Below are 139,484 nucleotides of genomic sequence, written 5' to 3'. Positions count from 1 at the left end.
TTTGTTTTTAACAAGGTTATCAGTGTTTTATGATCTAAATTGCAGATTTGACAAGTTAATCTAAGTTAATTTGAGTAAATTCGAGTTGATCTAATATGTTGTCATCTTAATATTTTTTAAAAAATATATCTTCTTGAGTTTCTTTAGCCAAAATATATTTTTATTTATCATTTGGGTTGTCTTTGGACTTGCAAACTCAACCATGTCATATAACATCTACCTCCACATAATTTATTTATTTTCCTATTAGATAACATATTAACAAAATCTGAATATTTTTTTAACATTTAACAAAATTTTGATTTGACTCCAAGCATAGCGCGGAAAATTACCTAATGCTTTACTAAAAGATATTGTATTTATTGTATTTTTTTACTAAAGAAACTCGTTTATACAAGTTGATCCAAGTCAACCCGTAAAAACTCAAAAAAATATTTAAAGTTTTAATATCTCACATAAAAGAGTTAAAAAAATCCATATATATTGAAACAATAAATTTTAATATCCTTCTATCAAAGTTCATATTGTTTTTTTTTTTTTTAATTTAACCCTCTAATTTAAAATTTTTGAAACGCTAATTATAGGGGCAAATTGAAAAAATATAAAACATGTAAGACCCATTCATGCTCTGATAGTTGTGTTGATGCTATAGTGCAAGGCTGGTTGTGATCGAAACATCAGTAATCAATTATTGCAATCGGATACATTTATTTCAAGCTCTCAACTCGCTTCAACTAAACATGCAATACCCATGTTATCACCTTTACTTCTAATAAAGACTCAAGAAAGCACCAAATTAATTAGCTGAAACCAGATTGAGACAGAGACATGCCAGGTCAACCTTCGGATGCACCAGATCAATGGCGTTTTTTCCCAGTAGCTACTTCCCAACCTTGTAAAAACGTGTCTTATAGCCCAGCGGGCAGGACATTGTTACGCTATCGGCGAGGCCTCGAATTCGAACCCTACTATTTTAACCATTTGGGTGGTGGCCCAGTGGTAAGAGCTTGAGACCAAGAGGTTTGCTCCCTTTGTGGTCTCAAGTTCGAGCTCTAGGTTGCTCATATGATGGCCACTGGAGGCTTACATGGTCGTTAACTTCAGGGCCCGTGGGATTAGTTGAAGTGCACGCAAGCTGGCCCGGACACCCACGTTAAACTAAAAAAAAATGTAGTTCACAATTTCCTCCATGCCAAGTCCATGATTCACCTGCAGGTACATTATGAACAGCAAAGGAAATAAGCGCAACCTTAAGAGAAGGGTTATAGACATGATTTGTCTCACTGTATACAGAGCAGCTCACAGCCTGGCAGACCAAAGAATTAAATCGTTCAAGAACCAAAACTATGAGAAGATGAGATGTCCACAAGCATTAGTGTTAACAAGCATTGAATAGTTGGATAGGGCAGGGTCTCTGTAACTAAAGGATAGCCTAAACACGAGCCATACTCGGAAGAGAGAATTGTGAAACAACCATCATAAGAGAAAAAAGGCTAGATTCCATGAACAACAGCAGAAGAAAGGAAAGAATATCTTATTGAGGCAGAGCTATTTGTTTCACTAAACATGCCATGACCAATCGGAAGTGGAATGTCCAGCTGTACACCAGGATGAAAATATATGGATTATGTATATTTCCAAACAAACCAGTAAAATAGATCAATTCATTGTGCAGAAATCTGCAAAACATTTCTTGTAAGCCCACATGTTATACGACAATTGTGATTCACCTATTATGTTGTGTGCGCGCATGAGTGTGTAGACTAGACTTAAAGAACCAAAAAGGCACCATTATAGACCCTCTTTTGACTGTGTAGATGTCATTCTTTATGAGTAGAAGCGGTGAGGCAGTGTTATGTGCTAGTGATGCTGCATTGTAGGAAGCAACAGAGAGAGGCATGGGGGGAGGAGCGGACAATCTGGACAGGGGATAACATGGTGAAGGGTGAAGACATGAGCATTGTATAGGGTGGCAACCCTAATTCATTCTGGGGTGCTCCATGAATACTCTAGAGACATGCCCCGATCAGATGGCAGCACACGCAATCCCTCAGCATTGGAGAGACTTGGTGATAGTACCCTCCACCATTGCTCAAGTTGACCCCTGCCGCAATGTTCTCAGCTGTCAACACTGTTTACACCATCTCTAACTCTCTCTATTGCATTCTTTCCTGTACTACAACATCACAAGCATACAACAATGCCTCCCTGCTTCTAATTGGAAAGAACCCGTATCGCAAGCAGTGTGGTCTGGCACTTCAAACACGAACTGGGTTGGTGAAATTTGGCGTGTTCTTAAGATTCTATCCATTTGTATTGTTTCATTTCTTTTCTTTTCTTAGGATTGATCTCCTAATTCATATCTTTTCTTTTCTTAAAATTGATCTCCTATTCTATCTTGTATCTTCCAAAGCTTTAGACAACAAATTACAAGATTGTCGCGAGCTCGCCATAAACAAATGCAATCAAACATGAGAAAGAGGGTGCTATACTGACCTGAGCAAAAAAAAATGGCCCTCCATCCGGCATTCTAAGTGCATCACGCTCCATCACAAGCTGACTGTGCAAGAGTCTTGTTGATAACCTACGCACAATTAACTCGGACTTCTGTAATTTCATTTCCAAACTTGGCCAACCTGAGAGATAACAGAAGAAGCAGCTATGAGAATGAGAAAACATACAAGGAGATCAGCATGGGTGATGCCTGGGCCACCTTTCCGAGGAATTTTATCACCGCCAGATACATCTATTATATAGATGATATTAGTCAGCCAGTTCCCTGCTGAACACCAAATAGCACCATTTCAAGTGTAATCGATACAGTGTATATTATGTAAGGGCAACTCTTCTTATCAAGTCAGTTAGATAGAACTGCCAGTGCCAACAGGGCAAAAATTAACTTTGACAGAGACAATTTACAGTTTAACAAATATGTGGTGTGGTAAAATCGCTCCACCAGATTTCATTGAAATCCCTCGATAATGAGGATTGGTTTGCACGGATCCTCTCCTCAGTGCTCTCCAAGAACTCACCAGCATTTGTTAGAGAATGCCGATTGGAGAGTTATACGGGCCCATATTTTCTTCTGAAATGTTAGTCTAGTGCTGGTCATTTGCATCATGGCTATGGTACACCCTCCCGTGGTCCTGATGGTGGTGGTCGTGTGTATAGTGATCTAGGGAAGCCATTGACTGAAGTCTGCTAAAGACTTCCCCGTGGTGACTTGTGAGTGTACAACAAGAAAATATAAAATAAACTTGAACACTGAAACAAATTATAAAATTATAAATATTTGTTTTCCATACATTGTCTAAGTAAAAAATTATATATAATTTAAGTAACTTAAAAATATAATACAATTATTTATTTCCATGTTAATGGAATTCTATCCACACTTGAAAGTATTCAAACAATTAAGATTATATATCTCTCATTCTGTTAGCTAAAACCCAATGGTCCATTCACTTAATAGGAAACAATTAAAACACAGAATACATTTCAGGCTGATGATTATCAACACAAACAAGTTCTCTAAAAAGTTAGGGTTCGTGTTGATTTTCATCGACTTCCAATAAACCTGCCAACCAGTGCAGAGACCCTCTTAGATTCTGGTGAGAATGTCTTCCCAACTTGTGTTTAAAAAAACATATAGGAAGTCAGACAAGCACAATCTCAAGTTCTCTCACAGAAAACTCTTGCACGTCCTCTCCTCTGTTGTCTCTCTCACAGCAATTTTTAATAGTTAAGTATCAACTTCTGAGATTGCATCTAACTCAAGCAGTCTACATTAACTTCAGAATCTTTCCCTTCTCTTGCTTTCTTTAAAATCAATGTACATTACAGACAAAATGCTTAATAATGGAACTTTTTTTGTTGAGCAGAATCTGCAGATGCACACACAAAAATGGTATCACATGCTAACAGATTATGGACATGAATATAGGATACAAAGAGAGCAATTCCCATCAAAAATCAGGTTTCTTCTTCTGAAACCGAGTCACCTCAACTGATCCAAGAAGGTTTCGAAGCTTCTTTGCGTGGCTAGTCATCCCCTTTATGGAATAAGCTTTAATCATTGTTCTATATGTAACTTTATCAGGCTTACACCCTTTCTCCTCCATCAACTCAAGCACCTCTTTCATCTCTGCAAAGCATTCCAGCCTACCATATGCATCCACTAAACAATTAAAAAACACAGTATCCAAAGTTACATCTGAATTCTCAATGAAACGAAGAACACTCCCGATTTTCTCAGGTTTCCCAGCTTCCCGATAAGCTCGCACTAGAGAGCAAAGTGTAACACAACTTGGCTTGATCCTCTCTGACCGCATTAGCCTAAACAAATACTCCATCTGTTTTAAATCCCCTGCTCGTCCAAATGCATCTATCACCACATTGTAGGTAACAATGGTCCACGAGAAGTGGTATCTTTGCATGTATTCCATGACTGCACTCATTTTCTGGTAGTTTCCAGCTTTTCCATAGGAATCCAAGAGAATGTTGAATGTTTTAATATTGGGTTCAATCCCAGCACTCTGAAACTTCTCATAACAATTCTCCATCATTTCCATTTGTCCGCTGCCACCAAAGGCTCTGATTGTTGAGTTCATGGTCCAAACATCAGGTTCACAATCCTGCTGACTCAACATCTCCATTAGTGTTCCTTCCATCTCTGCAAACCTTTTAGAAAGTAGAAATAATGAGTTGCATCTCCACAATGGAGTAGTAATATCACGCTCCATCTGGTTGCCAAAAACACCAAAACCAATTGCTTCCCATATGGATTAGGTGACAAATGCATGAAAGATAAACAAAACCTGCGAAAAATGGCAGCAAAGGAAGCGTTGAATCAGAATTGCGAAAGAGGGTGCAATAGAGAGCTGGAGACAATGGGTAACAACCGTTCAATTATCAGATGCACAGTGACTGCCTTTCTCCTCCCATCTAAAGGAACTGAAATATCCTGAAAAAGTGAGGCAATATTTTTTCCCTGCACTTTGCTTTGATGCTTTCAGTGGACTAGCTCGTGGGAAGTTAAGATCAATACTCTTTTCCCATTGCATTCTTGGCAACCAGATGGAGCATCAAAAAACTTAAAGGTACCAAACAGAGTAGCTGAGTTACATTTTTGCTTTGCCATAGGCATCGATGAGAGTATTGTACGTGACTGTGTTGGGTCTGATTCCCAAAGATTCCATGTCAGAAAGCAGCACCTGCACTTTGTCAAAGGCAAAAACTTGGAGGCATGATTTTATGAGGATTGAATAAGTGTGGACGTCAGGTCGGCAATCAGGAGTGTTTTTCATTTCCTCCATAATAGAAAATGCTTTGTCAAAGTGACCACTTCTTCCATAGGCAGACAAAAGAGCCGTGTAGGATTCATGAGTCACAGTACAGCCTTCATCAATCATAGCTTGAAATAGTTGGTGGGCCTTGTCTGGTTGTTTACACTTTCCGAGCATGACGATGAGTTTGACATACATACCAGCATAAGGCCTGTACCATAGCTGCTCTCGAAGTAGTTCAAAAACCTGACCATAATCATCAAGTCCTCTACTTTACTGTGATTGTAGTTCAAATACTAAGAGCAAATATGTTCAACTGGACAAATCACTTTGAAAATAGTTCCATCCCCAAGCACACTTATATTATACAAGAAGGGAAATGAAGGATCAAAAATACAGTTTGGATGGCAATGTAATAAATTCCATGAAACATACAAGCTAAATAAAATTCTCTATGACAAGAAAAAGCATGGCCTAGCGGGCGGTTGTGTACCCAGTAAAATTTCCTTGAGTGAAGCAGGTTCCAGCCTCAGTGACTCCAGTTTATTAGTGACTCAATGGACCTCCCAAGACCAAAAAAATCTCAATAAATAAACAAAGGCAGAAGACCACAAAATAAATAAATAAACTGAAAGGATAGACCCACCAACCTCGAGAGCAGAAGCCCAGCGCAATGCGGTGATTCTTTCATGAAGAGCTTCAAGGACAGTTTGCGGAAGCAATTTCTTTGAATTAGTAGGACCTCTTTTCTTCTCAATTACAGCTTTAGTAGCCTCTCTTCGCAGAATCACAGATATCGCCTTCTGTGACGCAATTTTCCTGTTAACCTCTTCTTTTCTCTCTTTCTCTTCTTTCTTCTTCAGCTTTTCCCACTCTATTTCCCTTCTCGTCATCTCTCCTCTCTCGCTCCTACCTATAGCAACATTATTGTTTGTGGAAGAGGAAGGGAAATTGGATTTGGTTTCGGGCCTGGATGCACAACTTGGTGTCACTCTCGACTTTGTTTGCAGCTTCCGGTTAAATGGTTGCTGGAACAAATTTGTGGAAGGGGACAGAGAAGCCATAGTTTTTTTTTCTTTTCTGGGACCATATCACAGCAGCAGCGACAACAGAGAAAGTGAGATTGTAAAAGCATAACGAAAGACATCTATATCAGAAAGGTAATGTGACAAAAGCTATCAAACATCAGCATCTCATCACAACAAATTAAGATGTCTTAATATTATATATTCCACCGTTGTTCCAGAAGCTCGATGAGCTTCGGAGGCAGAGTATGACATCAACATGCTTGTGTCCATGAACTGACCCCGTAAATAAGTACAGCATACAAGAAAATATGCAGGAAAAGAAATTTAAGCAGCAGCTTTAAAATTATTTCTCCAAAATAGAAAAAGAATTCAGAGAACATGCTTTTAGATCAATTTTACAGCAGCTTCAAAATTATTTCTTCAAAATAGAAAAAAGGAACAAAAGAACTTGCATTTAGAGCAACTTAACAGCAATGCATCACACCATGGAAACATGAGTGCTGAAAAACCATGCTAGACAAAGGTGTAAAACTGAGAAGACATTTAATCAAAACACGGAACAAAAAAGATTGCCCCGAACAAACAAACCCTAATTTCGCTTCAATCACGCATGATTTTCAAAAATTCAACATTACACCCCAATTCTAGGGTTTCTAAAGTAGAAGCGAAGTTACTGAAAAGGTAAAGCAATAATCACCTGAATTACGAAATTGAGAGGCTAGGGCACAATTTTGAGACAACTAGTGACGTCCTGGCCGCACACTTTATCTCTCCGAGTTTTTTTTTTTTTTTTTTTAATTTTTGCAAATCACAAAATCAAAACGAAATGAAATTTGCCATGGAAGTTAACAACTCATTGGAAATGTTGACCATGACAGCATGCTATTCTGCTTCAATAATCTCCCTGTCTACGAATTATCTTCTCTCTGCTATTTTTTATTTCGATAAAAATTTTGGTTACTGAACATGAATGAGTAAAATATACGGGGATACTACAGGACACATCTCTCATGTAAAAAGTATAAAAAACTCTTATCCTTTTATCATTTGTTTTTAGATAATAACGAAAAGATACTTTTATAACCCAATTCTGTGTTCTCAAAAAAACAATTATAAAAAATACAAGCAATTTTGTTGGCAAATAGATTGACGAGTGATTTAAATGCATACATTTGAGATGGAAGAATTAAGCTGAATCTTTGATAAAATTAGAAACTTAATTGAGATACTCTTGAAGAACCTGAATGTAATTTAAATATATACGCGTCTGGGGTCTAAAGTGTTGCTTCGTTATTATAGCAGGATCTAATATCATAGTGTTGAGTCCTGCTTATACTAGAATTCAATCGCATGGGGTCTTGTTAGATCCATTAAAGTTGGGTTTTGCCCCAACGAATATCTATGATTTTTTTTTTCTTTCATTCGGTACAAAGCATATAAATAGATAAGAATTTTTTTTACATTATATAAAAATTAGGTAGTGATTTTTTTTATTTGAGATTAGATTGAATTTTCTTATTAAAATATGTTTATTTTTATTTTTTTAAAATTAATAATAAAAATTAATTTTTTTCTTTACTTTAAATTAAGATTTTTTTTCTCTTAATTTTTTTTTTCAAAAAAATTATAATTCTAATATTCTCATATATTAAAGATGATGGAGCTCTAAATAAATTTTTTTTTCATATATATATACTTTATATATTTATATTATATATGAGAATTTCTTAACAATAGATTCTTTTTTACTTTAAATTAAATATTTTTATTTTTTTATCTCTTGATTTTTTTTTCAAATTAAAAAGCATTCGAAAAAAATTATAAATTTAATATTGTCATATTAAAATTGATGGAGCTCTAAGTAAATTTTTTATTCATAGAGAATTTTTTAAACAATAATTTTTTTTACTTCAAATTAAGATCCAAGTTTATTGGTTCTAACACTACTGCCAGACCTAATAATAGTGGGTCTGGGTACACACCGAGACCCAACAACTATTTGACTTAATGATATTATAATTCTAATATTTTTTAATTTTTTTATATAAAATATTAAAATTTTAATTTTATTTTTTAAATTTTCATAATTTAACTCAAGTCAACTCGTGTAACTCAGGATCTGTCCCTTGATCGAGTCAATCCCTAGATCGGGTTTAATAACTATAATTGTCATTAAAATATATTTTTAATTTGTTATATTTTTTCAACTATTAAAATATGTTGAAAAAATCTATATAAATATTTTTTTTATAAAAAATAAAAATATTTAACATGCGGCGAAAAGCAGGTCACATAACTAGTACTGCCTTGAAACAATGAGATAAAAGGTCATGCTGCATGGCACCATGCTCTGATAGTTGTATCGATGCTATAATACAAGGCTTGTTGTGATCGATACATAAAGTAATCAATTATTGCAATCTCATACACTTATTTCATGCTCTCAAATCCCTTCAACTAAACATGCAATACCCATATTATCACCTTTACTTCTAATAAAGACTCAAGAAAGCACCAAATTAAGAAGTCACTGAAACCAGATTGAGACAGAGACATGCCAGGTCAACCATCTGATGCATCAGGTTAATGGCGCTTTTTCCCAGTAGCCACTTCCCAACCTTGTAAAATGTGGTTCACAATTTCCTCTATGCCAAGTCCATGCTTCACCTGCAGGTACATTATGAACAGCAAAGGAAATAAGAGCAACTTCAAGAGAAAGGTTATAGACATAGGTTGTCTCACTGTATACAGAGCAGCTTACGGCCTGGCAGACTAAAGAATTAAATCGTTCAAGAACCAAAAATATGAGAAGATGACATGTCCAAAAGCATTGGTGTTAACAAGCATTGAATAGTTGGATAGGGCAGGGTGTCTGTAACTAAAGGATAACCAAAACATGAGCCGTACTCGGAAGAGAGAAATGTGAAGCAACCATCTACTATAATCTCAAAAAGGCTAGATTCCATAAACAACAGCAGAAGAAAGAAAAGAATATCTTCTTGAGGTAGAGCTATTTGTTTCACTAAATATGCCATGGCCAATCAGAAGTGGAATGTCCAGCTGTACACCTGGACGAAAATATACGGATTATGTATATTTCCAAACAAACCAGTAAAATAGATCAATTCATTGTTCAGAAATCTGCATAGCATTTCTTGTAAGCCCACATGTTATACAGCAATTGTGATTCACCTATTATGTTTTGTGTGCGCGCATGAGTGTGTAGACTGAACTTAAAGACCTTAAAAGGCACCTATAGACCCTCTTTTGACTGTGTAGATATCATTCTTTACTAGTGATGCTGCATTGTAGGAAGCAACAGAGAAAGATATGGGAGGAGGAGCGGACAATCTGGACAGGGGATAACATGGTGAAGGGTGAAGACTTGAGCATTGTATAGCGTGGCAACCCTAATTCATTCTGGGGTGCTCCATGAATACTCTAGAGACATGCCCCGATCAGATGGCAGCACACGCAATCCCTCAGCATTGGAGAGAGTACCCTCCACCATTGCTCAAGTTGACCCCTGCCACAATGTTCTCAGCTGTCAACACTGTTTACACCATCTCTAACTCTCTCTATTGCATTCTTTCCTGTACTACAACATCACAAGCATACAACAATGCCTCCCTGCTTCTACTTAGAAAGAACCCGTATCGCAAGCAGTGTGGTCTGGCACTTCAAACACAAACTGGGTTGGTGAAATTTGGCGTGTGCTTAAGATTCCATTTGTATTGTTTCATTTCTTTTCTTTTCTTAGGATTGATCTCCTAATTCATATCTTTTATTTTCTTAAAATTGATCTCCTATTCTATCTCGTATCTTCCAAAGCTTTAGACAACAAATTACAAGATTGTCGCGAGCTCGCCATAAACAAATGCAATCAAACATGAGAAAGAGTGCTAAACTGACCTGAGCAAAAACAAATGGCCCTCCATCCCGCATTCTAAGTGCATCACGCTCCATCACAACTAAGTCAGCTCCAACTGCTGGTGCAAGGTCAGTCTTGTTGATAACCTACGATTGTACACAATTAACTCAACTTCCTGGTAATTTTACATTTCTAAACTTGGCCAACAAGATTGAATCTGAGAGATTGGGAACAGAAGAAGCAGCTATGAGAATGAGAAAACATACAAGGAGATCAGCTTGGGTGATGCCTGGGCCACCTTTCCGAGGAATTTTATCACCGCCAGATACATCTATTATATAGATGATATAGTCAGCCAGTTCCCTGCTGAAGTTGGCAGCCAAATTATCTGCACCATACAAGTTCAAGTAGATGTTTTCCTTTGCTAATCGATACATAAGTGTATACAAATAAATTTGTAAGGTAGCAGTACTCTTATTACTAAAACTCATCTGTCAACATGTTAGAAATAGAACTGCCAAAATTCTTCATCACTATCTAACTTCTGATATCCTAACATGAATAAAAACCACTTGCCTGGAGTAATATACAATAAAATTAACTTTGATGTGCAGCGATCATCAATTTAATGTCAGTTTACAGCCAATTAAATATGTATGGTGGTATTCAGTATTGAGTTACCTCCACCAGATTCACAAAGAAGAAGGTCTGCTTTGAACAAGTTAGAAAGCTCCTCCAGAGGGCCAAGGTTAATGCTGATATCTTCACGAATTGCAGCGTGGGGGCAGCCTCCAGTTTCAACAGCACGGATCCTCTCCTCAGGAAGTGCTCCATGCTTAATCAAGAACTCGCCATCCTCTTTTGTGAATATGTCATTTGTTACCTAAAATAACAGTATAACTCGTCAGCAATTAATCAATCTCTCAATCTACATGACCATGCATTAAAACAATTGACAATAGAAGAGAACACAAATTATGCCTCGTCTGAAATTTTAGGCGAAAAGCTCGTAGCCTAGCAACTTTGAGGCACAGGTATGAGGATCATTTGCAAAGATTAATAGCTATTTATGAATTAATGTTCTACATATCACCATAAACAAAAGAACAACGAACTCCTTTCAGGGCTGGGCTGCAGCTGCTAATTTGCTGCTTGAGATAAAACTGGGTTCATTGAGCTGGAACGTTTACGTTTAACAAGTTTGACGTTCATAATAATCAATAACTTCAAAATCAAATTCAACAAAAAATAAATCTCAAGAAGAACAATTAGCAAAAAAAAATCTCAAAATCCCATCTTAGATTATTACTCACAGCAGCAAGACTGTACTTGTCCCGCAACAATTTACACAAAGACAGCATCAAAGCTGTTTTCCTGACCAGTACAAAACATAACATTCAATCAGCGATTAACACCTAGAATTAAGTGTAAAAAGAATTAGAAGGGAAAATAGAGAGATACCCGGTACCAACAGGACCACCAATACCAACAGTGAAAGCTCTTTCATTGAAATCCCTTGTGAGGATTGGTTGTGCTCTCCTGCTAAAGAAGCCAGGAGAGTATATGGGCTCGTGTGAATGTGGTGCTAGTCCATCATGGCTATGGTACACCCTCCCATCTGGGCCTACACTTGATGATGTTTTCCTGCTCCATTATCAAGAATCACACTTGTATAAATATATATTTCAAACCATGAAAACAACAAGAACAAATGGAATGAATTGGAGATAAGAATCTTACTCATCATGGGTATGGTCATGCTGATGGTGCTGATGATCGTGGTCATGATGGTGGTGGTCGTGGGTATGGTGATCTTGTGAAGCCATTGACTGAGGTCTGCTAAAGAGTTCACCGCGGTGATTTGTGATGGTACAATATGTAAACCAAGAACGCAGGAAATGAACCTCGGTGCTGACGACTGAGGCACATGGAGGAGGGTGGGTGACAGTGCTATAGTGTTCAAAAATGCTTTACAAAATTATCACAATCTCATTATCAGTATCTCGATAACAACTTGACTCAAATTTTTTTAAAAAAAAATTAATTAATTTCTGTTTTTATTTTATATTCAATTAATTAAAAGTTAGGTCATATAATTTATTTTAAATGAGTCTATTTATATATTTATATTTTATGACTCGAGTCATGAATTTGATGAACTTGAATTTATTATATTTTTTTTTCTTTTTATAATTTATTTTTAAATTTTAATTTTATCTTTCAATGTTAAATTTATTGGAGATTAACCTTCATAATTTTTTTCTATTTACTTTTTATGAAATTATCTTAGTCTAGTTACTCGACTGCGGGTTTAACGGATTAACTCGGTTGCTTGATTATTTTTTTAAATGATTTTTTTTTTAATTTTATTCTTTAACATTGGGTTAATTGGGAATTATAATTTAATTTATTTTTTTGAATTTATTTTTTAAATGTCATCTATGTCTCATGATCGGATCATGAGTTTAGTGAGTTAATCCGAGTTAACTTTAACCTTTTTTTATTTTTTTTTAATCAATTTTTCAATTTCAATTCCATCATTCAATATTAAGGTTTTATTGGGATTGAGCTTCATAATTTTTCTTAGTTCTCTTTTTATAAGGTTATTTCAATCAATGACCCGTACCGCGGGTTTGACGAGTTAACTCGATTGCCTTGATTTCTTCTCCTTTTTTATTTTTATTTTAATTTCATCATTTAACATTTATTTGATTAGTAATTAGACTTCGTGATTTTCTTATGAGGTTATTTTTGTCTAATAACTCGGATCATGGGTTTGACGGGTTAACTCAAATTGACTCAAGTTAAGACCTAAGTTATTTTTTTTGTGTCCTTTATTAATTATTTCTCAATTTCAAGTATATCCATCAACATTAGATTTGTTTGGGATAAAGTTTCATAATTTTATTTTCAAATTATTTTTATGAAGTTATCACATTCATATGACCTAAATTACAAATTTGACGAATTAACTTGGCTGACTTGATTTTTTCTCCTATTTGTAATTGACTTTAATTTTTTCTAAAGTTCAACCGTAATATTGAGTATATTGAAAATTGAGTTTCATGATTTATTTTTGTTTGTTTTCTATGAAATTATTTTCATCTTATTACTCGGGTCATATGTTTAGTAGGTTAATCCAGGTTGATTCAAATCGTTCTGGATGTCTTTTCCTAGCCAATTTCCTTTTCAATTTAATACTTCAATACTAGATCAACTGAGAATTGAGCTTTAAAATTTATTTAAATTTGTTTTTTATTCAGCTTTCCCAGTCTCGTGACCTAGATTGCAGGTTTAGCAAGTTGACTTAGGTCGTTTTTTTTTTAATTTTTTCCTTCAACATCATGTTTATTAGAAAATAGGTTCATAATTTGTTTTAATTACCTTTTATGGACTTATCATGGTCTTATGACCCGACATGTGAATTGATAGATTGACCCAAATCAATATATTATGTTGTCATTTTAGTATTTATAAAAAAAATATCATCTTAAATATTTATTTTGAGTCAAAAGATGTTTTTATTGTCATTCATATTGTATTTGAATTCTCCAAGACAATCGAATTACATCAAGTCAATTCTCACATGGATTAAAAAAAATACTAAAAAAATATTAACAATGCCCATGCATATTTTTACATTAAAGTTTTTTTTATCCAACCTGCAGTATATTGCGGATCAATGATCTAGTAAAAAACTAAAAGTAAATGGTGTTTTACTGTAGCAATTCCAACATTTATTTTATTTTTCTATTATTTTAAAAGTTAATTTTAGATCTTACTTGTCTTTATCAACACATATATTCTTCATTTTATTTTATTATATATAAGCATTAGTCTTTTGATTCACAATTATATTTTATACTTGATGTCAAGAAACACATTAATAATACCTACACATTTATATTTTTTTGCACTTTAAAAAAAATATTTGATCCACAACGAGTCCAGTTGAATATAAATTTTAACATTTTCTTTTCATTTATTACCCATATGGTTCTTGATTTTTTTTTTAATTAAATGCATGTTTATGTTTTTTTATTTATAATTAGGATATTATTTTGTAAAAAAATTGAAAAAGCCTACATATTCAATTTGTTTTCAAAAAAAACTATTAGATCGCGGGTCAAATAGCTAATATTTATTAAACTCAATTTTATTCAGTAAATTGATCTGTGAAATTCGAATGAAGCTTAAGTTTCTAGTTGAATTGGAAAGGTTAAATTTTCAATACCTTATTTTTAGATGAGGAATGTCTTATTTAAGGAGTTGACACCTGATATTATGATCACTAGGAATCCTAACTAGTCAATAAAGATATTATGGTGCATGACTGACTACGCAAAAAGAAAAATATTATCACTCCTTAAGAATCTCACTTGAGATAGGTTGAATAATTGATTTTGTTTTAAATTACTAAGAGTTTGCTGGAATATGTTATCGATGCTCTACTTTCAATATTTCTGATTTTGACGTCGGTGAATATTCGACTAAGGATACTTCAAACTCTAGTGTTGATAAATATTACATAGCAAATATATATAGATGTGTGTGGGGGGGTGGGGCGCGCGCGCCCACACATATATGGAAAAAAAAGATAGGTATGTATCGCATACCAGATTCATATTTCACAATAAAAATCTGCATATCAAATATACAATGAAATCATTGAAAATAAGATGCGAGGAACTCATAAATAAATTAAAGAAGATTCCAAATTTTTTATGGAGTTTTTTGATATCTAGAAAAGCTTATTTGGCTAGATATCAAAATAAAATAGAGTGGAATAAAAGAGATAAAGTATAACGGTGTGTTTTGCCAAACACAATCTTGACCCAATACAAATTGGGCCTACTGGGCTGAGGCCTAAACCTAGTATCCACTATTTTCTATTTTTTTGGGGGCTGGCCCATCTGGTCCAATTTTGTCATCGGCTGGGCAGCAGTGCACGCACAGCCACCTTAGATAGTGTTTGGGAACGCAGTTAAAACTATGTTCTCAAAAAATTTAAAAGTTTTTTTTTTTGCTAAAATTTAATACGATTTGTACTTTTTAAATCGTTTTGATGTGCTGATATCAGAAATAATTTTTAAAAAATAAAAAAATATTATTGACATTATTTTAATATGAAAAGTTATTTGAAAATAAACTGCTGCCGTACGGTTAAATACGCTTTAAACTTGCATATAAACAGTACAATTACAATTTTTAAGGAGAGGGAAATAAAGAACTTACCTGGTCGCTGATGACGAAGTCGAAGACGATGGCGATGAAGGCGTGAGGTTACTGGTTGAAAAGTAACTCTCTCCTCTGCTTCTTCTTGTTTTTCACTTTCTCGGGTCGCCTGTTCTCTCTCTGTATTCGTCTCTCTGTTTTTTTTGTTCACTTCTCCTCTGTCCAGTCTCTCTGTTCTCTCTGTGCTGTTCTTCTTCTTCTTTTTTCTGTGTTTTCGTGTGATCTTTCTTGATCCCATGTTCTCTACTTGTGTGTTTTTTGGTTTCCTGGTCTTTCTCTCTGTGTTCGTTCGTCTGGTTTTCTCCCCTGTTTCCCTCTGGTTTTTCTGCTCGTCCGTCCTGTCTTTCTTTTTTTACCCCCTTGTCATGGCCTTTCTCTGGCTTTTATAAATCCAGAGAATACCATGCGTTCATGCCTTGGTAACGGCATGCATCGTGGGGCAGCTGGCAGGCGAATCGTTTCTTCATCTTCCTGCTGAATCGGTTTTCTCTGGGGTCATGAAGATGGTGATGAACAGTGGTTTTAGAAACGGCGCCGTTGTGTTCCTCAACTGATATGGCTAATTTCAATTTCTGAAATATATCAATTGGACCCTTATTCATGGAAAATCTCTCTTTTTTTTAATTTTGCCCCTGGATTAATTGCATTTGGACCTTTGTATTTTAGCACCATTTACAAAACAGTCCTTAGTTTCTAAATTATTCAATGCAATCCTTAATTAAATTAATTTCAAGTTAAATTAAGTCCTCAAACTTATCAATTATTCAATCAAGCTCTTGATTTCATTAATTAAACCATTTCAAAGTTTAATTAAGTCTCCAAGCTTATCAATTATTTTAATTTCTAAAATTGACTTTTAAATTTGTAGTTACCTCCTTATTAGTCCTTAAACTTTTAATTTGTATTGTTTTGACCCAATTCTCAAATTATTTTTGATTCATTCATTTATTATTGTTTATTTATTTATTTATTTAATTTAAAAATTAGGTTACGACAAACAAATATAATCTTCACTCTGTTTTATTATATGCAAGCATTGATCTTTTGATTCACAATTATATTTTATACTTAATATTAAGAAACATGTTAATAATACCTACATATTTATTTTTTTACGTTACAAGAAAAATTATTAGATCTATAGTGAGTCAAGTCAGATGAAAGCGTTAATATTATTTTTTTCATTTATTACCCACATGACTCTTGATTTTTTTAATTAAATACATTTATATGTTTTTTTTATTTATAATTATGACATTACTTTGTAAAAAAGATTGAAAAAAACTTGTATATTCATTTTTTTTACCAAAAAAAACTATCAAATTGTGGGTCAAATAGCTAATTTTTATTAAACTCGGTTTAATTTAGTAAATTGATCTAGAAAATTCAAGGTTTAAAATCTGAATCAAGCTTAAGTTTCTAGTTGAATTGGAGAAGATATTTATTCAACTAAAGTTATTTGGCCCACTCAAGTTTTTAGCAACTTGGTCGACTTAATCAAAAACGACTAGGTCAATATCTTATAAAAAACAAAACACCATTATTTTAATAAAAATAATTGATGTAAATTGATTCGATAACCGGTAAATAGATCAAATCTTTTAGTTGAAGGGTCAACCAAGATTTATTTTAATTTTCATTAAAGAATAAAAACGACATTGTTTTGACAAAAAAAAAAGTAAAATAGTTGAGGATCAAGTTTTACCTCAAGTCAATTTGGTTTCTTATTCGAATTATTGGTTCAATTCCTTAACTTGTTTTTTTAGCCTCGATTATTTCAATCCCGTATCAATCAAGTTCCAAATCAACTAGCCCAGTCAATTTCATCTTCATTAGGGACAATCCAACAACTCGGACTCTTCTTCTTCTCAATCACCAAATTAGTTCTAATAACTATTTTATTAACTAGCAAATGAGGTTGCAATGGACAAAGCCACACACATAAAATTAGAAGAACGAAAAGAAGCCAAATGGAATTGAAAGGGTGACCCAAATAGATTAGAGAATTGTGCTTCGCTGGTCAATCGTGTTTCCCTGGTTTTGGCTTTGGCTTTGATGATGACAGAGAGTGCTTAAATAATGAACTCCCCATTTCCTTTTTAGGCCTTTTGCTCCTCCTGAAGCTTCGTTTCTTGTTGTTGTCGTTACCATTTTAAATTCATCGGTGGGAATTTACTTGGACATAGGCCTGGAGACAGAAATTTTCTGTAGAGGGCTGCGATTAGGAAAATTTATATAGAGGGGCTAAACTTAAATTTTACTAATTTTAAATTTTAAATTTTAAATTGTTTGAGAGTAGCTATAACCTATTATATTGTATGTTTGGAGTGACTTTCGACCATAGTTATTAAAAACGGTTTAGGAGTTGAACTGGCTAAGAAGTTGGTCTCAAGTTATATAAGTTAATTTGGATTAACTTAAAAAAAATAAAAATAAAAAATATATTTGAGATTTTTAATATTTTACATGAAAAAATTTTTGAAACAATACATATGGATATAAACTATAAAAAAACAAAATGTGAGATGTATAATATAGTTATCACATATCAAAATATCAAGGAACAATCCATGTAAATATAAACTATATAAAAAATTGAAGTGTAGTATATTTATTTCACATAAAAATTTAAATAGCCAAGTATAATTATGCTAAGTTGATAAATTAAAAAACAATATATGTGAATGTAAACTATATATATTTATCTTACATTAAAAAAAAAATCAACTTTTATGGATGTAGATTATATAAAAAAAAATGTAAGCCTATGAATTAATTTTATATTTTTTAAATTTATTAAACAAATGTTAAAAAATAGATCTTGTCCAAGTTTAACCGAGCCAATTACAAGCCTAGATTTTACTTATTTAAAACCTAGCCAAGATTTCAAGTCACCCGGGTCAACATTTTTGAGTGGGCCAAGCATAACTATGCTTTTGACACAAATCAATTTTAATAGATTATGATTTTTAATTATGATCTCTTTCTTGTAACTAAAAGACAACTCATATTAGTGTTACACTTTTTTATTGGAAAAAATATTAATTTTTATTTTTTACATTTTGAATATTTATCACTTTACACTCGATCTATTTATATCTTTATTTTTGTTTGTTTTTTTTATAATTTTTTTTTTATATATTTTTTTTGAAAGATTATTTTACCATAGTTTTTGAAAGATTATTTTCCTACAAAGATCAAGAAAATAATATTTTATTGTAGCACTTACAATATTTTTTATATTTTTGCTACTTTAAAAATTAGCTTGAGATCTTGTATGTTTTTATTGACGCATATAATTTTTACTATGTTTTTATTATATATAAGTATTGACTTTGATTCATGGTTATATTTTTTATTCGATATCAAAAAACACGCTAATAATATCTACACATTAATTCTTTTGAGTTAGAAAAAAATTATTCGACTTACAGCGAGATGAAATGAATAGACACATTAATAATTTTTTTTTTTGTATTTATTGTTACTAATGATTATCAATATATTTAATTAAATACATGTATAAACTTTTTGATTTATAATTAGAATTAAAAAAAAAACACATTTGAAAAGCTTGCATATTTATTTTTTTGCTAAAAATATTATCTTACCTCAAATAACTAGTTTATATACTAAAAAAATGATATTTTTTTTTTATAGAAATAGTATAATTATAATTTTTTTTCAATTGTTTTTATTGTAGCGGTACTATAGCAATTAAATTATTGCGTACTGCTGGATCTACATTGATGGCATGGTCGTGCTTTCACAGCTGGAAGCAAGCCTTTTACAGTCAATGTCAGTTCCGAATCGAGGACGGAATTGAAAAATAATCTAAGTCGCTGCATTATCGAATCAACATATGTGGATTGTTAAATTAAGTATTTTTTATTAAATGGCTCAACCAAATTATTAAAACCCTGTTCATGTCAATTGGGTTTAATCAAATTAATATTTTTTTTTTCAATTTAACTGAAAAATTTATGTTAAATCAAGTTTTATATACTAAAATTTTACGAACTGATTTTATCGAGTTTGATCAAATTTAATTAATTTTTAAGTTTTAATTTAATTTGATATATTAAATATATATTGAATTATAAAATTATAAGATTTAAGATTCAACTCGTTTATTTAAAAATATTGATCCGTACTGTAGCCTGATAACCATCATCAAACAGATGGAGGCAAACCAAACATATTAATGGAGCATTGGGCCACTGGGCCCAGGATGATAATTTGGTCCGATTTGCCAGAGAAAAAAACAAACCCGATTTTTATCATACCTGGCTACTGGCTAGGACACGCCAGGGTAGTCTCATTTTCTAGACTAGCAATAAACATTTTTTTTTTTAAAAAAAGAAAATTACCAGTGCAATTAACTAAAATTAATAAATATTTATTATATGACAATAATAAATGATAAGGCGGTGATATACTTTCAATATCATTAAAATTCTCAAGGAGACAACAAACACATGAATAATATTTTCTTAAAAATCCCATATTATTAAGGAAATAAAAATTATGACTTTCAAGAGTCGCTTTCTCATAAATTACTTACGGGTACAGTGACCCTACCACTGTCTTATGCTGATTTTTCGAAAAAATTAATGAGTTAAAAGAATAGAGTGGTAGGACTCAAACTTGCATAAATGGGCTGTTATCTTTGTGTTAGTTTTTTAAAATAATTAATTAGAAAAACGAGGGGGTAGGATTTGAACTTCCATAGATCTTTTGCCGCTTTATATACCTTTTTTTTTTTAATTAATTAAAAGAATAAAGTAATACAATTCAAACTCATAAATATTTATTTATTAAGACTTTAATATCATATAAAAATATCTTAACTCAAAAATCTAAACTCTTAATGAGTTTTTAATAATAATTTTTTATATTAATTTTTAGCAATTATAATATTATTTCTCTTATATAGAAAAATCAGTCAATCGATGACAATGACACTTTAATGTATAATAATAAATATTTAAAACAAATGTTTTAAAAATGAAATAAAAAGAATTCAATCAATAATATCTTCTCTTGCAGTCCATGGTGTTTTCCGATTATTTTTTTATAGTGATTGTAATAAACATATTAAAAAAAAAGGATTCTCACATCTCCAAATAAATTTAATTAGTGTGTTTGAACATCATCATTCAAACACCTAATCTAAGCCTACTTCATAATAGAATATAGCTAAAAATCGCAAGCTAGAAGCAAGGTCATGGAGAGGGAGGTGACCCGGTCCGTTTGGCCATGCTGATAGCTATCCTAACATGAGAAAAAAAGAAAAGAAAAAAAAGGGGTGGTCCATGGAGTCATTTAAACGACACTGGACTGGCCCTACATGTGAGAGATCATCAATCGATGCCAGCAACGCGTACCAATAATGAGGTTCCTGTGTTTTTCTACTTGAACCGACAAAAAGTTTCGAGACAGCCAGGCCGGCGAACCTGTGTTTTTGTTATGACGTACTTTTAAATTCAAAGCTCCAAATTCCCACCAAGCACAACTGCTTCGGCCGCTCGGCCACCACCGGAAGCTCAACCACCCAACCACCAATGTCCTAAATAACATCGGTCATAATTTAAAGGGGAAAGGACAAATATAGAAACCAACTATTTAGAGCTTTCTCCGTTTTGTGTCCTAGTCTCTGTTCCAAAACCGGCTTGTTATTATATAGTTTGTTTGTTTTTGTGTTTTAAAAAATATATTTTTAAAATATTTAATTTTTTTTATTTTTTTTATTTACTTCAAATTAATATTTTTTAGTGTTTTTAAATTATTTTGATGTGCTGATCTAAAAATATATAGTTTGTTTTGTTTCTGTATTTTAAAAATATTTTTTTAAATTTTTTTATTTACTTCAAATTAATATGTTTTTAGTATTTTTAAATTATTTTGATGTGCTGATATAAAAAATAATTTTTTTAAAAATAAAAAAAACTTCATTGACAAGCATTTTAGCACGAAAAGTTATTTGAAAAACAACCACAACCATACTGCCAAACAAGCTAATGATGTGTGATTTCAAATTTTGGATTAAAAAAATTAATTATTTCTTATTAAAAAGTAAAATCATTTTATATTTTTTATATTTAACTGATTAAACTCTCAAACCAGATGTAAAAGCTATAATCCTAATAAATATTTTCCAATTAAGGTTTTCCCATAATGACACGTTAACGAATTTATCCCCTCGTACATTTAAATGTTTCCTAAAAATCATTGGTTTGTGCCTCTAATATATGAATTTGAATTTGAATTTGAATTTGACCAAACTTGTAAATGTGACCAAGCTATAATCCTACATTGCTTCATAATACCAAATATACATTTAGAATCAATAGATTAAAATTAATCAATCGGTTAAGAGGTCATGTAGAACAGTATAAATCCGATTCTTTTTTAAAAAAGAGTACAAACATCACAAATAAATAAACATGTCTTTTCCATGATGAATGATAAAGTCCAAAAATGCATTGGATCCTGAATATTATATGGTCTTATCTAGTTTTAATTTGCGAGGTAAAAGCCTCATTAATGATTGGAGGCTCGTGATTATGGGCGGAGACTACTTTAATCCTTGCAATCAATGTATATCGCAAACCTTTATAATCATAAAACTTTCCAAGTGGAGCTAACTCATTATTTTGCCTTTGACATGATGTACGAAGTTCTTCCGACAGAAACCCAAGTTATTCGACTCAGTGGATTTATAACCCGGTTTAAGATTTGTTTTATAAATTAAACAGGTTAATTCAAGTAATTTATTAATTTTAAAAAATAATTTTTTTGTCAAAAAAAGATTTTGATTCATCTCTTGAGTTGGTTTAATTAAATTGGGTAGACTTCATGTTAATTTTAAGTCTGTTTGGGAGTGTGACTGCGATCGTTTTTCAAAGTATTTTTCATGCTGAAATGCATCAAAATGATTTTTTTTTATTTTTAAAAAATTATTTTTAAAATCAGCGCATCAAAACGATCTAAAATATATAAAAAAATAATTTAAATAAAAAATTTAAATTTATATAAAACATAATTTGCACTATATTTTGGAATAAATTTTTTATTTTAAAAATTGAGTCAAACTAGAAGCAATAGAATCTTACAGGTATGAACATAATCACCCATACAATGTTGAAATTGCGAGGTCAACTAAGAAAGATATTTGCAATTGTTATAATGTATCTTGTTTATAAAGCAACAATACAACAGTGTCAAGAAATGTGATAACAATTATTTTTAAATTTTTTTAATTAAAAATATATTGAAATAATATTTTTTATTTATAAAAAATAAATTTTGATTTATTTTTTAATTTCTTTTATAAAATATAATTGAAAACGCAACTTCAAGCTACACCCAAATTACACATCTATAATCACAAGAAAAGAGGAAAAAAAATCTAAATTAAAAGAAGTAGGGTCATGCTGTATAACAAATTACGTGGCGATGCTAGTGACGTGTCAATAATGAATCCTAATTGTATTTTCATCCATATGATTACGACAGCATCTTTCGTTAAATACATGTATATCGAAGTCAATACTGCTTCCAGCTAAATTTGTCTTCATATAATTTTTAATTTTCAATTATAATAACATTTTGAAACTTTTCTATTTTCTTATCATCTATTATTTAATTTTTTTTTAAATAAAAAAATATTTTTATTTTTTTATTTTTTTAATATGTTAATATTAAAAATTAAAAAATATATATATTAAAAATTATTTTTAATATCAAAATTTAAATACAAAATGGTTGCACCGCCCGGCTAAACTCTCCTTTAATCACAAAATACAGTTATAGTCACATCTCCCCGTTCTCTAAGCCAAGCCAATGAATACGACAAGCTAAACGGGACGAGAATTTGGTAAAAAACGACAGAAGAGAGGGAAATCAGAAAGGGCAAAACAGTAAAGTGACCACACACTCCAAGCCAGCCACAAAATCTCCCCCCAAACAAAGGGGATCCCACCACAAGATCCTACGTATCCTCTCCACCACGAGACTCGCTCTCCTTCTCTTCCCAGCTCTCCTTCTCCTCCCACCCCCACCCCCACCCCACCCCCACCCCCACCGTCTCTCTTTTTCTCTCTTTCAGACATTTTCACACAAATTAAAATTAAAAAGAGAGAAAAAGCGACAGAAAAATGATTTAAAAAATAAATAAAATCGAGAAAGTGAAATCTCACATGGCAACAGACAGAGAAAGAAAGAAAGGAAAGAGAGAAGGGCCATTGTTTTAGACTTTTCTGCGCTGGTGTGTGTGATCTTATCTGTTTCCTTATTTTTTATTTTTATGAGAAATATATTTTTTGTCTTAAATGCTGGAATCATTGAAACTCTCTTTTTTGCAGCAAACTGCTTCTTCTGCTTCATCGTATATCAGAGATCGACGGCCATAACCCAACGTATGTAAGGTATCCAATGCTGTTCCAGTTTCCTTCTTTATAATAATAAATTAATAATAATAATAATAATGTATAAATCCCAGTCTTGCTAAAAGAATTTATGATGTTCAAGCACGAATTATCAATGTTTACGGCATAAAAAAAATCGATTAAGAAAAAATTATTTATCCTTGTAAGAGAGATTATTAGGAAGAGAGAAAATCACATTCTGAGTGCTAAGAATCTTTTTATTTAATTCATCCATTTCCCTTCTAAATTATATATATTAATATTGATATGACAACTTAAATATTATAAATTTTTTATAAATATTAATAATTATAATTTTAGTACCATATAAATTCGTATGAGTTTAAACTTTTTTTCATTTTGATTTTCTATCCGTATGTATTATCATTGTTATTAAATACGATTTAGGCTAGCAATTTAATTTGATTATTATTTTTAATTTAAATTAAATTAATTGAAAACTACTTTATCATAATAAATTTACTTGTGATGTAATCACATAAAACTCATCTAGGTTTAAAAAAATAAAATAAAGCATGACTAAAAGTCTTAAGCCATGACACGAGCCGGACTAGATGAACTTTACTTGAAGCACGGTACATCACATCACAGGAAAACACATAAAATATATGTATGTTTTTGATTTAGAAAAAATATTAAGAGGGTGTTTAATATTGCAGTAATAATTATTTTTTAAATTAATTTTTGTTTTAGTATATATTAAAATAATATATTTTTATATTTTTTAAAATTTACTTTTGATACCAAAATATTAAAATAATTTAAAAATATAAAAGAATTAATTATTTTTATAAAAAACGCTACCACCATAAAAACAAACATAAATTAAATTAATATTCTTTAGTATTTTTTTTATAATTTTAATAAATTAGTATAACAAATAAATAAAAATATCCATTTTTTTAATCTTAAAGCTATTTTAAAAATTATTACGTGTCACGGTCTCAATCACCTCTGCAAAACTTCTTTATTCTATCATTCCCGATAAATCGTGCACAGAAACCAAAACAAAAGATGTTTCTAATCCTTGAATTCTTCTTTAAAGGAACTACACTATAATTTATACTATGTTTTTTTTTTTTTTTTTAATTCAGTCAAACACTGCTCCTGCACATACACGGATTGGGGTATTTTTCTTGATTTAATTGTCTCAGGAGCTGTTCTTGTTTGTCATTTCTAGTATCCTTAAAATTTGTAACTGATTTTTGATGGAGGGTAGGTGCAGCAATGGCGGCGGCGGCGGCGATGACGGCAGTCGCAAGAGAATAACGCTGTTGGATGCAATTGAAAATAGTAGAGATAGAAGGACCCTTGAGACAATATTTAGCATGGAAAAACAGCCGGGTCAGGCAAATCGGACACTACTGGATATAATCCGAGATGAAGAGAGCGGGTCGTTATTTGGACACAAAGACAAAAAGAGCTGGAAAGCTTTCAGAGACAAGCTCCGTTTGAAGCGTGCCGGTTCTGCTTGGACATCTTCGGTCCATACGCCTGCTTCGGATATCCCCATCCCAGTGGAAAACAGGTTTCGCAATTCTAATATTAATAACGCTTCCTCCAGGACTTTGATGACACGCCGTAATTCGGTGCGTTTCACCACCGTCTCGTCTGTTATATCGTCTGAGTTGGAGGGATCGGATGATAACTCGGGGATGGGTCCGAGCTCGAGGCCGCAAATGACTCGCCGGAGCTCAACTCGGTTTGGTTCAGCTATGCTGCAGGTTCAGTCCGAGTCAACTCATTCTGGTGACCCAGATGTGAACATTCACGCGGTGGAAGATGGCCCACCTTCTCGGGGTTTTAGACCGCAAATCTCGCGGCACAATTCGACTCGGTTCCCGGTTGTCGATTCAACCCAGTCGGATGAGAATGATCTAGATCCGTCGGCACGTGAGGGCACGACACGCCTGGGTACTGCATTGGCAGAGGAGAGACTGTTGTCGGCGAGGGAGGCAGTGGCAGCACAGGAGGCTGCCGAAGCAGCTGCACAGGAGGAAGCTGCAGCTACGGCAGCAGCCGAACAAGAGGCCGAGGAAGGGGCAATGCCCATGCCCGGGAGTACGGAGACGCAGGAGCCGGTGAGGATGTCATTGATGGATTTGTTAGAGGAGACAGATAGGCAGATGGGGTTTGAGGGTTCTAGATATACAATGGGGGATCTTGAGGCATGTGATGATGATGATGATGAAGATGAGGAGGAGGAGGACGGTGGTGTAGAGGGTGACGGTGTTGCTGGTATGGAGTATACTTGCTGCGTGTGCATGGTTAGGCATAAAGGTGCAGCCTTTATTCCTTGTGGGCATACATTTTGCAGGCTGTGTTCAAGAGAGCTTTGGGTTCAAAGGGGTAATTGCCCTCTATGCAACGGTTTCATCTTGGAAATTCTTGATATATTTTGAGGACTCAAGACACATTCATGTAAACATCTTTGCACTTGTCTTGTTGAGTTTGAAATGGGAAGTGAAATACTATATGATTGGTGCTCTCTCGGGTTTCAACAGAAGATTGGAAAACGAGTTGCTGCCATCTTTGGCATTTTGCCCATTTAAGTGTTTTTATATTTTGCAGAAAATAAAAGAAAGATAGAGAAATACAGTCACAGGTTTATGCTGAATTTTTGTGTAAATGGTACTTGTTAGTGTAATCTCTGTTTAACCATAGACACGCATAACAGGATTGAGCTTTGATAATCATCACATTCAAGTAATTAAAGAGTCATTGTCCTTCTCCTTCTCCTTTCTTTCTTTCTTTTTTAAAGTTCTTTCAATTTTTCATATAATTGAAGAGTTCGAGCATCCATAACATTTCCCAGAACGCAACCACCGCAGACAAGCAAGTGCCGCATCTCATAAAGCTTCAAATTGATGCCATCCAAATGTTTAGATTACTTGTAAACTTATTTTATGATTCTCATAAAGCAATGTGGAACAGTCACTTATTTTATGTATTTGTTCATGGAATCTTGCAACTAGATTTCTGGAATGTGTTCATGATCTCTCACTGTTTCTTGCAGATAAAACACAGTTATAAACTTCAGATCACCAAAAAACCCACAGATAAATCCACTTGAGTTGTGGACAGCTTTGGCTTGTTTCATTGCAGCGCAGTGCCATGGCCGTCCTTTGTTTAAGTGAATCTAATGCACCAGAAGAACAGGACTCTGTCCAAAGTCTGTCGATGTGCTCATTCAAAGACGCGTGACTATTGGTTTATTCCAATCATATGAAACAAGACACAACGGCAAAGAAACATAAGCAAAAGATCATAAGATATGATAAATACCATTGATCATGCATTAGATAACGACTTGAAGAAAATACGAAATAGAACCATTCCAAGAATTTAACTACATTAAAATTTTATGTTCATGACATAGGCAGGCGAGCGAAATGGGAGCAGCCTAAACCATAAAAACAGGGTTGTAGGAGAACATACAGGCCTCGTCGTGCTGCTAGACGATGTAATATGATGAGAATTTAGGCGTTATACACATAGGTACCCAGTATAAATTATCACAGCAAGCCTTTCCTCTTCAACGTGAGCTTACAAGTTACAGGACAACAAATAGGTGAGCAATTTTACACCAAGTAATGACTTTTCTAGTATACTTATTTAGTGTTTGTGTGTAAGCAATCACTAGAACAACAAGATGCTTCTTATCCCATGTATCATATTTCTCCAGAAATAATTGTTAGGAAGTCATTTGTTCTTCTTAGTTCATCCCACTATATTGCAGAGGGTTTGCAGAAGGTAAAGAAATTGCAATGCTTTCACCAACATTTGAAAGCAGTCAATTTATAACCAAAGCTGCTCAAATGGATGCAAACCAACGTTCAGTTTGTTTGTACCGGACAGGGCATTTATCAGGTTGCCTCACTATGTAAATTTGATCCCCAACTGTACTGCGAGAGTCCTGGTTCCGGTGCCATGTCCATAAAGCCCAGGTCTGATTCTTCACCTGCAATTAACATTCAAGTCTGAGACCCTTGTGAAAGATTGCAGTACCGCGTATGAGGTAATGAGATTGGGAAGTAGGATTTCTCAGATTCACTGTGGTCGAGATGTATCCTGTATAAGAGCTATCAAATGGTCTTGAAAGTCATTGGTACAAGGAGAACATGGCAGGACATGTTTTTTCTGCACATGTTTTTCATCTTTCTCGATGGTATCAGAGCTAAAAACTATGGGATTTGAATCAACCACAAGAAACTTCCTGGAGGAACATCATTTTTTATGCATTCAGTTTATCAATAAACTTGCCTGCAGTCACATCTACTGGCAAGTGACTGGTCAAGCAGGGAGAGAGAGGGGTACCTCTAGAATTCCGTGGCCAAAACTACTTTCCCGGAAAGCACTATAATCAGGCTGTCTGTCCCAGCAAAACTGACCGGCTGCAGGGCCAGTTGTAAAGTTTAAGGCACAAAAACCACCAATGTGTTGATCAGGAGTGGTTGCGGGATCTGGACAGTTACCAGGTTCATCAGCATGCCCAACAGCCATCTTTTCTCGGTTGCCTCCATCTCCAACAACAATATGCACAGGACCACATGGATCTAATGTGTAATTATAAACTCGATTTGACCTCTCGTAGGCATGAACCTGGTCATGATCAGTGCGCAGATAGAAGTTCAGAAAGGTAAATGACCTTAATACATCAAATACAAGACTAGTTTCGAAATCTTATGCAGGGAAACAAGCTAGGCACAGGAAAAAGACTCAGAAGGAAAAATGCAGAGATTCCAATTTATCCAGCTGAAACTTTTTAAGAATTTTTTCTCATAGCATTTCAAATGAGTCAAATCAATCCAGTTTATATGTTGAATCCTTCATTTTCTTTTGTAGTTCGGGGATAATTCATTTGAAAATCAGAAAAAAAGCAGCCCTCGTCACTTACATGTCCATTGAAGACTATATCAACAGCATATGAGTAAAGCAATTCTTCCATGGCCGCCATCATACACTCTGCCTCTCTGTAATGGGCGTTGTAAGAACTATACCAAGGTGGATGCCATACTGCTACCAGCCATGGAGTAACAAATCGATCAACATTAGCCAAGTCTCTCTCCAGCCACCTGTACTGATCAGCTGTAAGAAGAAACCAAACCATACAGATAAAATAACAAGACGAACACTTTAAACCAAGATACCAAAACCATGCAGCTTGTTCAATTACTTGTACAAATCGAAACTCAAAATTTTCCAAGTGTGTTTCTCAATGACTTGAGTTGCAGAAGCAGAACACCAGATAACTAAATCATCATAGTATCGAGTATAAAAGAAAATCCACAATACGTACATGATTTATGATAAGCAATGTATGCTCCAAGCATGACAAAATGTATGCCTCCTGCGTTGAAGGAGTAGTAGAATGCAGATGAAGATCCACTTTCTTTAGCTGGGAACGCAAAACGAGAACTGTAAGCCACAAATGTTTGGTTCCCAACTTGTTTTTCTATTTCATGGTTTCCTTCCACCACCATTAATGGAACCTTAGAAACTAAAGGTTGCATGAACCTGTAAAAATTTACAAATTAAAACATTAACAATACAATCCCCACTAGCAGATTGCGATAACAATGAAATCAAACTACATGCATACCTTCCCCAGTAATCCCAACGAGGCTGGTAAGTCTCGTGGACGGGGGAGTTAGGAAAGGAGCAAGAATAGCAGTCACAGCCAGTTCCATTTGTAAGATACAAGTTTGCATAAGTTACATCCCCAACCAATAAAGCAAGTTGAGGTTTATTACTAATAACATGACTGATTGTGGTACTTGTGTTGTATGTAAGACCAAGATCCCCCATGATAGCTATTCTTTTTGGATAGTTTTTTGGACTTGAAACTGGCATTGTTTTGAAACTATAAACATCACTCAATGCACCTATTGAAGGATCTCCACATCGATAATAGTATAATTTGTCAGGTTTTAACCCTGTAAACACCAACAAAAAAAGACGCAAAGAAATTAAACAAGAATTTACACCATGTTTCGCCAATGGAATAGCAGATAATATATCTACCTGTGAGGCGAGCATGATGGATGATGCCAGAAGTGTAGTTCTGAAGACCTTCAAAAGGATAAAGCTGACTGTAAACAAGGGAATAGCCCTTTGCTTCATGATTTAATGGATTCCTCAATTTCCCATATCGAACAACGCTTGCAACACTTTTCGGGTCTAATGGTGTTATGTTCTTATTATGGTTACTCATTTGAAATTCTCCTGTAAAAAACATGGAAAAAAACACCTGATCGCAGCGTCAAACGGGTCCTAAATGATAGTATCAATTACAAATTAAAGAAATTAAGACAGACAGGAATATTTCATAATTCATAATTACCTGTGATCCATGAAATCCAAACAGAGTCATAAGTGGCAGAGAGAGACAGAGAAATTTGCTCAGGCTGGAAACCTTTGACCCGGCGGCGAACTCGGGGATCGGCGTCGGGCAAATCTACGGCGTTGCCGCGCAAACTGACGTCAAAAGGGACGGTACGGGGCTCAAATGGGCCATCCAAAGTTGACGGAATGACATTACTCCTAATGTTGTTGCCATAAACAACAAAAGATACAAAAGAACAATAAGATATGAACACCACCACCACCACTTGTAAACTGAAATTAAAGAATCCCATGATCACTAGTCATCAGAAATCTGATCCATCGCAACCAGGTTTAAAAGCTTAAGATGGAGATGGAGAGAAAGAGTGATAGAGAACAATCAGTAAAGGTTGGCTTAGAAAAAGTGAAGTTGCAGGGAGGGAAGATCCAGACAATCTGATGTTGATGAGGGTGATCGTCTTTTTTTCTTTGTTTTCGGACAGTTAGAAAGCCGTTATGGAGAAGAAAGACATGTTGCCTGTCCTGGGCGTGTGGCTTCTCTAGACTGTGAGTGAATGAATGATTAACCTTTTTGGCAGGGCATGAGCATTACATACAGTTTCTGTCTCGAAGCTCGAATGATGCCATGCCAGGTGTGACGTCATCTATATTCTAGGTTTCTAGCCTAGTTTTGCTATCACGAGAGCATCTTTTACGTAATATTCTCGTCATTCCATCCTATCCCCTACCATGTCTATCATCGACAAAACCTACCTCGAAAAATTGGGATTACTATCAATATCCGCATAGAAGACTTAATCATATTTTTCAAACATAATTTAATATTAAAATATCAAATTTAAACCCTATTTCTTTGCTGTAAAGTAATTTATTTTTAAAAAATAAATTCTGAAAAAGTGAATAATTTTTCAATGTTTGATAATATAATGAAAAATAAGTTGAAAAATATTTTCTAGTATTTGATCATGTCATGAAAAAATAAGTTGGAAAATAAAAAACAGATCTTACAAATTAAAAATTTAAATGAGAATGAAATTGAAAAAAAAATATAATTTTATAAATTATCTCAAATAAAATAAAATAAGTAATAATCAATAGAACGAGGGCCAGATTTAATAGATAAAAAATTTTAATTAAAAAATGATAAAGTAAAAGCAAATAACAATCATAAAAATGAAAATCAAAGTTAATGTAAAAATTAAATTCTAAGGGATGAAAATTGAAAAATAAATATTCAAAACAAAATATATATATAACAATCAAAAGTTTAAGAACCAAATTTGATATAATCAACAAATAATATGATATTTATAAATTATTCATAACTTTCAAAAAGTATTTTCATCTAAAATAAAAAGAAAAACACTTTTTCTGGAAATCAAGCCAAATTTTTCTTTGACTGAAAAATGTTTTCTATTGGTTAACTTTTCTAATAACAAATAAATACAAAAAATTTGTAAAGTGATTTTTCAAAAATTATTTTTTCTAGAAACAAACACACCTTAATAAACAAAACTTGAATTATATATAATATATATATATAATATATATATATAGTATATATATATCAAAACATATTATTTTAATAAATTTTTTAAATTGAATTCATCTAAGCCCGAGTCAGTCAAATACCACATCAACCCGCTATGCCAATTCAAATTTCAAAATTATGGTTGAAATAACTTATTCTCCAATATTGAGGAACCAATCACAAAAGAATAAAAAAAATAACACCCCAAGTCTTTTGACTCTTGCACTAATTTTTGGGTGCCACGGCACATCATCAACATTGAAAGTACATGTAAACTAATCACTATGCATGATATTTATATTAGCAATAAGGTTTTTCATTAAAAAATATCATTCTTTCATTAAAAAAAAACACTTCAAGTCCAGTTTTAATCAAAAAATCATTTTCCTAAATAAAATGGATGAATTTTTTTTATTTATTTAGGAGGCCACAACATAAAATTATCAATCTAACATAAATTAGATGCGATTAATAATTAATTATCTCTAGCAAGTTGGTGGTTGATTAATTTCAAGTGAACCTTACAAGCACGCAACAAGTACAATTTTTAAAATAGTTGTGGGGACAAAAAAGGTGGAATTCTAAACAGAAATTGTTTGTTTTTATAATAATTTTAAAATTCAGCCCAGCTTAGTATCTGACCGACATGTAATTTAACCGACTTTAAGCTGGAACTAGGTCAGATTAAATAAAAAATAAGAGAAGAAAAAATCCATTATGACCTGATAACTTAATTGATCCGGTAAAATCCAGTCAAAAATCTGATTACAATTCGTCAACTTTTGTTTTTGTTTTTTACTAAAACAATGTCATTTTGATTTTTTTTTTAAAAAAATTAACTCGAGCGAACTCAGTGACCTGATCAAAAACTTGAAACCCGAGTCTTAGACCGGGCCAGATCTTAAAAACTATGGTTTCTATATTTGTAATTGCATGTAAAAATATGTTTAATTTGAAAAAAAAACATTATATTTATATTTTTTTAGTAATTTTGATATGTTGATATAAAATATTCAAAATCTAAAAAATAAAAATTTTCATATATTTTAATTTTTTTAAAAAAAAACACTACTAATTACAGCATCAAACAACACTTAATATATTTGCTATATTCATATTTTTATGTTACTTTTAAAAAAAGCATGTTATTTAACAGATAAAAAGTGATTAATATATGTTAAAACTATATAAAAAAAATCATCCAAAAAGACATTAAATTAATGACTATCCAACTTAGATACACTTTGATATAAAAATATTCAAATCACATGGCTGAACATACAATTAATTTAATATTTCCCAAGGAATGAAGAAAGAACAGTACCGTAAAAGAGTGCCCGTGATTCCACATGATCACATCAATTTCAGGCAGTCTTCTGAACTTTGTCTGCCCACAAGGGGCGCTGAGAATGTGCCTCCTTCCCTTTGTCTTTCTTCCTTTTTCTTTTTCTTTTTCCTTTTTCTTTTTCTCATCTCCCTCAGAACATTTTCTCCGCAGCCATGCGTGGAAATTGGAACCTCTCCTCCCTCGCCTGTTCCTCCTTTCCAGGAGACCATTGGTCTCTGCAGTTCTCCTAGGGATTAAAAAAGCTCCAAGAATAATAATAATCAATGTCATGTTTTCCAGTGTCTGACTACTCCTTAAAATTAAAATTAAAATAAACTTAAAAACATGTGGGAATAAAAGCTGTGTATTTTTTTTTTTTTTTTTTCATTTTGCGCCTCTCGACGTAAAATTTAGCATTGAGATGGGGGTATTTTTATATTTTAACAAACAAAATGTTTTCCAGCTCTCTTCTGTTATGTTTTGTTTTTTTTTTTTTAAATAATGGTATTACTAAAAGAACCTCTTATATAAAAAAAAGCTTTTTGTGCGGGGCTGTGTTGTAATTTCCTTTTTACACTTATTTTGCCCCCCCAACTCATTTGTTCTTCTTATTTTTTTTAGCACGTGATTACGTGGCCTAGACTATCACAGACTTATTTTTTTATTTTAGTTAATACTATTTTTTATAATGTTTTTTTAAATAATTTTAAAACTTATATTTTAGTTAATATCCCTTTTTTTTTTAGTTTAACGTGAGTGTTCGGGTCAGTTTGTGCGCACCTCGATTAATCCCACGGGCCCTGAAGTTAACGACCATGTAAGCCTCCAGTGATCATCATATGAGTAACCTAGAGCTCGAACCTGAGACCACAGATGGAGCAAACCTCTTGATCCCAAGCTCTTACCACTGGGCCATCATCTAGATGATTAATATCTCTTTTTTATTCTTATGAGTCTTTACTTTGTTTATTTATGATGCAGAATATTTGGCAAAGAAATTTAAAGCACAACCTAATAGGTACATAGTAAAGACGAAAAAGTAATGGCTATTGCACGCCAAAATTTAAATAGCATTGAATAGGTATCATTAATCATGCAAGTTAGGTATCATTAATCATGCAAGTTACAAGTAGAATAAATAAGCAATGTAAGAATTGCTTTATGATCAATCAACTTTTGTATTCTAGAATATTCAAAATAATCTTTAAGACTTCTCTCATTTTCTGGTGGATTCCAGATGAACCTTTGAGCGTGAATGCGAGGATCCCTTTGTGTATCTTCTCGTTGCGTCAATTTAGCCTGTTTTGAATTGAGTTTTATATATATATATATATATATTGTATGTGTTTATTATTTGAAGATATTATTCTGAGTTATTTATAATTTTTATATATATTTTATATAAACAAACTTAATTTTAAAAAATAAAAAATATTTTAATATATATATAGACTTGCATTATATTTTATTCAATTAGTTTCATATTTATATCTATTTTAACGGTTGTTTGATTGGATAAAAAAATATTTTAATAAATAAATTTAGTAAATAAAACAAACTAAATGTCTTTTATTACAATATCTAATACCTTTATTTATATTTATTTCCTGAGTTTTCTATTTTAATTTTAATCATAATTTTATTAACAGTAATCTCCGCTCACAATTTACTATCATCTGTTCCAAAATATTTTTGATTTCTAAAATTTCTTTACAAATAGCAATCTCCACTCATAATTTTTTCAACCACCACAGCCATCTCAATCATCATTATCGTTATTACCACCCAACACCACTGCTCCACCCCTTCAGGACCACCACCACCACCACCACCTCGTTCTAGTAAATATTGCTCATTGAAAAACACTTTACGGAAACAAAGGCACCTTCAAAAAAATAAAACAAAAAAACAACATAGAAACTTTTCACGGGGAACCGGGCCTCTGTTATATACACAAAAATTTAAGAAAATGATTTTTCTCAACTTATCCCATATTCTCATGCTTCCACATTTTATTCTATTTATTAACAAATTGAAAATATTAAAATAATATTATTTTAAAAAAAATTAAAATTTTAAATATTTTTAAAACGTAAAAACTAACCGTGTCCAAGTGTTAATATTATTGATGCCAGATTTATTAATCCAAAATCAACCACAATCTGTCAGGATCAATAAAAATCTGCGACAAATCTGGAAATGTTGTGTATTTGGAATTCAGAATTCCTACTATCTTCACAAAACATGGATGAAGACCAAGGAAAAAATAACATGCCTTCTGACATAGATTAACAAGTTGACGATGTTTTCAAAAATATTTTTTAAAAAAAATTAATTTTCCTTAATTTTTTATTTTAAATTAATTTTTTGATGTTTTTCTAATTGATTTAATATAATAATATTAATTTTTTTAAAAAAATATTAAAAAAATATTATTTTAATAAATTTCCACACAAAAATAACTTTTCTTTTAAAACAATAATCATTACCATTCTTCCACCCACCATAAACAAATTGAATTGTCCAGAAGGACCACAACATTAGTGAATCAAAGATATTGGTACCTAGGAAAACTTTAATGTAGCTGTCTGATTTCCATAAAGCACGCCACATTTTTGCCGCACAAAACAGCCTTTAAATCATCTATAGATAACACAGTACATCCTGGAAGAATGTTCTCAATCAGAAAACCTTGCGGCAGTGCAATCGATGACTCTAATCTCCTTGTAGTAAAAATCAAACTGTTTATGTGAAAATTGCATCCAGATTAACTAAAAATCAGACAAATGGTGGTGCTTTCACTCCATATTTAATACAACTTCCATCTCTGATACATAAATCCAGAACCAAAGCTTTGCACAACAAAAGAAATTCGGTGAAAGCACTTACAGGGCAGTTCTGAAGCTGAGAGAACATTCAGAAATAAGCCAAAAGTTTTTCTGTCATCTTAATACCATGCAACTATGTATAGAACAGCAGCCATGGACACCTAAAATGCTATCCGGAAACACAAACACTTTGAGGTGGTGATTTATGAGTTCGAAGAACAGCTTGAACGAAAGAAGAGAAAAACACTATGAACTTCTGTACTTGAAGGTCGAGAATAATATAGCAAAAAATTCAACCTTTGAACACATCAGGGGACTCAGGCTGCTGCAACATGCAAAGTTTGGAAATACACTTTGTCTAATCAGCCCTTGGTTCTCATTATTGTAATACTTCCTTTCCCTCCCTCTGTGCGAATTTTAGTTTTGCCAACAACAGGCTTCCCAGAGAAAGCAGACATGGGGTAAACAACAGGATCTTCATCCTTTTGCTTTGATTTTGATGGTGGTGGAGTACGGATCCGCTGGTTTATTTCATTCAGAGTAACATCTCCATGCACGCCGCAGGGTTTGATGAAAGCAAATGGATAGGCAACAGAAGTAGCTAACTTAGTGGGTGTCTGGATGAAGGACTTTGTACCTGAGGATATATAAAGGCACAGTTACTTTCTAATTTTTTTTTTATATATAAAAAAATCTCCAACAAAAGCAGGAAAGTATAATCCAGATATCTCCAAAGATACAAATAACATTCTGAATAACACCAGGAATGTTATAGCGGTATGGTACTTCTATGCTTCGTCTGGCTCCCTCTCATGAAATGGTATAACATATTAAGCTTTTAGTAGATACAGGCAAGAAAAGGAATGATTGATAACAGAAAGACACCTTTAAAAACAACATTTCGAGGTGTTCGAGTAACACATTTTTGAACCGTACTAGCTTCAAACTCAGGCGGGTCATTGCAGAAATCTACAGCAACAAAATAATATTAGACACTTTACAAAATACATACGAAGAAAAAGAAAGCTTAATAAAGATGGACTTGGACACTTTCTGAACTAGAAAGTTCATGTCATACCTGAAATATCAATTTGAATATCGGATGCTCCAGGGAAATTCCTGAGTGTCACATGACAAAACAATCAGATTGTAGTTGAATAGTAATGAGGTGTAGAAGTCTTAAAGTTAAAACTAGCATACATATCATTGGGACTGAAATGCATCCCCGAGTCATTAATACAGTCTGCAATCCAATGCTCAGATGACTGATCCAGACCATTGTAACAGGAGGCTGACATATCTACAAAAACATGCTGAACCACAATTAGAAAACCTAGCGTGCAGATTCAAGTTCATATCTGTTTTAGCACAGAACTTTGCAAGAGATAAACCTTGATACCCAGAATCCCACTGTGATGCTTGAGGGAAAACTTCTTCAAGTGACTCTTCTGTCTCCTAAAGATAGAACCAAAAACATAAATAGTGGGAATCTCCAATAAGGGGGAAATCCATTCTCTAAAGTAAATAGAGTGCACATTTTTACTCCACCATGAATAATATGAAGTCAGAGAAAGAAAAGATGTTCAATTAGCTCAATCCTAGATTTCCGACAAATCTAAAAACTGCACTGCAGGCAATGTTCTCAAAGCTCCACACCCATTTCATTAGATAACTAAGAGTAACCACCATAGCTCCCACAAATGGTTTGCATGTGGATGCAAATTATATGATTTTCATAATTAACAACGTAAAACTTGTATTAGTATAAAATTCAAATTTCACATTCTTCTATCATCAGTCAGGTCACAATTTTCCCAAGGAGAATCCTAGAGCTTGAATATCAACTTGGAGGTCTTGAATTCAAATTTCAAAGGTTTGGAGGCAGAGGGTTAATGAGATAGAGAAGGACTACATCTTATGTAGTAACAGAGGCCCGTTGATCGCCAAATGTACAACCACCAAATTAAAATAAGAACATGCTTTAGTCATGATAGATAGATAAGCAACACTTACATTTGATTTTAAAAATACAGAAGTTAAATCTTCATCACAAAAGGGAGAATCTGCTAAATGAGTGTCAAACTGTAGCCGACGTCTTTTAAATTGGAAACAAGTCTCCCTCCGTTCTTCTGGTTCCTTGTTCATGTTATCTGACATCCACTCTTTCAAATTAAAAAGATAACTGACAACTAGCAATTTTTTTATAAAAAAAAAACTGCAAGGAGACTAACACCATACCATTATGATTAGCATGGTAAGCCAACTCCCCACAAGCCTTAACCGGAGTTGTTTCATCAAGCATGTAGGAAAGATCCTCGCCATTCAGAGTCACTTCATTCCATAAACGTTGAGGAGCGTCTATTCAAAATAACAAGAGCAACTAAACATCAGCAACTTCATTTATTTTTGTTGTTTCATCCTAAGGCTAGGTGCAGCAATGTATCATCTCTTAAGAGCATATTAGGAGGCACAGAAGCAGCAACTTACCAACACCAGCATCTTTTTGGAAACAGTAATCCTCACCTTGCCAACCCCAATGTTCACCACTTCCACTTCACAACGCAAAGACGAACACAGATTAAGGATTATGCATATACATTTCTAAGATCTTAACAAGAAGCATAAGCAAATAGGGTCAACGATTGGTAAAATATAGTACAGGTTACGAAGAACAGCAAAAGCAGTAAAAGTAAAGCATAATCACAAACCACACCAAGCAAAATCAAACCCAAAATGGAAAACACACACCAGCAAGATAAAAACAAAACAACAAACAGTAGCAGATAGCATACTGTAAAGAAACAGAAATGGTAAAAATAAAATTGCAGCAATTGGATCAAATTGTAGTGCAGGATCAAGGAACATAACCCTCGCTTGGATCTCTTAGCCCAGATGATAACATTCTATCATAATCTTTTTTAGGTATATCTGCTTGTCAACATAAATTTAGCATAACACGATAATCAAAAAGCAAAAAAAAAAAAAAAGACCCACCAAAACATTCAGAGCCCACATCCCTTATCATCATCACTCAAAATGTTACAAGATAAATCTAGCAAATCCAAAAGCTAATAAAAAATAAAACAATGTAGCAAATCAAATCAAATCTTTTTTCTTCTTCTTTTCCAACACAACTAAAAACACGAAAAGCAAAAAAAATTATCAAATAAAAATGAAAGTCCATGAAAACCCATCTCACAAAACCAGCATTTAATCACTCAAAAACAAAAAATAATATTAAAACTAAAAGAAAGGGGAAAAAAATTGCATTTTGAACTAAACCCAGAAAACGAAAACAAGTAAAAAAGATAGAAATTTACTTGTCATTGTTATAATCCATCGCCTTCTCTTCTCTTCTCTTTTCTCACTTACAACTACCATAAAAAGTAGCCGTTGCACAGAAATAGATCGACAGAAAACTAAATAAATAAATATTTTCAACTACTTGAGTAGTAGTAACAGTATGTTCTTGTTCTCTGCTTGAGATGTGTGCTATCTTTTTCTATCTTTCTCTCTCCCTGTCTCATCTTTCGACTCTCTTCCTTGTATTTATTGCATCGAACGAAGTCACGAAGGAAGTAGGAGTCCTTTGCATCTGGTCTCTCACACTCGCTCAATGTAAGGAGAATCTCACGGTTTTTATTCTTATTTAAAAATAAAATAAAACAGGGAGAAAGACATGGACCACGGCAGGACGGGACGGAACCCTCCCACTAAAGTAAGTCCGTTGCTCCCGGGATTATCTTTGATTATTTCCTTATAATAGTTATCAATAACAATCCAGATTTCTTGCCAAAATTAAAAATTCATGGGCCCTTTGCTATCTTTTTGGACCCTCATTTATTATTTGCTATAGAGTATAGCAATTAATAGATTAACATTGTGATTTATCAATTAACTTGAAGTTTTAATTCAAGATTTGAAGATTGATCTGGTTAAAATTAATAATACAGAGAATCAACCTTTATTTAGATTAAACTTGTCAATATTTTCATAGTTTTTATCTAAATAAAATTATTTTATTTTTATTATTTTATTAACATTTTTTTTAATCTAATGAACCTAGATTAATTCATAGATTTATAGGTTAACTTGCTCAATACATGATCAAAATAAGATTTTATAATCATATTCTCGATAACAATCTTAGATCTTAAGCACCCAATATCAAGTTTAAGGTAATTGAAGTTGGATAAAAACTAAATTCAAACGTGTCGAAATTAATAAAACTTAAAATTGAGTTGGAATAGAGTAATATACCATTTAGAAATGTGATGCAAACCACGTTCCTTAAAAATTATAATTTTTTTGTTAATAATTATTATTTTTATGTTTTGAAGCGCTGATCTCAAAAATATTTTTTTAAAATAAAAAAAATATTATTTTAATGTATTTTCGATATAAAAAGTATTTTGAAATGTATTTCACAATTACTCTTTTAAATAGACTCTAAAATAAAATAAAAGAAAGAACAAAATCTCCAACTCAAATAAGATATAATTATTTTATTTTATTAAAATTAACAAAAACAAATGTAAAAAAAAAAAAAAAAACACATGTATGGTAGGCAAAATGTCCTTAATAAAAATGGTGTCTGTGTTCTGTATTATGCACGGGGTTTTCCCTATGTTTTCACCACGTGAATAGTTTAGCGCGTGAGTAAAAATTTGTTCAATTTTAGCGTAGCGACGCGCCACCACAAGCACGAGATTTTCGTTTTTAAAACGGTTGGAAACGTTCCTAAAATCATAAATATCAATTTTAAAACTGATTAAATTCACCTAATTCGGATCAATTTAAATTAAATAAAAATAAAAAAAATTTCAACCAACTGTGTCAAAAACCTGTATAAACTCTCTAACCTGCTGAACTCGGGTTTCACTCGATTAAAACTTAACTTTAATTTTTTTTCAAAATAATAATAATATATATTTTTTTTACATGGACGTTCCCTTCCCAGGATTTTGACCTTACTCCAATATGGGTTTTACAAGTATACCTAAAAATATAAGATAGGGTGCGCTGTGGGCTTGGATAAGGCGCGTGGGTTTGCTATGTGAAAAGGAGAGTGGGGTATGGTGGTCTTAATTAGGAACTTGACATTACCTTTTTAAGCTGTGACCTGGTGATGGTGGTGGGGACGAAAAAAGTTGACAATGCAATAAAAACAAATTAGCTAAATTATAAAACAGCGAAAAAATATCTTTGCCTTTTCACCTTAAATAATGTTTTCATTGAGAAATCATGGAAAATTCTCTCAAATTCTCTATTTTTTATTAAAAAAATCAAAGAAAGTCTCATGACCCATATAAGAAATCAAAACTGAAAATCCTAATTATGTTTATTCCTAAAATCTCCAATTCTAGAAAAAAAAAATACCAAAAATAACTTTATATTTTTTTACTATTAGTGTTGTTGTTAGCATTATTATCGTTTTTAATAATAATAGTGATAATACTAGTGAAAAAAGCTATGTATAATTCAATATTTTATATTTCTTTTTTATAGACATAATTTGAAAGAAATATTTTGAATTTTTATAAGTTGAGTTTCGATCAATAATTTTATACAGAGAAATTTTATAATACTTAGAGCGTGTTTGGCAGTGTGGTAGCGGTTGCTTTTCAAATAGCTTTTCGTGCCGAAATACATGCAAATGATGTTTTTTTATTTTTTAAAAATTATTTTGATATCAGCACATCAAAACGATCCAAAAAATACAATCGTAACTCAATTTTAGCAAAAAAAAAAAAAATTTGAATTTTGTCATTTGGCAAATGCCAAACAGGCTCTTAAACAACAACTAGTGATTTTTTATAAGTTACTGTTTGAGCATAAACTAAAATTTTATGTGATTAATCCATGTCAAAAAATATAAAAAAATCAATTATGCTAAAAAATTAAATGAAAAAAATCATTTTCCTAAATAGTTAAATTAATGTAATTATTGTGAGTAGTCTTTTAATATGCTTTGTAACTTTAATCGGGCACATTATCATATTTATATAATGATTAATGCATTATTAATATGAGAAGATTAGAAGAGACTTTTTGAGTGGTGAAAATAATGGATTGAAATGATATCTTGAGTTTGATTATAAGGTTATTTTTTCCATGATTTTAAAGTGATTATTATTTTTTTATATCAAATTTATTTTGTTTCATATTACGTAACATAAATATTATTTTTTAAAAGTAAATTAATCATAATGATCACCCGATTATTACTATATAATAAGAAATAAAAGATAAAACTCCTACTTTATTGCTAATTCCTTGATTTTCTTAATGCATCGATTTTTATTTTCCTTCTCGTGAGGAGATAATATTTTAATATGAAATAACTTGGATTAATCATATTTTGGGTTTGAAATTTATATTGAAAAAAAAAGACTTAATTGACAAATTCTTTTAAAACCAACATCATTGTTAATCCTTAGCAAAAATAAATAATTACATTAATTTATCTCTTTATGAAGGTGATTGTTTCCATTTTATTTTTCATATTAATAGCTGTTCTATATAAAAAGTTAGATATAATTAATGAATTTTTAGATTTGTTGACATGGACTGATGATATTTAATAACATAATATATTATTTAATGAATCGGATTATAACTTTATATGATTCTGTTGATTATTATAAAAAAATTTATTTGAAGTATGAATCAAATATCAATTTTTATTTTTATTTTTGGATTTAGTTTGATTTTTTTATTTGTTAGTCATTGTTGGCAATGATATTCAAGTAAAAATAAAGAGATTTGAATATTTTTTTTAATAACTTTTTTTTATTTCCATTATAAGTGAAAGTGAGTGTGATTACAAAGTTATTTTATGTTTATTTTCAACATTTTATCGGTAGAATTATGATAAAAAAAATTAAAAATCATATTATTTAGGATGAAAAATCATAATTTTTTTATTTAGCATTTTTTTTTCTTTTCAAGGAGGCATTTTTACAATTTGGTCATAGAAATTTTGGACATGGGATTTCCCTTAAAAGGGCTCGACTATTTTGGAAGGTTGCTAATATTTTTATTATTTTTCTTTAAAAAAATATACATTCAATTAACAGCATTAAAGGTGTAAACCTTTTTGTCATTAATAATCACTATATTGTCTCATTTATTTTTTAAAGAAATAAAATTGAAGATGAATGGGAATTTAGCTTGAAGACACATCACGTAATTCGATGCTAACCTATGAGTATCCCCCTGTTTTTGCTATAGTGGTTATAGTTTATTGAGAGTATAATTGTGATTGTTTTTTTTAATTATTTTTTTATATTGAAATGAATTAAAATGATATATATTTTTTATTTTAAAAAAAATTATTTTTAAAATCAATGTATCAAAACGATCCAAAACATAAAAAAAATTATTTTTTTAGCAAATTTTTTTTTTTTTTTGAAAACACGGGTTGACTTGCATTTTCAAACGCTCTCCACCCTCAACGGGCAATGTTAAGTTTACGAGTCACGATAATTAAATTAGATTAATCTAAATTTATATTATTTTTTATTTTTAAACTACTAAAATGATATCATTTTAGTATTTTTAAAATAAAAAAAACAAACAAGTTGAGGTCAATTTTTGACTAGATTAACATATCAACTTTATTATTTTAGGATTAAAACAACAATAACAATACATAGGGAGGATAAATAAGATGTTCCACTAATATAAACAAATAATACAATTTAACTCAGTTGAATATAATAAACACAATAACCAACAATATAATTAAAATGCTTAAAATATAACAAATTGATTTGACTTACGTCTACACCTCAAACACTAAATTGGTTTTAAATATTTTAATTTTTCACTAGTCCAAGTTCAAGATTATAATTGTTACTTATGAATCAACACCAAGCTTTTTACAACACTTGGAGATATTCTCTCTTCAAGATTTTTCTCTCATTTGAAGATATGCACTTTTCATTATTTTTTCTTGGTGATAATACCTCACCGATGTTAAGAGTCCCCCCCCCAAACTCTTAAGGTTTTACAAATATGATTTGTTATCACAGAATTACTCTTAATAGAATGAATTTTACAATTGAGAATCTAAGTATCTTTGTATTTCACTAGATAACAATTAAGGAATTTAAAAGTATTTAAATATTGTGAGAATGAGAATCTACACTCTTATGCAACATTATAAATGTTTGATCACATAAATATAAGTATGACTAAGGATTGATGATTTTGAAGTTGTTCTAGTCTTCAAATAACTTGTATAACATATAAGTTTGGATTCCTTTCTTGGTTTTACAATTGGCAAGCTATATATTTTCTTAGCAAAAACTAGTTGCTTATAGTCGTTACAGTTTCTCTGGCAGCGAAAATGATCGATTGGTTCATGCAGAATTTTCAAGTGTTTATCACAAATAAATATACGATCGACTGATTTATTTGGTATACCTAAACGGTCAACCGGTTCATGTAGACTCCAGATTTACTAGTTTTAATTTTGATTGAATTTTTAGAATTTTTGTATCAATCCTTTTAAAATGTATGTAAAGTTAAGTGTATGCATTCATTTTAGTTTGTGCTATTAAGTAAGATAGAAAGATTTAGTACTAACAATGAATACTTAAACTAAGTTTTTATTTTGCTTCTTTCTTCAACTTCCATCATGTTTATTAATATGTCCTTAGTAGAAAACATGTTTAAAGTTTATTTTTAACCAATATTCATGAAGAAACCCAGAATATATTTCCTTTAGACTCCACCACTTGGTCTATATATCTCCGTTCATGTGAAATCCAATAACAATAGACTAATCAAAATCACTGTGTTTATTCAGTAATGTGTGAAGCCACTGAATAAAGAATAAAGAATCCAAGAAAATTCCACCATCAGATTACCATTAATGTAAGGAATTCCTGCTTCTTTTTTAGAAGATCTTCTTGTTGTTGTCTCAGGCAGAAGAAGATACACAGATATATAAAAGACATGAACGAGTCTAATTAAAAAGATAAGAAAATAAATAAATATGTTTATATAATAATTTTAGAGTAAATTTCTACATTTTCAAATAAAAAACATAAAAAAAGCATGTTTTCTTTGTTTATATGGTCTCTGGCGATCTCTTTTTATCCAGAAATGCTATTATTACTTGTGATTTAGATTAGTATAGTAAGTTTTAGAGGCGGTTTGGCACTGCGGTCCAACCTGTTTTTTGTAAAATTTCAATTTTTTTTTTGTTAAAATTGAGTGCGGTTTGTACTTTCTGGATCGTTTTGATGTGCTGATTTCAAATTGACATGCTTTTCGGCACAAAAAACTATTTAAAAAGCAACCGCTACCACACTCTCAAACACCTTCTTATTGTCATCGAACTTTTGCCTTTCACTTTTGCTTGTCTGTAAAGAATTTTATTTCGCAGAGATAAATAAGAAAAGCACGTCGCAAACTGATCAGATTGAAGCAGACAAAACACTGACTAGCACCACCAGCTTTTACTTGCATTCGGCTTGAAAGACGAGTGGCATGTAAAAGGACGAAGGAAGCTGTGGACGAGGGTCACAAAGGAGTCTTAAGTATGGGCCTATGGCCTGTAATCAACCGATTGGCACTTGCCATTTTCATTGTGGAAAAAGCTCGTCGGTATAATGTGATTCTTTAACTTTTATTTTCTATAATTTAACTTTTTTGAACCCAAATTAATACTTAATATTTTTTTTTTGGAGGGGTGATTGAATTTAAAAATAGAAAACTGAAGTGAAAAAAGTGTTTAAAAAAAGGTAGTGGCTTTGTAATTTGTCTTAAAAATTCATTTTCATCCTTATTTTTTTTTTTTTAGATGACTGATCTTTTAAATTTTTTAAATATAAATTTGATATTAAACTTTATTTTTTTATTTTTCAGTTTTTTTGGGATAGAAGAAGAGAGAAAGACTCGTTAGATTCTAGCATAGAAAGAGAAAATTATTGTTTGCGATGATTTCAACTACTAAAATGATCGATTTTTGTGTTCAATAATTTTATATAAAGAGAGGAGTTCGAACTAGGTGTTTTGTTTTACCTTGAAAATGCCTAAAAAAAAGATATGAGCTTTAGAAGATTTTTAGATTTAGGTTGATTTTCAGGTTTTGAGGTGTTTTTTAAGCCATGAATTGTTTAACAAGGTTCCTAGAGTATTTTCTAGGTATTTTGAGTAAAAAAATGAGTTAAAATGGGTTTTTAAGATGAAAAAAACATGAACGTCGGTTTTTCAACTATCACAATGGATGGAATTTAGGAATTCAGATGATATCGTTTGTTTTTTTTTTTTCAAAAAACATTGTATGCCCTATTAACTTAAAAAAAAAAAAAAAAGTTCCCCGCGCTGGCCATTTCTTAATGGGCCAGGCCTAATAACATCTAACCTCATTTTTTTTCTTTTTGATTTTTTAATTAATACCTTTTTATATATTTTTTAATTTTATGTTTTATTAATACCTCATCTATGTGATATTTTTGGCTTATTTAACATTTTTTAAATGACAATAATTTTTTAATTATATCGAATGTATTTAATGTTTTAGAAAGCTAGAATGGTTCATTTGTAATTTTTATTTTTTATTTTTTATATAGATTAAATTTACTTTAACTTTTTTTTTTTAATTTAATGATATTTTTAATATGTACAATCTTGCATAGTATTTTTTTTCCTTTCCTTTTATTTAATAAATCTTGTGTATGCATCGATTTCTGTTGCAAATTAATTTTAATAAATAAAATCAGTAAACACAACTTAGGTAAATAATCTGTGTTGTGATATTAAATATCTTGATCCATACCTATCTCTTAATTTTTCTAGTTTTTTTATCTTCAATTTTTTTTCTATTAAATTATTCTGATTTCATGACTTAGAACACACGATAAACATTTAATTTGAATATATCTCATATTTAGGTCATGGGTTTCACGTATTAGCCCAGCTTTATCTAGGATAATATTTTTTTTTATTTGTTGTTGTTTCTTTATTTTTTATTGTATTATTAAATTAATCAAGATTTAACTTGGTTATTAATTTTTTTTATTTTTAAAAGATATAATCGTATTTTAATTTTTTTGAATTAGAAAAACTTTTGATCCCGCCCATGGCATCTCGCATGCCACCAATCTCGTTATTGCTAATTCAATAATGAAAGCTGAGCTAATTACTTTAGCTTCAACATATGAAGAAACGAAATGATTAAGAGATCTTTTTTTTATTTAGGTTAATTTTTTTTAAAGTATTTGATTGCTATTAATCATGAAACCCTAATTTAATTTCCCGTTTCTTATTTTTGTATTTTTTTTTTAAATTGGTTAATATGATATTAGAGTTAAGTTTTATAAAACTAGACTTAATATTAAACATAATTTTTATAGATTCAACTTTTTTTCTATGATCTCTCAAGTTTTGTTTGAGATTGTAAAATTTATTTTTACGTTGATCTATACATATTTATAAGTCTATAAAGTTACCAGATTTTATATATTCTTGTTATTCTTTATTATTATTTTTTTTAGTTTTTATTCATTATTTCTCAGAAATCTCTTCCTATAAAAATAGAATTCTTGATCCTTTTTTGATAACAAGTTATAAATGAAGAATTTTATATTTTATATAAAATAGATATTTGAGATTTAATTCCTTTATCTATAACTATAATTCCAAACACCATCTAATATATAAAAAGCTAAATGTCCTTTCAAAAAAACGAGATATCTATACCTTGATCTAAGTACATTGTATACTAAAACATATAAATAATATTTCTTCCATAAAATTTATTATACAAATATCACCGAGAAATAACCTTTTTATATATATATATATATATATATATATATATATATATATATGCAAGTCGTTATGGTGGGGGCCAGCCAACACCTTCCGGTTGAATAAATACGTGTAGGACAACACAAGCTCTAGCCGTGATGTAAAGCCCATCATTGAAAAGATACTGTGTTTGATGGCATCAGATACATGACCGCTTAGCCACCCTTTTTTTTTTCTAATTAAACGATATATATTTTATAGAGACAGTTATGATTTTTCAAACTCGCATGTATAAAAAAAATAAAATAAATTTAGCTATATAATAATTTTGAAGTAAATGACATATATTCTAACATAATATATATAAATATATATATATATATATATATATATATATATATATATATATAAACTTATCTTTTCTATTACTATTATCTTTTTTTTTTTCTTTCTAAAACAGTAATTTATAGCTACAAGCTTTGACTAGTGTTGTAGTGTACAGGTAGGAAACTACTTCCTTTCGCACAATTTTGAGCCTTTTAAATTACAATTGTTTCAATACATGTATCTATACTACTCTATGGATAATTTTAGATACATAATAGAATAACAACATTATTAATATTTATACATGCACTTAGAAAATACATGTATTTATACTAATCTATGAATAATTGTAGATACATAAACATAATAGGATAACAATATTATTAATACTTATACATGCACTTTGAAGAACTAAATAGAGATATTAAATTTAGACTTTAACAATATATATATAGATAGCATTTATTTATTTTTTTCATGAAACAAGGTTTTTTTTTTCAAGTCAAAAGACTAATCCTTAGTGTGGCTCGACAGTGCAACCTATAACAAGCACTATTACCATACAAGAAGCTTTGAACTGTGTTCTTTATCGCTAGCCCCCTACTGCTAGATCTCAATCTCTAATGATATTTAGTTGAATATTTTAGAATAAAAAAAAAAATCAAAGATAGAGAAGAGATTTTTTTTTATACTTCAAAAACATATTTGTTTTATTTATGCTTTGAATCAAACATGTTTTTATCTTTTATATATCTATAATTTTCTATTCTCGGAAAATAACCAAACAAAAAGGATTACTTGTAAAGCAAATTGAAGCAAAAAGATACCAGACTTTTGAGATAATCGGCCAGTCTTTTCCACATATAATTAATCGATAGAACAACGTGCTTTAAATGGCAGTCATCTTGCTTTAAGTTGCTTCCAAATAAAAAGGACTACAATGATGGGCTGTGTGCATGAACAAGTCACTAGCGTGTGGAGAAGTCGAAAATTGATAACTCCCACACACAGCTTTTCGCTTTTTTCAGAGTTCTTGGAGACAGCTGAGGGAAGCGGCCATATTTCTCATACGTGTGTTGTGTGTATAAATATGGACTCCTCAACACAAGCTTGATCAGCAAATACAGGGGCTTGCTAGCTAGCAATGAGTTGCAGAGTTCTAGCTACAATGGAGTTTTGTCTCCCTTGTTTTCTTGCGTTTCTCCTCATGGGAGGGGTGCTTGCAAGGAGAAATGGAGGTGATGCTAGCTTTTATCAGAATTACGATATTACCTGGGGATATGATCATGTCAAATCCCTTGATGGAGGAAGACAGATTCAGCTCTCGTTAGATAATGCTTCTGGTCTCCTTTCTCCTCCTCCTTGAAAGCTACTAGCTATGAAATATTTATCATCAAAATACGAAACCATGTCGTTTCTTGACTACTGTTTCCATACACATATATATACAAGCTTTACCTAGCTGAGAATTATTTATTTTTAATGTAAAATTCTCGTTTTTCTAATATGATTATTTTCCTCTTATTTTAAGGCTTAATTATTTCTCATATATATATATATATATATATATATATATACACAACTCCATCTCGTTTTCATAAATGAGGAATATGTAAAGGAGCGATTTTAATTGCTTGATACTTTATGGAGGCTTCACATTCATGGCCATCCTTGCATGAACATGGAAACAATTCATTCAAAATAAGAGGCTTAAATCCGAACTGAATATAATATATTTATTTCCTACCGTTCAATATATATATATATATGATTTATTTTAATCATGTATTTAATTTGATTTGTTGTGGGGATGCATAGGTGCTGGATTTGGTTCCAAGCTAAGCTTTGGTTCAGGATTCATTAACATGAGGATAAAGCTACCAGGAAAGGATTCTGCAGGAGTTGTCACGGCATTCTATGTCAGTACATACACTCAATAATTTTATCGATTTTCTTATCATATATCATCTCAACTTAATAACTTAAACTATTAGATGAGCATATAATTTATATTATTCTCAACTTCCTCAAATGAAAGCCTTTTGAGTTTGAAATTTGCTATTAGACCTTGAATTTTTATCAAATAAATAGGAGTGGTGAGATTCGAACTCTTGAATTTGATATCATTGATATATATATTCTCTAATAACTAATGATGATGATCATATGAAAGGATGTATAATTTAATAATCTATAATTAATGGTCGTTCTGTCAGCTAACTTCACACAGTAATAATCACGACGAGCTCGACTTTGAGTTCCTGGGCAACAGGGAAGGGAAGCCTATCACACTACAGACAAATGTGTTTGCAAATGGTCAAGGGAATAGAGAGCAAAGGATGCATCTCTGGTTCGACCCAGCTGCTGACTTCCACTCTTACAAAATCTTGTGGAACCAATATCAGATTGTGTACGTAACAGTGCTGGGATCTCTTGATTAGTTTCTAATCCGTATGATTAACATCTCTGGTTCCAAATACATAGCGATATATTTTACTGATATCTGTGCATATATCAGATTTTATGTGGATGATACTCCCATAAGAGTGTTCAAGAACCACAAGAACATTGGAGTCAGCTACCCTTCACAGCCAATGCAGATCGAGGCAAGCTTGTGGAATGGAGATAGCTGGGCAACAGACGGAGGCCAGACAAAGATTAATTGGAGCCATGCACCATTTCAAGCTCATTTCCAAGGATTTGACATTAATGGCTGCTCAGATCATCGAGAACCGAACGCTCCGCCATGTTATTCGACCAGCTACTGGTGGAATACCCGAAAGTACCGGACACTGGACGCTGCCCAACAAAGGGCATATGAGAATGTCAGGAAGAAGTATTTGACTTATGACTATTGTTCTGATAGGGTCAGGCACCCTACACCTCCCCCAGAGTGCCCTCAATAAGAACACAACGTTTGGTGACGATTAATTAATTTGTCATATTTATGTATAAGCTGCAAAAATAAATAAATAAAGAAATTTAAATCCTGAATATGTGAGGAGGCTTCAATTGAAGTTCTCTCATATATTGTATAATTTTCAATTATCAATTTCATGGCAGATACTTGTGTGATTTATTATATATATATAATTACTTTTTTTTATTGTGATGTTATATGAGGCAGTTTAATGTGTCTAAAAATAGAATTCTTCAAGCTCTAATCTTTTGAAAAAAGTAAGTGGTTAAATAATCTCATGAAAAATAACACAATAATTATTTATATAGAGATTAAAACTAATGATAGAATTACCGACGAAATAAATTTTACAAATACTTCCGTCTCTAATTTTGTCCAATAAAAAATGCATACCAACCGTAAATAAAAAATGGTGTGGTAACAGACGATACCGACTTCAACCAAGGAAAATAATCATAACAAAATCTAAATCTAGATAATTAATTTTTAATCTAATTTGTAAGTCTTTCAAATCTTACAAGCTAGAATCATTCAACAAAATTTAAACTTGATTCAATGCGAATATAAAATTATAATTGTTTTTTACGAGAGAACCATTGTGCTAAGCACACAATGTAGATTGACTTGTGTATATGTTACATTTGTTTTGTTTTATAACAAAGGAGAGTGTGAGAAAATCTCTTGATGAGGGGAAATACTTAGTTGTTAGGAAAATACGAGTGAATCGATAGAGAGAAAACTGAGTCTAGCAGGGACTGGGTTATCGTATATAGAAGCTCTAAAATTTTGACGAGAAAAATCCAACCATGTGACAATTGGTATCAAAATGAGCATAGCACACAAGATGGACATTGTGTATTACTTTTGTTAAGAGTTGATAAAAGGTTGGGAGTTTTCCTATAATCTATTGTGTTTGATTTTGTGCATTTTATTGTTTATATTTATTTGTGTATTCCACTTACTTACAACATTGAAAGAGTGTAAGAAGCCTCTTGAGTTTGTTGGACAAATTAGTTGTAAGCAAATACAAGTAAATTGGTGAAGGAAAAGACTAAGTCTAGCAAAGCAAGACTGTTGCATCAGAGTTGAAAATTTTGACAAGAAAATAGACCTTGTAACAATTGGTATCACACAAGATATAGTCTCGAGCTCTAAATTTATAGTCGTTTGAAAAAAGTACATGGTTCAATAATCTCATGAAAAAATAAAAAGAACAATTAAAAGAATTTGAAGCTAAGTAGAAAAATAAATAAAATATAAAACTAACCAAGAAAATAATTTAACATTTTTAGATCTAATTTGAAAGTTTTCAGAACTTGTTAGCTAGAATCATTTAATAAAATTTGAGCTTGGTAGAATATAAAATTACGATTGTTTTTGTTAAATTGTGTGTTTAATATGTCTGAACTTCTTAATAGATTTTGTCTTATTTATCTAGTCCATAATATATTTCATTTACTAAACTAAATAGAAAAAAGAAAAAATATTTTCCTAAACTAAATATATTTTTTTCTAAAAATCCTCATGCATCATTGACCCATACTCGCAAATTCAACCAAGCTGGTCTTTAAGTTCAATTTTTGGGAGGAAAGTCGGTGGAATATGTGTTCTAGCTAGGTCTAGTAATGTTTATCTTCAGGTTGAGAGGGGTCTAGTTGCTGAACTGAAGAAAAAAGAAAATTATGGAGCTGACTATGTTGACCTCAGGAGGGTTTGGCGGTGAAGCCAGCTTTGACTTGTCAGTAAATCCCTATATACGGTACTCAAATGAAGAAAATAGTAGGGTTGATTATCATTCTCTCCAGTTTTTGTGGAAAAGATACATGTTTTGCCTTCCAAAGACATGATATCTCCTGGTACGATGGAGATGGTTCTGAAGCTTCCTTGTTGTGTGTAACAGCAGCTTTGCATTAGAGTTCAATAAGATAGGCTTAGCACTTCGATGCTTTCAAGTTTGAGTTGGGACATTAGAGTGAATCAGAGAATGAATTCAGGTGTAATAAAATGTTATAACATCCTCAGAAACCAACCTGTGGAAACAGTGGCAAACGGCAAATAGATTATAATTTCCCGTCTGCAATGTTACTCTCAGCTTTTGCATAATTAGCTTGAAATGTTGTAAATGCCTTGCTTGGATATCGTTTCTTAGTTAAGCTGCAAGTTGCAATTTAATTCACAGAGGAAGATACTAAAAGTCTAGTGGAATGGAAGAACATGCTGTCATTAATAACAACATGCACAGCAGCACAGGTACAGGACATAATGTTTCTTATACAGCCAAACTGTGATTCTCATCTGCTGTGTACGATATGTCGACAGGGTTTTTTGCACGTAGCTGAATACCCTCCAGATGCTAATCAAGGACCTGATATTCCGTCAGCTGCAACAAGCTTTCCCAGCTTCGACGCAACCATGTTTTTCCCTAGCGATGACTGTGGGGAAAGTCACCCTTGCTGTCTAAGTTTCAGGTGATATGATCTCTAAATTCTCATTTCTCAATGCGCTTGATGACAATCCAAGCTATTTGATTGATTATGGATCTGTGATGCAGGAAAAGAATCATGCTCTCTCTTACACTAAAGTATTACCTGTGCCTCTTACAACCCCTGATTTTAGCATGCCGACAATGTCATCACAATCACTTGCACGGTGTTTGCACTGTATGAGATGAATGGGAGAGAAGGAAAGGTTTCTTAACAGTAAAGGTAACCTTATCTTGGATCGTCTTCGTTGTATGTTCACTGGACTATGGTCCATAGATATGGTCTACGAATGGCTCTCTCTCATGAATTGATTCGATTCCTACAATCTAAATGTTGCTGAATCAACAAGAATTCTAAATTGCTGGATCGGATGTCAATTATGCGATGATATCCACGCATTAAAATATGTCTGTAGCATCCGAGACATCTCTCTGTTTTGAGCTAATCATTTTCAAGACCTAGAAAGTGACACCATCTTTCATTCTTTAACATGTTCCCATTGGTTTGACTTGCTCATTTACTCGACTCCTGATCTTTGTTTTTCGTTTGTCCAGTTGCAGCTGCTGTAAAAACTGTTCCCCGTCTGAGCTTTCAGATTCATCACCATTGATGAATTCTAAGTCAGTACTTAAAACTCTTGTTAGTGGCTGCATTCGCCGTTGTTTGGCAATAGTAAGTTCGAGACCTCCAATGTGTAATAGATGCAAAAAGAAACATGCTTCGATAGCACCCAGTGCAATAGTGAAGAATCATAGTGTAAGTACAACCTCTTGTATTTTTAACCCACACCTTGCGTGGTAAATGTCGTATTGACAGACTTTTCCCTGTGATTTAATTTGGCTATTGAGAGTAGCTGCTCACTAATTAGTGGCCTCCATGAGTGTATCCATAATATAAAAAAAATGCTTAGGAATGTGTAGAATGATCTTTTCTACCATTAAATCACATATTGTAGCCAGTTTTTTGTATCATTGTCCTTTTTGTCATACATTTTTTAGGTTCTATATTAAATGGTATTTTTGAAATCTGTCTTATATCATGTGGGTGAGCAAATCATCCCCATATGCATCATCACCAATCTTGATTGATACTTTCATCCTGCGTTGAAAGTTTCATATGTACCTCTTCCAAGTTAATGATTTTAAAAAACTAAGGTCAGGAGGTTTTCAGAAGTTGCAGAGTGCAGTGCAACCAGTATCACAAATGAAAAGACTGATCAAACAGTCCATAAATTTTAATTTCTCCTATTACACACACACACACTCATTTACCACATTCTCATTTTAGTGAAAATTACCAAAAAGAAGAAGAAGAAGAAACAGAACATGAAAGTCTCATCTTGTTCTCTTGCAAGGAGCAGCCAGAATCAGATCACCTTTTCTCATCCGTTTCAAATTGCCACTCATGCAACTGAATTCAATGGCTGACTGTATTGAAGTTTGAAAGACCAAAAAGCCGGAATAAGAAAGGGCGATAACAACAGCACTAGTGTTGAGATGATCATTTCATATGTTCATAAAAGCCTCATAAATCCAGGGTGCAGGATGAAACTGACAGGATATCACCTCTGAAGTCTGGACATGTACCTGAGTTGGCTCCATTTATTTTCAACTTCTTGAGCAAGTTGACATGATGTTCTATCGACCACTTCCTCTTGAAGCCAAGGCCATTCCATTTTGGCATCTGATAACTTTCATCACATCCTGAAGACACAAATTTTTAATAATGTTAGTGCCACAGCTACTCCTTTCAGTTTCTTGTTTTCTAAATCAAATTGATATTTTCCATTATCAGGGATTTGGCAAAATAGAGGCAATCTTGAAATAGGCACTTCTAAATCTTTCAATAAAAATCATCACCATGCACAAAGGCCAGATGTTTTGCTTACCCGAGTTGCTTTCCTTCATCCTTTTATTCATGAGTGAGTCGATATCTTGACGCTGTTGTCTGCTATTATTACTCACACCAATACCCTCAACTTCAGCTCTGTAGTTACTCCTACTTGAAGCGCTTTGGGGGTCATGTGCCCCTGAGAACAAACAATTCCAACAAAATAAGCATTTAGTACAATGTTATAGTCAAAACACACAAGTTTAATCACGAAATACACATTTGAGATACCACTTTTGATTATCAAAAACATCTAATATTAACAAAAATTTAGAACGCATACAGATGCTGCATAGCCACCGATTCCTTAACCTTATTTTTGCTCATCCAGGCAATCCCAAAAGCTCAGAACCAATGAAAAATACTACGTAAATATGTAAACTAGAGACTTTTCTGAATGCACAGGCCAATATCAATTCGATGCTGGAGAAGCCCTATTAAGATTGTTCAAAGAAGGAATTTAATCTCCATTGACGCACAAGCTGGTACGAGGATACCTTGCCCTCTAAAAAATATAGTTTAACAAGAAACCAATTTCTCCTGATAGAAAAAAGTACCAATCAAGTTTCAATTTTTCTTTCTCCCCAGAATTTCTCAGCAGCTACTAATTAGAATTCGAAACAATCTTACTCATAACAGACTCAGTGTTTTCTTTACAATCAGATTAGACATGTAATTCACTACTCACAGTTCTTGAAAATATATTGTAAGCAAATAAAGAATCATTGCAAAGAGCTTACTCTTACTCCCAACTTTGGAGAGCTTGCCATCTACAATAAGAGCTTCCTTATCATCTTTACCAGTAGACAAACCCTTTGCAGAGAAAAAACTAAGAAGCGATCGCCATGTAACAGAGGAGGAGATAAGATCAGCCCCTCTACTTATAAAGTAACCATTCAGCTTCAACGTTGAAGGGTCTAAGCCAAAAGTCCTGGCAATAGACCCCAAGTCCAGTCTCTGCTCGTCCCATGCAAAGAAGGACGCTTTGCTGGACACAGAAGGGCACCGTAACTTCACCGTTCTTGGTTTGTTGCTGCTTCCTGATGATGACATTAGTTTCTTGCTGATTAGTCTGTTTCTCAATAGAATCAAGCTTCTTGTTTGAGCATCAATGCTTCTCTCGCCAACTCCTCAATTCTGTCTGTGTGGGCAGCTTCTTTTTTTTCTAACGATTTCTTTCTGGAAGTGTCTGAAAGTTGTTTCTAGAGGGACTCTGCGTTGGGGTGTCGGTCTACCCACAGTTATATAAGATCCGGTCTGATCTACAACCCTGTTTAAGAATCTGTTTACCAATTGCAGGTTAACACGTATCAATTGAGTTTATTTTAATGAAACAAAAGTTATTTTAGATTAAAAAATAATTGGAACAAGACAAGGTTTTTTTTTTTTTTTTTTTTTAAAAAAAAACAATTGCTGACTAAATGTTACTTGGATTTTGACCTCTTGGACCCTAATATGTTTGATAAATATTATTATTATTTTTAAAGTATGTGTGATGTTTGCGAGGTAGTTTTTAAAATTAATTTTTATTTAATTTTATTATAATAAAAATATATTTGTAAGAAAAAATAATTTAAATTATAAAAAATATATTTTATTAGATATTTTTATTTTTTTTATTAATTTATTTTATGTTTCTATAAAATTATATCTTTTTTATTGGCATCATGTTTTTATTAAAAAATATTATTTAAATATTAATAAGAATCTCAATCATTATCAAGAAGGGAAAATTATTTTGATGAAATTTTTATTTCAATCAAAATTCTCTTTCCTTGTCTATTTATTTCATTTTTTTATAAAAATATATTTTTTATATGGGAATTATTGTTTTGTAAATAGAAATTTATCAAAAAGCTAGGTTCAATTTTAAAAAATCAAGACCGGATAATTTATACTTGATAAAAAAAAATAAGAGAAGTAATCTATAAAAACAATGTACATAAAAATTTACAATGAAAAGATAAATATTAAATTTTTAATTAATATTTGTTATTTGTTTATAAATTTTGCATATTCATATATAATAATTCATAAAATAATTATTACTATCATTATAAGAAAATATAATCTTATATGAAAACTATGGAAAAACTAGACAATATTTTTATTATTTTTATTCATAATGAGTTTTATTCAAAAGAAAAAAAATATGAAGGATAAGAGGCGAGACCCTAGAGAATTGGGTTGCACACCTAGCCTAAAAAAATAAAGCCTAGGTGTCCTTGTCCTGATTTTTTTAAAAAATAATAGATAAATAATATATAAAATCAAATTAAAGCGATTAATCAAATTAAATTTAAAAAAATTCATCCAACAAGCTTTAATATTATTATTTTTTAATTTTTTTTTTTCTAAAATAACATTATTTTAAATTGATTTAGATTGAATTGACAAACCCACAACTTAAATTTTGAATCAAGTTTAATAAGCATGGTTGAATATCAAATTTAGATAAAGGATTAAGTGTTTTTTTCAATTTTCGATTCATCTCATGTATAATTTATTAGAAAAAACTTAATAATAGAAACACGAAATCAAGGTAGAAAAATGGATATAGAATTGAACTTGTATAGAATATTTCCTTGAGCAATAATCTCAATGCAAAGATATTTTAAGAAGATTATGGTATTTTCTAATTGTGTAACTAACTCTCCGGCTCAAATTTTAAAAACAATGTTAATTCTTTTTCTAATTGTACAAATCCTTTTTTCTCTCTTTATATATTAAAAGTTTATTTAATAGTATGGTTTTGGTTGTTTTTTAAATAATTTTTTGTGCTAAAATACATGTCAATAATATTTTTTTATTTTTTTTAAAATTATTTTTAACATCAGCACATTAAAATATTTAAAATATATTAATTTAAAATTAATAAAAAATAAAAAAAATTAAATAACTTTAAAAATATTTTAAAATACATAAATAATAAACAAGCCCTAAATGTTGGATGTTAGAGAGGGTTCAGTTGGGCTAAGAAAGACGGTAAGGTTTGAGCTAGGCTTAGAAAGGATTGAATTGGGTTTGGCTGGACTTGGCCCGGAGAAAGCTCAGCTACTTCCTTGAAGGGTTCGGCTAAGAGAAAGAAGGGAGAGGTTCGGTTGGGCATTTGACCGGAGTCAGGGTGGTTTACCGATTGTTGGTTTTTGGACTAGGAGGAGAGGGTTAGATTGAGCTTGGGATTATGGATTTTGGTCGAAGAAAGCTCGCACGAACACACGGGCTTCAGAATCTCCGGGGGACGGAAAAAAGGAGAGGGACAGAGCGAGACATTCGTTCAATAAAGCGGCGGAAAGGTTTGCGAGTCGAAGGGGTTCTTTTCTTGACAGGGAAGTAGAGGAAAAGGGTAGTAAGAGGAAGAGTGAACATGCTAGATTCATCAAAAAAGAGAGAACATGCTAGCGTTTTGCTTTCCTTTCCATGGTTGGAATCCAAAAAAGCTATCCAATCAATCTCTTTACAATGCGTGGGTGGGAAGGCTTCTCTCACGTACGTCTGAGTTCTAAACGAAACCAGCTAGCTACAAGCCATTTACAACAACACTTGGCTAGCTACCTCTCTAATTCTCTTTCTACAACATCACCTGCTTATTGATCACTCCATTAAAGGCACCTCCTTAATTCAATGGAGTCTCTACAGGGTACGATGCACACCGTGATTCATAATGATTAAGATTTTTCTTCTCTTTATACAAATCTATCAATCTTTCATGTTTCAGAGCTTCTAAAACATCTTGATCATATGTTGTAACTGGAGCCATCCTTCCTAGCTAGGATGCCGAATATATCTCGTATAATATTATTTGCTAATTCTTGCTACACTTGATCATACATAATAATCGAATATATATAATTCTCTACATGTAGCTTGCTCTTGAGTTCCGTATGTTCTTCTTTCTCATCTCTCATGCAGAATTGAATGTCTTGGAAGCAAACCAGCGATTGCTTAAGGAACTTGAAGACATGGGTTTCCCACGGATCCAAGCTGCGAAGGCACTTCATTGTTCTGGTGACCTTTTTTGAATACACTGTTGGCATTTTTTCGATGTGTGCTTAGAGCTACGTTTGTATATGAAGTTGAAAATATAATTTCTTCTTCAGGCAATACTGACATTGAAGCTGCCGTAAATTGGATCGTTGATCACGAGAATGAACCAAGCATCGATCCAATGCCCCTGGTATGATTCTTTCTTTTCTTTTCTTTTCAAATCTTGGTGAATATCGGTTCTTCCTTCTACCATATTTAGTGTCTAGAATTTGCTTCCAGATAGCAGTGAACATTGATATCGACTCTCCTCAGCCAATTCAAACTACGGAAGAAATGCAAATAAAAGCACAAGAATTAAGGTTTGTTTAATGATTTATCATATATACTAATTATATAATAATAATTTTCTTTATTTTTTTCAAGTCATAAATCCTATCTTATTACTAAAAGAATATGGTTGATTGTATTTCAAATCTTATTATTGATTTTGAATTTAATGATTTGGATTAAGTGAGAAGAATAAAATAATAAGTTAATTTATTGTTATATTTTTTTTAATTAAACATTTATTGTTATATTTATGATCATATATACCAATCATGACCATTCAGTTTATATTCCGTAATTTAGATTTAATAAACATAACGGTGATGTTCCTTAAAGAATATGAAGGGATTCCAATTCAATGAGTGGAATTTTGAAAACCAAAGTATGATTTATTGTAAAATAATATGAGATTTTTTGTTTAGTAAAATGTTCAGACACCAGCAATGTTGAAGTATATAAAAATTACCTTACATTCAGCGAACATATGTAAATAATTTAATATGATATCTGAATTTCCATTTTGTTTTTTTTTTTATTTCATTTAAAAAAAAATATTATGGATTCAGGAATCAAGCTCGGAAGGAGAAGGAAGATGAAGAAAAGAGATTGGAACGAGAAAGGGAGAAGGTACAGTGCATTTATCCTGCTTGTCACCAGGATCTTGCTTCGACTATATGTCCACCATGCTTGCAGTAAATATTAATTGCTTAGCTCTTTGCAGCAAAGCTGTTTCTCTTCGTATTTCTTTTCCCTGTTGATCTGTGAATTCATGTGTGCTCCACATGGTGTGATTCGCTATATAGATTTTAGATTTATATGGGGCCTTTTCATTTGCGAAATCTAGCTGCTAAATGTGTTACAGGAAAGGATTCGAGCTGGTAAGGAAATCCATGAGGCAAAGCGAATTGCTGAGGATAATGAAAGAAAACGGTGTGTTCTTAACCTGTGGCTGCTTTGTGTATTGAAGTGTATGCTGGTTTGTCCCTTCTCTGTCGTGCGGCGTCTGAACCTTTGAATGCATTTGTTTTTATCAGTTATTTAGCCTTGAGGAAAGCAGAGAAAGAGGAAGAGAAAAGAGCAAGGGAGAAAGTTCGCCAGAAACTTGAAGCTGATAAGGTTTCCGTTGCCACATCGAAGAAATATTTCTGTTACTCAATGTATATGAGACAAGGTTATGCATGATCAGTTGCTATCATATTGTTTTTGGTTAGTGTCGTGGTATAGAAGAGACGGGTATAAAAGGGACAGGAACCTTGGTTAGAAGGATATTGGAACAGTTTTGAAGTGCGTTTCTGTCATTTCAAAACAAAAAAGACAGTTGGACATGTTCCCTGTCCCCTCTGTCCTAGCTATCCTCGTCTCATAACAGTATTGTCTTTGCCAGACTTTGAAAAGGAGGAAGGAAAAAGGAAAGGAAAGAAAGACATAAAATTATAGGTATATCGTAATTAGAAGCAGAATAGGGACACCTGGTTATTAAGTTCGTCTGCTATGTGAGAAAGCAAGTGATGATCCCTGAATAGTTAAGAGAATTCCAGGTTTATTAGCACTGATTTAAGAAGTCATCCCTTTGGATTAGTATTGTAAACTGTCATGAAGAATGTTGCATCATCTATCTTATGATTCATTTTGATCCTCATTGTATAGATTCAGTCCAGAATTAAGCTGTTCTCCTGACTCGTGAACATTTTCTTGTTATTGGGCCTTGAAAGCTTTCTGCTTTTCTTCACAGGACGAACGAAGGCGGATGCTTGGATTGCCATCAGTAAGCCACACAGCTACAAAACTTTCTAGACCTTCCACAGATGATAAAAAGGTGTGGTGTTAAGACATTTGATTACTTCCACAGAGCGGACATGTCCCGCTGTACCTCTTGTTTTAAAAGAAAATCTGATACATATATATAGTCTCCTCATGATAACATTTAAATTGCAGAACTATGTCAGCGTTGCCTCTGTCTCAAAAGTAGAGAAGTTAAGAGAATGTTTACGGTCTCTCAAGCGCAGTCACAAGGTAAATGACTTCTGTTCTTTAACGTATACACAAATGGTAAAAAGGCAAAAGAGATGCCAATCCTAGATTTTAATCAAGGTCTTTGTGTTTGGTTCACAGGACTGAACTTTTTTCTTGGTGTAGGATGACGATGCCAGAGTCAAAAGGGCCTTTCAAACTCTTCTTGTATATGTTGGGAATGTTGCACAGAATCCTGACAAGGAAAAATTCAGGAAAATTCGCATTGGTAATCCATTATTCCAGGTCAGACACTTACTTGATTGATGATGTTGAGACCATTTATATCCCCCAGAAGAATTTAATTTTTCCATTAATTTGGGCTGAACCATTGGGATGGATTGTCACCGCAACTCTGGGCATACGGAATAATCCATCGGCTAACAGCATCAAACACAGTTTGAGCACATCCTCTTGCTCATGACCAAGAACTTTGCATCCCATGTCATATTCACATTGAGCACTGATTGTGAAGGCATTTAACTGTTGTGAAAACTTCACATTGTACCTCTTGGTAGCCTTCACATACTTTTTGTTAGAAAATAATATAAATCATATTCTAGGATCTTACCTAACAGCTTAAATTTCTAGATTGAAATGGTTCTTTGACATGGTATCAGGCCTTACTAATCAAGTGATCACGAGTTCAAATCTCACTATCCCTATTTATTTGATAAAAATTAAGCACATGGTAAAATGAACATGTACAAGTTTCAAGCGTAAAGAACTTTCACTTAAAAGAATGTGTTAGAGAATAATATAAATCATATCCTACAACCTCACCTAACAACTTAAATTTTTAAGTTGAAATGATTCTTTAATAGTTTTTAGCTTCAGATTCACATTAAAGAAAGCTCAAATATATCCAAATTTTCTTTCTAGAGTAGATGATTGAACTTGCATGTTGTTCTATTAACACTACTGTGTGATGAAGTGCTCTATTTTTCTATCAGTAACTATGATGTTTTGGTAAAAACAAATCTGGTTGGGAGTAAAATCCTGCGCGAGACAAGTTCTGGGTTAACAGGTCACCGGTTTGACATACTAAGTTGAATCGAGTCTTATAACCATGATGAGTAACCCTTGCTTATATTTTTCTAATAATTTTCCCCTCATATGGTGGCAGAATAGGGTTGGAAGATTGATAGGAGGCATTGAGTTTCTTGAACTATGTGGGTTTGAAAGAATCGAAGAGGACAAATTCTTGTTTCTTCCTCGTGATAAGGTTGACTTGGCTGTTCTAAACTCAGCAGGACTGGAGATAAAGTCTGCAATGTCGAATCCTTTCTTTGGACTTCTCTCCCGTGCGTAAGATATCATAATCGGTGTTATAGCAGGTTACTTCCTCGATTCTTAATCAAGTTGTAAACTTGGAGATAATCGAAACGAGAAGAAAATATACAAGACATTGGTGTGTGTGTGTGTGTGAATCTTACAGTCTAATGCAGCGCAGCTCTCCTTCTAATCATTTTTATTGATTTACCACAAATTAAGCTACTGCAAGCGTAGCTACAACTTGAAATTGCTAGCCAAGTACTGTATGAATTTCGTAACTATTCCATCAATAATCTGTGGAACTCGTCCACTTGATCATCAGGCAGGTCCAGGCAAATATTAAGGCCTCCATCACCTTCTAGTCCAGGCAACAGGAAGACCAAACCAGGTTTTAACACAACTGGAGTAGCGTATTTAAGTTTCCCCCAAGAAAATACATCTTCCTCTAGCCCCAGCCTAAACCATGCCACTAATGAGAAGCTATTCTCATTGCAAGGTCTCCCTCTGTGAACCTCTAACCAGTCTATCCCAGACCTCACATACTCATCATCGAATCTCTCTACCCCTTCTTGCACTTTCCTTACAATGTAGGAATCCTCTTTGTCCTTGAGTTCTCTCACACTTGCTCGTGCAAATCCGGGAACCAAAGCATTCCCAGCAAATCCAATTGGAACTGGTGGCACCACAATTCTTCTCACGTCAACTGGAAACAACATTGTGCTACATACCTCATCATGAATCTTTGTTGCAATGCTCCTTGCCTTCCATACCTTTGCAGCTATGGCGTGGAAAGTGGTGCACTTTTTCAATTTCCCATCCTTGAGGGCTGCCATTTTGAGGCTGGCAATGCGTTGAGGGGGGATATGGATCAAATGAGTCGTATTATGTGAAGTCCTAGAGTGCATGACATTAGTGCACCTTTTGCCACCAACTGAGAAAAGGTTTTCTCTGATTTCACTGGGTCTGGAGTACTCATGGTGTGGGTGACTAATTCTTGGTGGGTTCCTAGCTTTGAAGATTGTTCGATCAGGATTTGGAACTATGACCAAATCATCACCTCGAGTGAATGCAGCCAAGTTTTTCTCAAAATCCCTGGCAGCAGCCCCGTCCAAGACACAGTGATTGTACCGGGAGGCAAGCGCTAAACTTCCACATCCGAACTGTGTCAACTATCAAAACAGAAGATTAAGCTTTTGAATCAGAACAAAATGTCTCCTAGAAATCAATTCTGTAAGACGGAAAAGGGAAAGGAAAAGCAAAGCTAACAAGTAATGATAGTAGTTGAACCTGTATATAAAGAAGGGGCTTGTCTTTGAACTCCATTTCATCCTCTCCCTCTTCACGCAAGAAGGCCACCAGGTGTTTGAGATCTGGTTTGGGTGCAAAGAGCCCACCAAGCTGGCTCAATCTGGTGTCAGTTCTAGCTGCAGCAACAACAATACCAGCACCATTACAGTCAATCTCCAACCTACTGTTATCTTCCAAAGCCGGCACAAGCCGTCCGGCAAAAAAGTCGTAAGGCACTAGCAAAGAACGGAGGGCACGGTATAGGGTATTGTAAGATTCAGAGAAGCTGATTTTGTTCTCTGGAGGATCATAAAAGGAAACGGATTCTTGATATGCAACAAGAGGCAAGTCTAAGTTTGATAAGAAAATTCGCCTTCGATTTGTGGGCATCTCTGGAACAATCACAACTTTCTCCACCAACTTCACCCCCTCCATTTTTTCGTTGAGTTTTCTCACCTTGCCTTCCCTTCTTCATTTTGTGCTCGCTTAAATATCGAACCTTCATTTCCTCACCATTTATGATATATAGAAATGTAACTGCGCGTAGTTTCTGTATTAAATGAAAGAGTAGTTTCTTAAGTCAACATGAATGAACATAAAGAAGAGAAACGTAAAATGTGTAGACTTAAATATCCATGATATTAATTAGATGTTTTTTTTTTTTTTTTTTTGAGGATTTCACATCTTAATCATGGCTAAATAAAATAATAAACTTTTGATAAAAAATCATGAATATAACTGATTGATTTAGCTCTATTTCCTGAAGTGAATGCTACAAGATATGATAATAATTATAGTTGGTCATGATAAAGATTGCAGGCATGGACATGATTGAAGATAAATCAATTTCCTGACTACTATAATGGCTATAATTCTAACAAACCTTTACAAAACGAGGAGAAACAAGAAAAAATATATATAAAAGAGATGCCGATGGGATTAAAAAAATACTTGTTATAAATGTGGGATGAAAGGATATTGGTCACTCACCTATTCTACTACGACCAAATATCTTGTTGATTTACATTAGTCCTCATTGAAAGGAAATAAGAATGACATAAAAATAAATTTTGCTCACCCATATCAAAATAAAAATGATATTTATTTTGATCCCTTAAATATAAAATACTTTGATGTTGTTGATTTTTTCTAGAAAACTAGTGAGAAAGTTAGTAACTCTAGTAATGATAATAATTAGTTAATTAAATACAAAAATATCATAATTTAAAATTTTGTTAATATGTGTGTTTCTTTTATGCTAGTATATTTTGGTATGTTCCTTTTATGTTGGTTTATTTAATTTAAATAATTATGTTATAATAATTGTCATATGCAATTTTAAAAAACTATGTCTTCTTATAAACTTATTATATATTTATTCCTTTTTATAAAGAAAACATGAACTTGTATCGTACTGTAAATGAGCCCAATATTAATGGTGAAAATATATCCTTAAGAGATAGTACAATGACACATATCATTTACATGCATAAATAATGTGTTTTAAATTTGAAAATGATGAAAGCAAAAATGAATATAATATCAGGTTCAAGAAACTTGATTGAAAGCTTTTAGAAGAGAAAATATAATGCTTCCTAAGAGAACAAAATTTATATTGATAATGTTTTGTTATTTACTAAATCAAGGAGAAATTTGCTAAGTTTCAAAAATTTATATCGTAACAGGTATCGTGACTACTAGTGATAGTGACAATGGTATATAATATTTTCCATTCGTATCAAATGTCTCTAGTAAATTATTGTTGTGTATATTGATGATTTAAATATTATTGGAATTTCTGGAAAAATATCAAATATAGTAAATTATTTAAGAAAATAGATTGAGATGAAAGATTTAGGAAAAACAAAATTTTATTTTGGCCTGCATATCGAGTATTTAATAAATGAAATTCTCATTCATTGGTGATCTTACACAGACAAGGTTTTTAAAAGATTTTATATGGATAAAGCATATCCATTGAGTATCACAATGATTGTTTGATCACTTGATGCAAAAAAAAATTCTTTGCCCTAAAAAAAAGATAAAGAAGAATTATTTGGTCCTAAAGTACCATACCTTAATACAATTAGTGTGTCAATATATCTTTCTAATAATACACAACCTGATATAAATATTCTATATGAATTTTCTAAAAAGATATAGTTCTTCACCTACTCAGAGTTATTGACATAAAGTTAAACATATTTTTCATTACATACGAGGAACTATGAATATAGGTTTATTTTATTCAAATAATATTAATCATGAATTAGTATTGTATGTCGATGCGGGAAATTTACCTGATTCATATAAAGATCGATCTCAAATATGTTATCTCTTTACATGTGATAATATTGTTATACCATGGAGATCCACAAAGCAAATATTAGTTTGATCATGCTGGAATACCTATAATTCATGGAGCAAGTCGAGAATGTGTGTGGTTGAAACCAATGACCCAACATATTCGAGGAACATCTGGTTATCCTCCAACATAGAAACTTCAACCATATTATATGAAGACAATGTTGCATATATAGCTCAGTCAAATAAAAGATACATAAGAGGAGATAAAACTAAACATTTCTCACTGAAATTCTTTTTTTTTTTTAGATTAACATGGGTGTCCGGACTAGTTTGCGCACACCTTGACTAATTTCACGAGCCCTGAAGTTAAAGATCATGTAAGCTTCCAGTGCCTCTGAGATTTGCGAGATTCGAACTGGTGAGCTCTGTAGAGCAAACCTAGAGACTGACCAATTGAGCTACACTCCTTAAGGTTATCTTATTAAAATTCTTTTTCACACATGACCTTGATAAATATGGTGATATTGATGTTTGATAAATTCACTTGAAAGATAATCTAGTAGATTTGTTCACTAAAACGCTACCAACTACAATTTTTGAAAGATTATGATGCAATATTAAAATGTAACAATTTAAAGATTTAATGTGATCTATTCATGAGAGAGAGTTAATGCTGAGTTAATAAGCATTGTGCTTTTTTTTTTTCTTAACCAAGTTTTTTTTTTTCTAGTTAATGTTTTTAACATAGCAGTTTCCAATGTGTAAGACCTTACAAAAGACATCCAGAGAGTATTATAAAATTATATATCATATGTGAATGTCTATTTGCCTTCTTTCACGTTATTGAGTTCATCTATCATCTTAAAGTTTATATAAATTCTATATTTTCTTATGATCTTTAAACTTACAAGTACTATAAAATAATACCCCCTCCCTTTCTTGATCTGAATTATTCTTAATTATCCTGTGTACTGTTGAGTATATTATATATCTGCCATAAAAGTAAAAAAGGATATTTGGGCTTAATTAATCCGTATTAAAACTGGTATTAAAGGCTTTAAATTGCGTGGGCCTTAGTGATTTTATTAGGCTATCAGCTTCAGACCCATATATGCTTTAAAGAAATTGCTTTGGCACTTGCTAGAAAACACTGGCCCACGTTAGACTTGCTGAAGCACTAAACTTCGGTTGTTTAAACAAATCAGACTTTTCTAGCAACAAACCGTGGGCCAGCGCTCAGGCCTTCTTTATTTTAATTTTGTCACCAAATAATTTTTTTTTTGTAATGATTTTACTCAATCTCTAGAAATATTACCTAAAAAATTTATCTATTTTAAAATGCGTACATCCATATTATCCAAATTGAAATTTTGTAAATAAGTTATTTTGAGACTAAAATTGATACAATTGTATAAAATAATTGGGGTTTATAATTTATACTATTTCAAAAGTATAAATATCTATTTCATATTCCCTTTTTATTTTTATAACTATAGTTACACTCGATGATTAAAGCCCATTTAAAATTATAATTGTGATTACTTTTTAAAATATTTTTTATGTTAAAATACATTAAAATAATATTTTTTATTTTTTAAAAAATTATTATTAAAATTAGCATATTAAAACGATCCAATATATATATATATATATATATATATTTAATAAAATAAATAAATTTTCATGGAACACAACGACCACACTTGCCTACATTAAGTTTCACTTCTTTCTATAACTTTTTAACCAAAATGATGATAGTTTAAGTTTTTTTATTTATTAAAAGAACCATGAAATAACATTGTTCGAGTGATTTTTTAAAATTTACAATTTAAGTTGAATCGTCCAAATCACTATTCAAGCTCCAAGCTGAGACCAAATTCCTACCACCATATGAAGTGATGTTTATACTTATAAAACCTTAGTTAGCTTGGTGCGTCTACTTAAAACCTGCGTGATCTTTAAACTAAATTAGTTCAAATTAAAAAAAAAAAAAATTAGAAGATATTGACCCATTCTTGACCTGTTCAAAAAACATCGACTACTTATGATATAATCAATTCGGGTAAAATTAGAGCAAACACTCATTAATTATTTTTTATATTGTTTAGATCATTTAAAAAAAAATGAACTAACCAAATTAATCTTCTTAACCCATAACACGTCCTTATTATGATTTAACTTTTAAATTATATTTTAAAACAACAAGTACAAAAAAAAAAAAAAAAAAAAAGAGTGAAAGCATAAAATATTAGAGGAAATTGACCAGCCTTGACTTGTTAAAAAACCTCGATAGCTTATGATATAATTGATTCGGGTAAAACTAGACAAAAATCTTGTTGATTTTTTTTTTATTAAAATAATATTATTTTATTTTTAAAAAAAAATAACCAAGGACACTAACCTTACCATCATTCACCTCCTAAATCAAAGTTATAAAGTCTTAGCACTTGAGGTCTTGGCCTAGCGGTTGAAAGGGCTTGTTCTCTTCCTTTGCATCCTGGGTTCAAATCTCATTGTGCACGCCTGTCATCCCTGCGGTGCCTTACATGATTTCTGGGTTTGCAGGATGTTCAGTGAGTCGTGGGATTAGTCGTGGTGCGCGCAAGTTGGCCCGGACACCAACGTAAATAAATAAAAAAAAAAGGTTATAAAGTTTTAAAAACAATGGGTACGGGCCGTACGACACCAAATAACACAAGGGGCGAAAGCATAAATTTCCATTACAGTCCCTTCTTCCCTTTCCACGTCTTTAATTAGCATTCAGCAGTAACATTTATTTATTTTCTCACAAAAAAGTAAACTAAATCTCAGTTCCTTTTATTTATTTATTTTCCGAGAATTCAAAATCCCACCTTCCCCGATAACAAAGAAGCGACTGTTTTTGATAGGGTTTGCTTCTCTCTCTTCGGGCACAAAATCACATTCTAAAATCCTGCAATTCGCCAAATTAGGGTTAGGGTTTTAACTATGTATGCTGATCGCGTAGACGCTGCAGCGAAGACTTCAATAAAGGATCGCCTTAACGGCAATTCCATCGGCGACTCCGCTCGCCTCCGTCATATTACTGGCAAAAGGTTTTGTTTCCCCTTCTCTACTGTTTCACCTTACTTGAATTTTAATTTATGTTAGATTTTAATGATTTATTAAGGAGAATTTAGGGTTTGTGGAGGTGTTTTTGGGTTAAAAAAGTTAATATTTACAGTGAGAATCTGTATTTTAGCACTGGAAGAAAAACAATTGAGCTAAGCGTTTAGCTTCGTCCACATTGTAAAATAAAAATGAGAATCGGCGCTTCGCTAGGGAATTATGTTGGGAATTGCCTCAAAGAGAGTTTTATTAGTTTATGGTCATACATGTAGAGATTAAAGACCCGGGAGCTTGGTATTCGATTCTCACTTTGTGTTATGATAGTCTTGTTTTAACTGTTGATTTTGGCTACTTGTTTCTGTGTGAGAAGATTGAATGTTTGCGGATGAAGACACGCCTGTTCGTTTGATGCCTAAAATATGAATAAGCGTCTTGGGAGTTGCATATTTTTTTGGGAAAAGTGTGGGAGTTTCTGGACATGTAGATTCACTTTCCATGCTGTACGTGAGAGATTGAGATAGTTTATCAGAGTAGAGCAATTGGTTATATCAATTATAGGCTCTGTATGGGTGAACTGATTTTTCAGTCAAGTGAAAAGCTGCAATTGGTTATATCAATTATAGGCTCTGCAACAAAAGGACTTGTGATAATCTGCTTTCTATATTTGGGTTCCATTCGGTATGGCTTTTAGTAAATGATTCAAGTTGTTTTGTAACTTTTGACTCGAAGAAAAGTTATAAACATGTTTGGTTAGAAATGATTTTGGACTTAGATCTAATAAATGTTGTAAAATTGAGTCAAAAGTTTGCTTTAGTGACAAGTTAAAGTTTTTAACTTTTAAGTTTCTTGATTCTTAGATTAGCTATTTAAACGAAAAAATTGTTTTGAGTCATTTGTTGCCAAACATGCTTCTATCTGAACTCTTTTTTATCATAAGTTATTTATGTAAAATGACTTTTGATTGATGACTCGAAGTTAATAGTTACTTTTCATTGGTCAAACCTAACAGACTCGTGTTTTTTTTCCCTTCCAAATCAAGTCATTGGTTACTTGGGTTATGCCTTATGAGAGTACATGTCTTTTGCTACTAGACTCTATTTTTTCTTCTTGTTCTTTTTTTATCCATTGTAAATTGAATGAATCTCTTTTATGATGATGCTCTTATACAATTGTTATCCTGGTTGTTTTCATATTGTTCTCGAGTGTCCTAATATCCAAAACAGTATCACTGAGTTCATATCACATTATTTGCAGGCAGAGGCAAGATGATAAATGGGAACATGATCTCTATGATGATGGTGGACCACGTGTTTCAAGTATGGATTGACTATGACAGAATTACTGGACCTAAAAATTGCTGCTATTGTTGGATGCAACTAAATCAACTATATTTTCTCATGACTTTTTCTTAATGACTTGTGAAGATCACAAAATTGATGCTCGAGATCTTCGGTTAAAGCTCCAAAGGAAAAGTTTCCAGCAAGCATCTCCCCGTTCAGGTGTGCGGGATCTGCGTGAAAAACTATCGGGGACGATGAATTCACAGCCAGCCAATGTTGATCCACCCAAACCAAAAATAGCTGTTGCTAAACCAGCCAGGAGAAGTGTTGCTGTTGAAGCTCCTGAACCAGAGATTAAAAAAACTGCCAATGTGGTTTCTAGAAAAGGATATCAGCAGAAGGCATAAATCTTATCTTATTCTCTCATCAAGTGTTTGCACTGCTTCTGTTTTCTTGATGTTTTCCATTAATGCTGAGGCCTAAATTTTCTGATTTATTGATATTTAGAAATTATTGTTCAGGTTACCTTTTTAGCTTGGGTTTATGTCATTCAGTCATATGCATGTTTCACTGTGCCTTGTTTCGAAGAACTTTCTCAATTTTGAATGAAGTTTTGGAGAGTTGTGAGCTTGTAATATCGTGTCTGAATAATTATGAACCTGAGGTATTAAGCTCGCTGTCAATTTGAATTGTACTAAACTTCAGCATTAGTAAATGTTTAGGTATGCATTCCATGACAATTAGATACCACGAAGTTCTTGTAGACATGTCATTGTAGGATCACTTAGTTGTGTTATGTTTTCTGCATTGTGTATTTATTTCCAAACAGTTCATTGATTGGCAGTTAATCATGATGCTTAGTGTTTTTTATTGATCCTTTAGGGTGATAAGGCAAATCCTTCTATTAATTTTAAGGTGAAAGAAAAAAAAGGTGGTTCACACAAGAAGAGCATTTTGGGATGGCTCTACTATACTGTTAGTGCCTAAAATTCGAAGTCGGGTTATAACATGTCAATTAGAATTAAGAAACCTCTGTTTGCCTGTAAAATCATTACTGCAGACCTGTTTTGCTATTTCTAACTCTTTAATCTTTTTTGCAGACGGATTCATCTGTGGATGGCTTTTTGCAGTCATTGGGTCTTGAGAAATATCTCATTACTTTTCAAGCTGAGGAGGTACAATTTTTTGTTTTTATACTTAAAATATGTGCCCTTGCATATCATCTTCAGGAGTTTTCTCTTGATTATTAACATGCTCCAATATATACAGGTGGACATGACAGCTCTTGTACACATGAATGATGAAGACTTGAAGGCTTTAGGGATACCAATGGTAAACTCAAGCTTGATCTCTTGGCCAGGATATGCTTAAATCATGGCTGATTTTTTCTATTGAAAGTCTGTGGTTCTTGATCATTAGGATTCAGATAGAGAGATCATCTCAGAGATCAGTTACTCAGGCAACTGTCTAATGTCCAGTTTCCGTCTTCTTTTTAAGACTTATCCTAACTTGCTGTCATCATTTTAAGCATTCTGTTTTCAACAAGTATAGTAGCTGGGTGCATAAAAAAAAGAAACTTTTAATCTGGATCAAAGTTGCTAAGTTAGGATGAAAGGGTTTTCTTTAAAATGTTCTAAAATCCTTGGATCCTTTTGAGTGAAGAGATTTGCTGGGATGAGAGAATTTTGACCATAATCTGCCTTCTCAATCACCTGCTCACTTCCTCACAATCACTATTCCCTTATTCCCTTCAACCCTACGTGCAAAAAAAAAAAAAAAAAAAAAAAAAAAACCCAAACAAACAAGAATAATTATACTTGTGCTGTTTTCAACTATTGGAATGATGTCTTTGTTTTTTAAACAATTTGCATGATATGCTGTGCTATTAGACCAGGATTCTGCTGTGTTTTTATGATTGACTGTTATTATTATGTGATCTTCTTTCATCAATTCATTTGACAAATAGAAATCTCATTTTTTGATCTCAACTTGAAGGCAATTACTTCTGGGATGAGGCATTCACTTGTCATAACATTATGATCTTACTTTTCTCCCTTTTTTGCCCTTCACAAATTGCATGGATTTAATATATCTTTGATATATAACAGTCTGTTGTCATTTTAGTTCGAAGATGTCGTCCAAAGCTCTGGTTATGCCTGTCTTGCATGATAAAAGCATGAATGCTAGAAACTGGAAGGCCTCACGTGCACCATGATACTTCACAATAATGTGATATGCCTTGTTTGTACACTCTACTAGGCACCCACCTGTCTTCTTAGCTCTTCTCTCCCTACGACTTTCTGTATGTTGTTTACAATTCGAAATGCTCTGATGGTCTGCTTCCACTTTTTGATTCCTGATCAGATGCTTGATTCATTTTGGTGGTTTCAGGGCCCAAGGAAGAAAATACTCTTAGCGTTAGAATCAAGGGCCTGAGATTTAGGAGACGATGTATTATTGGTCTGTCACCCCGGTTGGTACACAGGCCTTTATGTAACATCTTCCCCTTGTTTTCCCTAGTACTGCTACAGTGTCTTTTTCTGGTTAATTATTGTGAAACCAGTATGAGTGGCTAACTCTCGACAAAGGTAGAAGCTCTTTTCGTCTTGGTTCCTTTGGATTTTATGGATATTAGATGATAGTAGGTACAACCTTAAATTGGTGCAATCTTTGTGCTTCGTTTAGCTTTTTTTGCTGTTCTGCATATGTTTTTATATGTTTTTGGGCTGTTTCTGTTTTTCATGCTCTTAAAATTCAAACCTCTCGCCACTTGGGAGCATGGAAATTTATTAATTAATTAAGATGATTGAACAAAAATATAATTTTATTAGGTAGTGTGTTCCTCTCTTGATGACAGTACATCAAAGAACTGTATGAAAATTCGTTCATTAATTAAAATATTATTTAATTTTAAATTTTAAATAGAAACCAAACAAAATATTTAATCAATGTTCCTCATTTGATGAAATTAATTGAGATATTATTTAATTAAGATGTTATTCAAATTTTAAATTTAAATTGAAACTAAACAAAAACATTATACAGAGGTCGATTCAAAAGTATTATAAAAAAATTTGATTTTTTTTTAATTTTTTTTTATTATTTTTTTGTTTTCAAATTGTATTTTATATGATGATATAGAAAATAATTATTTTAATATATTTTTTTTAAAAAAAAAAAAACAAATTAAGAAGTAACCATCCTGGCTTGAGACTAAGTTCCTGACTTGGTGACAAAATATCAAAGAACCTTCTAAATTTATTTAGAAGTTTTCTATTTTACAGTACACTTTTCCTTGCGAGAATCAATTTTGTGCAATTGAACTGTGCTATGAATTACCGGGTGCTTACCATAAAAGCTGGCTTTCCATCAAGAGTTGTAAAGAAAAATGAGTCTGCCACCATTTAGTTGCCTCTATAGTGTGTTTGTCTTGCATTTTAAAGTGTTTTTGGAAATACATTTCACTAAAAAAAAAAAAAAAAAAAACTTGATTTAATTACCTAATTATAATAAACAAAAAAAAATAAAAAAATACTTGAGCTTCTTCACTAAACAAGCCTCTAATAAACACAGCAGCCCCAAGAAAATTCTCAGGAAACAATCGATTCCTCCATTATCACAGAAAATAGAAAATAGAAAATAGAAAGCCTCTAATAAGCCTTCACTGGGTCAAATGGATTCAAAGATTGCTTGTATTATGAACAGTTTTCTTCCTTGGGTGTTTGGTATTTTTTGGCATTTGTGATGGGGTTTAAAATCTTTGGAAGGAACTAGGACGTCGCCTGTAAGTATTAGCAAATGATTAGATACACGCAGCAACCAAACTGGAAGATAAATACCCAAAGTGCAGCCTCTTGGTCACTAAATTGCCTCTGCGATGTCATCTGGAACCCTTTTCTCCGGCAGATGGGGCCTTGTTCATGAAAAATCACTTCCACGGCTAGGAACTAAGATGCCACCTTTTCTTTAGCCTTCCATAGCAAGTACTTTGCCTTTTCTTGCTTGTATCTTCTCCATTCTCTTAATGCAGCAAGGAGGACATGCATTGAAACTGGCAAGAAGAATGGCTGTGCAAATAGTACCAAAACCACATGTAAGAATAAATCTGGGCAATTAAAAAACTTGACAGTGGTATTCTACAGAAAAATGTTAGTATTGGAAACTCAAATAGGATAAAGAACAAAAAAATAGCTCTCAGAAACATACCGAGTACACTGCAAAACAGTGCTCAAACGAGTAGTAGCTGACAGACATGATTGATGGGTGGAAGAAGGCATCCTCTGCCAAAGATCTTGCTTGTCTTGAGGACACTGAGACAACAAGATTAAACTCATATTTAGGCTCCCCTTGATGATTCAAAGTTTTGACAGGAAATCCTCATCTGAAGGAACAAGAATGGAGCTGCAAAGTAGTGCAAAGGAACATACCAGCTGAAGCATCGTAAAATCCAAGAGAGGCGTTAACTCGAGCTAATTTTGCTGCTTCAAGGGAAAATTTTACCTGTACAAAGAGATGAAATATCACGACAAGTGACAACTTGAGCAAGACAAGATTCAAAGTATAATAAGCAATGGCAATTGTAAATTCAAGGAAAAAAAATCATTAGGTAAATTTGGAATACAAAGATTAACAAGCCTTGGGAATGAAATGGCCAAGACTCATATTGAATATATATACTCTGTAATCTAGCATGAGAAAGAACTCTGTGATTACATGTTGCAGTAACAGAGTTGGTCCCACGTTCCTGCTAATGTATCTGGAAATTAAGATGCACTGTTTGTATCGGGAGGAACCTTCTAGGAATAGGAATTGATTTTGTTTTAAAAGAAATAAACTTTTCCATAAAAGAGACTTTGATTGAAAATTACAGAGACCATTTGTGGCCAAAAAACAAAAAGAACAGATATTTAGATACCAAATAATTCTTTGATAAAATTAAATAATTTTAAAAAGACTTCGAAAAAGGAAATTATTTTATAAAATCCAAAAAAGGTCATAACAAGTCCTGGCTCAAAAATAGAAAATATTTACTATATCCTCATTTTATTAGGACCCAAAAATAAATGCTTAAGGAAATACTCAAGGAGATTTACAAGTCATGATATTGTCAGAAAGCAGCCCAATTGATACTCTTCTGAATTCTCATTTTTTACAGTAAAATACAAAATAAAATTTTCAAAACATAAATTACTGATTGATACCAAATGAAATTTTGAATATGTATTCTCTTTAAAAATCTGGAACGCATTTCGGAAAGCAAAACAAACAGGTTCCTTATCCTCTAAACTCACAGAGCATAAATAAATTAATCCACTAGCAATTAAGGATGCGGTTCTCATGGGAAAAAAAATAACAGAAACAAGCATTCATCTGACAACTGACCTGCTTTCCTATCTCATCCATAATAATCATCCTAGGCAATGATTGAACCTGCACGAAATATCTTGTCATAATCTTAGCAGAGAATCTAGTCAAATCATGGTGGTGAGGTAATTAATGCTTGAACAAACCAATTTTGAAAGAGATCCCAGCGTTGTGGCGCTTGAGTGAATATTAAAACACGTATGTTGCCGTGACAAGACATCCAATTCCCTGCAGAATAATTATGACCAATGAGAAATATGCTCATGTTGAGCTACAACTTTGAGTTCTCCAAGACATTAAGAATTTTATAATTAATATAGACAAATTCTATAGATATAGAAGTCTTAAAAATTCAGTAAAAGAAAAACACGTGAACAACAAAATGAGGTGTGAAGAATTCTAGAACAAAACTAATTAATTTCACAATGACTAACAGCCAGCTGGTGAAAATTGCTGTTTTCAGCTTCTACTGCAGTACTTATTGCTAGTTTTTTATATGCAGTAAATGAAAAGTTCGGGTAATAGAGCATATTTATTAATCCCTATATTCTTGACCATTTTCTCACCATTCTGTGAAGCCTTTTTCACTGGCTAAAAGACTGTACGTGCCCATTGCACCCACATGAAGACTACCAGATTTTAGACCAAAAAGTTGCCGGAATTGCCCCACAAAAACTTCAAAAACTTTCTGAAGGTCCTGTTTCGGAAGATGCAAGCGTCAAAGTCGAGATACATAAATAAAAGCAATCTGCTATAATAGAACATGAGTTTCTAGTCACTTCAGCTAGAGAAACAAATACATACAATTTCGTACAATCCTCAATTACATAAATCACTTTGATTCCCCAGCCCAAAAAAAAGTTGCAGATTGTTCTGTAATACTGGAGATAAATAAGCAGCAAAGGCATATTATTTCTCTTCTTAACTTTATAAACTAAGTTGAGATCAAATCAACTAGCAAACAAAGCAGGTTTGACAACAGTATCCCTTAGACTTTGTAAGCATAACAGGGCAAAAGTGCTGACTGAATGTATACCAAGAGAAACTTGGATGATAGATGTAGACTAGATTGCCAGGAACCTAGAATAAGGTTTTATAAGAAACCCAATGGGTAGCAACCCAATCTGTGTGATTGTAAAATGAACAATAAAACAAATAAGCCACCAAAATGAAACAAGTTTCAAAGCCAATAGCTGGTATTTGAGTTATGCTTCAATGAACTTTGGATATCATTTTAAACTTAAATTTATCAAACTTGACAACACAGTGATAAAATTTAAATGAGAAGGCATGCTTCAGCCAAACAGGGCAGATACTGAACTTGGCATGACATATGAGATAGAATAAAAAGGAGTCGAGATTGGCAACATTTCGGTTTCAAGTGGAACACCCAGGCCAATTTTCATTCCGATGAAAAAAAATTGCATATGTCGACTGGCCGCTCTAGGATAATTTTATAGATAAAAATCTGACCTCAGGAGACATTATATGCCTAACAAGAAGCTCACTGTCTGAACCCCTTGAACAGCTTTGAGGATTCCACACCATGACACCTCCCCACATCTGTGATATGACATTTAGAGACAAATTACAATGTATGGCAATAATTTTGTAAGAACCATTGGTTGATAAACAATTGAGTACGAAGCCAATAAATGTGTGATAACTAACTGGAGATATAAAGGCATTTGTTTTAGAAATCTCTCCATTTGGAAGCTGTAGAAGAAGGGGACATTCCTTTGCAGATGGCACATATCTGAAACAAAAAGGGAAAGAGAATTGATATAGCGAGCTTTGGATGAAACAAAATCCTTTTATCTCCTTAAACTAATGACTGGAGATTACGCCTTTGTTACCAGAAACAAACATGAAAAAGTCATTTGAAAAAGGGAAGGAGATTGAGTAAAAGAATGTACACCACAAATTGCAAGATTTTTGATCTCCCACCAGCAGCAATAGAAGTATCCAAGTGCCACTCATTTGAGTTCACCTATTAAAAATATTTGAAAACATTAGAAACATTAGACAAAATAACAAGATCAAAAATCCATCATCAGTGAGTAGAGTAAGAAAATGTATACAACCAAAGCAAATCATCTGAGGGCTAGCACCAAGGTGTTGTTTGGTTTAAGCAAAGTTAAATGGTCTAACTGTCTAGTTTCCCAAAAAAAAAAAGCTCAGGAACATGAAGAAACTTACAAAGAAAGGAAGATCCTTTGTACTAAAAATATAGCCGCCTAATTTTTCATCCCAAGAAGAAACTGAAAACTTTGGAGTATGGTACAAAACCTATCCATAAGAAAGATCACCAAGAAGAGGAAACACAGTAAGATTTCAACTGCAAACAAAATTACCATAAATACCAGGAATCCATAAATCATTAAGGAACAAGGATGATTCATTACTTGGCTCTCCACGCTTATGTTTGCTATCGGTCCCAACGCATCAATCATAGGAGCCAACAGAGTTTCATCTATTTTCTGAAAATCCCTGCAATACAATGGACTAACTGAACACGCAATAACTTTGAACAGACAACTAAATCCCTATTTACAATAGTTCCCGAGATACCAAGCAAACACAAATTCCATGTATATGTACTATACCTACCCATAACGACACCTTTTTCACGAGTAATCACACAGATGCTAGTTTCAAACACTAATCACCACCGAGTTAGACAGAAAGCTATAAAGAACTACAAGAAAGCGAAGCTTCCTTACCAATCATAAGTCCAATCACTGGGATCCGCATTGAGCAAGTTAAACGAAAGAACAATCCTCCCATCAGCACCAACAGGCATAAACTCCCCATGAATCAACCCTTCCTCTCTCCCGCCATTCACAAACACTCTGACAAAAATCTCCGCCAATCTCTCTGCCACTTCTTCAACTCCCCAATCCCTCCCCACAATCCAAGCGTGCCGGTACTTCCCAACAACCACTTTCACTCCCTCCACACCATCTCCATTCACCACCACCACCACACTATACACTTTCCCGCCAGAATCCAAACCAGCAGACTCCAACGCTTCATCGACACTCTCATCGTCACCGAAATCCAAATCAACGGCTCGGATCGAGCCGCACTTGTAAAACTTAGACGAAGACTGCGTGCAATCCCCGTCGTCTAGGGTTAGCGAGAGAGTGAAGTTGTTGGTGCAGGCTCCGCATTGAGATGCTATTCCTTTGGAGGCTAATTTGGTAATCTTAGAGCGAATTGAGAGTTCAAGCTCGTCTAAATTTAGGTCAATTGAAGAAGATTTGGGATCGGAGGGGACAAGAATGGCTTGGAAATGGCAAGGAAAGAGGAATGGATTGGAGACGACGTCGTTTGAGAGGCTATCGATGTCGTGGAAAGGAAGCGGAGAGCGGTAGATCTCAACGGATTTGAATAAAAAAGGGAAACCTAAAAGGAAGGAGACAAGGACTGTGAAAGTGAGGAAGAGGCGCTTCAACCCCGGTTTTGTTCTGCGCATGGTTTTCGAGTCGAATTCCGGTTCAGGTGGTGGGGTTGGCGGTGTTTCTTGTGGAGGGTCATTTGGAGATTCGGTGATTTCTTCTGCCATGTTATTGATCACTGATTAGTGCTTGATGCTCTTGCTCTACTTTCTTTCTTGATCAACGAGCTGTGAAGCCGCTGCATCCATTAAACAACGGAGAATTAGACACTTTACTTTATCTCTAAGATTTTATAGCATAGTTATTATAAATCCGACCGTGCACTGTGCTTGAAATTTGTTAATGTGCACAAGCTAAGGTTCTGTTCAAGATTTTAGCTCTTTTAAAAAAAAAAAGATCAATAAAAAAAAGAAGAAGATAGAACTAACGGGAAAAAAAAATCTTTAGACCTGATTTTTTATTTAATTTAAATTTAAAATTAAATTATATAAAACTGTTCTATAATAATTTAGCTTCCTCGATTTAAAAGGAACTGTAATTATTATTAAAAAAAATCAAAAGATAAAATTATATATATATATAAAGAATAAGAGAAAAGGAGGGAAGGGGCTGAATTGAAAAAATAAATAGAAGAGGAGCATCTTGGTAACCTACTGTACTTGACTTTTTACTGTAGAAAAACGAGGGGTCTCCTTGAGACTTGAGAGCGATGGTTATCGAAGACAAAGAGCTCTAAATTCAAAGAAATATGGGTATGGTAAGTAATCCGACGTAATCTATGTCTTGTTGCTAGTGTTTATTTGTCAACGACATCGTAATTACACTCACCATGCTCTCCTGCTCTCGACCATAGCCTCTATCGACTCCTACCTACGCGCCTTTTACATGTTTGTTATAAGTTCCCAGAGAAGCCCAGATGCGTGAAGAATGATAACTTATATGATTAAATCTCTTTTCAAACACCCGTTTACCTTCTCTATCACAATCCGATCGAAAACAACGTCAGCACAGTACGTAGCATCGAGAGCTAGAGATGCTACATTTGAGAAGCTAATGGACAAGTATAAAAACTTTGTCAAGGTCATTGCCATTCAAGATTTGATTCTCTCAAACCCTAACAAAACCCCTCCATGCATTTCACTTGATTTCCTTTCAAAACTTTCTCAGAAGCTCCACCTGAACCGCGGCGCACCTTCGTTTCTCAGAAAGTACCCTCACATTTTCCACATTTTCTATGACCCCGCGAAATCCCAGGCTTTTTGTAGACTAACTGATACTGCTCTTGAAATTTCTCGCAAAGAAGAAGAAGCTGTCAATGCCTCATTGCCTCTTGTTGTTGACCGATTGGTTCGGCTTTTGTTTATGTCAACGTCCAAATCACTGCCACTTCGTGCTGTTTTTAAAGTTTGGAGGGAGCTGGGCCTTCCTGATGACTTTGAGGATTCGGTGATAGTGAAAAACCCGAACCTTTTTAGGCTTTGTGATGGAAATGAACCCCGTACACATGTTTTGGAGCTGGTTGGTGAATTTCCTGGTAATCATTTTACGGCAGCGGTTGAAAATTGGAGGGTTACGGAGTGTTGTAGGGAGGACTGTAGTGTTGATAGAATGGACATACGGTATAGTTTTAAACATGTGTATCCGCCAGGAATGAGGTTGAGCAAGACTTTCAGGGCGAAAGTTAAAGAATGGCAGAGCTTGCCTTATTTAGGACCCTATGAGGACTTGATGGAGAAGAAGAAGAAGACTAAGGCAGGACTTGAGGGATTGGAGAAACGGGCAGTTGCTATTGTGCATGAATTCTTGAGCTTGACAGTGGAGAAAATGGTGGAAGTGGAGAAGATCAGTCATTTCAGGAATTCTTTCGGGATTGATATGAACATAAGGGATTTGTTCTTGGATCATCCAGGCATGTTTTATTTGTCTACCAAGGGGAAGAGACATACTGTTTTCTTAAGAGAAGCGTATGAGAGGGGTCGTTTGATAGATCCTAATCCAGTTTATGATGTTAGGAGAAAGCTTCTTGATCTTGTTTTTCTGGGGCGCCATGATATGCTGACAAGTAAATCAAGGTCCGTGGAGATTGACAAGAGCGAGGAGTCTGGATCAGAAAATGAGAATGTTGACTGAATTAACAAATTTTCAGTTGTGTAAGCTTTTGTTTACACATAGCATGGTCCAGTCACATAGATTTGACGTTTTGTGGTGTATAATTGAAGATTTCCAAAGTGGGGGGAGATGATCATTTGAACAGTTTTTACTGGGTACTAGTTCCTCATCCCTCTTTCCCTTTCTGATTCTGTCTGGGTCTTTGTTGTTGGACTTGGTTGTTTACTGAATATGCAATTGTTTAGAAGATTGCAATTTGTATGTATGTGCATCAATATCAATTATCACTCCAACATGCCTGCCTACTATTTTGTTTGCTATATCTTCACTTAATTCAATTCAGTTTTGTTAGATTTTGTTCCGAAGTTGGTAGAAGCAGCGATGTTCTTGTGCCATTTGAGAATAAGGTGTATCTTGGCACCACATATAAGATACCGTGATTCACAGCAGATTGAACATGTCATTTCAGTACTTTGCTCTGAAAGAATGAGCTTGTCTCAGATGTAAACAGAAATGAATGATACTTTGTTGTGGGCCACATGATTATTGATGAGTTCAGTACATATTAATTACATGGAGAAGAGCTTAAACTCCATTGGCACTTTTGAAAGTCAGATTTTTAAGAAGGGATGTAAAACAAAAATCTTTGTTTAAACTATTGATAGATAGTTTCTCATGCTTAATGGGTGCGTAAATCATGATAATGTAACTTGAAAGTGATGTACCTGCAGAATAATATTCTTTTAGAATTGGCCCATTTCCTCTAACCCTGCTAGTTAAATTAGTTTTGATTAATGTTCTGGGTTGTTAAGAAAGCAAGACGACTCTGATGTCAATGTTCATTTCTTTTATAAATGAAAGGATCTTTTTCATCAAGAACCTTCTCTGATTACAGTTCTTTGCTGTTTTGATCCTTCACTCGTAAGTTTAATGCCTTATTTTTATGTTCTGCCTCTTGTTTGCACTCTTTGCAGCCCTCTTTGTCTCCAATCACCAAATCCTAGTGTCAGAAAGGATTGTCTTGCATTATTGAATTATTTGTAGCTTGCTTGCTTCTCTAACAGGCTGACAAATTGCGCATCGAAATATCATTGAGCAGGCTCAAGCTAACCAGCTTTGAGCTATCCATCTTGTCATGAGTGATGTTCTCAAACCATTCTCCAGGAGGGCTAGGCTAACCTGCTTCAAACCCACTTGTTAAAGATAAGTTTTTAAGAAACTCATAAACTGAAGGTGGAACCTGAAGGCTTGAACAAGAGGACTGCGGAACTTGAAGAAGGGTCTCTGGCACTAGTGGCCGGATAAGTGAGCGATGATTTAGAGGAGCTTAAAAGTTGAGATTCTAGAGCAGTAAGCATTTATGCATGTGCAAGGATTGTGAAGGCTTAGCTTTAGTTTCTGTACCCTGTTAAGTCCTGTGAGTCTGTTGATATAGAAGCTTCTGTTAAATTGGGAAACATCAATTAATGCAGATGTTTCTAGTCAAGACTCAAGACATCTAAGATTTGTTGCAGAAGAATTGGGATGCCCTTGTTAAATGCTTGTGTCTCTTTTGTTTATTGTCTCGGTATATAAAAGATGAAGACAATGAAAATAGATATTTGGTATAAAAATTAACTCTGAAATTATATTGATTGATTTATTAAAAGCATTTATTGACTTAGGATTAGTCATAATTATTTCAAGATAGTATTTTTTTTTTATCTGATAAAAAAATAAAAGGGTTAAGTGAATAAAAAAAAAATTACACTGGTCTTTAAAACAACAATGATGATCAGTTCCTATTTAATTTCTAAAATTATAGTTATTTATGAACTTGTGAATTTATAATTATTTTTTAAAGTATTTTTTATTTAAAAATATATTAAAATAATATATTTTTTTTATTTTTTAAAATTTATTTTTGATATTAACATATCAAAACAATTCAAAAATATATAAAAAATTATAACAAAAAAATTATAACAAAAAAAAACTTTAAAAATCATTTTCAAAACAGAAAATCAAATTTATAAGAACTTAAGTTACTTATCAATAATAATAACAGTAGTCAAATTAGACTTCATGTGAACTCCATTTCCCTCCCTTTTCACTTTCCCAGCGGTTACTGAAGTCAGGTAGGTTTTTGCATTTTTCATCAATATCAAATTATCAATACTCCAAGACAAATGCGGACACTTTCATGGCCAAAACGCCTAAAACGTCTGCTTTTAGCATGCAAAGATGAAGCTCCCGTAACCCAAATCCACGCACTCATCATCACGACTGGTCTCTTCTTCACCAATTCAAACTCCAATGGCCTCGTCATAGCTTCATATGCCCGCGTTGGTGGCATCACGTCGGCCCGCCACCTATTTGACAAATTGCCTCAAAGAGGCGTAGACGCTTGGAATGCCATGATCATTGCGTCTTCTCGGAGGTATCACTTGACTGAAGTCTTGAATCTTTACCATCAGATGGTAAATGAAGGGGTTAAACCCGATAGCTCCACTTTCACTGTAGCGATTAAGGCATCGTCAGGCTTAAAGGATTTGGAAGCTGGAGAGAGAATTTGGCGTCGAGCGGTGGATTTTGGATATGGGTGTGATGTGTTTGTCGGGTCATCTGTTTTGAATTTGTATGTAAAGTGTGGAAAAATAGATGAGGCTAAGTTGGTGTTTGATAAGATGGTGAAAAGAGATGTTGTTTGTTGGGCTACTATGATAACAGGACTTGTACAGAACGGAAAGGTGTTAGAGGCAGTTGATATGTTTCGAAGGATGCGAAAGGAGGGGATCGAAGGAGATGGGGTTCTGATGTTGGGATTAGTTCAGGCTTGTGCTAATCTTGGAGAGTTGAAGTTGGGTCTTTCAGTTCATGGGCATACCGTTAGGAGAGAGATGCTTATGGATGATGTTATTCTTCAAACTAGCCTTGTTGACATGTATGCTAAGATTGGGGATTTGGAGCTTGCTTCTCGTGTTTTTGAGCACATGCCCCGGAAGAATGCTGTTTCTTGGGGTGCATTGATTTCTGGCTTTGCTCAAAATGGTTTTGCAGAGTATGCACTTGATTTGTTGATTGAGATGCAGAGTTTTGAATTCAAACCGGATACGGCGGCTCTTGTTAGCGCACTTTTGGCATGTTCACAAGTAGGGCATTTGAAACTAGGGAAGTCTATACATGGATATATTGTTAGGAGGCTTGGTTTTGAACTTGTTCTAGGCACCGCATTGATTGACATGTATGCAAAATGTGGATCACTTTCTTGTGCACATGCCATATTTGATCGGGTGGATTCTAGAGACGTGATATTGTGGAATACAATGATCGCCAGCTATGGTATCCATGGAGATGGAAAGGAAGTTCTCTCTCTATTCCTAAAAATGAAAGAAGCAAACATAAGCCCTGATCATGCAACTTTTGCGTCTCTTCTCTCGGCTCTTAGTCACTCTGGACAAGTGGATGTAGGTCAATACTGGTTTAATGCCATGGTTAATGAATGTAAGATTCCACCAAGCGAGAAGCATTATGCTTGCATGGTTGATCTTTTGTCCCGAGCAGGACGAGTGGAAGAGGCTTATCAGCTAATAGAATCTATGAACACAGAACCAGGTTTAGCTATATGGGTTGCCCTCCTGTCAGGTTGCCATAATTATAGGAACCTCTTATTTGGAGAAGTGGCAGCAAAGAAAATCCTTGATTTAAACCCAGATGATTTGGGAATTTATGCCTTGGTTTCAAACTTCTTTTCCTTGGCTAGGATGTGGGATAGAGTATCTATTTTAAGGAAGATTATGAAAGAAACAGGAATGAAGAAAGTTCCTGGTTACAGTGCGGTCGAAGTGAATGGAAAGCATGAAGCTTTTCTGGTGGAAGATAAGAACCATCACCAGTATGAAGAAATCTTACAAATGTTGGATAGTTTGGATAATGAGATGAGAGTTATCAGACATGTCCCAGACAGTTTGCATGAAGTTGAGGAAGTAGTGATTTGAAATTTATTGATTAATAGCTTTGGAGATCCTGTTGTGGCAGGCATTCTTTGTCCTTCATATTAACAGCTTCTTGGTGCTATATTGGGCCAACAAAAACTTAGATGCCCAGTTCCTCCATAACTCTCATCAAGCAAAATGATTCCCCTAAAAGTGCCAGTACAAATCGCTACCTATGCATATGGTGCAACTAAGAAGATAACTTTCCATGGGTATGTCTTACTCAGCTTGCCAGGTTCTGAAGCTAAATCATTTTGGGCACTTGAGCTTTCACGCTGGCCAGAGAAAGGAAAGACCTGAAAGACCGGCAACTCAGAAGCATTTATTTGTTTGATTGGTTCACAAGGACCAGGTTTCCCATCCATAATCAGAGGCTTTGTGTGACGTCTCATGTGGAACCTCGTGGGTTTAAACACTTTCGTCTCCCAATGGAGCATGCAGTCCAGTTTTTGGCATTACCCGGGTTCAGAAGATTCGCAAACCCAAGCAGCGTGATGTTTAGGAGAGCTGTGAAAGATTTTTGCACCGGGGTTAGCCATGTTTGTTAATTTGACATGGTATTAACACCAGAAAACCAAAAATAGTCAGCCATTTTGTCGTGTGCGGGTGTGTAGTGAGAAACATTGCAGCTCTCGAACATCAAATGCCTGACTGAAGTTTTCAGTGTTGATCAAGTTCTACAGAATAAAAGGAAGAGGATCTGTTATCGCTTTACCTCTTTAAACCATGGGGTTTGCCAATATCTGGTAAAGCTACCCCATATGTATTTCAATATTTGGCTTTTGCTGAGACTGTTACGTAAATAAAGGCACACATAAAAGAAAGGAAAGGAAAGGAATACGTGAGAGGAAGAAGTGAACAACTAGTTCCAAACACCCCTTCTTTGTTTCAAAACAAGAACACCATCAGCAATCTTAAAACACTTTCCCACATCAATTGGAGAAAACAAGATGGAAAGAACTGCTGCTATCAAAATATTCTGACACTGGGCAATCCAACACATTCCCTATCTCTGAAAAGAAGCCAGGTCCTCTTTTTACTCAATTAAGATGCATCAACAAGTGACTGTTTCCATGAAATGAAGCAGATGTTTTCTGCAACATCGCCAGTGAAAAAAAAGATATTGATTATCAAAACTTGATTGGCATCTTTTAAAATTTCTTCAAATCCTATGTCCTGTAGCTCTAGCCTGAAGATTTTGGTTGTCTTCTAACAATCGATCATATTCCAGCAATAGGTCAGCACACTGTTTCTGAAGGGAAACAACATGTGCTTCAGCGGTTTCAACCTGCTTGTCCTTATTCTCAGATTCCAGCTTCAGCTTCTTCAAATTCTCTGACAGAGTAGAAATTTGTTCCAGTAGAAGCTTTATTTCCATGGAAGCTTTGTCTTCCTTCTCTTTAAGCTGCATTTTCTCTTTCTGAAGGCTTTCAACTTCCTCTTTAGAAGATCCCACGCTTCTCCTCAGCCCAATAAGTTTCGAAAGATAATGGTGCATCCGATCAATTAAGAACCCAAGAAACAGGGTAAAACCTGCACAATCAAGTTCAAACCATGAAATACACAGTAGTGAACTCAAGGAAAGATGCCATGGAATAACTTAGCTACTGCCACTAAAACTATAGAAAGAGCACAGCTTGGACATACAAATACTGGAAATGTTGTTAGGCAGAGGTTCAACAACTTCTTGATATCCAAACTATTTCGTTGGCAATCACATGACATTTACATAAACACATGATCAATTTAAAATTTCCACCAATATCACGTTCATTTCTATTTACCAAATGTTTGATGTTTGATGTTTGATTTACTCTAAGCTTTCACATGATTAGATCTGGATTTGACCATGCTCTACTCTCTTTTTTCAATCAAATAATAGAAGCTATATATCTGATGGCGCACGGCGGTTGATCCATAACAAATTCACTTCTCCAAAGAATCAGAGAGACAAGTAGCTAATCTGGGGCACACTTTATTGAACGGCCAAAAGAGACTGAGTGGCATGTGTGATCAATATGAACTCCATGGGGCTCATTGACTCTTCAAAGAAACAGTATAGATCTTCCAACACAAAGTAGTTGCACATGATTTACTTTCCAATATTTCTCCTTTACTCTTTGCCTATCCAAAGAAAATCCTCATCTTATCATGGTGAACATGGAATAGCAGATTGCGTATACAATATGAGATGGTTATCTCAGACATCTATGCTGATTATCATTTTGTATAGCAGATTGCTTATACATTATGAGACATCCTCCATCGAGTTTCACATTCAACAATGGCAGATAATCATTTCCTCAGGTATATAAGCTCATTATCTTCACCATTTCATATGTTCCATTTGAAATGCACGAGTAACCATGATACATTAGCACATCGTGCTCAATCCATAAAGGAAAACAATGAAATGCATAACAGGCCATGGTGTTCAGTCTAAATCATATAGATTTCTTACCTACAAGGGTCCAGAAAAGTTTACAGTTAATCACTTTCTAATTCTTCCAAATGTAATATCAAGCACATTCAACATCGAATTAAATTTGACAAAAACAATACTTAGGTGCAAGGATCAATACACAATCTCTGTTTAGCTTTCTTTTGCTATAATCATAATCTATTGATAGTATGAAAGAGATGATGGAATTTGAGAAGAGGAAATTATCCCAAGTTATTTGCAATTTGAATTAATTAATTTTATTAATTATTTGCTATAATTGTGACATTTTATCATTCTTTAAGTAAATAGTTTTGTACTTGTTATGTCATAATTGTTAATTAGGCATATGGATTTATTTCTAGGACTCTTACAGGGTCTTTCGTGTCCCTATATAAGCACACTTGAATGTTGTACAAAGGAGTCCAGTTTATGAATTAAGCTGAGAATTTTCGATTGTAATTTTGAGAGGTGGATCTCCTCTTTTTTCTATGTTCTTGTGGATTCAAGTACTATTATATTTTATCTTTTCTTCAAACCCCTTTCCCTTAAAAGTCCATCTCGTCCTAGATCAGGAGACCACAAATATAGGAAGACAAACAATCTCTAACACTTGCACGCATGCGCACCAAAACAGACTCGACTTTTGAAGGCAAAAAGATGTTACTTCAGCAGCTATTTGTTAATGACACCTTTACTGTTAAACGGTATTGACACTCCAGAAAAGTTTAACCACACTCCCACTATTCTACACTTTGATGCAAAAAATAAAAACAAAGGTGGAACAATGGGAGTGTGGTTCAACATTTTTTGGATTACCAATATCACCACCCCTTTAGCTGCCGTAGAATGCACACTTTTCTAGCAAAAGCTTCATTTGGCATTGTCATCCCATGGGACAGCAGTGCAAATTCTAAAATTTTGAGGAACTTCCCCAAAACTCATCCCTTTTGGAGTGCTATCCTGCGAGCACCAACATCAAACAAATAGCAATTAAGACAAACTTGTACGCACTCATGGAACATAGATGGATCCCTATAAAACCACTCAGACTCACACTGGAAATTGCACTCAACTTTTTAAGGCAGAGCACACTTCTTGAGGTAGGTCATATTCTGAACCACATATTTAATCAAATCTAGGATCAGCACTTCTATCAGTAAACATAAAAGCACATTCGGAGCTGGACGGGGGAACTATAACTACCAACAGTTGCTTCACAATCCAAAAGCAACCTTTTGGGAACAAGGAATGATGCTTGTATGGTTATTTCCATCTCCTTGAAAGTGTACATCTACCTTATTCAGCAAACAGAAGTCCACAATTTCACTGATGGTTTCCCCTTCTCTTATTTTATTCAACAATTAATAAGAATATTTTCGACAAAGAGAAACAAGAACAAAAAAAGGTTAATGCTTAACAGTTATAATGGCTAAAGCTGGTCAAACATCACCAGAACCTTTCAGCATCAACCCAACAAAGTTCACATATTTCCTTTCCAGCTCATTTAATCAAAGGTGCACGATAACAGCATTCTAAGTTGCATTAACTTAAAAGAAACAGTAAGGCAATGCTATTACCTCAACTAATATCATCCCTGAACAAGAAAAGTCAGAAAATGAAATAGCATATTCATTGAGTGAGTTTAGTGCTAATGAAAGAAGAATCAAGACCAATACTTGTTGATCGTTTTGTAAATTGCAACCTTACAAAATCGATGGTGCATGTACTGTCCATAAATTTCTCATAGGTACAAAAAGTGGTAAATGAAAGAAATGATATTCCAAGTTGCACTGACTTGAAAGAAACAGCAAGGCGATGCTATTACTTCAACTAATATCATCACTAAACAATGAAAGTCAGAAAATGAAGTAGCATATTTATTGAGTGGGTGTACTGCTAGTGAAAGCAAAATCAAGACTCGATACTTATTGGTCATTTTGTAAATTGCAAGTTTACAAAACTGGCAGTGCATATACTGTCTCCGTAAAGCTCTCATTGGTACAAAATGTGGTCTATGATTCTCATCTCAATTTGCTGCTGCACTGTGAACAGCGATTCGCATGCTCAATAATATCTTACCATGCGAGGCTGGCCATGCAGATAATTTCTCATTGTACTCTTACTAAATGCATGGTTTCCCACAAAAGTGTACGCTATCAAATTATGCATCCTTAATTCAAACTCCCCGTCTCTTCTCATTAATGTACCTCCAATGGTCTGAGTTTTCACCTTTTAGATTCATAAGCAATAATGTCACAGGGGTTTTATCTACTCGTGAGCTAACACTTCCATTTGTAATCTAAAACTCATATGTCAATGAGGTTCATATACTCTACATATTTCTAATGATTATAGCCTTTTCTTATGGGCTTGTGCAATACAGTTAAGTGATTAGATGATGCAGAGACTTAACATTAACTGAGTTCATAATTGCAAAACACAAGTTTTCCATCTAAAACAACATTACCAAACACAACATAAGAAGCTAAATGCAAGAAACACAGAAGCAAGCAAACACAGGAGCCCAAAGAAAAGAATAGGATGATACCCATGAGTGATGCCTCAAGCAAGTGGGTTCTCCATAGGACCTGATCCATAGGTGACATTGTACCAAGCTTTGCGCCCTTATTTTGGATCTTGACAATGTTCATGAGGCTAAAAAAGAGAATCACAGACATGGTACCAGCAATAGTTTTCACTGTAGCCGGACGCTTTCCCATCTTCACCTGATCCAAACTCTTTATCACCAACTCTCTCAGTGGCCCAATCTTTACCAATAGCAAAAAAGCCACAGCCCCCTCAACAAACAGAACTAAGAACAACAACTGAATCATCTCTGCTGCTACACAAGACAATACCTATCCACAAAACTAGATTCTATCTTTTTAGGAAAGGGAGAATTTTTAAGCCTACAGATCATAGATTAAAGCAGAAATTACAAAAAAAAAAAAAAAAACAAAACAAAGCTTTTTTCTTTTTAATGGAAACCCATTTGTCCTTTGCATGTGATGTGAGCTAGAACAAGTGGATTATCTGTGCTTAATAGCACCGGAAATTTTTCAGAAGAAAGGAAAGTTTGTAGGAAGAGTTACAAAAATCTATTTTAGTTCATGTAACTAAGTATCAATGTTAAACAGCAAAAAAAGAAACCAGTTCTATATCTAAAAATAGGTTTCAAGGCTACAGATCTGTGTAGTTAGCTCTAGTTAGGAAAAGGTGGAAGCTTTTTCTTAGAAGCTCCTCTAGTTTTTTCCTAGTGGTGTAGTTTGTGGATTACTACGGGGTGATTATGCAAAAGGGTTTGCTTTTGCCAGGCCAACAGAGATCAGGGAGTAAAAACTGGGAAGGAAGTGGCAAAATGGGTATCAGTCAAAAGTGAAAAAACCCGAGAGGGCTGGAGAAAAAAGTTATCAGGAGGTGCAAAAGCAGGGCATTAGGCTTGGAAGCAGAGGTTACCATGTGTGTAAGCAACAAGAATACAGTGCTTGTTGAGGGAGTGTTTAGACTAGTAACTAAGATGATTGTTGTCCGGCTGTTAGGTTCCTTTTACTTTTTGTCTTCGCCCTCTGATTGGAACACAGAAGAGCTGTTTTGTTGTCCTCTTTTTTATAGAAAGTGGATAGTTTTGTTGAAAGAGAGACTTGCTGCTGGACCTTTCAGACAGAACTCGTCGATAACCAGCACAGTACAACGCAACACCCCTCACTGTAACTATGTAGCCATGTACTGCTCGTAATCTGTCTACTAGTGTATGTGACATGCCATCACAAGCAGACCTGTTCAGGACATGAGGGCGGTCCGGGTTGGTTTCGACAAAGCTCAGCCCAAGTTTGCTCTCTCTTATTTGGGCTTGGGCCCACCTGGCCTGGCCTTTTGGGCTTTGTCTAGGACTTGAACTTTCTAACTGGACTCACTTTACATCCCTACTCGGTGGATTAGCCATGTGCCTTCTCTTAGTGAACTGGCCATGCGTCTCCCGGGATAGAGGATAGAGCTCATAACCCCAAACAAAACTCATACCTTTTACCATACTGGTACCAATTCACCAACTTTTGCACAATTGGTAACTAAGCATTAAATGGTTGCGTGTATTTTTATTTTTTTTTCCATAATTTGACTTGTAGAACAATGTTTTTGCATAGGCGTGCTGAGTGGATGCTTATCATGACATTATATTTTTTACTCAATTGTGAAATGCTAACTATTAAGAGTTATTATCTCAAATAAATGCATCAAGATAGGTGCCACAATGTTTTTTCATTTCTAATCTTATCTCTTCACAAGTTAGTGTGGTCCATGGTTATATGAACATTCATGAGCTATCATGTAAAGGGTATAAAATCACTTCTCATTATTTTTTTATCAACCTTGATCATTTCTTCCCTTATATTTTCTATGAAAACACATACGTACAACACACTTTAAGGCTTTTTTTCTCTATATCACAACACTAACTTAAATATTGAAGAATCCTTTAAACCCAATAAAAAGCTTGTTTCGTAAGTGTTTGTGACCGTCCAATATAATATTTCATCTTCAAGCTTTCAACCTAGTTATAAGTAGTGGAAAGGTTTAAGGGTGTATTTGAAATTGTGGTAGCAGTGACAGTTCAAAGTATTTTCACTTAGAAATGCACCAAAATGAAGTTTTTTTATTTTAAAAAAAATTATTTTTAACATTAGCATATCAAAACGATCTGAAACTATAAAAAAAAATTTATTTTAAGCCAAAAAAATTCAAAATATAAAGGAACACGGTCTCAGACACGCCTTAAATCTAGTAAGGTTTGCTCCAAACCTCGTTGGTAGTGTTGTTTGTGAAAGACTTTGAAAAAAAAATATAGTTCAATTCTTCTTTTTTTTATGTGTTTTTTAGTTTTTTTTTTTTCATAGCAAACAATCTATAAAGACTATGACATGGAAGAGTGATAAGCCTCCTTATCACATATGCACCGATAACTTCTCTAAATCTTCAACAACTAGCACAACAATTGAGAATGCTCATAAAACTCTATTGATCATCTAATAGCAACTAAGGGCCCTACCTCTTTCTAAGTAGGTGACTTCATCATTAACCCGATCACTTATACCCCTATTGCATGTACACAAACTCTAATTTCAAGGAGAAAAAAAGGGTCAAAACAAAATGCAATAAAGTAGGAAAAAGCATTGTTACTTTCAAAACTCATATAAAAGTCATTCTCGATATCATGAGGAGTGTTCTTATCTAAGTAGATACTCGAAATTAAGAAAAGTCAAAACATAAACTAGCATGCAGTCGCAGTCACATAAGCAATTATTATCATTATCATCACTCCTCGTCATAGATATCCTGGAAGAAAGTTATATATGAGGTCATCCAAACCCTTGAAGTGGAAGTGTTTGACTTTCAATTGCGAAGAGAGTGTTGGACAATAATTTACAAAGAAATTTCATCGCTATAAAAATGAGCCTAAATAATTACAATGGACTCATTGACCTTAAAAGGCACATAAAAAATATGCATTAACAAAAAACTAAAAGAGGTGATGCTTTCATTATGTATATGGGTGAGCAAAAAAACCAAATAATCAATTAAACCGAGAAAACAAAAAAAAAATCGAAAAAACTGAACCGAAAAAAAAAAAAACCAAATTAACCGATTAGAAAATCACAAAAAAGTTCTGGTTTGGTTTGGTTTTGGTTTCTAAAGTCTGAAACCAATTAAACCAAACCAAACCGAACCGGTTCAACCAGACCAACACTTAAAAAAACAAGTATAAATAGCTTCTAACCCTAAACCTAAATGCATGTCAGCCGCCCCCTCTATGTCTCTCATCTCTCAAATCTTCCAGCTCTCTGTCTCTTATCTCTCAAATGATTTGGATATAAGATATAGATTGGATTCTAAAGGTCAACGTAAAGGAAAAGTAATTAATTATAAGTAAAGCTTTAATATTTCCTTAAGTAATTGATTACAAGTAAAGCTTTAATATTTCCTTAAGTAATTGATTACAAGTAAAGCTTCAATATTTCCTTTCAACATTTGAGTCAAATTTGTCTTCTTCTCTTCCACTCTTTCATGTTCTCTATCTCTCATCTCTCAAACTTGCCATGTCAGAGGTGAATTGCTTATGATTATTCCATCTAGCCAACAAGGTAGGTATCCGGAGGAGGTTGTTTGTCTGTTTATGAGGGGTGGGTGATTAGGGATGGGTGGTAGTTTAAGAGTGGGAGGAGGTAGTGTGGCTAGCCTTAAGGCAGGGAAACAACTGGTGGTGGCCATGGATGGTCAGATTCCAAAGATCCGAATGGTCAGTTTTTGGTGGGGGTTAAGGCACACAACATATCTGAAATTGGAGATGATCCAACAGCGGACGAAAAAGATGTTCTTCCGGCAGCACAACCTCTATCTAGTTGCCAATTCCAAAGCTTCTAAATGCATTTCGGTTTGAACCGGTTTGGAAGGGAAAAAATCAAATTGAACCGAACCGAAATTAATTGGTTTGAATCGTTTTTTGGTTCGGTTTGGTTGTTTATTGTGGTCCAAAACCGAGCCGAACTGAAAATTGATTTAGGTTATCCTATCAATTCTTAATATTGAATAACGAGATAACCTGATTTGATAACGATAACCTAGAATTGATTTAGGTTGATTAAGAATTAAGTTTCATGATTTGATTTAGTTTATTTTATATTAGGTTATCTCGGTCTCATGATCCAGATCATGAATTTTGCAAGTTATCCTAGGTTAACCCGGGTTATTTTATTGTGTCCTTTTTTAAATTGATTCTTTTTTTCAATTTTATTCTTCAACTATGACTTGATTAAGAGGCGTTTGGTAACGATGTTGCGTCTGCTTTTTAAACAAAACGCAGATGCAACCCGTTTGGTAAAGAAAAAAAGCAATTTATTATTCATGGGTCCCACGATGTTTTTGCGTTCAGAAAAGAAATGAAAGACAAGAAAACATCTTTGATTACGATTAAAAGGAACAGTGTAGCATGCTACATTATTCACGTGAATAGTGTAGCCAGCTACAGTGTTCCGGTCAGACTGGTTCTGGCCGAACTGGTCCAAAGCTCAAAATGAATTGAATCAAGTCCGACCCAGTAAAATAAAAAATAAAAATTATTTTTTATTTTTTAATTGTGTTTTATTCAAAAAAAAACTAGTGTTTAATATTATTCAATGACACTATATAAATTAGACAGAGATCACTTGATGAAGTAACATTTATAGAATTTAATCGCAATCCCAATTTTGTTCCTGATTATATTTAACATGATGTTGTTTGCGTGCTTAAGAAATAAAAAAAAAAATGTAATCCTTGTCGGATGTATTTCATTCGTGATGGAATTGTAGATAGTTTAATGGAATAATAAAAAATATTTTATATAAAGTATTATTTATTTCATGATGTAATAACAATAGTTAAATCTACAATATTTAAATTAAAAAACCATCAATATTAATATATATATATATATATTAAATTATTTTATAACCTCAATTTCAAAAGTATTATTAACTAAACACATTAAACTACTTTTTGCTCAACCACAGTTTAACCAAACATATATTTTTTCAAACCAACCTCAACTAAAAGTACTTTTTATAAAACAACTTTTTTAAAGCCACAACAACAACCGCAATACCAAACACACCCGAATTCTTGTAACACCTCAAGTTTTCTTAATCAATCTTAAACATAATTCACAATATATCAAGATGACAGTATCAATTATATACATACACACACTTTACAACTTTTTTATTTTCCAATAAATAGAGTGATACATCATCCTTAGCAACATTCAACTAATTAAATTCTTGATTTATCAAAGAAAAGGTTTTTTTATTTTTTTTAACGACATATCAACAGAGTTTCCCTATAAAAAAGCTCTCTTAAAATAATTATATCTTCTCGCAAACAAAATATTATCAATCTCAACTCAACATATGTCAATCATCATCAATAACAATCATCTATAACCTTAATCAACCATTCAATCCATCCTCAAGACTTTATTTCATAATAATCATATAAATATATAAAATGCATGGGTTCAAACATTAATATTATTTCATACAACTAACTATTTAAAATAACCCACTTATAAGACCATGACTATTCACACAACTAACTATTTACTTACAATAATCAGGAGTACATCTTAAAAACACATGTAAGATTAATTACATAGAGCGTCTGTAAAATTATAAAACATCACAAATACAAAATCTATATATACTAAAACTAACAATCATTGTTGGGGTGGATGATAAAAAGAACCTGAAATACACATCTAAATTAATATCAATTGCAACATTAACTATATTTACATTTAAGTGTAGGCTATAAAATAAATGCATGTACAAACTATTTTATTTTCATGTACCAATTCCCGCAACATAATCATTGTCCCCATTCATACAGTCGACCAAACTAGTTTTGCATAATAGTAGCCCCTACTTTTACGGCTGACTCACTTATTGTATGAAATATTAGATCTCATTTATTTTCCTGAAATACAACCAACTAATTAATATATATTTTAAGAAATATAAACCCTTGCTCATGTGAACGACTGAACAATTTAGTTACAATGGCCCTCGTCCTTATGAACAGCCAAATTGTTATGTTTCATAAAATAACAACTTTCGCTCCTACAGTCAGCTCATAGTTTAGTCCCAACTAAATTTAAGAATTCCTAATCTTATATTATATTCATTAATCCTTGCTTATGCAGCTAACATACTAAAACCACTTATATGTTTACCATTCTCAATTTGAGTATAACTATAAACAATTCAAGATTTAATCAATACAATTGCATATTAATAAAAATCAATAATTAGGGTATTTGATAGTTACCTGAACCACCAATTAAGCGCGCTCTCTTTGCAATAAGTCATACCGCCTATATACCTCCTATTCACATGAAACTTCTTTATCAACATCTCATTCTAATTCATTATATATAATCACTTTGCATACTATTTAATATATTTTCATCAATAACTACAATCTTACGTATTGTTTCCTTTTAACATACTCCTTCTATAACTTCTCTTGTTATATCCAAATTAAATAATTTCCTATCTCTATAATATGCCAAATCTTTGATCATGGACAATTAATTTTATTTATTATTTAATTATTATTTTCCCATCATCATTTCATTCTATTTTCATGCTTTCAACTTTGGAGTTAACACACTTCATATATTTTGCTATCAATAAATATACTTTAAAATATACATTAAGTTTCATTTATGAATTTATCCTTACCAACATAATTTATTTAAAACATAATTTAAAAACACAAACCATTCATGTTTCTTACCAAATTTTCCAAAACATGTACTTTGCATGATCAAAGTTTCATCACAAAGAAGTATATAATTGGCCTTTTCATTTTAAACCATTTCCATCATAACCACATACATTAAATGCATAAAACTCATCATTTTACAACGTTCAAACACATCTAAACATTCCTTAAAAATATTTCCTATAGCACATAAAAAAATTCCATTTCAATTTCAACAATTTACTCATTTCCTCTACTCATTTATCATTCCTTACATTAATCAATAACCAGTTCTAATTTTCCCTAATTTTTTATCCAAGAACCCTAATTTTTAATTTACAAAACTTCAATCAATTTAAGACATTATTCTACAAGAAACTTATCTAACAATGTTAGGACATCTTACCAAGCAACAATCAAGACTCTAAACACTCACAAATTGAAAAACCTCCAACCTTTCTTCTTTTTCCAAAATTGTTGAACTCTTCTCCCTCTTTCTCTACTTTTCTCATTTGATTTCTTTCCTCTAATTAGTGTTTATATGCTTGGTTTGATGTTTTCTTTAGGTTCTCACTCAAATTATATGTTTTCCCATGGATTTTTATCACTCTCCAAAGCCATTCTTCCTCCATCTTTTCCTTTGTTTATGGTTGGTCATAACACATGAATGAGTGCGCACGCACGTATATATTTAACATTTTTACAAATTTCTTCTATGTTTCTCAATAGTAATTTTTTATATTTTTCAGATAAAAATTTTCAAATTCCTGACACCTGTCTGTAAAGAATTTTACCCAAGCTATTTCAAATTTCATTAAATTACATAACGATACTTTTAGTTCCATAAAATCCACTTCCATTCAAATTTTATTTGTGTTTATATGTATTTTTATTTTTCAAGTATTTTTTATATTTTATTTTTTAACACCCACACATAATATTTTACTTCAAATTCTCGAAACTATCATCATTCTCACAATTTAACTATCACTTTACCCATTTTACATAATATTTCCTTTTATTATTTTTATGGATGTGTTCAAGGGTTTACAATTGTGTTTTATAATTTATTTTGATTTGCTTTATATAGGGTTATTATAGTCTCATGAGCTAAGTTGCAGGTTTGACAGGGTAACTCGAGTTGACATATATATATTTGCTTTTTATGTGGTTATCCCGATCTTATAATCCAAATAATGATTTTGGCGGGTTAACCCGAGTATAGTTATGGGATTCATGTTGCATCAAAGTATTGTTTCTAAAATATCCCTGGTCGATACTTTATTGAGATTAGATATTAACTAGAGATGTTGAGACTGATACTTATTATGTTTTTTCTTTTATGAAATGAAGCAGTTGTTCTCATAAACTGATGTATAAGAGATACCTAGAATTAATATATAGTAGTTTGTCAGATGACATACACACTGATTTAACCCGCATTAGAATTTCATATGAAAAAATTACTTGTGCCTATGAAAAAGCTCATATAATGATATTGTAAATGATTATTAGACTTAAAATCATTAAATTATCTTATATAAGGAGTATTATATTTTAATCGAGCTACATGATATTCTGATCAAGGGTAATAAATTGATAGATATTAGATATAACATGAATTATATGAAGATATTTAAATAATTAAAAGAGTAAACAACTATAGATATGTGTAACGGTATCCTTGAAACTTCATTTTAAAAAACAAATTATTGTTTCTGCTACATATACATGTTTTTGAAAAGCCCAACAATAAACTTGTAGAATTGTGAATCCAATCACTTTCTCAAATTGCATTGTAGCACTTAATTGTGAAGGTAACATTATAGCTAGCAAGAAATGGTGACAACCAAAGAACAGCATTCATTTCTCCTTCCCACGGTTCCACCATTTTTCAAAGCAAGACGAGCACCCTGTTTTTCTTCTCCTTTCACACGAAGCAACAAAGGTGATGGTCGTTGTTACTTGTTAGTCGTACAATTCAGCATTTACCTGTGGAAAATTCATCTCAGCATATATATATTTCTGTCTGAATTATACACATGATTTTGACCCATCAAGCAGGCCAATTTGGAATTAATTCTCCACATATACACGTGGTTATATTATATACTTTTATGGAGAGACCGAGACCCATGTCCAGCAATTAAAATTTATTTTAGAGAAAATAATACAGTACAATTGCTCAATTGTGGAGCCCTAGCTTGCCTGTAGTTTGATATATTCCATGCCTTATAATAATCTCTTTCAAAATTTTCTCATCCACGAAAAGGCAATCATCAATGACTCCAAACAATTCCCCATAAGTTTACATATGCTGTCAAGATAAGATTTCGTCGCCATGTATTTCTTTCAATCATGGACATAGTTTTCAGACCGATTCAAGTTTCAAGTTCTGGATTTTAATTGAGTTATTAGATTTTAATCGGGTTATTGAATCATTCAAATCAATTTTTTTTAAATCAAAATGATATTATTTTAATAAAAATTAATGAGTTGCAATTGAATTTTTGACCGGGTCAGCCGGGTCACACTGAATTTTTTTTTCTCTATTTTTTCTTCAACCTGACCCGATTTCAGCCCTGGATCAACTGGATCCCAAGTTGACCTGCCGAGTCGGGTTCAAAACTATGATCATGACTTTATATATATATTTTTAAAAAAATATTTTTCAATTGAAAATATATTAAAATAATTTTTTTAATTTTTTAATATTAACATATCAAAATTATTTAAAAATATTAATTTAATGTATTTTCAAGTCAAATATATTTTTAAAATACACATAAATATAATTTTAAAGATGAAAGAATAAGAAAATAAATGATTTCTTATATACAAAACATGTAAAACTGAAAGATATAATTAAAAGCTTAAAATTTGAGAGCTAGAAGTAAGATTTTCAAAAGCTTGTGGTGTCACGCCCCCCTAGTTCCATCTCTTGTATATACGAGTGTGAAAACATAATGGGTTCGTCTATGCATAGATTTTGTGAAAAGAAATTTTAAACAAACCTTAAAACAATGTGTTGGTGTTTAATATTTAGGATTTCGTTTGATACTATGATGAGGGCGGTTGAAGATATTTATAGGTTGGATATAATTTTAAAATTATTTAGTTTATATTGTTTAAACTTGTTTTGTCATCTTAAACTATAAAAAAAAATGATTTAAATTTATTTTTTTTAAATGAATGTTTGTTTTTATGTTATAATCTGTTTTTTAAAGTGTTTTTAGTCTAAAAAATCTTAGATTAATTTTTTTAAAATATTTTTGGATTATATTAATATGCTGATATGAAAAATAAAATATTTTAAAAAATATTATATATTTAAATATTAAATAATTATAGGTCAAAACAAGTGATGAATTTTTTTAAAAAAAATAAAAAGGCATTTCAGCCACCTAGCTAATGATTTGGGTTCTTAATTGTACGGAATAATCTATATTAAAAAAACGATGTTAAAACGCTACAATAATAATATAGAGAAGTTGGGGGAGCCGAAGTTTGAACAGCTCAATATAGAAAAAATAAAAAATAAAAGCTAAAAAGAAAAGAATAATAAATTAATAATGGTAAAGAAAAGTCTGCAGAGATGTTTCAACAGAAGCAGACAAGACTTCCGCTAACTCTTCCGGTTGAAGTTGAGCTGGTCAGCCGCCAACAACAGGCGTTCACGCCGTTAAGGTAATTAATTCATGGACTGCTACTATAACTAATTTATTATCTTATTTTCAAAAGAAAAAAAATAATTGAAACTGCTAGTGCCAGAACCCCAATCCATTTCCTCCACGTCAATGGCTTAATAAGCTCCATAAGTCCCTATACTTCTATACTTTTTCGATGTGATCCTCGATCAATTAATGTTTTTAATATGACTCTTTTAGCTGGTTTGAGTTATATAATCACACCACAGTTTAATTTAAAAATAGGAAATTGTAGTTTTCATGATAGGATTTTACAATAAAATTGTAGTATAAATAGACAAATCAAGCCAATTTAAATCCTATATTCAAAGAGAGAGAAAATACACAATGGATCTCGTTGGTAAGGCGAACTTAACATTCAACGTTTAAATCTTGATGGGAGGGCATATTAAGAAAATTAATTGATAGAGGACCAAATTGAGAGAAATGCAGACGTAGAAGGATGCTTGATCTCAATAACCACGACATTCAACATGACCTGGAAGGAAGAGAAATATCTCTGGCAAAGAAAGAATACCGTATTCATGGATCGTATGTACATGTTGGGAACAGTACATACGATGACTGACTTGGAGACAGGGACACTTGAAACTGAGAAGAAACAGAGACTTCAACTTAATTTGTCCTTGTTCTTTGGTTTTTTACAGAGAGAAGGGAGGAGAAAGAGTGAAGAATTGTCAAACATTACCGGTTGCTCTGGTCAATGGTTGATAACCCCCCCCCCCTCTCTCGCCCTCTCTCTAAACACGCTCTCTCTCTCTGAAAAGTCTATCTATTCAACTTAAGTTCCCTCTCTCTCTCTCTCTTTCTTGCTGGGGTCGTTGAAGGGTTCTCCGAAGGAGCTTTAACTCTAACAGAACTTGATTTTATTACATAAAAGGTTGAGTTTTGTTGAAGGGTTAGTCTTTGCGTTTGGTTTCTGGGTTTCATCAATCCAGGCCTCTTGGTTCCGAGAGAAATGGCAGTAAGTTCTTCTGTTTTCCCTTAATTTTATCTTTCTGTGCTTATTGTAGCTTGGATTTCATTCTGTGTGTGTGTATGTTTGTATTATGTTCTAGTTGTGTTTTAATCTTTAAGGACTAAAAAGGGTTTGTCTAATCTTTGTGGTTTATGGTTGACTGTCTTTGTGTTGATTGATTGGCAATGCTCCAGTTTTGGCAATTGAAGAAAAAAGGGTGTTTTATTCCTAAAGGACCAAGAACTGCTAGTTCTTTTGATTGATGAAATTCATGGCTTGCCTAATTTTGATGTTGAAATTTGAAAATAATTCTCAAATGACATGGGGTATGAGTTGACTTTAGGTGGCAATCCATTGCTGGCTAACTAAATTTGCTTATGATGAAACTTATTTGCCGAGTTTCTGCTTATGATGTGCTTTGATTGGCCTCAGACTTCGGACAACGCTGCTTGATTAGCACCCCCTCTAAATATACATATGTGTGTGTCTGTGCGCTTGTGCGTGTGTGTGTGAAAGCATTCTCCTGCCTCTTCTACGATGGAAGTTTTTAGTGTGTGTGAAAGCACTATCTTGCCTCTTCTACGATGGAAGGCTTGAATGTGTGTGTGTGTGAAAGCGTTGTCTTGCCTCTTCTAAGATGGAAGTTTTTAGAGAAATATGACTTTGTTCTGAGATTCTTAAACCATTTCCATCTAAGATATGTAACTGATAAGATCAATAAAGAAGAAAACTCCTCTTATGGGATCAAGACTACTTCCTTGGTTACCCTAGAACAAGCATCATCGAGGTATAGAAGTGGATCCATGTTTTCAGATTTGTTTCCAATATGTCTATGGTAGGTGATTGAGGGCAACATGGTTAGCATTACAAGTTACTCATTATCTCTTTAATAGCTGTAAGTATGCCATACTTGTGCCCCTTTCCATTCAAATCATAGGATATTATTCTGATCAACAGTATCTCTGGTGAAGAGGTGAAGCCTGGAGAGCATTAGTAGAATAGCCCCTTCTTTATGCTGTAAGCATCCTTGATTCCTGGAATATGGATGAAAGACTAGTCCCACTCATCTCTAAAACAACCATAATACTTGCTCTCCAACTGAGCAGTCATAATTGTGTTATCAATCCCTGATTCTGATCTGAACTTTCTAGCTCAAAATTTTGTAATTGGCAGTGTTCAAGCTGAAGGTTTTGTGGTTAGAATAGGAGAAACCTGTAGACCTTTCAACTTTGCAACCTTGATTTGTACCTCTTTTCCTTTCCTTGTTGGAAGCTTGATTTGTGGTATATTTTTCCTCTTGATTAGAGAACATATCCCACTAACCAGGTATCCAAATTGCAAAAAGCCGCATGTTATTCTTTTCATGTGGATTCTTTCTTTTTCATCTTATCCTCTTTTTCCTGTGCTCCTTTTTCATTGACAAGAAAGTCAAAATATAAGCTCACTTTCAGATTACACAGATGTGTGGAACTTTCATCAGACTGCAATTTGAAGTTGTCTAGGTCACTGGGTATCCATTTATAAGTTTACGGACATGAGATGTATAAAAACTTTTTAACTACATGGACTTTCTGCTGTTCGATACTACTGTCTGATCTGTGCTATGATTGTGCATTATAGAGAAAATAAAGTATATGTTGTACGGCTATACAGTCTTTCTTGACTCATATTTGGAGTGACTTTGAATATTTAGAACTCTCCATTATTCCTCGTGGATTAGCCTACTAGGATTCACCAACTGTGACCTGTGTGATATTTGCTACTTCATGGAAGTGTCATTAATGATGGAGTGGCATGTTTTCATGGATGAAAATTAGCTGCCTGCACAAGGGTTCTTCTTTCTAGTTGGTATAACAATCTCTCTTTTTTTTTCTCAGCAACGTTCACATGTACCAAAGTTTGGTAATTGGGAAAGTGAAGAGAATGTTCCATATACAGCCTATTTTGACAAGGCTAGGAAGGGTCGAGGAGGGAAGATCATAAATCCAAATGATCCCCAGGAGAACCCTGATTTAGTTTCTGATTATGCAGCTCCAGATCAAGCCCCTCCTTTTAGAGCCAAAGCTCCACCAGAGGAAGCAGCAGGGCAGGTAGCTGTTAGACAAGCACATGAGCATAGAACAAGCAGGGAAGAAAGTGAATTGAAACAGTTCCCTAATTCTCCAGCACGCAATGAAAATTTGAACCGCAGAGCTAGTTATGAGTCAGCCCCTCAACGTTATGGGGGACGGGGACCAAGCTTTGGTGAAGCCCATAAACGACCGGCAAGATCCAGTATTGGGTCTGAAAACAGTATGGAGCAATCCCCAATCCATAACCATGCCAGGATTTCTGGGAGAAACAGTGGAGCTCCATCACCTTCCTGGGAAGGAAAAAATTCAAATGAGGGTATTCATGGAACTCCTGGAAGATCCCGACTGAGACCAAGAGGCGATGAAAGTGTAAATTTTATCTCCTTTTCCCTATGCATCTTCCTCTTTGCGGATTTGTTCAGCTTCTCTTTTTTTGTTTTTTGTCTGCTGAAACATTTGCAACCTTTTTTCTTCTTTCTAATCAAACACGTATCTCCATCAGAAGTTACCTGTAAACAAAGTCCTTCCACTCAACCTTACATCATTGATGGTTTAGTCTTTTCCTTGTGAAATATGAATACGACAAGCTTGCTTTTCTGAGCTACTCTTATGTGATGATTTTCTCTTTTCTCTTGATTTTAGCTCCATTTTTAGTGAACAAAACCAAAATGAAGAATTTCTTGAAGCACCTCTTGGTCTTTTCTTTTTCTTTCAGTATTGAGATCTTGATAAAATCTTTGTCAAAGGTTGTTCTTGATTATGTTATTCCTGGTGTGGCAGCCTGATAAGGGAGCAGCTGTTCCGAAATTTGGTGATTGGGATGAGAACAACCCTTCATCAGCTGATGGTTATACTCACATTTTCAACAAAGTGAGGGAGGAAAGGCAAATTGGGGAAGGGAAGATGCCTGGCATGCCTACCGAGTCTTCCTATTCCTCTGATCGTAAGCGAACCCCAAGTGACAGCGCTAAGGTATGTCATGACGCTCTGTCTATTACTAAGTGCATAATCTCTTGTTCTTTTGAGGATCACATCATTTATATATGCAACACTAACTTCTTGCCCTATTTTTCAGTGTTGCTGCTTTCCATGGGGCAGAAACTGAGGCATTTCAAATTGTGGTAAATTATGAGGTTTGTGGGGCTTGTAGATACTTTGGAGGGTCACTTCATGGAGTAACCTCTTTATTTGTGTGGACTTTGTGATGGTAAACAAAATGTGTAATGGAAATGTAGTCCTCCTTAATTCCTTATTGTTTTTACTTTTACAAGATTTTCACCGAAGTCTGTTATTTAGCTTCCAGTTTCACTATTATATTTGGCTATATAAAACCTCATAGAGATTCTTTTATTTGAATCTAGATATTATGTTTTTCTTTGTGCTTGCATCGGTCGTCTTTGTAACTGTACCAACTTCTGCCAGAATTACTCTTTTTTTGATTGATGAGAACTGATATTTGCTGGCCGGAGTTCTTCTAAATTGCCTATATAATTACCTTTTTCAAACACCATGGACCGACTTCCATTGTCTTCCCATCAGATCTTTACCAAGTTGGAGTGTTTTCCCTCGGTCTTGCTAGGGTTTGCTGGTTCTTCTGATGTTTATGTCTGCGCAGCGGAGGGCTCTGTGCTTCAAAAAGAGTAAGAATCATTTGACATTGATCAAATTAGTTTCAGCTTTGATTGATCTGGTTAGGACCCCCTTTTGTGATTAGTTACTGTAGTGGGCAACCTTCGACTGGCCTGGTCTAGCATTGATCGAGTTTATGCAACAGTTGCAGCATTTGAATCATGATATCGTGGTACTTTGAAAACTTTGAATAGGGTAAGGTAAAGTGTTGGAAGAATCAATAAATAAATTTTTTATATTTATATAAAATAATCAAAACATCATTTTAACCCCAGAAAATTCAAAAAAAAAAAAAAAAACATTCAATGAGTTGATAGCTGCTGGGTTTTAAACCGGGTTAGTTAATTTTTTTTATTTATTTTTTCTTCATATGATCAATGTTCTCTCCAAAAAAGTGTAGGAAAATGAATTGCAACGATTAGTTGTCACCCTTCTTTGTGCATTTTATACGATTTTGTTTGTTTTTATGTTTTAAAAAATAAATTTAAAAAATTTAATTTTTTTTATTTTTATATTAAATTAATATTTTTTTTGGTAATTTTATATCATTTTAATATGCTAATTTTAAAAATAATTTATATATATATATATATATTATTTTGATACATTTCTAAATAAAAAACACTTTGAAAATTAACATTTAAACACTTAAAATAGCCTAGAAAATAAGAAAAACATAAATCATATAATCAAGTAGGTTTTCTTTACTACACAGCCCAGTAATATGATTTAAGAGTGTTTTATGGAAAATGAAAAGGGAGCAAATCTTAATGTTATTTGAATTTTTACGCATGTGGCTACCAATACACTGTGCTTTTAGTGAGTTACTTAGACATTATATTTTACAGAAGAAATTAATCATAAAAAAAAAAAAGTAAACAGTCTCTTGACCATCATCCGCAATCAAGAAATGACGTCTTTTCTTATCAGTTTTTTCTCTTATCTACATTTCTTTTCTATTTTAATTTCTCAAACATGGAAAAAGAATTGAGAAAAAGATTAAGTTGTAAATGGATATGATAATATCCGGATTAAAATGGATATATATGACTCAATTTATTTTTATGTAAATAATTTTGTCAAATAAAATTACAAGATATGATTTATATTATTTTTTATTTAAGCTTATATTTACATATATTTACACTACATTATGTAACATATCACCTACTCATCTTATTCTTTCTATGATGGAAAATAAAAACCAAGAAACCCGCAAATATTAGTAAAACTATAAATAATATTAACCAAGAAAAGAATTTGTGATGAAGACAATATGTACTTGGATAAGAAAAATCCATACTTGAAAACCTGATCTTTTAGTACAGGTTTTTGTTGGTATACAAAAAATTAGATATATTTCAATGTTTTTTTTTTTTAAATATCTATAAACTAGGCCCATGCTTCGAGTTGTTTCATACCTTAAATGAACTCGAACACTCAAGAAATTTGTTGAACAAACAAATTTATAATTTTTTTTAACATCATAAATTTTTTATCTAGTAAATTTTAAAATGAATCATATATTTAAATACTATATGAATCAATGATTTATTAGAATATATCTATTTAATTTTGGATTAAATTTATTATGTTTATTCAATCCTAATAAATAATTTATATTATTTTCTAATAGAATAAGTATTTATCATGTCCTTCTTATTCTAATTGAGTGTATTATGTTCTCCTGTAATATCACATGTCTCTTCAAGAAAAACATTTAATTCAAATTGACATAATGATATTATTCATTTGAAAAATTCCCTTGAGTTATACAATAACATATTTTAAGTTTTTTTTTGTTAAAAATAAAAATTTATTTGATTATTTCTATTAAAAATGAAGAATAAGTGATTTAGTTTGATTTTTATTTTAAATCTTGAAAATAAAAAAAAAAACCAACGTAATTTGTATCTCAATTGATTGTTTCTATAAATGTTTTCAAAAATAGCAAAATTAAAACTTCATAATCAAAATCTGTCAAAAATAGCTACAACAAAGACTTATTAATTCAAATTATATTTAATTTATTTTAACAAATATAAAACTAAACCAAATCAATCAATTTAATTCCACTTAATTAAATTTAATTAAAAAAAATAAAAAAATAATTTAATTATTTTTTTAATCAGCCGATAGTCGCCCGAATTGGACCCGGGCTTCCATTGCAAGGCCCCAAGCAATTTGTTTTTTTTTTTTTTTTTTTTTCATCTCACCTCGTATAGCATACACGTACCAGCTGACGAATGGGCCACGTGCACACATCCACAACCCCATCACCGACCTCCGTGTCAAAGACCCAGACGACTTCCCTGACGCACCTGCTCTCCCTCTCCCTCTCCCTTATTAGCAGCGCCTCTTGTTTACCTTCTTCAACCAACAGTCTCTCACATATCAATCTCTCTCCTCTTCATCCCTATTTTTCAAAACCCTAATAAACACCTCTCAATTTAAGTTTCGACTTTTATTCTCTGTAATTCGATTTGATCGGATTGCTTTCCCTTCGATTTTCCTCTAATTTCTCTCAATCGTTTGCGAGCTGTGGTTTTTTGTACGATCGAAGCTTGTTGATCGAGCATGAGCGGCCAGACTCAGGGCGTGAAGAGTCCTCCTTTAAGAGGATATCGGCGAAGGAAGACCGTGCTGGACTTAAACGTTCCTCCGATTGAAGGAAGAGATGACGAAGGGACTTCGACCACCCGCATTGAACCTCCTCAAGGAGTGCAAGCAAGCCACCAACGAAACGGACAAGGACCGTCTTTGCCGCCTCCTACTATTGATGTTGATGCTATCGACGACGACGACGACGACGTCATCGAATCGTCGCCCGGAGCGTTTGCTCAGGTATTTTCTCTTCGATTGAACTTGAGAGAAAGTTTGTTACTTCCTTACTATTACTTACTGCTACTATTATTATTATTATTTAATTTCAGGCTAAGAACAATTCCCGGAGGGCTGTGGTCGTTGATGTAGAGTCAGGTGGTGGGTGTATTCTGTTAATGGAATTGTTGCTTTGTGTTTTTTTAAAGTGCACATGTTTTTCTTATTGTTTGTTTGTGTGTACTGTAGGGCGATTCACTCACAATAAGCGTAGAAGGGTTCCACCGAATCAAACGATCATCAATTGTGATCTTTATATCAACTTGGAAGGCGGAAGTAGCAGCAGCAGCTCTAAGGTAATGTGCCTTCATAGCTGCTCGCCTGCTCCTATAGTAGTTCCTGTTCCTATTGATAAATGACTTGAGATGTTGCAAGTAATGCAACCGTTTTCAATAATCTTAAGGATGTCTTAATGGCTTTTTATGTCTGCGCGATCGGAGTTTGATGCATACGCACTGCTTTTAGGTGCTTAACAATTAACTCCCTTTGCACTCATGCTAGGAGATTATTCTGATTGTTATTCTAGGTATTCTGGACCTTGGATGCCTTTTAATTTTTCTAATTTTGTTTTGATTTTAGAGTTACAGTAAAGATATAAAAGAATAATATTGGAATAATTGATCAAGTTGTGATTTTGTTTTGATTTTAGAGTTACAGTGGAGATATAAAAGAATAATACTGGAATAATGATCAAGGGTCTCTCTGTGTTTTTTTTTCTTTTGTGCGTGTGTGCTGATGTGCCTGCATAGGCATGTAATGCATACATGTTTCGATTAATGAATTTTGAAACTCTGATGCTTACTGTTTTACTTTTTTGCCAGAGGGAGAATGTGCAGACCCTGCCGCCAAAGGAGCCAACCTTCAACTGCCCGATTTGCTTGTGTCCATTGGTCGAGGAGATGTCAACAAAATGCGGACACATTTTCTGTAAGACTTGCATATCAGACGCAATCAAAAGACAGGCCAAATGCCCTACTTGTAGGAAAAGAGTCACTACTAAAGAGCTTATTAGAGTGTTCCTCCCAGCAACCAGTTGATTTCGATGCTCACATTCAATTACTGTTTATGTAAGTTTGCTGCATTGCATTATTTCCTCTAGTGGTCGGTAAAGAAGTTGAAGTAACAGGGAAGAGATGCAATATCTATTGGTACAGATCCACGAACATGCATATGCACCTTCACCTCAAGATTATAGGTTTCAAAAGCATAATGGTGCTCTTGATTTTAATTGCCGAGGGCATTCCCGGCAAAATACTACTATTAAAATAGAAAATGAGAGATTTGAGGCTCATTAAATCACATGTATATTAATGCAACTTCCTCAATCCCGTCAATTCAAACTATGATGCAAATTTACTGAGCATGTGTTTTCCATGAGATAAAGATGATGTTTGCTTTGAGATTTTGAAGTAGTTCAGTTTATCTTATGTCTCAACATCCATAACCTTTTTCTCCCTCTACTGCAACAGGGTTAAATCAAAGGAGAGATGGAACAATGGTTATAGCATTTTGGTGGATCCTAATTTTTTGCTTGAAGGAATTTATCAAATCTTATTGTGCGGCTCAAAATGAACAATGCTTTGTGTCAATAGTGGGTGTTATGGGAATAAAATTTATGTTTAATGGATGCTTATATGCTGGATCATCAGTCTGTTTTCCTTTGCTGTGTTGGCTGAGATACGCAGCGCAAGATGACAATGGAGATTTTGTGACATTTAGGAAGTAAATTGAATATTGAAGTCCAATGCTATGTATAAGTACTAGATATATTTTATTGATATCCACAAGCATCTATGTAGGAGGGACAGTGCGTGAGTCCCAGCAATTTGCTGTCAAAGTAATGTAGTCTAGAGACGGGAATGTTTCTGTATTTTGGAGTTTTTAACTTGAAAAAACACGAGATTGATTTCTCTTCAAGTATTTTCTGAAATTCTTGATGTATTAAAAAAATAAAAATAGGATTGACTAGGATTGGTTACCGGTGCTAGCTGTCGGTGTCCAAGATGCTCAAATAATTGTAGTGCTTGTAAAACTTGACTTTTAAAACTCTTAAGAATCAAATAAGATTAATTTGGTAATAAGAGCTCATGAACTGTAAAAAATATATTTTTCAACAATTAACAAAAGCAAATAAGTCATTGATATCATTTCTAGCTAAAAAAAAAATAACTGGAGATTTATTATCACTTTAATGTATACATTGTCAATCACACTAAAAAAAAAAAAATTGAACGATTCAAATTCTAATATAAAAGATTGCATGATAACATTTTAAAAAAAGTTGCATGGGTTGCTAATGTGACATCACAAAAAAGCAAACCGAATAAAACAAAAGGAAGTGGGTATCACTCTATGTTCAGGTAATTAATTTTATTACATTCTAAGAACAATTTTTTTAAGAAAATAAATTTAACAAAAAACAATAAATAAAAAAACATGAGATAACTCAATTATAAAAACGAAGGATGTAGTAAGCATAAGCATAATCACCCATTAAAAAATTATTGAAGGATAAAATTGAAAAATATTAGCTTAAAAAATGATAAATAAAAAAAACCAAATCAATCCCGATTGAGACTCCAGAAGCTGAGTTAATTTTTAAAAAATTAAAATCCATGAAATCAGATTAAACAAATAACAATCTAAAAAATTTGCAATGAAGAAAAAAATGAGGAAAAAATCTAATGGGAAAAAAAATGAGGGTGAAATAAAAATAATCAATTCTAAAAAATATCTTGGATTACATAAATAACAATTAAAAGAATAAGGATCAAATTTAACAAAGCAAAAATTTGAATGAGAATGAAATAAAAAAATTTAATTTTATAAATTATTTTAAATAAAACAAATAATAACTAAAAGAACACGGACTAAATCAAAAAGAAAAAGAAGTTTAGGGGTTGAATTAAAAAATTGAAGGGCTGAGGAAGAGAGGGGAAAGAAATAAGAAAAAAAAAATTATCGCCGGTGCCAAACTAGAAATTTTTCCAGTGCATTCGTTGCCGTGTCATGGAAGAAACATCGAGATGAATCGGATGCCATCCCGAAACGGTATTTTTATCACTAGAACTAGCCGCATGTGTTGTCTAAAGATAATAAAAGATTAACACATTAACTTGTGTTCAACACGCGTTAGTACAAGTTTTTTAAAATACTTTTCATTTATTAAAAGACTAAACTGCCCCTAACCTAACCCATTATTAACCACGCAAAAAAAAAAAAAAAAAGTAACGTAATGACAAAAATATATCATGGCCCAAGAATTTAAAATAACAAAGGTTTAAGAATTTAAACTTTAAGGATAATTAGGTCTTTTTATCATGTTTATCAAAAGGAAAAGACAACAACATCCCCTTTGTTAAAAAATTTTACTATAAAGATAAAATGGTTATTTTATTATGCACTTTTATATGAAATAAAATAACAATCTTTTATGGTACCCAAACAATTTCTTACTTGTAAAGACATTGATGTCATTTTACAATGTAATTAGAAGGTAAAATACATGTCTTGTCCCTAATTAATTTTAAAATCCAAAATCAGTCCAATAAAAATGACAATTTTACCCTTAATTATTAGCTTTTGAGTATTTTTTTTAAAGGATAAGAAGGTGAAAACACTGCTCTTGTTCACGAGGCATTGTATCAAGGGGAATAATCTTTGATATATGTGTCATATAATATTATATTTATGAAAATCTCATAAGTTGATCATATATAAACATCAAACCATGAATAAATTAAAATACATGTAATTATTTATTTGCATAAATTATTTTGCAACCTATATTTTAAAATTATCTTATATTGATGGATTTTCTAAAGAGAATGGTTTTATAAATGGAAAAGTTAGTCAAGAATATATTCAAGTAATTTATGATGCAATTTCCTATCCATTAAACCAAATATCCATCTAAGATTAATGTTGCATTGAAGAGACATCTGTAAAAAAGATAAAAGGATATTTAATTTGAGAGATAAAAACCTGAAAATAAAATTATCTTGGATAGTTTTGAAATAATTTTTTTATTAGAAAAAGATATTGATATATCATTTCTATTATAATTATCTTTGTGTCCTATGTCTGTAAGATATTAACTAAACACCATAAGATTAACATTTATTAAAAGGCCTTAACATTTAATTGTAGCAATAAAGAGGCAATGTCAAGGCTTTTTTTATTTTGATCCTTAAAATTTTAGAGGATTTTTTATTTTTTATTTTTTTTAATTTCATTCTTTAACATTGAATTTACTGGATATTAAAATTCATAACTTGTTTTAATTTTCTTTCTAAAAAAATATGTTAACCTCATAACCCGGGTCGCAAGTTTATATGTTTAGTTGTGTCGACTTGAGTTATTTTTTATTATTTTAATTATTTTTTCTCAATATCATCCTTCAACATTGAATTTATTGAAAATTAAGTTTTATAATTTTTTTTTTCTTTTTACAAGACTATCACAATCTTAATCTGAGTCGATACAATAAGTTATCATTTTAATATTTTTTTAAAAAATATCATTTTAATATTTTTCAATCAATCTATACTTTTATCAATTATTTGAATTATCGTTAAATTTTTTAAATTAATTAAATCACATCAAATTAATTCACGGAATGATCAGGCTGTGCAACAGTAAATCCTGTACAATACTTACTATAACAGTGGCAGGGTGGCAGCTAAAGATCTGCTGCAGTAGCAAAAGCGGCCACCATAAATTATTGCTCGTGCGATCTTCATTTGGTAGTCTCATCATCACTCAAAATTAATCCGGTAAATTGGGATGGTTTTTGTTTTTTTAAAGTCTTTTTAATTATTTTTTATTAAAAAAAGATTGAATTTATTATTTTTAGGTGTTTTTTAATAAATTAAATTTGTTAATGTTAAAAACAAAATAAAAATTTTAAAAAATATTATTTAATATATATTCAATTAAAAAATATTTTTAAAATACAATATACACAACAATAAAAAACACACTTTAAGGTGGCTTCTTATTTGGTCTATACTATATTTGATCGATGCCTTCATGACACTGAATAAAAGGTATGTTGTCATGGGGTTTGGCCAATGGCACCCCCATAATATGCAGGAAACTCGCCATGCTCAGCACCTCCCTCAGCTTCATCTTCCGGTCCAGCCAGCTCCGCCTTATGGAAGCTCCAACCCCAGCCTGGTATACCACCACAGCATGTTAGGAAGTTACCATTATTGTGGTAGCTAATCCACTACAACTTGTACAAGTGGGAGCACCATTAGTGCCACTAATGGTGGCATGTTTTAAGGCTTTATTGTCCCCTCCATGTTGACTAAATGTGCTGGAGAAGCACATCACATTTGCTTATAAAAGAGGCATGTTTCTTAAGAGCATTAGTGAGAAGGTAGAGAAATGTGAAGAGGATAGAAAGAGCTGCAAGGGCAGCAATGAGAGTTGAGAGTAGAGAGTTGAGAGTAGAGTAGAATGAAGTGATCCTCCTCCTTTATGTATTTGTTTTGTATTCTTTCTTTATCTCTAAATAATATGGACTCTCTCCCGTGGATGTAGGCGATTTACCGAACTACGTTAAATATTGTGTCAGTGTACTTCCCTCCTACAAGTAAAAATCAGTTCATCACCGGTCGAAATATCTCCAACACAGCACAGTCCCCCCACCCCCCGGCCGGCCCTTAAATGGCCAGCCTCATCGCCAGCCCGGGCCCCTAATGCCTCCTAGGAAAGTCCGAGGATTGCAGACCTCTTCTGTCACTCCCAAGTTTCTTGCTCCTTCAGTAATACCATAGACTGCAAGAAATGCTACACGAAAGAAAATCAAAACAAGCCAGGCCTAAATATCTCTTCCCATGGCAGCGTCGTTGATCTAAAATTCTCGCTCTCCTTTTCTTGCTGAGAATCTGTTTCCAAATCCACTGCATTTTATTTTTCCGGAAAGAAGGCATCGCTAGTTATTATTTGATTAAGTGTGTGTTTGGCATTACCGGAGCTTTTTACAATTGCAGTTTGAAAAAACAAGTTCAAGACTTTCTCTTTTTTTAACCAAGGTTTCAAAACTAGCCGGGGCAAAAAGGAGAACGCACCGCAAAAGCAGACAGGACCCTAGAGTGATGTTAATAGCTGGATGCATTGGGTGCAGAAATTATAACTCCATACTCCATACTGAAACAAGAGCCCATGTCTCCATGGTTTATCAATTTCTGTTTAAGGTTTTAATATAGGTTGCTCTGAGGACCCTCGACAGAAATATATAGCAACTTCATTGATGGCCTCGTGGCGCTCTGGATTAAATGTATCAAACTGAAGATTGCTTGTGAACTTCTGCATGACCTTTTACCTGAAAAAGACTGGCCATTAGATGAGTGAATGGAGGTTGAATGTTAGCTAAGAATTCAGAAGGCAGCAATCTAACTGTAAGAAAAATTGGTGGTAATAATCGTTGCCCATCTGGTTGCATTCAAGGCAATGACAGCAGACTGTATGGAGTAAGTTGATTCATTGATGATGATCTTTTCCAGTTCTAACCAAACCACTCTTATCTGTTGTTGTCGTAGCTTGCTGTCTTACAAGTTTTAGCATCCGTTGAGGCTGTCAATCAATGCTACTTGTATTGAAGTAATTGAGCAGATTGTTCCTGAATCTTCTTCATCTTGTTGAAATTTCGGTGTTAATACGAGAGGAACTTAATCCAACCAACTTCAATACCCATTACCCGATGTAAACTCGGATGAGAACCTGTCAATGATTATCCAAAACAATATTGATTAAAAAACCCACCCAGCCGCTGACCCGCAATCAGCCGGGCCTTATAGCTACCATGGTTTAACTTGCAAGAACTTGGAACAAAGATAACATTGCAGAAAGACTGGAGACGCATCCATGAACAAGGTGTTTTAATCCCAGCGCAAGTAAGATAAAACTGAAAATGTTAAGAGTAGTGCGTAACATGCATCAATTAGCCAACTAATGAACTAAATGCTGAAGTCAAGATGGTGTACGTCCCTGTCTGTTCCCTGGCCACAAAACTAAAATCGCTTCTAATTTCTTTTCTGACCTGTAACAGTAACGAGACAAGATTGTGTGGAGAGAACGCGAGAGATGAAGCATAAGGAGAACTCAGTACAATTGATTCATGGAGCATTCGAGGTGGGTGTAACAAAGATCATGATATTCACCAAATCCAAACAATCCACTTATTAAGTTCCACAGCAATCTGTAACCTAACAGAGCAAAATTAGAACAAAGTCCCTGTAGTGTTCTTTTTTCAGAGACAAAAAGAAAGGAAATAAAAAAAGAAAGACACCGTGAAAAAGTGATTGGAGCATGAAATAGTACAAAAATCTAAATCTTCTCTTCATCCGGCAGGCTGTTTCTTTCTCTGCTCAGCACGATAAGAGATATGTGTTCTCTCGTCATCTGGCAGGTTTCTATCTGCAGAGAGTGCAGCCAGATATCTACTTTCTCTTCATAGAGCAGGTTTCTTTCTCCACTCAGTTCGGCCACGGTTTATTTCAAGCCCGTCCCTAGATAATCTTAGCAGATGCAGAAAGTTAAGGCACTCTTGATTGTTAGCAGTTGCAGTAGCATGTCCATTGATTCCTTGAAGTTCTGAGACTGCTCCAGATTCCTCAACAGGTTCCAAACTGGTGAGGGAGTCAACGACATCATCATGCTGGCACTCCCTTCTGTAATCCAAGGTGATTGCTTGTAGTTCGTGGGTGTCAATAATTTCTTGAGGCAAGCTCTATCATGAAGAAAATATACAAAATTAATCAGAGGCAGCAGCTAATAATGGCCAGAAAAAGCAAGAGAAACCATCCCAGAATACTCAGTTACAGACCTCCAGAACCCATCCGATATAGGCCACATTATTAACATGCTGATTCATGTCCAGATCTGCTCTTCTGGGCTGCAAATTCCAAAAATGCATTTAGAACTTGGAATGAAATTGATAGACCTTCAGATTAACCGAACATCTTACCACAAGTCCCAGCCTGGAATGTTGAGCAGGATCTTCAAGTTTGGAAATTTTCTTCAGGCTACGATTATTAGCCTCTGGAAATGCCAATCTATAAATATAAAAAATTAGAAAGAAATTTTGAAATGATCAACATGTCATCTCAAAATAAACTATTTTCTGGAAAGCTGTAGATTTTATTGTCTAAGTTTGGTGATACATCACCTTGGATTTTCAAATCATAGATGATAAAAACAATAAAATGCAAATAAAACATTCTTAGTTGACATAAATAACAATCACCCCAGACTTACAACTTATTTCAGAGAACTATGGCATGAGAGCATCATAATTCCAAATCAGAGAAAATTGTAATCTTGAAATTGTAAATTAGATCAGTAACACCAGCATATTGTCATTTGCATGTGCGAGGTCAGAGTTGGTTTTGAACACATGTTCAAAATAGTTATTTTTTATATCAACAAAAACTGGTCTTTTCTTTTTTTGTTTACAATATGTACAAACTGTCCAGATTTAGTTGCATTGATAGTACAGCAGCAGGAATAAGGGATGAGAAAGGTACCAAATGTTCTGATTGTCAAATTATAAAAGAAGGTAAGAATTGAGGAAGATGAGAGGTGATGAAATAGGCATCTAGAAACCAAAGAATGCCATACCTGAGCTCTCGTGGAGCAAAAGCTAAGTGCTCAGCCCGCACTTCGTCAGAGACTTTCTGAAACCGCCTGGTATCTTGGTTCATCATCACCCACTTGCTACAATCAGAAATTTACGCAATCAGCTTTCATAACACACCTCCATTCAGAAAAATAAAGGTGAATTTGACCTCTAGAAGAGAATCTTGGAACATACGATGAAGGCTGAAGATTTATAGAAAAAACAAATAAAGACTGACTAAAAGAAGTGGTTCTGGCATTAGTAAGCAGGCAATCAAGCAAGCAAATATTCAGGCTAGAAGCACAACACTTAAAATGGGTAAAATGTCACTGATCTGTGGCTTCCAGTAACGAAATTCTGTTTGTGATGCAGCTTAGATGGCAAGGAACAAAAGTTACAGAATTTAAATCTGTAAAGAATCACAGTTTAATAATAAACGCTGTATTTAAATTCATAAACACAAGCTACTAGGCCATGTAGTTGAGATCTAATTAAGTATGCCATGCATGTCGAACTTTTACTGTGATATTTAAATTCTCCTGTTCTTTTACTGATGCAAGATGCACAGCAACGACAGCTAAAAGGTACCTTGTAGCTCTCCCAATCACTTGACCAGTGGCACAGTCCTTCACAATCCAATCACGTCTGGTTCCAATTCTTCCCTCACCTTGGCACCAAGTCTCTATTTCAACGACATCACTCCTGCAACAATACCTCATATTAACAGTCAGGAGGTAACAAGAAGGCCCAAACCAAATGAACATTGCCAACGAAAAAACAACAAATCCCACCACGCTGGGTATTTGTAGATTTCAATGTGCATGCGAGCTGTCACCCATATGAGATGCAACTTCCTCATGGTGGTGGTTGTCGCAAATCCATCTGTTGAATATCCAACACTCTGAGCATGGTTGCATCCAACCTCCTACAGTCCAAATTCCACACACAATATTACACCCAAAACATATGGATTTTTTGAAATTGAATCAAACCTTCATTCCTCAACAACTCTAATAACAACATCTTATTATTATTATTAGTATTAGTATTAGTATTAGTATTATTCACAACTAACACTCAACAAACATCCATCAACATACGGGAGCTGGAAACCAATTTTCAAATTAGTGGTAGCAAAACAAATGCCATAAGCATGGAGTGTTATATAAAGCAAATTAAAAAATATGTGCAGAGAAGCCATAGAGACCAGTAATAGACAAGCATAGAATCTGACAGAGTAAGGGAAAGACACGGAATAAATTTACAAATTTCCACATAAAATAGGCTGCTAAATCCAGGCCAAAACCAAAACCATACAAAATCCAGACTCCGGATAGACAAAAACATTCCAAACGCTAAAATATAAACAAGCAAACAATAATAATAATAATAATAAACAAAAATTATAACTTTACGAGAGCAGGTAAGAGAAACTATCAAAAATTAAAAATCCCAGATGCCAAAATCTCAAATTTTGCATGAGTTTCAAGAATTCAAATCAAACACGGCAATGCAGAACCCAAAATTCAAAAGCAGAAAGGGAAAAAGAAGAGAGAAAAGGAATTAATTCCGTCAAAACTCACAGCAAAACGATGTATGCATGAAAATAATAAAAATACAAGACAAAAACACCCGAAAGAAAATTAAAATGAAAATTAAAGATTTTATTTTCTTTTTACCTGCAAGAGATTGGCAATGGTCTCAACAGTAGCAGTTTTGTTAATCCCAACCTCATAACTCCTCACTATAAACTTCTCCTTATAAGACAACCCATCCTCCGCCAAGCCACCTGACCGGAGCCTATCCGCCAAGCCACCTGACCCGGTCTCGACCCGACTCGCCCGTCCTTCAGAAACCACAGCCTGAACCAGAGGGGCTTTAGCAACCGGAGAGGAGAAAACGACAGCACGTCGACGGCGAGGGAAGTTGGGCCTGGTCGGCAATTGGCCCAGGACTCTGCATTGGGATTGGATTTGGTCCCCTGCATATGCTGCTACTGCTGCATTACACGAGACCTTGAGCAACATCTCTCTGAATCACCGTCTCTGTCTACGACGGTAAATGAAAAGAAGAGGGCTTTTAGTGTCCCTGTCTTCTTTCCTAGTGCCTTTAAAAGGTTAATTTTCGTCGATGGGAACGAGGACGTGAAGGGGAGAATGGAATTGCCACTGGATTTATAAAGAATAACGATATTGCCACTGGCATCCATGCGGCCCGCACGAAGCTCATTTTTATTTTTTATACTTATCCGAGTGTTATTTGAAAACACATGTAACCTCGGTAAATTAATAATTGTATTTAGTATTGACTTGGATTTAAATTTAAATGATATCTTAATTAAATAATAAAATTTTAAGATTCAAAGATATTAATTTATAAAAATTTAACTGTAGTACGTCTTAATTATTTTTATTTTTAGAACTGGCATAATATAAAGAAATTCGGGAAAACAGCATGTTTTAATGGTTTTGTTTTTATTTTAAACATACAATTTTTTAAAAACAAATTCCATCATGTTATTAAAAAATAAAATTAATAATGTAACAGATAAACATAAACTTAAATCTCATACCTATCTTATAGCAATTTTTTTCCTTGTACGTTTTTTCCTTGACTAATTTATTCTTTAGTTATTACAATTTATTTTATTAAAAAAGTGTATGGAGGGGGCCAGGTACAAACGATTATATCCAAACAAATAAGTATTTCGTGAAGCCGAAAACCGGCACATAATACTAAGGCTTTTTAAAAAAATATTTTTTATTTAAAAATATATTAAATATTTTTTATTTTTTATATCAATACATTAAAATAATTTTAATATTTTAAAAAATAAATATGTTTTTAAAATGCTTCCCAATATAATTTCAAATATAAAATCCAACATTGCTTAAGGGTTTCGAGGGAGATCAGGGACTGCTGGGATTACCAAGAAACCTAATAAGGAAATTAAACGTATCCATTTGTTTCCACTACTGAGGCAGCTTTTAAAGCAAACCGTGGATATTAAATGTTAGATAATGATAAAATACAATTTATTATTTAAATGGAACTCATTCAAATTTTGTTAAAATCGCAGCTTTGTATAAAACAGCTCTTATCTGCTTTCTAAAAACCTGTAAATAGTGAAGAGTAAATTATAATTTACTTTTTATTGTTCACTTAAGTGAACTGTGAAAAGTGATTCTACTGTTTCGGTTAAATTAGATCCGATTTAAAGTTAAATATATTGAATTGGGTCTAATCTAGTTAAAAAATTTAATTTTTATTTTTATTTTTAATTGTGCTTTATTCAAGAAAAATTAAAAGAAAATCACTTAATGACGTGGTATTTACAGAATTTGATCGCAATATCAATTTTATTCCTAATGATATTTTATCTGATATTATTGTGCGCTTAAGAAACCAAGAAAACTGTAGTCCTTATCGGATGAATTTTGTATGTGATGAAATTATAGATAATTTAATGGAACAATAAAAAATATTTAATATATTTTATTTTATAATGTAATAGCAGTAGTTAAATTTAGAATATTTAAATTAAAAATCATTCAATATTAATATATATATATATTTATTATTATTTGATAATTTTAATTTGAAAAGCATTGTTTTAACCAAACACATTAAACTATTTTTTGTTTAACCTCAATTTTAACCATAGTTTTAACTAAATATATATAAATACTAAACCGACTTCAACTAAAAATATTTTTATAAAATAATTTTTTTAAAATCCAAACCATAAAAATTAACAAAATACCAAACAACTCTAAAGAGAATGATCGCAAGCAGCAAATGCAGCTCAAGCTTGCTGTGCTTGAAGACAAGGTTGATTGCACAGAGGGTAGACTGATGCTGAAAAGAGAAGCTTCAGGAAGCTAGGAAGACTTTGGAAGCTGCATCCGAAGAGACTGGAGGGCTTACTGCCTCCGTTGAAATTGCGGTTTTATTATAATATTTAAAATTATAGTAGTGATTATTTATTAAAGTATTTTTTATTTAAAAATTATATTAAAATAATATTTTATTTATTTATTTATTTTTAATATCAACATATTAAATTATCTGAAAATATAAAAAAAATATTAATTTAAAATAAATAAAAATAAAAATTATTTTTTTCAAGAGCACTTTAAAACATAAAAACAAGCAGGACTTAAATAGAGATGAGTTAAAATTTCATTTAATATTTTTAATTATTTTGATATATCGATGTAAAAGCAAAAAATATATTATTTTAATATATTTTTAAATAAAAATTCTTGATTTTGTTTTATTTTCAATTTCCAATAATTTTAATGCTTATGGTGCTTTCCATGCTTTGGTCGGTGTGTTTTTGTTTTATCTCTTCTTTCTGTTAAAAGATTGACTCTGCGTGTATGTCGTTGCAAGTTCGATGGTTTTATGTGGTGTGGATGTGCGGGTGACTTGATAAACATGTATAGAAAAGCAAGTTTATTTCAGGGATTAGGTGCTTTCATTGTGTTTTCGAGATAAATTAAGGAATTGTGTTTTTCTTTATAGTTTTGGTGTAATGTTTTTTAAAAATATATTTTTTTTAATATTTTATATCAATAAATAAAAATCATTATAAAATATTAAAAAAAATACTTGTTAAACTTGAGGTGTGCTGTTAAGATAGTGTTTGGTATTATGGTAGTAACAGTTTTTTTTTAAATATTTTTTATTTAAAAATATATTAAAATAATTTTTTTTTATTTTTTTAAATTAACTTTTAATTAAAATAATTTAAACACATAAAAAAAATTATTTTTTTTTCCTATCCGCATTCCAAACTCGTTCCACAAGAAGGAAGACGACCGGAGTACGAACTTTGGTGTTTTAATTATTACTATTTAAATATTTTAAATTATTAAATAAAATATCTATTATATTCTCAAATATATATTAAATAACATAAAAATAAATTTATTTGACGAGAATTATATGTTCTTCCAAAATAAAAGGGGCACACGAGATGTTATAATTCTTTCTCTTAAAAATACCTCTATAAAAAAATATTAATTCTAAATATATTCTTCTAAACATGAAATTTTATCAATATATCTGAATGAACTATCACCGGAGGTTAAACACAGGTTTTTCAAGTTGTGCATTAAAACACTAGGTATAATAACTGTATGTATAACCTGTGGTCTCCTTTAATTTCTCTCAACTATATAAGATATCGTTTCTATTTCATTATTAATTTGATCCCATTGAACAAAAAACTCACTGTTGTTCTTGTTTTTCCGAGCAGCAGACAGCGGTGCGGAAGCCAATAGGTGGCTACGAGATCTTACAGGCCTTGATACCTTACAAAAAAAAAAAAAAATAATAATAATAATAATATAAATTATATTTTAAAATATCATCTCACATCTTAACCTATTAGATCGAAATGATTATTTGATATGGTATCAAAGTCTTGATAACCAAGCGGTCACAAATTTAAATTTCAGTATCCCTATTTATTTAATAAAAATTAAGCACAATGTAATGTCAGCATATACAAGTTTAAAGTTCAAAAGATTTTCACTTGAGGAGATGTGTTAAAAAATAATATAAATCATATCCTGAAATCTCATATAACAGTTTAAGTTATTAGGTTGAAATAATTCTTTGACAAAAAAAAAAATAACGCGGTTAATTAATATATTGTTATGGATTTCTTACCAATAATAATATTGGTTAGAAAAGGATTGTGTTGTAAATATTAAAGGCAGCGGTGCAATAACAAGAGACTGCCATAGTTAAAGCTTAAAAATTGACCCAGAGGACTAGAAATTGTAGGTGTTCGAGTCAGCTTGCGCGTATCTTAATTAATCATATACGTTCTAAAGTTAACGATCATGTAAGCCTCTAATAACCTTGAGACTTACAATTATCGAATTAGTAATTTTTAAATAGCAAATTTAAAACCTAATCATTGTTGTGGTATAATGTTATTATACCCGCCATATAAAATTAAAAAAGGAAGAAGATGATGATGAAGGGGGTATTTTGATTTTTTTGGATGATTCATTTTTCATTAAAGATTTGCCAAGATAAATGTTAAATTTTTTTAAAAAAAAAAAACAGTAAAATGACTTTAATAATCTCTGGGTCAAAAATTTTATGCTACGAGGCTACCGTATTTAGGTTATTTTAATTTTCAAAATACATTGAAACGACAAATTTAGCTTTATAAACCAAAAAGTTAAATCATGGGTCCAGGGCCTCTAGATCTTTTTAATATAGCTTTTTCGGTTGATTTCAGAGCCATGGGTTGTAGTTGGGTAATTGTAATTTAATTAATTAATATTAAATTAAAAAAATTATTGACATGTGAAGTATCCTCGCCTCTTGGGCAATACGACATGTGCTCCCTCCCACCTTACTGTTGGAAGCACCATCGGTTTTTTTTTCTTTCTTGTGTGACACGTGTCATCTAAGATGTAGCTGCTTGTTATTGATAAGTTTTTTTCTTTTCTTTTTTTTTCTCTTCTCCTCATGAAAATATAGCATAGCTCTCTTTATTTATGGTATTTTGGTTTCAGTTCTTAATTTTTTTTATTTCTAAAATTTATTTCTTGATCTTCTTATACAAATTTATTTATTTTTGATTTAGTCCTTCAATTCCAATTTGTATTGTTTTATGTTTTCAAATCAAATCCTTATTCTTTTAACAAATTTTTCTTAGCTCTTTTGTAAAAGTGATTTTTGGTTTTCAATTTCATCATTCAATCCAAGTTTATGATGTATTATTATTTTTAATTTGATCTTTATTTTTTTATATTTTTTCCTTTTATTTAAGTTATTTTTCATTTCAATTTACCATCCAATAATAATAAAAAATGTTTCCCTCTAATTTATTTTTTATTGTGATTTTCATATTTTATTTTTTTAATTGCTATTTTTTTTTTTTAATCTTGGATCCTTTTATTAATTAATTTTTTTTTTCAATTTCATCCTTCGACATTTGATTCACCGGGAATTAGACTTTGTTTGATTCACCTCTTATTGGTCAAATAAACCGAGCTTGACTCAAACTTGTTTTTTTATCTTTTTTTTTTGTTCGATTTCATGCTTCCAAAGGTGTTTTTTCCCAAGTGATCAAGATGACTTTTTTCTATCCATTTACACAAATAATTCTCAATTTTATTTAATTATGTTAAAAAAGAACACATCAAAAAAGTCTATGCATCCAATGTTTTTGCTAGAAAAAAAATATATGACCCATGACAACGCACGAGTGGTAAAGAAATAATGCAATTAGGGTATTTTTTTTTTTCCATCTTGTTGCGTTGTTCATGTGAATAGAGCAATTTTTTTTCTTTTTTTTTTTTTTTGTCATCAAGCTTGATTTCTTTATAATTTCTTCTTTAAAAAACCTTAAAAATTGGGTTTTTTTTAGTGTTCATGTGAATAGTGCAATTTTTTTTTTTTCCTTTTTTTTTCATAAACTTAATTTCTTCATTTCAAGTTATATAAGAATGGCTTTATATGTTAAGATTTTTTTTTTCCTTTTCCATATTCTCACAGGCAAAGTGTTAAGGAACACTCCATCATTGAATTAATGATCAATTTTGTAAAATAAAATTTTAGTTTATAGTTAAAAACAATATTAAATGAAAACAGACCAAAATAAATAAATAAAACAATAGCAAAGCCCATTGTTTAAAAGATGCAAAAAAATTCAATTATGTCCCTAAAGTTTTAGTTGATGTGTTATCTGGTCCCAAAAGCTATATTATTTTATGTTTTGATCATAAACTTTTTTTTTTTTTTCATTTTTATCACTTAGTGTTGATAAACAAGAGAGAAAGACACTAAGAAAATGGAGAAGAGAGAAAGAGGTTAGTTATACACATATTGGTAATGGAAAAAAATTGATCATAATGTCAATGAATTTGTGCCAGGCAAAGGAGTTTTATTGAAGTAATTTGAGGTCTCTCTCTTGCTAGAAAAGACAAACTAGGACTTAAAAGGTATTTTTTATTCATTTTAATGCTTTGATTTTATACCAATTGGAGGGTCATTTTAGGTTAAAAAAGGATTTTGTAAGGTTTGAGATATTTGTTTTGTTCTTGCAAGTGAAAACAAGTTTTTTTTTTTTTTTTTTTTTTTAAAAAAAAGATTTCTAGAGTCCAAAGCTCTCACCCTGGTTTTTCAAGCTTCTTTGATAGGCTAGATTTGAACCGGTGAATAATACATCATTTATTATAAAATAATATCACCCGCCTTTTATGAAAACAAAAGAGCATGGACCTAGTCTTATATGTCCATACATGCCGAAAGCTTATTAGTTTGGGCCAGTGCCCCTATCTATTTGTTAAGTTGCCCTTGCTTTTTTTAGTATAAAATTATTTTTAAATTAATCCATTAAAATGATATGTTAACAATGATCTAATAATGTCAAAGCTTTTAAAAACATTGATGATTTCTATGGTAATATTTATAATTACTTTATAAATAAGTAATATACACCAACCTCATATGCAAAAATAAAAAATAAAAAAAATTGCTTACCAATATCCAACAACAATAAAAATATGTATTTGTTATTTTCTTGTTATATATTTTTGTTATAATTATTATTAGATTTATTATTCTTAGATTTATTTTTGTACATATATGTAAAAATGATTGATTCATCCTTTTTTTATTGAAACTTACTCTCATGATCATAATAAATTTTCTTTTAAAAATGATCTATTCATCCTTTTTAATATTTTTTTCAATTTAAAAAACAATACTTCTAACAAAAATACATGTTTTTTTCAAAACAAAAAAAAAAAGGAATACATGAACAAGGAAAGAGTGTTTTTTAATTATTATTAAAAAGATCAGCTTGTTGCTCTTTCATTCAATTCTTATTCTTAGAATGCTGAAGAATATTTTTTAACTGCCATTAGTTTTTATTCAATAAATCACACTACTAATAAAAAAAAACATGTTATTGTCAAAATAAAAAAAAAATACATGAATGAGAGGACAAATTTGACTATTTTTTATCTAGAATTTTAATAATTTCCTTTCATCTAAATGTATATTCTAATTTTCATATAATTAAATAAAAATATATTTCAAATACTTGCATTTATATCTATTTTTTGCTTATAATAAAAATCAACTCTCGGTTTTAGTTTTTAATCAATGTTAGCTTCTATTTCTATGATTTATTGGTTATATATTTTTCAATTTATTTTATTAAACAATAACATCATATTTTTTAAGTTTTAGTTAAAAATTTTCATAAAACAAGAAAAACATTAATAACACTGACACCTACGTATCGTCATCTCCACCTCACATGCCAGTTCAAAGAATTTCCCACATCAAATTTCATATTTCACCAGACTTTTTTGGGAGGCCTGAAAGCCAGAGAACCTCCTCCCAAAGCTAAGAGTTCTTTCTTTATTAAGACCAATTACACCTGGGCTCCAGGCTGCTACAGTCTAATAACCAGCTTGTGACTGCTACAGCCTGGGAAAAGAGCTAAAGCCTAAAGGTGCAACCTGGGTCCATCTCTATTTCTTATTTCGTTGTTGCTACATAGTTATAGTAAATCTTGCTCAAGTTCTACAATTACTATGGATTTATGGACCATCTCCTTAACCTAAAAGATCCCAGAAGAAAAGAAAAACCTAATGCAGCGGTTGTTGCTTCAGGGCCTGAAGCAGAACCTCCTTTGAGAAGACCAGTGACTGTTGATAGCAACATTCACCGAGCCTCTTGCTGAGATGACTTCAGGGAGACTGGCAAGGGTGTCCTTAGAATAATGTTACATTTGGAGGGTCAAACGGTTTTGGATGAATGATGATTGCTGCGCTTCTTTCTTTGGTCGAATTTTCTTATTTATCTTCCATTGACTGGTCTACACAAGGTCACAACAAATTAGTTGCAGTATACAAAATGGAATGGACATAAATCGAAATAGCATAAAGACCATGTTTCTGTTGCCAATCTCATTTGGTATCAAATAATCAAGAACTAATCAGAACATCCATCTCGGAGAGGAGTGAACCGCGCTTTGCTTCGGTCTGGTTGGCTGCTCTGAGTTGTTTCGCTTCTTCATTATAGAAGACACAGTTGGGCTATAGTAGTCATTACTCCTTTGAGAAGTTGCCCCTTGTGAATGCATTTTCCTTCCATGGATCAAGCTTCTCTGCTGTTCTAGCATTGCCCTTCGGGCCACCTGGTTCCTTTGGGCAGTTCCCCATCTATTATAACTTACACAACTGTGGCTCCGGCCAACTTGCTGAAACTTCCCCTCTCTTGGACTTGTATAGTTTCGACTCTCGGCAGTTTCTGCAGAGTACATAGTTGTTTCTCCCTCACTACTGTATCCATTATACATCTCTGAAACCTCCACTGGAGAAGAACTAGAATGGACCTCACTTTGGGCTCCATTCACAGAACCTGTTGAGGCAATGTCAGCATCCCCTTCAGGAATGGCAAGTCCCTTGTACTTGATTTGATCTTCACTCAGTGGAGTCTGTGAAGGCATTTCCTTGACAGAATTCTCATCGGAGTTTGGCAGAAGCTGTATGTCTGGATGTGGTTGAACTGTAGTTTTGGTCACCCTATGAGGGAAATTAATATCCAAAAGCTGTATTTGGGCGCTTTCCTTTTTCCTGAGAGGGCCAGCAGTCAGCTTAGGTGATTCATATATTTCTGGGGTTGGAATTCCTTGAACGTGGGCACCATGTGAATCAGTAGTTTGGATTCCTTCCTTGACAGTATTTTCTGTGCCAGAACAGCCTGGATTTGGTTGATCTTTACCTTTTGAGACTGTATTTGATGATGGGGTGCCATCGTTATCAGCTTCTGTCGACTTAAAAACCTGCCGGAGTGTGAAGGAAGCACAAGAATGCTCACTTTTCTGTCCCGTGGACATCAATCTAATTATCGGCAATTTGGGTTTGGTAAGTTCATCAAGGTTGCCTTCCCAATGCTGGTTCAACCAATCACAAATAATGGGTACGGGAATACCAAATTGCATGGGAGAATCCTTCTTCCATGATGATGAGGATGATGATGAAGTTGAAGAAGATTTAGTATTTGGAGATGTCGCAAGTTTCATGGGATCACAGATCATGAATGCAAGATTACCTTGTGCATCAAATCCAGCAGATCCAGGGCTCCATGCTACTCCATCAGTTGACAGTTTTATGAGATTGTCCGTGGCAATGACCACCTTTCCTTCACCAACTGTCAGTTCTTCATTATCTGTATGGCCTAAAAAGTAAACAGCACTTCCCAAATCCAGATTTGGTTTTGAACAGGTCTTCAAGTAGTGTGGCTGCTGCCCTTGGGCATTTGATTCTCCATCCACAGAATCCAAACCCACTATAGTTAGATCTAGGACAGAGGTGGTAATGAAAAACCTGCAACCAAGCAATTCCTGTGAGAAAATTCATAACGTCTGCCTGCCCTAACCATTCAGCTATTCAAAATTAAAGTCCACAACCTTCCTTTCAATTAGCCTAGCACTATGGCAGCCATGGCAGCATTATTGCTTTAGTTAAAAAGAGAAGCAATTTCCTGTTCCTAGTTAGCAGGTCAATAAATGTCAAATGTAACTTCTGGTTGTTGTAGAAAGGATAAGGATAACCAGAAATCCTTCCACACTGATTACCAGTAACCATGGTTCTTGGTGAAGATAATACAATTACGTAAATAGAACATGAATCTCATTCATAAATGGAGGCCAAATGTTCTATCAAAGAGCTAGCTTCTACCAAATAGAAAATCAATGTGGATGGTTTGTGTTTGTATTTATATACAATGGAAAATCAATTCAACCCAAGAACATCCTTTAATTCCTCTCTGATTAATCCATCCAATTGTAAAGATCCTGGCAACAAACTATAAAAATCTAAATATGCATGCCTTCAATATTCTCAACCTGATCTAAAAACTAGCAGCTGAAGCACTGCAGGTTACGAGCATTCAAGATCGTCATAAAGATGACAATTAAGGTAACCTGGCAGTGGTAGCAGTGGCAACAATGCATTTGTAGCAGTGACACTGATGCAGGCAGTGTTTTTATTGGATTCTATGGATAGCTTCTTAGAGATGTACTTACTCTTCCTCTAGGGTTTCATGGACATTTCCACCTGTTGCAACTGCTAATTCACTATATGGCATAGTTGGACATTCAGCAGCTCATTTCCTAGTTTTTCCAACATAGATCCTCATCCTACAAGCCTTAAAACCTCCCACAAAACCCTCTCGATGCTAGCACCCTATAATCACTATATCACATAGTTGGATTATTTTTCTTGCTGCTCAGAAATTCCAGCAACCAGAAACTTTGATGCCTGGAGCCAAACAACCATCATTTCTGCTTAAACCACAACAAACACAAATGCATTCAATCTACAAAACCTAACCTACTGTCTTAAAATAGAAAATCTAAATCCCTAATTTTTTAGCTGTAACCCACCACAAAAACCGTCATAGAAGAATTTTCCATCCGCATCTCCTACAAAAGCATAATTTTGTTTTGGGATGGGGGGCAAACAAAGCTGCAACTTCAAATGGACATCTCATAATGAAATGCCACGAGACAGTTTACTTTGCCTCGAAAAACAAAAGAAAACACAGTTTTTGGTTCGACAATAAAAGGTATTCTCAGACCAACTTGCTTGTCAACCGAGGCTAACTCCCTTCTCAAGCGATCTTAAGGGTGCGATCTCCACATCAGCTTCGTGCATTCAGAGGAATTTAATAAATTTCCCTATATGCTGACCCAAGAAAAGAATTAAACCTAGGAAACCTGGAAACGGAGCAAATCTCCTTAACCACCGGGCCAACCCTGGGTTCACAGGAAACATCAAAACACGGTTATGCGCAAAACACTGTTAGTCTGACTGTGCAGAAATCGATACTATCTGGAACATAACCTCCAGAACTAAAGAATCTTTTTCCTTATTTGAGGGAAAATGTAAACTAGAACATGGGAAAATGTAAACTAAAACATATAAATCTTCACTTTGCATTGGCTCATGTAGAAGAAGCAAAGATTCTCAATGAGATCCAGCACTCAGCTTCCTATCAATGGTTCCACATTTTCGATTCAACCAAAGAAAACCCAGAAAGAAGCAAGGAACAGTCAAATAATTATTTGAAGAGAAAAGGGACAGGCCTGTGAGGGACGAGAGTGGCAGCGACACCATTTTGGAGGCGGATCTCGCAACCTTCAGCAGCAGCGATAGAGGGAATGTTAACATGAGCAGTCAAAAGAAGATTCCGGTGGATCAGGAATCCAGTGCCGGAGATCCCATTGGCGGTGGCGGATATCCTGGCAATTGCAGGACCCTTGCCAGTAAAAAGGGCAGCCTTCAATTTCTCAGACTTGCCTACTCCTTTGCAAAAACACCATGACTCACTCAAAACACCCATTTTGTCCGAATCCCTTTTTTAAGAAAAAAATACTTCTATCCTGTGAGTTATCTTCCTGGAATCAGAGAGGAGCAAGAGGATCTAGAGAGAGCAGCATTTTTTCTCAAATAAAAGAAAAAATATTTAAGGTAATGGGCAGTAATGGGTTTCGTGTAGTAATGTGTGGAGAGAGAGGAGATGGCCGTGAAAAGAGTAAACAGGGGTGGGGGCGTGGCTGTGTGCTGTTTTTGAGCTGGATTTTTTAAAGAATGGCTACTAGCGGAGTAGGAGTATTTTAAACTAGTAAAAACAACAGAGATTTTGAGATAGTGCGAGATTTGACTGACAGGGAAGGAGACGGCGACCCAACGTTTTGGCATTTGGGTATTTTTTTCTTTTCTTTTCTTTTCAAAGTTATTAAAATTATTTTTAGTTATGATCCGAGTCATGACTTAAGAGTTAATCTATATTACATAAAACATCATTATTTTTTTAAAAATATATATTTTTTAAATAAAAAAGTTTAACCATATTTTTTTCTACTTGTATCATTTGTTACTTACTTAACATTATAATTTTTTTTATGGTTAAATAAAGAGCAGAATTATTGCATCATTAATTATTAAAAGAATAATTTTGAAAGGTGTTAAGTTGTCTTTTAAAATTTTAATGATGCTTAGAGTATTTGGAAATTGAAATGTTGAATGTTAATGGAGAGATAGTAGTTATATTATTAGTAATCATGGATAAGAAACAATTAAAATAACTTGGTGTTATTTAAAAAAATAAATAAAAATGATAATATTAGTTGGAGGGTAAAATTTACCCTCTAAAAGCATCAATTTGGAGGGACTTGGTCTTGGAAATACAGGTCAGCTTGTGTTTTTTTTTTAAAAAAAATTAATATGTTTTTATTAAAAATTAATATTTTTTATGTTTTAAATTGTTTTAATTTACTTATCTTAAAAATATTTTTAAAAAAAAAAAAAATTATTTTGAATGCATTTCAGCAAAATGTGGAGCTAGAGAGATAAAATATATTGTCCCTTCAAACATTTAAAAAAAAAAAACCTAGTTACACCTAGGCCAAGCAGCATGTAAAAATATATACTTCTGAATGAATATTTTTTTTTGTTTAGAATTTTTTTAACTATAAAAATATGTCGAGAAAATCTATATATATTATTTATATTATATTTATTTATTTTTGCTGAACAAGAAAATATCCGTGACGAAATGATATTCTCATAAAACATGTCACATGACAGGAGACATCTACGATTGTTGAAATTGACTTTCGAATTCCGACTTTCCATTTTCCAACCCTCCACGGGCCACGGGTCATGACAGAAAAATACAACAAAATTCTTATAGATATAGTTTGTCTATATCACTTTTTTTTTTTTTTTAGCCTAGTGCCTGCTTAATAATTTATATTAAATATTCTTTTAATATTTTTAACACTATTACATTTAAAAATCTCAAAAATCTCAAAATACATTAATTTAATCTTACCTTGATATAATTTAAACACATTTCATACACATTCCTGAGCACTGAAGAAATATTCAACAAAGTATCCAATTACATGATTATATTTATTTAGTATCCTATAATAGAAAAAAAGATATAAAAATAATAAAAACTTGTTTAGTTGAAGAGATAAAAATAAAAATATAAAATAATATCTTTGTAATGCTTTTTAAGTTAATTTATATCCTTCAAGATAAAATTTATAATGAGACATGTCTTTTTAGCCTTTATTTTCTCAATATTTTCTATTTTAAAACAATAATCAAATATGGTTATGTCTTAATGGTTTATAACCTTTGAATTTTTATTTCACAAAGTCAAATCTATATAATACACTTTTTTATAATCTTACTTTGCTATTTAATTATTTGGTATTTTAGTGAACATTGTTTCATCTACAACCCCAAAAGAGCACCTCCACTAATTTTTATAATAAAACAATAATATAACCAACACATCACAAAAATAAGTTCACTTTATGGTAATATGTGGATTTGATTGCTCATTTTGTAAATACAAGGGGTTATGTAATATTGCACAGAATTGTTAGTTTTTAATTATAATTTTTTTTTATTATTAATGTGAGTATTTGAGTCAACTTACATGCACCTCGATTAATCTTTACGGGCCTTAAAGTTAACAACCATGTAAGCAGTGGCGGAGGAGGGGCTGGCAGGGGCCGGGCCCCTGCAAAGAAATGCCCCTCCCTTATAATATATTTATAATTTTAATAAAAATGTATGAAATGTTTTCTTAGCCCCCTTAGGTAACTTTTTTTTCTTGTTTGCATGTAAGTTTCTAGTAGCCCAAGGTTTGTAAGACTCGAAAACTGGTAACCTCTAGAGAATAAACCTAGATTTTTATAAATGCGACGGTGAGCGTATAGCATTGCATACATTAATAAGCATGATAATAGTTGGATTTTTTTATTAGTTTTTTTTTCCTTTTCTTTTAGAGTTAAATTGATGCAATAAATTCATTTTTGATGACTCTTAAAATCTAAAATGTTTAAGAATAAGACTGATGTGTTATATAATTGACTAATCTTTTAGTTAAAGTAATTTGATCCATTTTTCATAGTTAAGGTATTGGTGATTTGATATGGAAAGTTTAAAAAATTGGTAAGTGGAAGCAGATGATGCCTAATAAGGCATGTGATCAATATTTGTGGTAGTAGCAGGTGATGTCTGGTAAGCCATGTAACTAGTATCTGGTACCTACAAAAGATCATCTGTGATGGATGTTGGGACTCTTAGAGGATAAAATCATTAATTTTATAGAGAAAAAGTGCAATGATATTTTAAAGAAATAAACTCTGAAAATATGTATGCTAAAAATGTTGAGAATGAAGAGATTGTGAACCTTTGACTTGAAGAATTTATGATATATTTATAATCCATAAATCTTATCATTTCGTGGAGAGAAGTGACTACAGTGTAATTTAACTCTTGTAATATTTTGAGTTGTATTTTATTCAAAATAACACGTATTGAATTAATATAAAATATTGAGGGACCCATGTGGGGGCTTGAAAGAATCCTTGACGAGTGTTGAGCTCGAGTCTATTAGAGGTAAGAAATGGGTTTATGTGCACTGCCTTAACCCAAGCACGCTAGGTTTGAAGTGTGCTCTCGAGCTTGAGCATGTTGGGCATGGGGATGTTGGGGTGCACGCCCATCACCAAAGGTGCGAGGCATCTCACGTCAAGTAGGGTGTGCACCTTATATGAGTTCGGGCTTCTTGCATGAGCCCAGGCTCCTCAAATGTTAGGCTCGGCTATCATGTGAGCCCACTTTCTTTGCCCCCTGCTGTACTTTGGGCTCAAGATACCAAGCCCGAGCCCAGCCCGAGCCCGAAGGATATTCTTGTTTGTTCTGTTTTAGGAGAATTTCTTGGTCCATTTTAGGGGATTTTTTTGATCAATTTTATTTGAATCAATCAATTCTTATTTGGCAATTTAATTATTTGATTATCAATTGTTTTAGCTCTTGTTATTTAACTATTTGGTATTCGAGTGAATAGTATTTCACCTGGCTATTATTGTAGGATGAGAATATATCCAACATATTATTGTAAGGGATTGGCTTGAGAGCCGAGAAATTAGAGTCCTTTTTTTTTTTTTTGATTTAATAACACTAATTTCAAAAAAGATTTAAAAAGAAGGGTTTTGTACGCGGAGACTGTTGTGCCTAGATTCGAGACAACATAATTAGTTTGGAAATAAAAGGCCGGTCAAACCAGGGACCACTCCAAGGTTTGGTAATAACTTTGTAAATTGATTTAAGTCTTTTTTTAAATATTTGATAAATATAAAATTTATAAATAAATTTTAATTTTAATTAAAAATCTATTATAAATTGAGTCAAATTTAGGTAAGAGAGAACAATAAATAATCATCATTTTCAACCAAATTACCAAACTCACTCTCAATCTCATTAAATGCTTTGAAATTTGGTACCAACGACTTGTTAATCTAAAACACCTATTTTCATGGGAAAGACGCAAGATTCATTTCAACGAAGCATTGCTCAACAAGCTCATGTTTATTTGTTTTTATATTTTAAAAATATTTATTTTTTTAATTTTAAATTAATATATTTTTAAATCATTTTAATATACTGATATCAAAAATAATTTTTAAAAAATAAAAAAATATCATTAACATATATTTTTAATATAAAAATTATTTAAAATACAACCGCAATCACACTGCCCAGCAAGCTTACACCAATACACATAGACGGATACAACTACCATGAAGAAATTTGGCATGGGACGAATATTGGAAATCTTGTAGCATTTTCGTTGCTGTGACAAGCAACTGTATCCGAAGGTAAGATTTCAAGTATAACAATAACAGTGTGCGAACAGTATTCATGCTTTAGTTTCTGCATAATGGTATAAAGACATGATGCCATCAGTAAGGCACAAATGGATCAGAGGATTGCACCTAAGCAAAATAACAAGAGCTTAAAGAGAAAAATCTGGTCCTGGAGCTGGTCTGGAACCCCGAAAACCTAGTTAGCGGTGTGCGACTCTTCACAAAATTTGATCGGGCAGAAAAACCTCGGAGATCAAGCGAAAATCCAGAGATTTTGATAGCACAAAACTGCAATAATTTATCATTCAGAAACAACATCTACTCCTTTTCGCTTTAGAAATTCCTTGGCCTCAACAATATCCTATGAAGAGAAACCGAATGTTAAAATTATCGGCACAAAAATGTTCTGATGGGACATTATGAAAATAAAATAACAATTGGAAATCAATTTGACACGTTGACAGAGTCCTATGAAAGCTTCAATGTTGTGAAAAGATGAAAAGGAAATGACCCAGAGCAATATATTAGGAGCCTCCAAATATCCCATTCAACATCTATCAGATTGGTACTCCCATCAAACAAGTCTTCTTCAGTATTTCCATCCTGAATTCTATTACTTGTATGGCATCAATATAGGTACCAATTACTACAGAAAATGTGTCAAAAATAACGGGTGCTGTGCTGATTAAAACCATCATTTGTTACATGCAATCGAATCGATAACAAGGGCAGCATTACATACACCCAAACCGTCATGACCATGCAAGCTTGTAAAGACGTTGTCTAAAACAAGGTAATATGTTAGCTATAGGTCAAGATCTTTTCAATTAGACAAGCTATTATTTCTGTTTCTCAGGATAGAAACAGCCTCCCCAACTCAACGGGGAGAGAAGGAGATTTTAGCAATAAACTACAAGATTAATAAAACAGAAGTGAAATACCTGTTGTAATAGCAGTGCTTCTTGAGGGCAAGTTGGAAAATTCATCAAGCCAACTCCAACCATCAATAGACCATAGCATCCCAGTGATATAACGAAATAAATGGGAAGCTGGGATGAATGAGAAATTAGGGCACGATAATCCCCAACAAATACAAAAAGCAAAACAAGCATGCAAATGAATCAACAAGTCTTTTTATTTTTATTTTTTATAATTCAATAATAAACAAGAAGACCCTTGAAGTATAAGTTATGAACTTGAATAAAAAACTCACCAACCAGGTATGGCTACGTGGAATAATGGAAGTTTGCAAGAGCCCAATCCAACAGGCAGAGATGGCCACAAGCAGTACCATAATCTTTACAATATGCTTCATTGTATGTATATTGATTAAAAACTCCTGTTGATATAAAAAAATAATCACAATTAAGTATGGTTACTTCAATCCTTATTCTTTTGATTTTTAATTTTTGTTATGGGCTCTCTTGTAAAAATTTTATTTATTTTTAAGTTTATCCTTCCATCCCAATTTATGATATATTATTTTTTTTCTAATTTGGTCTTTATTCTTTTCATTTTTTATTTCTTTTCATTTTTTTCCTTTAGTCCAAATTTGTGATATATTATTTTTTCTGATTTGATCCTCATTTTTTTTTTGTCCTTCTATAAAATAAATTTTTCTTTTCAATTTCACCTTCAATAAAAAATTCATAGTTCTCATCCAATTTATTTTTTATTTCAATTTTAATCATCACTCTTTTAATTGTTATTTTTGGTTTTGAATACTTTTGTATAATTGAATTGTTTTTCGATTTCATCCTTTAATATTTGATTGATTAGGGATTAGGCTTCACAATTTTTCTATGTGTGATGCTTCTAGTCTAATGACTTGGGTCATGAATTTGAAAAGTTCACATGGTTTGATATTATTTTTTTTACTTATTTTCTTTTCTAGTTTCATCATTCGACATTGTTTTTTTAGAAGAAAAAAATGGGCTGTGTTTTCTTTGATTTTTTTTCTACTAGATTATCCTGATCTCATGATCTAAGCCACAAGATTGACGGGTTGACTCACCCCTTGTTACCTAAGTTACATATTTGCCATGCTAACTCGGTTAACTCGGACCGGTTTTCCATCCATTTTTAACATAATTTCATCATTCTATATTTAATTGGTTAAAAACCGAACTACATTGTTTTTCCATGTTCTAGAGGTTCCCATATTTCTTGTTCCCAGGTCCCAACTTGAAAGAGTAGTAAACCCGATATGTCAAAAGCCAATACTAAAATTTAACTTTTTTTCTAAACTTGACCCACGGGATGTTATCAGTTGAGCCAAAACACTCAACATTTTGGACAAATAACTCTTATGTTAAGCTCAATTCTTCATCATTGACTTCTACCAAAAGCAACTGCATCTGCTCAAATATAATACTAACACAAAAAGCTACATTTTCTAGCTTTATACCCTGATATGAACTTAGCTCCTCTAGGAGGCTAAACCTAACATCTTTTTGGCATGATTCATGAGTTGGCTTCTTTGCATTTTTCCAGTAACAAAAACTCCCATTCCAAGAAACAACTCATCGACTAAATATCGCATAATTCAAACCACACCCCCACCTACTCATAATTCTATCCCAAAGCAACCATATTCCATGGCAACGAAGCACCACATGAGATAATGTCTCATTATGAAGACGTAAAAATGGAAACAATTCTCCACGACAGCAAAGATTTCCTCTGTGAGCAAAAAGGTCTCTAGTGCTTAATCTATCTAATGCTGTCAACCATGTGAATGCTTCAACTTTAGAGGTGCTAGATTTAACCAAAAATAAGAGCATAACAGAATTCACGAGATGATTGCAGGCCTTAACTGGGAAAAGTCCTTTGCTATCATATGTCCAAACCAGAAGATCTCTTTTTTCTTCATTCAGATGGACTGGTGAAATCAAAAGTCAGATCTCTTGAATTAATTCCCTAGACAGTAATAGTCTTCTTCACTTAAGTTTCCACCACTTTGAATTGCTACTCTAATTACAAGCAATTCTGCTACGCTTGTCCTAAGCTAAAGCAAACGAGTTCACAAAGGCATTATTGAGATAAGCAGAGCCAATCCAAGAGTCATGCCAAAGAGATGTAGAAGATCAAATAACACATAAAAGAACCATACCAGACTTAAAAAAAAGAACAAATTGTATAAGAGAATGACAGAGGTGGTTCATCATGCAGTTCATCATCGCTTACTGTAAATTTATAAAAGGATCATACTGTGCCGAAAGACAAAATTGAAAAACAGATCAAAGTTCCAACACCAATTTGTTCTTTACTGTTGCTGAAACGGATCAAACAAAAGCACAGATTTCAATTAAATTTTACCATGAACAATATATAATTATTCAGAGTAATCAATTTTATGAAATTAAATAATATTTTGTCAATAAATTCATAAAGAAAACAATATATAATTATTCAGAGTAATAAATTTTACCTACATGTGATGCAATATAAATAAAAGGAAGATGAATAGAAAATTCACTTACTTGTGGAGATTGGAGAGAAGCCAATTCGGTGAGGGGAAGAGGGCTAACGAGAAGAAAGAGATGAAGATCTGTGTATGGCGGCCTATTTTGTGAACCAGGGATTTTTATCCCTGGTTCAAAACGGCGCCGTTTATAAGCTCATTAAAACAGAAACTGGAACGAATATATTACCTTATACAGACTGTTCAATTTTTTTTTTTTTTTAATTTGGTTCTTAAATTTGTTTTTGGGTGATTTAAAATTCTTATTAAAAGTGTGAGATTGAAAAAGAAGGAATTAAAATAAAATAAAAATATTAAATATAAATAACGTATTATAAGTTTTGAAAAAAGATGTATTTTGATCCAACTTAAATAATCAAGTAAATTATATAATTTTGGTTTCTCCAAATTATTCCAATTTTATTTTGACACAAAAGTTTATTTTTGTTATTTTTTTTATTCTTGATTAAAAAAGGAGAAAGAGAAGATTACTTAATTTCGACAATAAAAAAAAAACATGTCATTGACACCGATTTAAACCACCAAAATATATGATATTTATTTCAAATTATTTCATTTGCTAAGGAGAGTTTATATTAGATGTTTTTGTACCTTCAAAGTTCATGAAAAAAAAAAACATATATAAGTTCAGGTTAATTTTTATTTAGGGTTTAGTTTAGCTTTTCAGGAGGTTTTTTTGAGGTTATGAATATTGAATAAGTTTATCATGGTTTCTAAGGTATTTTGAGTTAAAAACAAGTTTTCAGGTTAAAAAAATATAAACCCGATTTTTAAGTAATTATAATGACATAAATCTAGGTAAAACAAACAACATATTATCCATCCTACATGTATATTAAAAAAAGGCCTAGAACATAACCTTTTGGCAAGCTTGCGTGTGGGCTTTGATAAAATGGTTAGGTGGGTTGGCCTGAATAGTAGGCACTGAACTTTTTTTTCTTAATTTTTTTATTTTAATTAATGTTTTTG

The 139,484-nt window shown here is 32.8% G+C and overlaps 19 protein-coding genes across 32 annotated transcripts; 8 read left to right on the top strand and 11 right to left on the bottom strand.

Moving 5' to 3' along the window:
- Window positions 1-663: 663 nt before the first annotated feature.
- Window positions 664-12,142, bottom strand: LOC118049902 (urease accessory protein G). 2 transcript variants are annotated; one of them, XM_035060069.2, is made up of 7 exons: window positions 11,925-12,142; window positions 11,646-11,828; window positions 11,498-11,558; window positions 10,866-11,067; window positions 10,451-10,572; window positions 10,226-10,330; window positions 664-1,209 (listed from the first exon to the last, which is right to left on the bottom strand). In XM_035060069.2, exons 1-7 carry the CDS (start codon window positions 12,008-12,010, stop codon window positions 1,159-1,161), a joined length of 810 nt encoding a protein of 269 aa, XP_034915960.1. In that variant the 5' UTR covers window positions 12,011-12,142; the 3' UTR covers window positions 664-1,158. The 2 variants fall into 2 exon arrangements, with proteins under 2 accessions (XP_034915960.1, XP_034915959.1); XM_035060068.2 differs by lacking the exon at window positions 664-1,209 and adding an exon at window positions 8,630-8,980 and having other exon boundaries at window positions 11,925-12,140.
- On the bottom strand, window positions 3,316-7,584 carry LOC118049901 (pentatricopeptide repeat-containing protein At5g48730, chloroplastic). The gene is made up of 4 exons (XM_035060067.2): window positions 7,011-7,584; window positions 5,936-6,365; window positions 5,125-5,531; window positions 3,316-4,680 (listed from the first exon to the last, which is right to left on the bottom strand). The coding sequence occupies exons 2-4, from the start codon at window positions 6,347-6,349 to the stop codon at window positions 3,966-3,968; spliced, it is 1,536 nt and encodes a 511-aa protein (XP_034915958.1). The 5' UTR covers window positions 6,350-6,365; window positions 7,011-7,584; the 3' UTR covers window positions 3,316-3,965.
- An 11,363-nt stretch (window positions 12,143-23,505) lies between the features above and the next one.
- On the top strand, window positions 23,506-26,603 carry LOC118049904 (uncharacterized). 3 transcript variants are annotated; one of them, XM_073407613.1, is made up of 3 exons: window positions 23,506-23,688; window positions 23,786-23,848; window positions 25,089-26,603. In XM_073407613.1, the coding sequence occupies exon 3, from the start codon at window positions 25,198-25,200 to the stop codon at window positions 26,269-26,271; it is 1,074 nt and encodes a 357-aa protein (XP_073263714.1). In that variant the 5' UTR covers window positions 23,506-23,688; window positions 23,786-23,848; window positions 25,089-25,197; the 3' UTR covers window positions 26,272-26,603. The 3 variants fall into 3 exon arrangements, with proteins under 3 accessions (XP_073263714.1, XP_034915965.1, XP_034915963.1); XM_035060074.2 differs by lacking the exons at window positions 23,506-23,688; window positions 23,786-23,848 and adding an exon at window positions 24,844-24,996; XM_035060072.2 differs by lacking the exons at window positions 23,506-23,688; window positions 23,786-23,848 and having other exon boundaries at window positions 24,847-26,603.
- Window positions 26,604-27,179: 576 nt separating this feature from the next.
- On the bottom strand, window positions 27,180-30,909 carry LOC118049903 (purple acid phosphatase 15). 2 transcript variants are annotated; one of them, XM_035060070.2, is made up of 7 exons: window positions 30,213-30,909; window positions 29,894-30,094; window positions 29,472-29,805; window positions 29,169-29,386; window positions 28,767-28,957; window positions 28,187-28,471; window positions 27,180-27,830 (listed from the first exon to the last, which is right to left on the bottom strand). In XM_035060070.2, exons 1-7 carry the CDS (start codon window positions 30,505-30,507, stop codon window positions 27,684-27,686), a joined length of 1,671 nt encoding a protein of 556 aa, XP_034915961.1. In that variant the 5' UTR covers window positions 30,508-30,909; the 3' UTR covers window positions 27,180-27,683. The 2 variants fall into 2 exon arrangements, with proteins under 2 accessions (XP_034915961.1, XP_034915962.1); XM_035060071.2 differs by having other exon boundaries at window positions 29,894-30,119; window positions 30,213-30,378.
- A 4,930-nt stretch (window positions 30,910-35,839) lies between these two features.
- On the bottom strand, window positions 35,840-39,618 carry LOC118049905 (protein XRI1). The gene is made up of 9 exons (XM_035060075.2): window positions 39,221-39,618; window positions 38,388-38,452; window positions 38,139-38,258; window positions 37,914-38,050; window positions 37,292-37,355; window positions 37,101-37,200; window positions 36,979-37,019; window positions 36,786-36,869; window positions 35,840-36,537 (listed from the first exon to the last, which is right to left on the bottom strand). Exons 1-9 carry the CDS (start codon window positions 39,238-39,240, stop codon window positions 36,263-36,265), a joined length of 906 nt encoding a protein of 301 aa, XP_034915966.1. The 5' UTR covers window positions 39,241-39,618; the 3' UTR covers window positions 35,840-36,262.
- A 9,500-nt stretch (window positions 39,619-49,118) lies between these two features.
- Window positions 49,119-50,920, top strand: LOC118049906 (xyloglucan endotransglucosylase/hydrolase protein 2). The gene is made up of 4 exons (XM_035060076.2): window positions 49,119-49,336; window positions 49,812-49,912; window positions 50,210-50,403; window positions 50,512-50,920. Exons 1-4 carry the CDS (start codon window positions 49,138-49,140, stop codon window positions 50,897-50,899), a joined length of 882 nt encoding a protein of 293 aa, XP_034915967.1. The 5' UTR covers window positions 49,119-49,137; the 3' UTR covers window positions 50,900-50,920.
- A 3,804-nt stretch (window positions 50,921-54,724) lies between these two features.
- Window positions 54,725-56,514, bottom strand: LOC118049907 (uncharacterized). 2 transcript variants are annotated; one of them, XM_073407418.1, is made up of 4 exons: window positions 56,027-56,514; window positions 55,285-55,425; window positions 54,983-55,099; window positions 54,725-54,806 (listed from the first exon to the last, which is right to left on the bottom strand). In XM_073407418.1, the coding sequence occupies exons 1-4, from the start codon at window positions 56,337-56,339 to the stop codon at window positions 54,799-54,801; spliced, it is 579 nt and encodes a 192-aa protein (XP_073263519.1). In that variant the 5' UTR covers window positions 56,340-56,514; the 3' UTR covers window positions 54,725-54,798. The 2 variants fall into 2 exon arrangements, with proteins under 2 accessions (XP_073263519.1, XP_034915968.1); XM_035060077.2 differs by having other exon boundaries at window positions 54,725-55,099.
- A 1,794-nt stretch (window positions 56,515-58,308) lies between these two features.
- Window positions 58,309-63,078, top strand: LOC118049909 (uncharacterized). 2 transcript variants are annotated; one of them, XM_035060079.2, is made up of 11 exons: window positions 58,309-58,926; window positions 59,199-59,294; window positions 59,387-59,463; window positions 59,553-59,632; window positions 60,167-60,227; window positions 60,463-60,530; window positions 60,635-60,716; window positions 61,333-61,416; window positions 61,536-61,613; window positions 61,737-61,856; window positions 62,737-63,078. In XM_035060079.2, exons 1-11 carry the CDS (start codon window positions 58,911-58,913, stop codon window positions 62,920-62,922), a joined length of 948 nt encoding a protein of 315 aa, XP_034915970.1. In that variant the 5' UTR covers window positions 58,309-58,910; the 3' UTR covers window positions 62,923-63,078. The 2 variants fall into 2 exon arrangements, with proteins under 2 accessions (XP_034915970.1, XP_073263515.1); XM_073407414.1 differs by lacking the exon at window positions 58,309-58,926 and adding an exon at window positions 58,941-59,076.
- Window positions 63,017-64,744, bottom strand: LOC118049908 (acyltransferase GLAUCE). Its single transcript, XM_035060078.2, has 2 exons — window positions 64,173-64,744; window positions 63,017-64,054 (listed from the first exon to the last, which is right to left on the bottom strand). The coding sequence occupies exons 1-2, from the start codon at window positions 64,605-64,607 to the stop codon at window positions 63,164-63,166; spliced, it is 1,326 nt and encodes a 441-aa protein (XP_034915969.1). The 5' UTR covers window positions 64,608-64,744; the 3' UTR covers window positions 63,017-63,163.
- Window positions 64,745-69,260: 4,516 nt separating this feature from the next.
- LOC118049910 (uncharacterized) lies at window positions 69,261-73,513 on the top strand. The gene is made up of 6 exons (XM_035060080.2): window positions 69,261-69,553; window positions 70,821-70,882; window positions 70,991-71,247; window positions 71,947-72,021; window positions 72,116-72,178; window positions 73,238-73,513. The coding sequence occupies exons 1-6, from the start codon at window positions 69,447-69,449 to the stop codon at window positions 73,280-73,282; spliced, it is 609 nt and encodes a 202-aa protein (XP_034915971.1). The 5' UTR covers window positions 69,261-69,446; the 3' UTR covers window positions 73,283-73,513.
- Window positions 73,514-74,370: 857 nt separating this feature from the next.
- LOC118049912 (uncharacterized) lies at window positions 74,371-79,930 on the bottom strand. The gene is made up of 12 exons (XM_035060082.2): window positions 78,934-79,930; window positions 78,616-78,700; window positions 78,410-78,499; window positions 78,127-78,200; window positions 77,882-77,966; window positions 77,684-77,773; window positions 76,777-76,907; window positions 76,357-76,438; window positions 76,229-76,276; window positions 75,274-75,346; window positions 75,053-75,156; window positions 74,371-74,913 (listed from the first exon to the last, which is right to left on the bottom strand). Exons 1-12 carry the CDS (start codon window positions 79,776-79,778, stop codon window positions 74,794-74,796), a joined length of 1,827 nt encoding a protein of 608 aa, XP_034915973.1. The 5' UTR covers window positions 79,779-79,930; the 3' UTR covers window positions 74,371-74,793.
- A 56-nt stretch (window positions 79,931-79,986) lies between these two features.
- On the top strand, window positions 79,987-83,325 carry LOC118049913 (protein ROOT PRIMORDIUM DEFECTIVE 1). Of its 3 annotated transcripts, none has more exons than XM_035060084.2 (2): window positions 79,987-81,875; window positions 82,695-83,325. In XM_035060084.2, the coding sequence occupies exon 1, from the start codon at window positions 80,539-80,541 to the stop codon at window positions 81,739-81,741; it is 1,203 nt and encodes a 400-aa protein (XP_034915975.1). In that variant the 5' UTR covers window positions 79,987-80,538; the 3' UTR covers window positions 81,742-81,875; window positions 82,695-83,325. The 3 variants fall into 3 exon arrangements, with proteins under 3 accessions (XP_034915975.1, XP_034915976.1, XP_034915974.1); XM_035060085.2 differs by having other exon boundaries at window positions 82,765-83,324; XM_035060083.2 differs by having other exon boundaries at window positions 82,785-83,322.
- A 436-nt stretch (window positions 83,326-83,761) lies between these two features.
- LOC118049914 (putative pentatricopeptide repeat-containing protein At3g25060, mitochondrial) lies at window positions 83,762-88,232 on the top strand. The gene is made up of 2 exons (XM_035060087.2): window positions 83,762-86,440; window positions 87,577-88,232. The coding sequence occupies exon 1, from the start codon at window positions 83,889-83,891 to the stop codon at window positions 85,695-85,697; it is 1,809 nt and encodes a 602-aa protein (XP_034915978.1). The 5' UTR covers window positions 83,762-83,888; the 3' UTR covers window positions 85,698-86,440; window positions 87,577-88,232.
- LOC118049915 (uncharacterized) lies at window positions 86,537-91,821 on the bottom strand. Its single transcript, XM_035060088.2, has 2 exons — window positions 90,686-91,821; window positions 86,537-87,227 (listed from the first exon to the last, which is right to left on the bottom strand). The coding sequence occupies exons 1-2, from the start codon at window positions 90,969-90,971 to the stop codon at window positions 86,857-86,859; spliced, it is 657 nt and encodes a 218-aa protein (XP_034915979.1). The 5' UTR covers window positions 90,972-91,821; the 3' UTR covers window positions 86,537-86,856.
- Window positions 91,822-101,805: 9,984 nt separating this feature from the next.
- Window positions 101,806-105,518, top strand: LOC118049916 (RPM1-interacting protein 4). Its single transcript, XM_035060089.2, has 4 exons — window positions 101,806-102,102; window positions 103,974-104,537; window positions 104,949-105,140; window positions 105,244-105,518. The coding sequence occupies exons 1-4, from the start codon at window positions 102,097-102,099 to the stop codon at window positions 105,271-105,273; spliced, it is 792 nt and encodes a 263-aa protein (XP_034915980.1). The 5' UTR covers window positions 101,806-102,096; the 3' UTR covers window positions 105,274-105,518.
- A 2,555-nt stretch (window positions 105,519-108,073) lies between these two features.
- On the top strand, window positions 108,074-110,594 carry LOC118049917 (uncharacterized). Of its 2 annotated transcripts, none has more exons than XM_035060092.2 (5): window positions 108,074-108,641; window positions 108,731-108,776; window positions 108,867-108,973; window positions 109,499-109,744; window positions 110,147-110,594. In XM_035060092.2, exons 1-4 carry the CDS (start codon window positions 108,375-108,377, stop codon window positions 109,712-109,714), a joined length of 636 nt encoding a protein of 211 aa, XP_034915983.1. In that variant the 5' UTR covers window positions 108,074-108,374; the 3' UTR covers window positions 109,715-109,744; window positions 110,147-110,594. The 2 variants fall into 2 exon arrangements, with proteins under 2 accessions (XP_034915983.1, XP_034915982.1); XM_035060091.2 differs by having other exon boundaries at window positions 108,075-108,641; window positions 108,731-108,779.
- Window positions 110,595-115,818: 5,224 nt separating this feature from the next.
- On the bottom strand, window positions 115,819-119,412 carry LOC118049918 (oleoyl-acyl carrier protein thioesterase 1, chloroplastic). The gene is made up of 7 exons (XM_035060093.2): window positions 118,983-119,412; window positions 118,095-118,228; window positions 117,892-118,005; window positions 117,306-117,401; window positions 116,653-116,740; window positions 116,512-116,580; window positions 115,819-116,415 (listed from the first exon to the last, which is right to left on the bottom strand). Exons 1-7 carry the CDS (start codon window positions 119,328-119,330, stop codon window positions 116,137-116,139), a joined length of 1,128 nt encoding a protein of 375 aa, XP_034915984.1. The 5' UTR covers window positions 119,331-119,412; the 3' UTR covers window positions 115,819-116,136.
- Window positions 119,413-126,587: 7,175 nt separating this feature from the next.
- LOC118049919 (uncharacterized) lies at window positions 126,588-131,012 on the bottom strand. Its single transcript, XM_035060095.2, has 2 exons — window positions 130,442-131,012; window positions 126,588-128,678 (listed from the first exon to the last, which is right to left on the bottom strand). Exons 1-2 carry the CDS (start codon window positions 130,696-130,698, stop codon window positions 127,286-127,288), a joined length of 1,650 nt encoding a protein of 549 aa, XP_034915986.1. The 5' UTR covers window positions 130,699-131,012; the 3' UTR covers window positions 126,588-127,285.
- Window positions 131,013-134,992: 3,980 nt separating this feature from the next.
- LOC118049920 (dolichol-phosphate mannose synthase subunit 3) lies at window positions 134,993-138,639 on the bottom strand. 5 transcript variants are annotated; one of them, XM_035060097.2, is made up of 5 exons: window positions 138,514-138,630; window positions 137,848-138,305; window positions 136,245-136,370; window positions 135,973-136,080; window positions 134,993-135,392 (listed from the first exon to the last, which is right to left on the bottom strand). In XM_035060097.2, exons 3-5 carry the CDS (start codon window positions 136,344-136,346, stop codon window positions 135,333-135,335), a joined length of 270 nt encoding a protein of 89 aa, XP_034915988.1. In that variant the 5' UTR covers window positions 136,347-136,370; window positions 137,848-138,305; window positions 138,514-138,630; the 3' UTR covers window positions 134,993-135,332. The 5 variants fall into 5 exon arrangements, with proteins under 5 accessions (XP_034915988.1, XP_034915989.1, XP_073263383.1 ...); XM_035060098.2 differs by having other exon boundaries at window positions 138,218-138,305; XM_073407282.1 differs by having other exon boundaries at window positions 138,242-138,305; window positions 138,514-138,628.
- Window positions 138,640-139,484: the final 845 nt, after the last annotated feature.

Source organism: Populus alba, chromosome 2 (assembly GCF_005239225.2).
Source record: "Populus alba chromosome 2, ASM523922v2, whole genome shotgun sequence".
Classification (NCBI taxonomy): Eukaryota; Viridiplantae; Streptophyta; class Magnoliopsida; order Malpighiales; family Salicaceae; genus Populus; species Populus alba.
This window is presented reverse-complemented; position numbering and strand designations above follow the sequence as displayed.

Excerpts from the sequence above, each read along its gene's own strand:
- LOC118049901 (XM_035060067.2), bottom strand. The coding sequence starts at position 6,349 with ATGGCTTCTCTGTCCCCTTCCACAAATTTGTTCCAGCAACCATTTAAC. Across the intron at positions 5,532-5,935 it reads GCTGGGCTTCTGCTCTCGAG|GTTTTTGAACTACTTCGAGA; the intron begins GTTGGTGGGTCT and ends GATTATGGTCAG. Across the intron at positions 4,681-5,124 it reads GCCTATGGCAAAGCAAAAAT|GTTTGCAGAGATGGAAGGAA; the intron begins GTAACTCAGCTA and ends ACTTTCTAAAAG.
- LOC118049902 (XM_035060068.2), bottom strand. The coding sequence starts at position 12,010 with ATGGCTTCACAAGATCACCATACCCACGACCACCACCATCATGACCAC. Across the intron at positions 10,573-10,865 it reads TCTTTGTGAATCTGGTGGAG|ATAATTTGGCTGCCAACTTC; the intron begins GTAACTCAATAC and ends TGTATGGTGCAG. Across the intron at positions 10,331-10,450 it reads TCACCCAAGCTGATCTCCTT|GTTATCAACAAGACTGACCT; the intron begins GTATGTTTTCTC and ends GTACAATCGTAG.
- LOC118049904 (XM_035060072.2), top strand. The coding sequence starts at position 25,078 with ATGGAGGGTAGGTGCAGCAATGGCGGCGGCGGCGGCGATGACGGCAGT.
- LOC118049903 (XM_035060070.2), bottom strand. The coding sequence starts at position 30,507 with ATGGGATTCTTTAATTTCAGTTTACAAGTGGTGGTGGTGGTGTTCATA. Across the intron at positions 30,095-30,212 it reads TTGGATTTCATGGATCACAG|GAGAATTTCAAATGAGTAAC; the intron begins GTAATTATGAAT and ends TGTTTTTTACAG. Across the intron at positions 29,806-29,893 it reads CCATCATGCTCGCCTCACAG|GGTTAAAACCTGACAAATTA; the intron begins GTAGATATATTA and ends TGGTGTTTACAG.
- LOC118049905 (XM_035060075.2), bottom strand. The coding sequence starts at position 39,240 with ATGGATTATAACAATGACAA. Across the intron at positions 38,051-38,138 it reads TTACCATGCTAATCATAATG|ATAACATGAACAAGGAACCA; the intron begins GTATGGTGTTAG and ends AGTGGATGTCAG. Across the intron at positions 36,870-36,978 it reads TATTCAAATTGATATTTCAG|ATTTCTGCAATGACCCGCCT; the intron begins GTATGACATGAA and ends TTGTTGCTGTAG.
- LOC118049906 (XM_035060076.2), top strand. The coding sequence starts at position 49,138 with ATGAGTTGCAGAGTTCTAGCTACAATGGAGTTTTGTCTCCCTTGTTTT. Across the intron at positions 49,337-49,811 it reads CTCGTTAGATAATGCTTCTG|GTGCTGGATTTGGTTCCAAG; the intron begins GTCTCCTTTCTC and ends GGGGATGCATAG. Across the intron at positions 49,913-50,209 it reads GAGTTGTCACGGCATTCTAT|CTAACTTCACACAGTAATAA; the intron begins GTCAGTACATAC and ends TCGTTCTGTCAG.
- LOC118049907 (XM_035060077.2), bottom strand. The coding sequence starts at position 56,339 with ATGTCATCATCAGGAAGCAGCAACAAACCAAGAACGGTGAAGTTACGG. Across the intron at positions 55,426-56,026 it reads CTCCAAAGTTGGGAGTAAGA|GGGCACATGACCCCCAAAGC; the intron begins GTAAGCTCTTTG and ends GTTTGTTCTCAG. Across the intron at positions 55,100-55,284 it reads GATGAAGGAAAGCAACTCGG|GATGTGATGAAAGTTATCAG; the intron begins GTAAGCAAAACA and ends TTGTGTCTTCAG.
- LOC118049909 (XM_035060079.2), top strand. Across the intron at positions 59,295-59,386 it reads GAAGGCACTTCATTGTTCTG|GCAATACTGACATTGAAGCT; the intron begins GTGACCTTTTTT and ends TTTCTTCTTCAG. Across the intron at positions 60,717-61,332 it reads AGAAACTTGAAGCTGATAAG|GACGAACGAAGGCGGATGCT; the intron begins GTTTCCGTTGCC and ends TTTTCTTCACAG.
- LOC118049908 (XM_035060078.2), bottom strand. The coding sequence starts at position 64,607 with ATGGAGGGGGTGAAGTTGGTGGAGAAAGTTGTGATTGTTCCAGAGATG. Across the intron at positions 64,055-64,172 it reads AGCCCCTTCTTTATATACAG|TTGACACAGTTCGGATGTGG; the intron begins GTTCAACTACTA and ends CTGTTTTGATAG.
- LOC118049910 (XM_035060080.2), top strand. The coding sequence starts at position 69,447 with ATGTATGCTGATCGCGTAGACGCTGCAGCGAAGACTTCAATAAAGGAT. Across the intron at positions 70,883-70,990 it reads TGGTGGACCACGTGTTTCAA|ATCACAAAATTGATGCTCGA; the intron begins GTATGGATTGAC and ends TGACTTGTGAAG. Across the intron at positions 71,248-71,946 it reads GAAAAGGATATCAGCAGAAG|ACGGATTCATCTGTGGATGG; the intron begins GCATAAATCTTA and ends TCTTTTTTGCAG.
- LOC118049912 (XM_035060082.2), bottom strand. The coding sequence starts at position 79,778 with ATGGCAGAAGAAATCACCGAATCTCCAAATGACCCTCCACAAGAAACA. Across the intron at positions 78,201-78,409 it reads CAAAGGATCTTCCTTTCTTT|GTGAACTCAAATGAGTGGCA; the intron begins GTAAGTTTCTTC and ends TATTTTTAATAG. Across the intron at positions 75,347-76,228 it reads TGGATGAGATAGGAAAGCAG|GTAAAATTTTCCCTTGAAGC; the intron begins GTCAGTTGTCAG and ends CTCTTTGTACAG.
- LOC118049913 (XM_035060084.2), top strand. The coding sequence starts at position 80,539 with ATGATAACTTATATGATTAAATCTCTTTTCAAACACCCGTTTACCTTC.
- LOC118049914 (XM_035060087.2), top strand. The coding sequence starts at position 83,889 with ATGCGGACACTTTCATGGCCAAAACGCCTAAAACGTCTGCTTTTAGCA.
- LOC118049915 (XM_035060088.2), bottom strand. The coding sequence starts at position 90,971 with ATGATTCAGTTGTTGTTCTTAGTTCTGTTTGTTGAGGGGGCTGTGGCT. Across the intron at positions 87,228-90,685 it reads GCTTGAGGCATCACTCATGG|GTTTTACCCTGTTTCTTGGG; the intron begins GTATCATCCTAT and ends TTGATTGTGCAG.
- LOC118049916 (XM_035060089.2), top strand. Across the intron at positions 104,538-104,948 it reads GACCAAGAGGCGATGAAAGT|CCTGATAAGGGAGCAGCTGT; the intron begins GTAAATTTTATC and ends CTGGTGTGGCAG. Across the intron at positions 105,141-105,243 it reads CCCCAAGTGACAGCGCTAAG|TGTTGCTGCTTTCCATGGGG; the intron begins GTATGTCATGAC and ends CCTATTTTTCAG.
- LOC118049917 (XM_035060091.2), top strand. The coding sequence starts at position 108,375 with ATGAGCGGCCAGACTCAGGGCGTGAAGAGTCCTCCTTTAAGAGGATAT. Across the intron at positions 108,642-108,730 it reads CGCCCGGAGCGTTTGCTCAG|GCTAAGAACAATTCCCGGAG; the intron begins GTATTTTCTCTT and ends ATTTAATTTCAG. Across the intron at positions 108,974-109,498 it reads GTAGCAGCAGCAGCTCTAAG|AGGGAGAATGTGCAGACCCT; the intron begins GTAATGTGCCTT and ends CTTTTTTGCCAG.
- LOC118049918 (XM_035060093.2), bottom strand. The coding sequence starts at position 119,330 with ATGTTGCTCAAGGTCTCGTGTAATGCAGCAGTAGCAGCATATGCAGGG. Across the intron at positions 117,402-117,891 it reads GTGATTGGGAGAGCTACAAG|CAAGTGGGTGATGATGAACC; the intron begins GTACCTTTTAGC and ends TTCTGATTGTAG. Across the intron at positions 116,416-116,511 it reads ATATCGGATGGGTTCTGGAG|AGCTTGCCTCAAGAAATTAT; the intron begins GTCTGTAACTGA and ends TCTTCATGATAG.
- LOC118049919 (XM_035060095.2), bottom strand. The coding sequence starts at position 130,698 with ATGGGTGTTTTGAGTGAGTCATGGTGTTTTTGCAAAGGAGTAGGCAAG. Across the intron at positions 128,679-130,441 it reads GCCACTCTCGTCCCTCACAG|GTTTTTCATTACCACCTCTG; the intron begins GCCTGTCCCTTT and ends GCTTGGTTGCAG.
- LOC118049920 (XM_035060096.2), bottom strand. The coding sequence starts at position 136,346 with ATGAAGCATATTGTAAAGATTATGGTACTGCTTGTGGCCATCTCTGCC. Across the intron at positions 136,081-136,244 it reads CACGTAGCCATACCTGGTTG|CTTCCCATTTATTTCGTTAT; the intron begins GTGAGTTTTTTA and ends CATTCATCCCAG. Across the intron at positions 135,393-135,972 it reads AAGCACTGCTATTACAACAG|GATATTGTTGAGGCCAAGGA; the intron begins GTATTTCACTTC and ends TTCTCTTCATAG.